At 51.3% G+C, this 122,178-nt stretch overlaps 4 protein-coding genes across 4 annotated transcripts; 2 read left to right on the forward strand and 2 right to left on the reverse strand.

Moving 5' to 3' along the window:
* The first annotated feature begins 34,738 nt into the window (after positions 1 to 34,738).
* LMCD1 (LIM and cysteine rich domains 1) lies at positions 34,739 to 121,627 on the forward strand. The gene is made up of 7 exons (XM_065749590.1): positions 34,739 to 34,881; positions 45,214 to 45,302; positions 45,633 to 45,888; positions 49,123 to 49,458; positions 54,135 to 54,350; positions 54,531 to 54,848; positions 121,616 to 121,627. Exons 2-6 carry the CDS (start codon positions 45,214 to 45,216, stop codon positions 54,687 to 54,689), a joined length of 1,056 nt encoding a protein of 351 aa, XP_065605662.1. The 5' UTR covers positions 34,739 to 34,881; the 3' UTR covers positions 54,690 to 54,848; positions 121,616 to 121,627.
* On the forward strand, positions 76,086 to 78,941 carry CAV3 (caveolin 3). Its single transcript, XM_065749913.1, has 2 exons — positions 76,086 to 76,269; positions 78,478 to 78,941. Exons 1-2 carry the CDS (start codon positions 76,156 to 76,158, stop codon positions 78,817 to 78,819), a joined length of 456 nt encoding a protein of 151 aa, XP_065605985.1. The 5' UTR covers positions 76,086 to 76,155; the 3' UTR covers positions 78,820 to 78,941.
* OXTR (oxytocin receptor) lies at positions 80,179 to 82,620 on the reverse strand. Its single transcript, XM_065749912.1, has 2 exons — positions 81,693 to 82,620; positions 80,179 to 80,426 (listed from the first exon to the last, which is right to left on the reverse strand). The coding sequence occupies exons 1-2, from the start codon at positions 82,618 to 82,620 to the stop codon at positions 80,179 to 80,181; spliced, it is 1,176 nt and encodes a 391-aa protein (XP_065605984.1).
* On the reverse strand, positions 88,928 to 119,049 carry RAD18 (RAD18 E3 ubiquitin protein ligase). The gene is made up of 13 exons (XM_065749374.1): positions 118,973 to 119,049; positions 118,777 to 118,858; positions 117,255 to 117,316; positions 116,377 to 116,447; positions 110,707 to 111,062; positions 108,840 to 108,939; positions 107,595 to 107,779; positions 105,752 to 105,828; positions 104,991 to 105,051; positions 101,791 to 101,925; positions 98,667 to 98,823; positions 93,414 to 93,473; positions 88,928 to 89,165 (listed from the first exon to the last, which is right to left on the reverse strand). Exons 1-13 carry the CDS (start codon positions 119,024 to 119,026, stop codon positions 89,063 to 89,065), a joined length of 1,503 nt encoding a protein of 500 aa, XP_065605446.1. The 5' UTR covers positions 119,027 to 119,049; the 3' UTR covers positions 88,928 to 89,062.
* Positions 121,628 to 122,178: the final 551 nt, after the last annotated feature.

Genomic DNA, 122,178 nt, shown 5'->3' on the forward strand with positions numbered 1-122,178 from the left:
TTGTCCCCATCACAGCAGTCTGTGAAGATATACTGCTGCTTGCTACAGACCTTGCTTCTGTCATTTTAGTCATTGCTATCCAAACAGCTTTCTTTACATGACTCATGCTATTCCCTTCTGTGATTGAAGAGAGGAGTGGTCGCACATCCCAGCTGTACAAGAAGCCCAGGACAGAGGAGCACACAGGGCACTGAAGGCAGCCCTTGTGCAGGCACTGACTGCTCAGCACAAGGCTGCTCTCCCTCCTGCAACTCCTCACCACTCAGCGTGTGCCACCAGGGAAACATACAAACATCCCATTGATTTTGTGAGAGCTACACCTGAGTTCCTGAATTTCGTGTTTGCTCCTTCCCATGGGTATACTGCCAAGATACTTCCCCTCAGAACGCAGTGCAGCTACCTCTCCTCTGATGGGGGGGACGTGCATGTTGCTCACGTGTCAAAGGTTCACTTAAAAATACCCTCTGTGACCTTGACGTAGATTTAATCTGTCATGGTGCACTCAGTTCAGCTCCAGCCTTGCCTTTTTGCAGTCCTGTCCTAAAAAGTCAACTAGATATCTTTTCATTCACTTGCAACATATTGAGTGACCTTGGCAATAGCCTAATCTATCTTGGCAGATTCAAGATAGAGAAAACAAGCAATAGAGACAGACCTGCTGCTTTCTGCTATTGATCAGCACCTTGAGTGAAAGCTCATTACGAGCAGAAGGGACATGCCAGGTACAAGATCTCTCACAGAGCAGAAGGCAGTGAGATGAACAAACTCTGCACCAAAGAAAGGGCTCTTGGACGTCGCTTGCAGTGTAGGGAAGTGTAGCCAAGGGGGAGGAAAAGGGCAAGGTGAGACAGAAGGAACAGACTCACTTCACGCCCAGCGAACCTGTGCAATACAAACTCCCAATTAAGTGCGCTGTGCTAAAAAATACAAAGCATTTCAGGCCAAATTAATGCGGTTTTACTGTCAGATTTTAAAACTAAAAAGGCCAAATCCTTAACAAAACAAGGCGTACTTTGCCACACAAACTCATCTAGGCTACCTAAGAACCCAAGATCAGTCAGAAACTCCAGTTCCCCCTCCAGTGGGAAGCATAGAAACATTGATAGGAGCATTTGAATAGTGCTGTGTTGGGACAGGCTTAAAAAAAAAAAAAGCACATCCACAGTGACCCACTGTGTTCCCCCCAACCTTAGCAGAGCACCAGCTGGCAATCACACTGCATTGCTTGGCACTTCTGTCATCCTACTGCCTTCGTACCCAGGCTGAACAGAGACTGTGCACTTCTCTGTATTTTATGGGATAAGTGGGGAGCATAAGTGCCTTGGATTCAGCTGAGACAGAATTGTTTTTCCTCCAGAGTGTCTGCACGATGCTGTGCTTTGGTTTCAGGAGCAGAACAGTGCTGGTAACACAGCGATGTTTCTGGCTGTCACAGGGCAGTGCTGTACACAGCCAAGGACACTCACTTTATCCCACTGCCCTACCAGCGGGGGCACAACGATGAAAAGGAGAGCAAGATCTGACACTGAACGATGCTACTGCTTCCATATTCCTCACCAGCCAAAAATATAAGGGGCGAGTGAGGGAGAACAAATAATGGAGAATTTGAAAACAGCCACGAGCAGGCATACCTGGAGTGGGAAGCGACAGCACAAGACCAACCTTACACAAGAAATCTGGCTTAACGTTTTTGAGCTTTAAAAGTCCAGCCCTAGATCATTTTACCACATCTACACTGATCACTTTACCAGATCTGTTACATCAAATACAGATAGCCTTCCTCCTGCCAATCAAAAAAGGCAAAAAACCTCTTGATAGAAATTAGGCCAAGCAAGACAAAAGAGGAAAATGATGTAGCAGGACTCTAGGGAAGAAATATCTTTCAAGCAAGCGAGCAGTCATGTACTGTGTGCAGCTGGTCTGCCTGGTAAATGCCAGCTCCACTAAAGGTCACCACTGCATTGACTGCTCAGCACTTCAGTGTAGGTGATTCCAGGCAGCGATTCTTCCCATGACAGATCAGTCAACCAATTTAACATACTGATGAAGTGAGGGGGGAGAAAAACAGTTTCTTACGAGTAGCAGCAAATCCTTCTCAACCAGCGAGAAGCTTCACTCACTGTTCTGATGTATAGTTATCAGAATAAGCAGTTCAAGTAGAATGGCAGTCAGGATGTATAACGAGAAAGATTATCACAGTGGAAGGGAATAATTGAAAAATAGATGGAATGCTCACCTGTGTCCCAGGCTCACAGAGGAAAAACTCCACAGGGAGCAATCTCTGAAAAGAGATCCTTCCCCAGTGGTGGTCAGCCCTTAATTGGGGTCTGGGAGAGGGGCAGTCAAACCCCACCCCCTCTGATCACACAGTGCATTGCCCTCAGCTGTGCTCCCATGCTGACTCAGTGCTCACCTCAGGTGATCCATCAGTGGTTCAGGCCATGATTCAACAGATCCCATACATCTGAGTACACCGCAAGAACCCAGGAAAGCACATTTCCAACTGTTCATCAATTCAAAACAGAATGACACTGCCTTAAGCTAAAATAACCTGTCTTGTAAGAACACAGTGAATCCTCAGCAAAACCTCACTGAAAGTACACATAAGTGAACATCACTTCCTCGCTGGAAGCAGCACTGGGACAGCTGCTTCAACAAGGCAGCCCCACAGCCATACATTGTTGTGTTCACTCTTTCCTACCATTCAAGCAACACAAACTAATCACTGAATTAGCAGCTCAATTGTCTTCTGTGATTGCCATTCTTCCTCTGCCATTTCATTCAAATAAACTAGAAACTCTAAGCATCATTAAAACACAGCTGTAAAACAAGTGAACAGTTCCCTATTATAAGCAATGGTGTCTGTATACTTTTCCTGAATCCTTCCTGAGCATTTCTTGGCCTTGCATATTTTCTTGCAGATCAGAAAAAGTGTGCAGGCTTTGTATTCCTTACAGCACCCACAGCTGTGTGAGGCTGGGAAGGAGAGGTCTGGTCCTCCTGCAGAAGCACTACCATGTTCTGCACATGTTTCCAAACAGGAAAGTGCAACTAGATGCAGATTTTGATTAAACACTGCAGAAAAAACAAAGTCACTTCCAATGAAGTGAAAACAGAAGTGCTTTTCTAGCAGCATAATGACTTAAGTCCAGGCAAATACAAAAATGCTTAATGGTGCTTTAGGAAGAAGTTGTGTATTCATTGTAATTTTTCCTTCAGCTTTTGAGGCTATACATTTAAAAAATACAGTCTTCACAAGCTTATTGCTGAGGTGCTGAAGATGCTTCTGCGAGAAGCAACTCTGAACCTACCCCACATTAAAAGGTGCACAAAGCATACAGTGGGTGATAAAAAGCTTTGAGTGTTTGGTTTAACCCTGAAATCACTTCACCAATAGCTGCACATGGCTTTCAGCATCAAATCAAAACTGGACTTGGCTTTCAGAGAGTTCTCTGACACAGAGCTGCCAGTGAAAGGAAGAGCAGCCAGTGGCCATCCACCACCTCGTGTTAGTGAAAACCCTCCCATGACAGCCGGGAGCATGGCTCTTGGGGCCTGTTCTCAGCTGCTCTCACTGCCCCGATAAACTGAGCTCCATCTTGTCTAGGACTCCCCAGATCACTATGGCAGAATAACCTTAATTAAGTCTCTTAATAACACAGGAATTAATCTTATAATGTTTAAATCACAATGGCCAAGTTGCTGGAGCTTCCACAATGAAGAAACTCAAGCATTACACTAGCTGGCATGAATATATGGAATCTCAGAATACATTCAGCAGAATTAATCTAAAATTAACAGTTCTTTTAAAGAAAAACTTTTAGGAGAAAAAGGATCGTTAAGGAAAATAAAATCAGGTTGCAACTAAAATAATCTTCTTTTGAAGTGACATTTGTCAGCTAAATGAATAAGTACTTTGACATTTGTAGAAAACGAAGCCTAGGCTGCTATATGCTACTGCTTAACATTATCTTTCCTTTATATAAAGAGAATCACAACTTGAGCATAAAAATTGTTCTCATTAGGCAGAGAATGTCAGGTCTCATTGCTAAATTTACTGTAGCGACTCAACATGAAAACAAGTATTGCCCTTTTGGCTTTCAGCACTTCAGCATCTTCCATTAAAGTGCCCGCTCAACATCTATGAAAACATTAGTATTATGTCACTACTTAGGCCAACAAAGGGGTACTTCATCTGAGTCACTGCTCAAAGTGAAATTCCTTCTAGTACTGGCAGTCACCAAGATATGCTGCCAGCCTTGTAAGCAGCCCAAAAAGCCTCAGCATGAGTGGTAACTTGGCGTGCCCTGACCCAGACAGGCTGCCTGAGTAGCTGACAGGACAGGGAAACAATTGGAGCTGCTTCAGCCCTGCAGGGCAGGCTGCCTGAGCAGTGCCCCAGCTCTGTGGGAGCACCCCATGCCCAGCAGCCCCACTCCAGGTGGGCAGGAGAGGGACCCAGACCACCAAAGGGCAACCTGCTACCAACATTCTCAAGCATCTTGGACTAGCAATTGTCAGTGTTAGCTTTTAACAAATACACTGCTAATAGGTACTCACATCTGTACAAGCCCTCATAAAGCCAGCCTGCCTTCTGAAGCAGCCTGATGTCCAGGCTTCTGAACAACAGCATGCAACACAAACACCTCCAGGGGTCCCCAAACAGAAACAAACCCCCTGACTACCAAGGATGCAGTAATGCAGAGCCACGGACCAGCCCCAGCAGCACAGCCCACACTGGGGTGGCCACAGTCAAGGCAGGCACTGCCCTGGGAGGGATGTGGCAGCCAACTGGGAAAACTCCCAGAGCTCTGACTAGAGGAGACCAGAAGCTTAGGCAGGTTTAAAACCAATGAAGAGCAGATAACAGACAGCATTACATGCCAAAAGAAACTGCTGGAAAGAAGGAATGCTTGATCACTAAGTATTCCAAAGCAGCATTAAAGGAAACACTCATCTAACCTCACAAATTTCATTTCTGGAGGACAAAGTAAAATGACTCCTCAACACTATCTACAAAATCTCCAGTGTTTGCCTAAATGTTTAAACAATTTCAGAGCTCACACACAAACTAATGCCCATTTAGAGATAAAAAAAATCAAAGCAATATATTTTTCCAGATGCTCTACTGGATTGCTCAAGCTGCAATGGGCACACGTACAAGAAACCACAATAAAAAAGACAGAATGTTCATGCAATACAGCATGAACATGGCAAAACAGCCATTAATATTGTTCTTTCAAAGAAAAATGGCTTTCTAAATAGCTGGAAAGGACATCTGATGTGCATCTTCCCCTGTTTCCAAGAAATATAGCCACACATAAAACTGATATGATTACTTGCTAAATCTAATAAGTTTCTTCTTTTTTGATGGCTGTTTGCTCCTTAATGTGCTTTAAATATGTAATAAAAATATAATGAAAAACATACATTTATTCTATGTGGCAGCTACTGCATATTCCATAAAGAAGCTTATAACATTTAATTTTACAATGTTTCTTAAACCTACTTCTACTTATTCGCATGCACAGAGTATCTGCAAAGGAATTTCATACTTCACATAACACCCCACTTCACTCACACCAGCACCAAATTCCCTCTTTGCAGACACTTGTAGGCTTAGAGAAGAGAAAGTAAATGGATTTCAGGTTTGCAGCGAGTTTCATTAAAATGAAAAGTCCAAATATACACATTGTTTTTTCATGATTGCTTTAGGATCGCTGTGGGATTTTCCTGTCGGGGCATTTGTCTTCCATAGCATTTTAATATCCTTGAGAACCCTGAACTGAGCTTAACTCATTGCCACCAGCTGCATCAGCACAACTGCTTTGCATTAAGGAAATGCAAATTTGAGCAGAGATGAACTTAAAGGCCACTTTTCCAAAGCCATTTGTCAGGAGAAGTAACAGCAAATAAAAGCTTCTGACAGGAGACCCTGTGCAATTCTTTAGGAAAAGACAATCCAGAACATCCTCTGGGGCAGATTCCCTCATTTCCTCTTGCAGCTGAATTCATCACCAGAAACCACATCAGTAGTCTGCAATCAAGCCACCTACCGTTCTGCACGTGGTCTTACATCACATGAGAGTTTATTTTACATGCCTCACCAGTCACTTCAAGCCTGACAGCCTTGCTTACCAAATCCTCAATGCAAATAAGATCCCACAAGCAGGGCTACTTCTGGAGCAGAGCTCCCCCCACCATGCATCCTGTATGGGCTGGTGGGTCCCAACAGTTCCCAACCACAGACCCACAGTACAGTCTGTAATACTCCAGCTCCCCAGAGGTAGAACTAAAGCAGGGATTGAGATAAGAATCCAATGATAGAACATTTCTTTATCCAAATGCCCCTTGCCAGAGCTGGTGATACCACTGCAATGCAGTGGCAGGACCAAGCAGGACATGTTTCTAAAACAGAAGAATTGATGTGAAAGCAGCTGAACACAGGCAGCCTGTCCCTGGGAGCTGCACATGCCCAGAGCTGGACACAGCATTTTGCCATTTTTGTGTTAGAGCTGCGGATGTCAGTGTGATCTTCAGACAAGGTTTGAATCTGTAGGTTAATCCTTTCAGTTCTTGGATGCGTACATGGGAGAGGAGCTAGTGGAGAAACACTATGAAACGCCCTTTGAAATTGCAAGGAGTACTCACACAAAAAGCAGGTGCACTCAGGGGTTGTGATTTGTGTTTCCCTCTAGAGCTGCACACTTTCAGGGCTGCTGGACTAAATTTGGCCTCAACTCATCCACAGTGCCAGCAGCCATCATCTAACAAGGCCAGGAGGGGTTTCTGAAGTCGTGCTGTACCTCCTCTCCCAAAGCTCTGCACAGCACCTCACCTGTTCAGCTGCAGACCCTCACTTCCAAGCCCCTCAGTTGCAGCTACACTGCTTTACCACCAGAGCTGTATACAGTACCCTTCTACCACATTAAAGCCCATTATATCCTCTGTTGTCATAAAAATGCCACTTTGTAATACACTAAGGCAGGGTGCTTTACTGTTTACAACAGATGGTGGAACTAAATATGCTTTAAAATGGTTTAAATTGGAAAGAATCCTCCCTTCCCATCACACAATTCATTTTCTCAGGTTAGCATGCAGCCAAACAGCAGCAGCAGCAAAATGCCACCTCTGCTGAGAGGCACAAGCTTCCTCCCATGAGGGGCTGCCCATCACTCCACAAAATCCAACTTCCTTAGATGCCAAGGATGCAGTTACACTCGTCCAGGCATTAACTACATGGGATGGCTAAGGTCTTCCTCACTTCTCAAGAAGAAGAGCCCAGCTCCTGGCTCAGAGTGGTGCTTGGGCCCAGACTGAGCAGCCCACAGGCACACCTGTACCAGGTACTTGCCAGGTCTCACTGGGCTGCCTTTACTGTGCATTTTTTCCCTCCCATCTTTGCCCTTAAAAATGAAAAAGCCATTTGCTCATCTGAGCAATATTGACACACCACATTTGCTCAGACAACAAGGATCAATAGCATACAAAACCCGAGAGACCTGCCAGGACATGGAAAAATATAATAAAGATCAAGGTAACAGCAGGCTTTAATTATGTGCGAGGAGAAAGTATGTTCTGTAAGGTCTTTGCAATTTGAGACTATAATCAAAATGTCATCAGCCTGCTTCTTGTGTTCTCAATCTCTTAGGAAAATGACTAAAACTGGTATAACATTTTCGGATTAATTTTGATGCTTCTATCAGAAAGCCTGACATTTGGCTAATGTCAGACATCACCTACACTGTCATTTGATTCCCTCCTTCCCCCTTGGGCGTCTCTTCACTAATGACCTAAAGGTGGTAATGAAATGCAACTAACAGATTAAGGACGAAACTTAGAAAACAAAACAACGTATGCTGTGACATTAACACATCACCGATAGAGATGCTGAGAACTGCAGGACATACAATGCTGAAAACTAAGTGTAAATAACCTCTTTGCTCATTTAGGTGGTACCAGTCCGCTTCACCACCTGTAACGTGGCACTGCTATTCAGTCACGGCACAAGTCAGAACACCGCCTGGACCCTCCTGTTTTTAGGTGTGGATTCACGCTCGCGGAGCCTCAGCTTGCTGCCACCAGCTCAGCTCACGGCTGTAACCCCTCCTCCCATCCCCAGCCGCACTGTTACACACCTCCCCCTGCAGCCAACATCCAGGGCTCATGGCCATTCCTCCAGACCAGCTGCTGCTGACGGTGCCTTGACCAGTGAGACCCCGTGTTTTAAGAGGCAGAAGTACTGCTTGCTGTAATATGAGATACTCCGTTAGAAGGCAGTGAAGGGATTGTTTCTGCTGAATACAGAACCATTCCTAATGCCTTTTTTATTGGTTTGTTTGCTTTTAAATTCACCAAGCTGCTTCAGCTCAGTAAGGAAAGTTTTTTTTTTTTTAGTTATTGAGTAATAAATCTGGTTATCTTATAACAATAAGCTCTCCAGTATTTTCCAGTCACTCCTGCCTGGGGCCTTTCAAGCACTGGGAACCATAGCTTGTCTTAGATTCAGCTTGAGACTGAACTGCTTTTCATCAGTGTCCATATGCTGCTGTGCTTTGGTTTTAAGAAAAAAGCAATACTGATAACACACTGTAACTACAACAGGACCAATGCAATGAGAAAGGCATTACAAAGAAAGAAGAAAATGAAGTGCTCACCCATCTCAGGATCCAGGCTCGCAGGAAAGACTCCAGAAGGAGGGATCTCCAACAAGAGATCCTTCCTTGGTGGCAGTCAGCCCTTACGTGGGGTCTCAGAGGAGTGCAGCCTGGCTGCACACGGTCCAGTCCTCAGCTGAATTACCTCCACCTGTGCTCCCGGGGCTCTCTGGGTCCTTTCCCCAGGTGCCCAATCAGTGGTTCAGGCTGTGACTCAGCAGTTACCATACACATACCAATGTCTCTAGTTGTCACAGTGCAGTGCTGCATAGGGCCAAGGACATCCCAGTTTTCTCAGCTCCCACTAGCTAAGGGCTATCCCAAGTTCCCCCAGACTTCAAATGCAGCCCAGCAATTAACCACTACAGAAGAAAGGGGCACACAGTTTAAGCAGAAACAAATCACGAAGCACACTGATTGACCTGGCTTTTGTTGTTACTACTCTGTGTGATAAAGTGGTTTGAAAAAGGCGTGTTCAAGGGATGAAATCACACCTACGAGAATTACTCTCTAGCGTCTGCTAGTGGTAGGGATTTTGAAGAGGTGATTGGCCAAGCATTGTCCATGAAGTCCCCACTATATGCAGCCTTATTTGAGCATGCGTTTCTTACACGGAGCTTTCCAGAGGGTGGTAGGATTTGTTATCCACTAACAAAAGAAGCAGAGCCAAGAACTCACCTCTTTCCTACTTGGTCTTAAAATCCTAAATTGGGCTGAGATGGCTGAAAGCACACATGCTGCTATTACCAGAAGTCAGAACCCGGCACCCACAGTTCCAAGAAAAGAGGCAATGAATGACATCGTTACATCCCCCATTATGCCATCAGCGTGCAGAGCTCACACCAGCTCTGTCCCTTACACCATCAAGGGAAAGTGCAGCTGAAATCGCCTCAGTTAAGGCACACTCCAGACCTGTGGATCTGACTCAAAAATTGAAGCAGTGCCATAGAACTCTATTAGTGCAGTAGCTGTTACTGTGACAATTGCAGAGTGGTAAAGTGACTTATCATCTAAGCTATGTCTCACAGATGCTGGGGTTCCCATTTCTCTGGGTCTCAGATAACAAATACTGACTGAAGGAAGCATGTCAGCATATACAAGACCAAATACATCACAGAGAGACAAACCAGACTCTGCCACCTCTTGCTTTAACCATCTACCCTTGAAAACTACATTTTGCTTCTGATTCAGGCCTCCTACAGGAAGGATATATTTTAAGGGATCGAGGAATACAACAATCAAAAGCTATTAAAGCACAACACATGCATCACTCTTACCACATTACTACTTCCCTAGTGAGGAAAAAAAAAAAGGAAAAGCTTTTCAAAGAGCACACCAGAAATACTTCAACAGTCATCTGAAGGCCAAAAGAAGGTGGAGGGCCATGGGAGTACGGGCAGACATCACTCACCAACCTCTGCAAAGCACACACACCTGGTGCAAACCAGGAGGTTTTTTTTTTGAGGAGGTTAATTTGCCTCATGAGGGTGTAGGGCAGTAATGTAAACGTGTTGGGGAAAGCAGCCACCACAAGAAGCAGCAGCAGGACTTAAAGCCAACAAATCAGCACAACCAGCCACAGTATTTCACAGTCTGCTCCTCTAAGATTCCCTCTGCCCCTTTAAACTCATCAGACAGCTCCACACACAGAAGAGAAGTAAACACTGTAAGGCAGGATTTTGTCAGGGCTACAGCAGCAGATACAGTTGCCTCCAACCTAAGAAAAGTAACAGTCACAGCTGGGTAACAAAGAAGGCATCACTCACCGCTTTCTGAGGTCCAGCACCCACTGACTCCGAGTAGAGACCCTTCTGAGGTGGCCAGCCCTTAAATGAGGCTGGGGGTGGGGTGGGGGGAGCCAGGGCCAGCCCCTCCAGTCACACAGGAGAACTGCTCACACCTGTGCTTGCATCGCCAGGTGCTCAATCACTGCCTCAGACTGTGGCACAATGGTTCCCATACAGACACTACTGCTGGAAAAACACAGCTTGGATGACAAGCGTGCTTGCCAGGACTGCCACGCTTCCATGGCACCTTCCAGGGACAGCACAGCCCTGCTGGCAGGCTCAGGGCACAGGGCTCACCCAGGCCATGGCCCAAAGAGCCCAGGCTGCAAAGCACCCACAGGAATGGGCACACCATGGGGCTGGCTGTCACCCTGCACTACCCACAGCGAGCTGACACCCAAACACATCTCTGCTGCTTATGGATGGAGAAAGAATCTGTGTGACTGACCCACGGGCTGCCACACAGCCACCGTGCAGCAGCAGGGCCAGCAACACCCACCTGCTCTGCTCCACACCATGTCCCCTGTGGAAGGGACAGCAACCAGTAGCAGTGGGACAGAGCTGCTGTTTGTAGTCCTGCCCCACCTGGCAGCTCTCTGCTGCCCCAGGGCTTGTGCCTGGTGCCCACCATCACACAGCCCAGCAGGCAGACACAGTCTCACCTGCTGGGTGTGTACAGCGTGTCTGCGGTGCAGGAGGTGATGGTTCAGCATTGAGTGATGTGTGAGCAGCTGTCAAAGAGTCAGGCAGGAGGAGGGTAAGGCACAACATTAATTTATTTTGCAGCGTGTGGCATTGCCCAGACTGTGGTCAGTTTGTCAGGGTAGCAGACATCTGGAAGTGCATCACTTAAAATAGCAGATATAAAATCCTGCCTCGACACAGGGATGGGTGTTGAATAAAGCAGTTCAGACAGGCGTAGGCATCTGGAATGTGTTTAACTTTCAGGGAAATGACCCCTTCCATGACAGGTGTGTTTTGCTCCATAATGCAATATCTCACATTTAAACTGTTTTCCTCAGACACAGCTAGCTTTTCTCTTTATTAAATACAGAGCAAGACCTCGTACTGTTACACAAACTCATTTTACCTTCAAAGACTCCATAAAAGTACTTTTGATCCTTTAGAAACACGATGCACTGACAGTCAGAACCAAAAACCCTCTGTTTTAGGGGCTGACTGCAGAGGAGGAGGGATCTGCTGCTCTGAGCTGCCTCATCTGAGCAGCATTTGGTGGTGGCTCACCCAGCTATTGAAGTCAGCACTGGGAGCCCTACACTGAAAAAGTTTTGAAACGAGCCATTGTTGCTGTAAATGTTGAATGCTTCTAAAAACGATGCCACAGGAGATGTGATGTGCTAGTGATAACACTTCACCTCTTTGCTCTTGCTCTGCTAAGAGTAATTTGAAACAAAACTATTCAAGAATGAAGTAAGTAAGCAGGTCTGTATGTTTTAATCTTCTAATGTGCTAGCATAGCAGTCACAGCATGACAGATCTCTCTCATTGTGCCAGCCATAGCAATTTATGGCCACGCAGGAACTTGAGGCCCCTTTAGATCATCAGTCTTTCTCAGGTGGTCATTTCCAGCAGAAGACCTGTGCCTCAGACACCACCAATTTCAGTGAAGTATCAAAGAAGTTATGCTGTAATCTGGCAAGTTAGAACTGAAATCTCCAAAGCGAGGTTACCAGCACTTCCCTAATAGGTTGGGAAGCTTCTTTATGCTGTGTGCTTCCATGCTTGGGAAGATTTGTCATCATGGAGGCTCACTGTGTAGTTAACAGAATAAGCAGTTCAAATAGTATGGCAGTCAGATGTATAACGAAAAAGATTATCGTGGTGGAAGGGAATAACTGAAAGGAGATTGAATGCTCACCCGTATCTCAGGCTCACAGTGGAAAAACTCCAAAGAGATCTCCAGAAAGAGGTCCTTCTCAGTAGCAGTCAGCCCTTAAATGAGGTGTAGGAGAGGTGGAGCCAGGCTCCATCCCTTCTGGTCTCACAGGTGAATACGACAAATACCTCTCAGCCTCACTTTGGAAAAGAATGGATGATAATTGTGTGCCATACAGTTGCAAAAGCAGATAAACAAGCAAATCCCAAGTTGTCTGCAGCAAATAAAGTAATTTCATCATATTTGACAGCCCGATAATGCTGACGCTGTCAGAACACACTGCCACCATGCTCAGTTCGTGCTGAGGAACTGCCTGGCTGTGTTGGAGTAGCAGATGTGCATGCAGAAAGCATGCTCCTGGCAGCACCTGATGCTGCCCCGACAGTATCTGCCACCAGCTGTGGGAAACATTGAAGTGAACATCAGCTGCCTCCTTCTCGTCTGGTTCCAGCCACAAAGAGCAGAAATTGTGAATGACGTACCTGGATAATTTATTAAGATTAAACTAATCTAATAATTGAAGTAGTTTTGTTTATTTTTCATACTCAGGCCTCCTCAGAAGTGCACACCCTATGCACCATCAAGGGGAGAACATTCCTATTGCTTTCCAAACGTACAACCCTACAGCTATGGGAATTGGAATGCCCTCCATAGAAGGGTTGTGATGAAGTATGAGATGTATTTCTTCATGTGAAAAGTGAAATGAATAAAGCATTGTATCTGGGAATCCGAGACCATCCGGGCACTCCGGAGTAAAGAGGCATGAGTACTGCTGAGTGATACAGATGGCAGGAGAACATGGATATCCATATGATGGTCCACTGTTCCAGTAGGTCATGATGCAGAGTGTATTAAGAATAGGTGATTCGTTCCTACCAGTAATTCCTCAGCTTAGATGTATGGGATTTTTGCTTCCAATGTAGAAGAATGAGGGTTGATGTTCTAGGAATTACTAATATTTTTTTTAGTTTGCTATCACTCAAACCACTGAAAAAAAGATTCCCAATTCCTATGTATAAATTTGAAACCCTGTCACAAGAGCAATTCATACAGATATGTGTCCATAAAATAGTGTAGCCACACGACTCTGCAAATTTTGAAAGCAGATGTGTTTGGAGTTCTTATCAGGAGACAGTTGTGTGTGTAGGGCTGCATGGATAGAGAAATGGAGCTGTTCTCCCTGGATTCCTTTTGCATCACAGTTACAGACCACGGAATAGCAGCCCTGGTATTGACAGGATCTGGTGGTTGGTGTTACAGACAGCGTTCTGGACTGCATGATCTTTTGGACAAAATTCCAGCTCAGCTGTCTTAACAGGAAGGCAGGTTTTTCATCAGTTTCAGGTAAGCTAGAAAGTCACTTGGTGCCTAATGAATTGTGACATCTTATGTTGGTGTGGTTCTTGCAGTCATGTGGAAAATATCTATGAAAAGCATTGGCCACTAATAAAACAAAACGACACAAGCAGCACAGACAGCACTGTCTGTGATTCATTGTGCTGGGGATCAGGACACGCAGACTGCAGATGACGGGCAGTGTGAAGGGAAGCTGCTTGCTTCTTCAGGTGCTGCCACAGTGCCTGCAGAACAATGGAGCCTAGGGCTGCTGGAGTGGAGTAACCCAGCCCTGCTGAACTACACATGGCACAGCGCAACAGCAAAGCCCGCCTTGTGTTAAGCATCTCTCTCTAGTTCAGAACATCTCTTTTATCAAACTAACAGTTATTTTTCACAGTTAAAACCAGTAAAATAACTTATAGATTTTTTTTATTATTATTTTTGCTGGACACAGCAATATACCCACTGGGTAAAGGAAGCAGTTATCTTCTTCACCTTTGGAAGAGAGAAAGAAAATTCCTTTGATGAGATCACAGTAACATTACCTGCAGAGCAGCCTGGTTCCTGGCTATCAGTTAGCCACGTTTGCTCTCTCTCATGGGACGCCCTGCAGTAGTGCCTCTGTAATGACAACGGAGTGATTTTCTTTGTCCTGTTTTAAAATTGAGGTAAAAGCACCTTAGATTTTTTTTAAATTAAATGTACAATTCTATGTTATCATTGCAGTAAACAGGAAAGCCTGTGGGAAAGGGATAATGGCTTCGTGCTTTTGTGTGGGACGCCTGCGTGCATGATGCATAAAGGGCCTCGCTCTGCTCTGCTCAATCTGAGACTTCTTTCTCCGGAAGAAGCTCTCAGATGTTTTCCCCTGGACACACGTGTACTTCCCAGCCATCGAGGTCACAGCCTCTCCTTACAAAGTCCTTAACAGAAAAAAGTAAGTCCTTCAAGAGAGGGAGTTATATAACTGAATATCTATAATTAAACTGAGCTATGACACCAGTAATCATAGTGTATGAAACAAGAACTGAAACTACAAACTTGGCAAGAAAAGCATGGCTCAGGGGGCAGGGCAGAACTCAGAGCTCTCTGCATCCCTGTGTAAGTGTGGCTCTGTCAGAAACAACCAAAGGTTATTTTTATCTCTGGTGTACGTGATGGCTCTTTAATAAGCACTTTGTCCAAATCTCACTGAGGTCAGTGAGAGCCTTTCCATTTTCTTCATGTGCCTGTGAGTGCTGGCAGGCAGGTGCCGTGCAGCTAGATGTATCCCATAGCAGTTATCTTTCTTTCTGACAGGTTAACAGAAAGCTTACTGAGGCCGCCCCTCTCATCTGCAGAATTACTTGTACAATCACAGCTCACATGGTAAGGGACATTATAACTTAGCATGGGAACCATCTGTATGCCTTTCTCATGAAGAAATCTTTAAGCTTTGGACAGCCCCAAATCACAGCTGCAGCCCATGGTCATGTGGCTAAAATCCTCTCCCAGTGCTGAGAGCTGTGGCAACTAATTGCTTCCATTTCAGAAGCATTTCCATCTCCCGGCACCATACACAGCCACAGAAAATTGCTGTTCATCCAGCTGCAAACATCTGAGAGGCAGACAGCACCTCGGGGATGGATGGCTGGAAAGCAAAGTGCAGCTCTGTGTCGTTGACATATTGGCATGTGAAAATTCACACTGCAATGACAATCCAGATCTCCTGGCAGCATCACATGGGAAAGTCATGCATAAAAGGTGCACCTGAGGCATGCAAAAGTTGTTGGGAGCAGACAAAAATATTCCTGTATTCAGGCCTGATGGAGTCCAGCAAGCAGGACTGCATTCGGAAAAGGGCAGTAACCATTGTGCCACAGAGTCTCAGCAACCCCAGAGGGTTCATAAGATCTGTGAGGTCAAATGCAGCTGGTACATTTAAAGTAGAAAATCAGATAAAAAGTAAAAGCGAGCTCAAATTGCATTTGAATTCAAACACAGAAGCACCCAACAGCTGCTGAATTTCAATGGGCTTCGTGGACTGCTTCCTTCAGGCTCCTCTGAAATCCTTATGAGTAACTATCCCCCACAGATGTGCTCAGATATGAGTACCTTGCTTACCAGGGTATCTTTAAATGGGATCTCTTCAGCTCTGTGCAGCTGTCTATGGCCACACGCCCGGTGGCAAAAAATGAACTATGCAGAACTATGCAACTGCAGAGATGTCTTAACTAGAAGCAGTAGAACATTATCACATGGAAGTTTTCTTTGAATATCTCCAACAAATTTTCTGTCCTCTTCCCCGTGGGTCCACCAGGGCAGGGTATGGCATGCTTGCTTTACAGTGTTGTCCGTATAAGGCTTTATATACAACGAGAAGAAATGTAAGCGTAACTTCTTGATAGTCATTTAGAAACTGAAGTTTTTAGCATAATTAAGGGAGTTCAACTTCCTGTGTGCCAGGAATATAGCACATACCAGGAATTAGAAGGGGTTTTTATTTTGCAGTGGCCCTCCCTCTGACTTGACTTGCATGCTCAGGCTGTTGCCAGAGTGGTTATGGAACAAAAGGAGAAATATCTCCCTCGAGAGTCCCCTAGCAGAATCCCCCGAAGCAGAATGAGGCATCTCGTCACAGACAGCACAAAGGCAAAGGATATGCTGCTCTCCAAATCAATGCTCTGTGGAGATTCATAACCTACAAGATGTAAAAGGACACGAGGAAGATGACTTCTGTACTGCCTTAAGGTCTTTGATAGCAAAGGTGATGCAATTGAATCGGCACTTGCCCTCAGCAAATTCTGTAAATGGCTTTTAGCATTTTAAGAAGAGGGCAGCAAAGGAAATTGTCCAGAAAAGCAAAATTGATTCTGTTCACTGTGTGTAAGGGTGTAGCATCCCTGCTGGATGCCAACAGCAATCCCAGATATTCTAGAGCGTGACACAGATGTTTCCATTGGCAGTCATGCACTGCCAGGCCAGCACGTTGCCTTGTCCATGTTTGTGTCTGCAGGCAGCTGGGGAAGGCAGGAGGGGTCCCACTCTTTTCCGTGGGACACAGTTCCAGTTTAAGCAGCACGGTTTCATGGGGCTTCAGACACTGCAGCTCCCAGCAGTGGAACGTGCAGAAAGGACTGAGGGATCTGGGGTGCACTCCAGATTTCACTTCCGTGAATCACGTGGAATGAAAGTAGATTTAAACAAGCACTTTACAGCACTAACAAGGTTTGCCAGCTGATTCTCCTGTGTGTTATTTTCATTTTCTGCCATTTCTGAACACAGAGTTAATTTTCTATCCTGCTCTTCAGAATCAAGCTTCCTTTCTTCCCATTTCTTCCCAGACAACTCTTTCCCTTGCCCTCCATCCTCCCATACACACAGTGACAGCACAAACAGGGACATTTTCCTCCAAGGCTTCAGATCTCTGTGTCTCTGACATGACTGTCTTCTTCTGCCTTTGTATCATCCAAAATATCCGGCGGCACCTTTTGATTCCAAGAGAAGTAGGAAGGTAACCTGGCAGCTTCTGAGAGCTTTCCTGCACGCTGTTAAATAAAGCAAATAAGCTTTGAACGTCGTGTAGTGATGAGGAGGAGGGTGGTACTGCCGTTCCTGTTTGAGTGCAGTGTGAGTGCCAGCAGTGCAGTTCCATGCTGATGTGCTGGAGGAAGAGCTGCTGGAAGCAGAGCCACTGCTGCCGGCCCACAGCACCGTGCACCTCCACCCTCTCACCTTCCTGTGACAAATGCCTGCAGGAGATGGCAAAAACAACGTAAGGAATAAACCTCTACAACGGGACTCCAGGCAGTTTGTATTTCTGGTTCTGAGCAACATCACCAGAGCTAACACAGCAACCTTTCTATTTCCATTTCCCATGCTCCCATGTGTGCAGTTTACCACGATGAAGTCTCAGCTGCCCAGCCCAGCCATAATGCTGGCTGCAAGTCTGGGGCAAAGCGTTCTTGTAGCCAGAACAGAGTGACAAAGCAGGCAGATGTCCCAGGCCAGCAGCAATGCCAGCACCATGGCTCTGCCAGTGCTCCGTCAGCCACGGGGACCTTCAGCCACCAAGGCAGCTTCCAGGGAGAGCCAGCTTGGGGTCCTGCACAGCCGAGCACAGGATGCAAGTTTGGAGTGCACCACATCCCGCGTCCCGTGTACTTCTGTGGGTTAAAAGCAGCCTGATAGGTCATGTTCCCTTTGTGCACACATTTGTTATCACTGTTTGATCTTTGCTGGTCAGTTCCGTACTGAGGAATGCTGTGTTCATTCACCTAATAAGGTTGGAGTGCCTCAGATCATTTTGTGGTTATGTAGTGAACAGTTTTTTGGGAGTATTGTTTTCTTCTTGTCGCTGTTGCAGCTGTTAAGGTCAGCACATACATTCAGGGTCTTTTTGCTCAGGCCTTTGTTGGAATTATCTGGAGTTCCCAGATGTCCCTGTACCCTGCAACACTCTTCCCAAGCAGGTTATTTGTCGCCTCGAAATCCCAGCTACATTCACTGCCTGTGCCCATCAGCTCTCTGTGCAGGGCACGTGCAGTTCAGACTTGGTCTCTGGGAGGTGCTGAACAAAACTATTGTAATTCATTTCCTTTCTTTCCAAGGACCAAATGAAAACAAAGGGTTTAACTCAACTCTGGAAGGCAAAACAGGACATTGACTTTAGGGGGAAACAGAGTTGAAATTAAAATGGGATTTTGAAGCTGACATGGACCACATGTTTTGTATTACAGCTACAATAGCTTCTGCAGGGTGTTATCTGCAAGTCCTTGGGGGATCTTGTGCAAGGAGAGATACTCTACAGACACCGATATTAATTACTGTGCTATTGTGAAGGCATATCAGCGTTAATTTCAGATGGCCCATGTCAGTATTATGGCTTTTAAAACACGATTCACAATAAAAATAAGTGGTTTAGCTTTCACTCGTGAGGGACACAGAAGGGCCTACCACAAAGGGGAGCTGCCTGACTTGAAATGAAGTGCTGCTCCAAGGAGACAAAGCAGCCTGGGGTAGATGAACTGAGCCTCACAGATCTTCCCTTCCCTTGTGAGTGTGGATGTGAAGGGTTTACACAGCTCTGCCAGTACAAAATTGCTTGTGATGCAGTGAGTTTCTAACCCTGGTATCACAGCTTTTTACCAAGTAAATAAGGCTTTGCTCCTCACTACTTCAGTTGCAGTGGAGGTCTCTTCATTGGTTCAGATGTATCTTTACAACTGCATCCGTTAGCACAAAATGAACCTCTCAGAGTCACAGTTACAGGCAAATCCTCTGCAATACCGTTTCCTATGGACTCGGTTCCGTCTGAGATCAATACTCTCCCTGTAAATGCCACCTACCTTCCTACCTCTGAAGATCCCTGGAAGTTTGGCATTTGGGCTCTGGCAGGGACTCGGTCGGAGCTGCTCAGCCTCCTTTCGTTGAGTGCTTTACCGCAGTGCCACCTGGTGGGGCCCGGAGCTGCAGATCGTTCCCCGGCTGCTCGGCCAGGCGTCAGCAGGCGTGCGGGACCAGCACGAGGTCACCCCGAAATGAGTGTCCCTCTCATTCTCGCTCAGTCCCTTTCCATTTGCATCGCCGAGTGGTTCTGAAAGGCCACGCCAATTACCTTCAGATAAAGCTAAAGCAAAAGATGTGTCCAGCGCATCCTCGCGCTGCTGATGCGCTGCCCCGCGGAGCACCGCGTGCACCCGGATGCAGGCAAAGAGCAGATCGCATCCTCAGCTCCTCCTGCCCCAATCCCCACCGCTCTGCCTCCCCCCGCGTGCAGAAATTCTCCAGCTCACGATCTTTCAGCTTTCCCCCCCGACTCCGGAGCCGCATCCAGCTGCACTGAATTCAGGCGGCTCAGTGGGAGCCCCTCTCACGCATCCGTGCGGGAGCTGCCCACTGCAGCACTGCCATCGGTCCGAGCAGTGCTGCCCAACTCCCCGAGCTTCCCTGCCGGCTCATTTCTCAGTGCCATTGTTTTTTGTCAGAAGCACAGAAACCAGGAGCCTCGCCCTGCGGCAGCGTCAGTACCTGCGGTCGGGGCAGCAGAGTCACTCTGGACTTACACAGCTGCAGTCTAGCAAATGCCATCTCACTTGAGTACTCCTCTGAACGTGGCTAAGCTGACTCAGAGGTCATTAAAGGAGCGTTAAATGGAATTTGGCTTGGGCAGATCCACAGCTTTCAGTGCAGCAATACAAATATTTGTTCTGGTGCGATTTAGTTAAAATCTGAGCATTTGTGCTTTCCAAATATTTGCAAAGAGAAGACACATCATAACTATATAAGAACCCAATTGTAAAAGCATGGATTTTTTTTGTTTTTTTTTTTTGAAGGATCAGATGTACCCCTGCCAGGCACCAGGCTGAGCAGGAGGGAGGTGTTTGGGGCAGCCCCTCTGATGGGTGAGCTATCTCACCCTTCAGGCCATGTATCAGCCTCTAATTGTTGAAAACTCATGAGGGAGTTTACGTAGAGATTAGCTTATGCTCAATTCTGAGAGTTTTCCTATTGACATAAAAGGAAGGTCAAACTCCAGCTGCCTGCTCCAGGGTTTCCTCTATGAAACCCCTGTGTTCGGTCATTGCTGGATGAAGAATAAAGGATTAATATAGAGAATGCCTTAAGAGAGGCCACTGAAATGTGAGCAAGGTGTAGGGACCTAAAGTCTGCCCTAAGCCACCCGCTTTGATTTAGCATGCAGTGAAAACAAATAAATGCAAAACATAACACGATACACTAATGTCCTGCCTGTAATGGGTTGCAGCCTAATTAATAGAGCAGCAATGAGTAGAAGCTGCATGTGCAGGTCAGGCTGGAATGCCAGGAAGTGAACTGATTTCCTTCCCACATCAGGAGCAGGGCTGCAGGTCCTCTGCTGGGGGGATCTGCTCAGCAAAATGCTGCAGTGCTCTGCTGCCCTGCTCTGCTTCTAAGATCAGCCCACTGCTCAGCTGGGGACACCCTCTGCTGGCCTTAGGTTACAGAAGACTCTGCTCCTTGCCCTTAGGGGCTAGCAGGCATTCTTCAGAATGAAATGTACCTTTCCCCAGAGCTTACGTGCTGTCTCCATCCATTAAAATCACTCACACTGCAGCATCCGAATGGAGAGGCAGTAGGTGGCTGCTGCTGCCCATCAGCTGAGATTGGATGGGATAGCAGCTAACCAGCGTGGATAAACGGTCCTCTCCTTGGACATCCAGCAATGGTACACGGGCACCACACCCAGCAGAGCTTTGGAATGGATGTGCTTTCACTATGACAGTTGCATTCCCCAAATTTAGGCCTGGCTACAGCATGTGAGAGCAGGAGCAGAGCACGGAGCAGCCAGCACTCAGCCCTGCAGGAGCTGGCTCTGCTCTGCCTGCTCACACCCTTAATGAGCGTCACATTAGTCAGAACCTACTGATGTAGAAAGATGTCTCTTGTCAGGAGTTAATTATTAATAGATAAATTCAACAGAGAATTTTAATAAAAGATAAGATTAACCCAATTCAGGTATTCCAAACATAGATATCATCTCTACATTAGTCTGTCTGGCTCTTTAAGCATTTCATGTCTATTGGTATATATCTGAATACTCCATCACGTAACTGATGCCGCATTCTTCTTCCCATTATCTGGGCATTAACTTTTTTAGGCAGCCTTAGCTTTGGGGGACACTAATGCTTTGCTATATCAGTGCTTTTCAGATTGTTCCTCAGGAAAGCTTACAAGAAAAGAGCAAGTTGCAGGGTGGGATCCACATGCCTGCTAAGGAAGGGGTAACCTACAGGCTCAGGGAATGAAGTGAGACCCCCAGGAAGGCAAGCAGGGTGCAAGAGGGACCGGGGCCACCTTCACTTAACCATTGGCCACTTCTCAACTAGCAAAATCACATTTCACGGATTTATAAACAAATTTTACTAATAAAAGTCCAGGAGGTGAACAACCATCTAATTAGTTTGCAGTGAAAGGCAAAAGAAGCCAAAAAACCTAGAATGTCTGACGGCATTTTGCTTTTAGAGGTGGCATATTAAAAGTCTAAAGTAAATGCATTTACTCTACAAAGAAATATTGAAAAGTTTCCAGTAATAATTCCCTCCTTTTCCTTCCTTCCTTTTCCTTCCTCCCTCCCTCTAAATGTTTCAAGCTCTAATTTCGATAGCAGCTAGGAAAACACTTGTAAAGCCCATCTAATATTTACAGATGGTTAGTGGCAGGAATAGTAACTTCCTTTCACATTTCCCAGTGGGCGCTCCACGCTTCATATTTCTGTGAGCCTGTCACCGTGCATGACATCACTCTGGGAAGCCAAAATAAAAACGAATCATTTGTGAAGCTCCTGCATCTTCTCTTGGTCAGCTCTTCCAAATCGCATCAGAACGGGCTGATGGAGGAGCAGGTTTCCCTCAGGAGGAGCAGATGAGGCTGCAGACACTGTGTGCCCGTGCTCCCTGCAGCGCACGTCCGGCTGCATCACCGCCCTGGGAACGCTTCTCCTCTCTTCTATTTTTAAGGGACAGAGATTGTTCTCTGAGGAGTGAACAAGAAATATGTAAAGAATCACCCAGGCTCTCTTACAGGATATTTTTTCATTACTATCTAAGGCGAGGTCTCTGCATTATGTTGTCAGATAATCAGACTTTCCATCTTCGGAGCCAAAATCTGAGCCAAACCTTTCAGTACTTCCTCAACCAAAATTCCAATTGATCTGTCATTACTTATTTTAAGGCCAGGTTAAAAAACATGAGTGAAAGCTCTTTGGAGATGGGGTACTATGCGAAATGCTGTTGCCAAGTTTTACAGGAGAAACAGTCCCTGCTGCCTGGGCAGACCCAGTTCTGCTTTTGGAGCATCACCGGTGTGAGCCGATGACAAAGGCAGCGTTTCCCCAGGACCCGATTTGCTGAGCTGTGGGGACCCATTGCTCACACGGAGGAGTCTGGCTGCTGCCCGGGTGCAGTGCTGGGATGAGCCACAGCAGCGTTGGCCTTCTCAGTGTTGATTCAACACAAGCTCTCCTCCAGAAAACGCCATTTGTTTTGACACCTACAGCGCAGTGGGGTGGGGTGATGATCCCTGGTGAGCCTTTCCCTTGGCAGAGATCCATCAGCTCTCTTTGGCAACCTGGGATTATTTTTATGGAGTTCTTGAGTGTGCACACCCTGAGCCCTTAGAGATGTGCAAGCACTGCCATGAGCAGCACCCAGTGGCACATCCCCAGGCTGCATCTGTGATCCCCTCATCTGCCCGCAGTTTTGTGCAACTCAAATTAAAAACGTACAAGGAGCAGCCCCGGCATGAATGTTAATCGCCAGTGTTTCATCCTCAGAAACACGCCGCTAATCCCTCCGAGCCCCGGCTCTTTCCAAGAACAAGAGAGGATTAGGGAAAGACTCGCCCAGCTCGCACTGCTTTTACGGGAGCAGCGTTCCCTTCCTCGGGGACAGCTCTGTGGTATTGCAGCACCAAATCACAACGAGCCCGGTGTTACCGCTGGCTGCAGAGGATGCACTGCTCCTGTGTTTGCGGGGGCTCGGGAACATGGCAAGCTGTGTCCCTCAGCTCCTGCACGACGGGAGAGGCATTGCTGCAGGAAAAGAGCAAAGGACACTGCTGCTTCGACCCAGGGACCGGCCGGGTGGCTCTTGGGGAGGTGTGGGTGCAACCACTAAGCCCAATTGTTGTAAACTAAGCCTTTATTTTCAGGCACACTCATAGGGGAGAGAAATTTTGTGGGGGCTCTGATACAAGTAACCCAAGTTTTGCTGCTGGCAGCCCTACGGAGCAGCAAACACTTCTGCTTTCCACAGAGTGCTGTTGCTTAATATCCTCGTGTTCCTGACCAAGGGGTTATTGATTCTGATTTCAAACTTTAATCAAGAAAGAAGATTCAATAGAAAAGTAGTGTCATTCATTACTTCACAATTCATCAAATACAGAGGAGTCCACGTCCCCGGCAAGTGGCTTAAAAATCAATGTTAGGAGAAATTATAAAGATTAAAGGCATTTAAAAATGAATGCCAAGAGTTAGCATGCCATTGGGAAAGCTAAGGAAGGGAAGGGAACTCACCAGATGCACTTGGGAACAGTTGGTCAGGCAGGGAACTGTGCAGGCTCATGGGGAAGTGCTGAGGGCAGAGCTTCACAGCACGTCATGCAAGTCACAGCACAAGGAAAGGAAATCCACAGAAAGAAGCAGTACTCCAGCAACTGTGAAACCTTAAGTTGGGCAAAACCATGGATGCAAAACTGGAGAGAGCCTGGGATCCCCCTGGCAGCAGAGCCAGCTCCTGGAGCTCAGAGACCTCCCAGCACCATCTGCACCCTCCCATCTGGGTTGGGGTTGATACAGGAGCAAGAAGAGACACCCAGACCCCACTGGCATCTTGCACAGCCTGCACGCATGTCTTTTATCTAAAGAACAAAGGAATCTGTGTTTATTTTCCTCCTAATAAAGCAGGTTCATAGGCAGCCTTCCTTCTGCTTGTTACACCACTGAACTGAAACCAATAGTAGAGAGTACACGAGGTGAACCCAAGTGGGTCAAACTTGTCACAGACTGCCACAACTAACTGCAACTACTAACTGCAACTGCTTTGTAAGTAGAATGGAGGAAGTATATGTAACACCAATTGAGGAAAGACCAGAAAAATTACAGCTGCTGAGGACTGGGACGGCCCCCGGGGCCCTCAGCCCCCAGCTCCCACAGTGCCCGGTGATGTCACCTCTGTTTCCTCAGAGGGATTGGACCTCCACTCGTGAATACGTAGCACTTCACTGGGACATCTTTGCAAATCAGTTTTAAAGAGGTGGGGAACCTTTTCCTAAAGCCCATTTTGAATTTGCGAAAGCGAGTGCTCACACTGGGAGCCTCATTAGCAGAATTACAAGTAATGCACCATTAACGTGTCCACGAAATTAATTCTGAAGATGAACTACAAATGAACTTCAAGAATTGTCTGAGGGAATCGCATTGTGCTGAATGGTGAACACTGGCAACTCAGGACAAGAAAATGAGGCAGAGTGATGGAGCAAATTACTTCTGCACGTGCTGCAGTTGTGGGCTGAGTTTGCCACGGGGACACACGCTGTTGCTGTAGAAATAAACATTTTTTGTTTGCATTTCTTGAGCTCGCACTTCAGCGATGGTCAGCCCGCTTCTCAAGGCCGTAAGAAAAGGATGGGGACAGATGAGAACAAAAAACTGTGAGCTCAGCAGTGTGTAGTTCACAGCCTGAGCTGTACCTCACCCGGCCACGGTGGGACAGCCCCTGCCCTCCCACGCTGTCCCCCAGGCTCCCGTGGCCGTGGGCTGTGCCTGGTGCCCGTGCTCCACACCCAGCCCCCAGGACACAGAGCACCGTTACCTTCACTGCCCCGCTCCCTGAGGGGAAGGGATTTCTCACCAAAACGAGGAAAACTAAGACAAGGTGTGTGCCTCGCCCCATCGGGAGAGCACACCCCCTCGCCGTTCCCTCCTGCTCTCTTTCAATAAGAAAATGACCGCCTCTGCCATCAATCAGAAGCGTGGCCGGGCCGCTCCCTCCCGGGCAGAGCGCACCGCGCTGCTGCTGCCCGCATCCTGCATCACGCGCTGCCGTGCATTTCTCGCGTGGATCTGTAGGTGGCGAATGCTGCCTTTCTGAGCGAGGTGGATTCTTGACTCTCATTCACACTGAAGGGATGAGCAGCGCACCAGGAGCAGACGCTGTCATTGAGCCCATGAGGAGGAGGATGTTACAGCCCGAAGCGCCCTCTTCACATCACACCAGGTCCCCACGGGGCCACCACCCACAGTGGTGCTGCACGTCACCACAGGGCTAGCTCTTCACTTCCGCTGCATTCATCACACTAGGACTTACTATCACAGGCTCATAGAATCACAAGGCTTCAAAGGACCTAACAAGATCATCCAGTCCAACCACTCACCCACTCCCATTGCTACCACAAGCTGCTACACCATATCTTATAGCTCCTCATCCTGAGGCCTCTTGAACGCTGCCAGGACCTGCCTGTAACGTGAGTAATCTCAAAGATGATACTCAAAAAATAGTATAGATGATGGTATATTCAAATAGGTCTATATAGATGGTACACAAACAACACAAAAAGGAAGAAGGCTCACCTTAAAGATGACAAAGGCTCACAGTAGACTCCACACAGGAGGGATCTCCAAGAAGAGACCCTTCCCTGGTGGTGGTCAGCCCTTAAATGGGGTTTGGGAGAGGTGGAGCCAGGCTCCCCCTTCCAATCACACAGGTATATCACCTCCACCTGTGCGCCCATGGCTGACTGGTGCTCAGCTCAGGTGAGTGGTTCAGGCCGTGATTCAGCAGTTCCCATACACCTGCCACCACCTCCCTGTGCGTTTCCTCAGGACTTACTCTCCCAAAACCACAGCACACGTTATGCGTGATTTTCTTTCTCTGGGTCGGGATGTTTAAACCTGATGCAAGGCTGCATACAATCAGTTTAATTGAGATCCACAGTGCACTTTGAAATCCTCAGATAAAAGGCGGTCTATAAATGCAGTAAATTAAATTTCCAAGAGGGCTTAGGCAAAATAAAAAAGTCCCACTCCCCCGTTTGCATTTCAGAGAAACTGGGAGGATCTGGGACCAAAGAACATTCTAGAATGTGTTCAGATCTACACGTTTTGCTTCAGTTACTTGGGACAGTACAACACTCATACCCCACACCTCTGTGCAAAAGCTGTTTTCACTCTGCGACCTCCCCCCCAGAAGTCCATTTGTAATTCAGGCAATGAGTGTACACATGCCCACGTATATGAAGGGTTTTATGCCAAGTTTGATTTTAGAAATAGAGTTTCCAGTGCTGCAAATGCTTCTACGTTCACTCAAACAGATGTAATTAATGCCACGGAGATCACCAAAGGAAAGCAAAGGGCTTTCCCAAGGAAGATGGGGCCCATCCTCCATTACCAATCAGGAATCAATATCTGCCCCATGAGCGGTCAGCTGGGAGATTCCTGAGCCAGTAAACTCGGACTGAGAATTGCTGGCTTTCTTCAGAGTGCGCTTTGCTTTCAGCACAGCGTTGTTTATGGGATTTGTTGGAGTCCCTCTGGAATACTCCGCAGTAGAGCATCAATTAAATGGAGTGGCACAACACGGGCCCCTTTAGGTGTCAAAAACCCCTTTGTGTGTCAGCCCGTGAATCCGGAGGGCTGAGCCGACCCACGGCGCGGAGCGGCCGCAGTGGGCGCGATAGTGCCGCAGTGATTTATCTCCTGGAGAAGCCAGGTTCTCTCCGGACTGCAGAGTGCATCTGGAGCGGCCTAATGAGCACATCCTTCACCATCAGAGAGGCTGAGGAGGGCTTGCGAATATTTCAGACGTGATTCACACAGCCAACAGGCCTTGTTTACTGATATGCTATTTATACCTAGCTCAATTAAAGCTCTTTGGAAAAAAAACAGAATCAAAGATTCCAGCGCTGGCAGTGCTGATGGAAGTGAGTATCACCTCATTAAAAAGGTTAGAAAAACAACATTAATAATTGTGATCGTTTCTTTTGGGCATATTTACGTGCGGGTCTGTGCCTTGCTCCATCATGGCCCTGTACAGAACGACCCTGACAGCAGCGAGGTGAATGCCCAGCCAAGCAGGGCCAGCCCCGCTCCTGCAGACGGACCAGGCACCACAACCAGGGCCATGCTGAGCCGCGTGCAGCTCCCACAGCTCCTGAGCAGAAACGTGTCCCGTTAGCAGAGTGTTCCACCCTTGGGCTCAGAGAGGAGCTCATGTGAGGGGGTCCAAAAGAAGAATCCGTGCATCGTGAATCTCTGTTTCTTGGAAACCCAGATCTTTCGAAGCTGATAGCTGAAAAAAGTCAAAGTTGGGGTGTGAAGCTCTGAATACTGCCGAGTGCCATCTCCTGCAGCCTTCGTGGCTCACTGCTCATTGCATGCCATTACACATATGCACTCTTTCTGGTCCATGAAGCACCCACAGCTTGCCAAGGTGTCTCTTGAGAGCTGCCCTGCTCAGTCCCTGGGAGAGGAGGAAGCCTGTAGGTCAGCATGAACATCCACAAGGCAGTGAGCGCTGGAAGCGCTGACATCAGTATTCAGTCGTTAATTAGTGGTGGGAAGGAGGCACAACAGCCCTTACATAGCATTTTAAAATTGTGTACCCATTAAATAATCAAAGTTTAGTTCCTTTACTGCACTATTAATAAATTTCAGACCACCGTATCTATAAAAAATTACAATTCAGAAGAGTGGAAAGCGGACTAATGTGGGTTTAGAAAGAGTGCAACAAATTATAAATGCTCTCTACTTTATCAGCATTACAGAATACTATTAATTTTAAAAATAGCTTTTAAAAACATACGTGGCATACCATAATGGAGATGGCCGTGCTTCAATACATCATCCTGATGACTCTTTCCACAGCAGTGAGTTATGCAAACGCGCCGAGCTCTGCTTTGAGAATACGGTACATCCCACACTGCAGCTGGAAATTGAAGAAAGCAGTTTTGTCCTTTGGTTCAGGGTTGTGCTCTGCTGGGATTTCAGAGCAGGGCCGTGTATGGACTCTGTGTACCCCACTGAGCAGCACACCCAGCTCCAGGCCGACCATCGGTGCTCATTTTGGGTGATTAACAATAAATAGGTTTAATGGATGATGCTAATGTAGCAGCATTGCTGCTTTAAAATATTTTGTCCATACATGTTTTCAGTGCTAATTGGCATGGGTGTCCAAAGAATGGTGCATTATGTCTGCCTAAATGAAGAAGGAGGCAGTTGGCACAGCAAGGAGTGTTTTTATTGACTGCTTAAAGGAAAAGAGACGCATAAAACCAGAGGTGGGGCCAGGAAATAAATTAGTAAAACCCCTGGGTAGCTCCAGCTTACGCTCAAGCTTTCTTTCCTTCTTCTTGTTGTTATTCAGCTGCACAGTTCCGTGCTCCTCATGGGGCAGCAGCTGCAGCCCAGGCACAGCCCTGCGGCCGCACCATTCCTGGCTTCCCGTCCCATTTATTGCCGTGCAGCACACACTGCAGTCACTGTAGTTGCAGGGCAGGATGGCACTCACAGAGCAGGTACTGATGCACTCGTGTGCCCTGGTCACATTTTCTTTTATTTAATAACATAAGTATATCCCTAAATTTACACACAGCTTCCTGGGTGCGAATTCAACCAAAGAGGTCAGAATTTGGTAGAAAGCAGATTGTTTTCTCCATAAGCATTAGAAAGCAGAAGATTTTTTCTCTGTGAGCACTAGGATGATGATTGAACTCCAGATCAAGCTGCAATAAGCTTAGCAAAGCTGGCCATGTTAATACTTTATCACTTACAGAAAGGAGAACTGTCCACCTGGAAATGGCCAGCTCCGTTCCCGTGCTGGGGTCTGTTCAGCACTCCCAGCAGTGCTGCTCTGCTGTGTGCAGTCAGGTCACCACCAGCCACCCTGGGAAAGGAGCGTGGCAGCATCCTGCAGGTCCCTGCACCGCGGTGGGGCACTGCGTGGGCTTGGGTAGGCTCACTGCCTGCGTCCTGCTGCACTTTGTGACCTCTGCTGCGGGACAGGCAAAGGAAACGCGCCCCCAGTGCTGGTGTCCCCGTGGCAGAGGGCCAGCTGCGATGACAGCACAAGGGCTCCTGCGGGCAAGTGTCATTCAGATGTGTTTTTCTCCGCACTGACTCTCCGTGGACAGAGATGTGTCTCTATATCCCATCCATCTCAGCCCCAACTCCGACCACGAGCAGCCCTGAGCCGGGAGGAGGCATCTTTCCTGGTGACAGGTCCGAGGAGTTACAATGCCTTAAATCAAACTAGCAGACAGCATCTGAGTGGGAGCTGCTCCGAGATGAATGAGCTGGCATTTTCTAAGGAGTAACAACGAGGTAATAAACAAGATTAACACAGAACTAATGGATGAATGGAGAGAAATCCGCGGAATGCCCATGTGGTGTCACGGGGGCTGCGTGCCACACTTCAGGCAAAGTGTCTGAGACAGGAGTGGGTGACTCGCACCTCCTAAATCACCAGCACAGATCCTACGCTGTGGATCGAGAATGGTCTGCTCTGAAAAAGGGAAAAAGGAAGGGAAGGGAGCACGGGTGAGACGAGGGGCTGCTCACCTCAGCTGCTCCCTGCCAGGAGCTGTGCTCCGAACACTGCGCTGCCCAGCACAGCTTGCGGGCGCACGCACAGCAGTCGGTCCTGGCCTCAGAACTGTGCCCCTAAAAACGTGTCCTCCATGTACTCCAATGGCCACAAAGCTGCCTCACACTGCTGGCCTGGGGAAGCAAGGAAATGCAGCCTGGCAGGTTGGTTCTCAGTCCCAGTCCCGCACGCAAACACAGATAAGCAGCTGCTCCTTTCTTTCTGCACAGAGCAATCTCCTTCAAACACTGACAGCCCACAGCAGCCTATAGATGCCCAGAGCAGAGATTTCAGCGTGTCAGAACACCAGGTGTGCTCCCACGACTTTGTCACTTTGGGTTAAACACCAATTAAACAAAGGAGACTATTGATTTCGAGGTAGACTTAGTACCTGCAGAAGTACAGAAGCCTTTTGGTGGGATTGTTTTGTGGCTGCAGCACTGACGCACGGCTCCCCGGTCACCTCAGTTCCTCACCCTTCAGATTTCAGGCAAAACCTGAAACTTGTGGGAGATGCAGACCAGCTCTGGGGCTCCGAAGCTTCATCAGTCCATGAGTGCATCAACCCCACGTGCTGCAGTGGCTCTGGGGAAAGGCAGCATTCTGTCTGCAGAGCTGGCGTGCTGCGGGGCACAGCCCATGGCTGGCAGCCACGCTCACTTCTGGGTGTGCAACATACATCGAAATCCTTCTGCATTGCTTCATGCTCTCACACTGAGCAAGTAATGGAAACTCTTACACTGTGACTGCCATTGCTCACAAACAACCTGTGTGGCACTGGGGTGCCTTTCATTTTAAAGGGTGCACGGATTCAGCTTCTGAGAGCACGTGATGAACTAGATGAAGTATGGGGAAAGAAATGCTCTCTTTAAAATCCGTACTGGTTTTTGAATTTGTGGAATACCAGCTAAGCAGGGTGGATTTAGAAAGGCCCTACAGTGTGATGCTATTGAAATATCAATGATAAACACCATTTTTCCTGCATCCCTGCAGAAACAAGGCAGCCCTGGGTGCCGTGGTTTTCCCTCGCTTCCTTCCAGCAGTGGCACCCTTCCTGTTTTAGAGGAGGATTACTATTAATTACCATAGTACATGGCAGCCTAAGTCTAGTTGTGCAGTATCTCATTTATCTCTGAAAGCAGGACACCTCCCGTCACACTGCAGTGGGTCCTACAGAGAAGAATGGGAGTGAAGTGGGAAGCTGTGAAAGGCACTGCTGGGACCCCATGACACCAGGTAATACAGACACAGCTCAAAGATGAGAATTAGCATCCCTCACCAACGGTGCTGAGTGAAGTACTCCACCCTGGCGTGCTGTGGGGCAGCAGCAGCTCGGCTGTTGCTGAAGGATGAGCTGAAGTTGTCCCCAAGAGGGATTGAAGTGGGAGCTGAAAGGGACTTGGGTCGGTTCACTGAGAAGGTGCTTTGTAGGGGAGGAATCTTTGTTCGGAGTGTTTTTCTCCCTGAGATTCCTGAGTTGTTTTTGGGTGTGACTTTTGGAAAGGTAGAACAGAACTCTTAGTGTCAAAATGAAAACCTATTTAATCGGTTAAACTAAATGCCAAACTGCAAAGAGGCACCAGATAAGGCGAGTTCCAGCTTGCTAAAGGTTTTATTTTTAACGACAGTGTTGTGTAAGTGTTCTTCTGTTGCTTTTGTACCGCTGCACGTTGAGGTTTCTCGGGGTGGTGGCAGAAGCTCAGCCTGGCATCGCATCCACACCTTTAAATAACACAGCTCCAACAGCGGGACACACACACAGTGTGACACAGAGATCTGACAGGACCAAAGCAGAAGGGCACCACAACTCCATGTCCATCTGCAAGTCCATCTGTATGTCCGCCTGCATGTCCTGCTGAGGCCAGCGAGGAGCCGGGGCTGCTGGCCCATGCTCTGACCAGGTCCCTGCCACTGGGAGGCTGACGATGGCTCACCCCAAACTGTCCTCCTGTCCAGCACAGCCTCACAGCTCCCACGGCCGTTCCACTCGTGGCAGCTCAGCACTCCTTGTCCCCTCGCTCCCCCCACGCATTTCCCAGCACATGAGCGGTCCGTGCCCCCACATCCATCAGCAGACCTCTGACAGCCACAGATGTCAGCTGAAACCTCCCTTCCCCTGGAGCATCTCTCCACGGACACTTCCTCGCCTCTCCGCATCCCCCCTCGGCTCTCCCTGGAGGTTCTGCACCCAGCCAGCCCCAGCCCAGCTGCCCAGTGCTGGGAGCACTGGAACTCCTGCAAGCCCATGGCACAGGCAGCGAAAGAGGAGGAAGTATTTAATTATTCAAAATAAAAAGGCAAAAAGGATGATTCCTTCATCGATGCTCTATGTCAGTTCTGTACTGATAGCGTTACCGAATTCAGAGACTGAGACTGATACATGATCTGAAGAGCTTTACTCACTACAAATAATCTTTTGATGATGAAAACAACTGCACAAATCTTCGGAAGAAAAACCTTGCATGAATATAGCCAAATTAGGAAAGCCATATCACAACAGCTGCGGTCATAACCACACGCATTGCTGTTTTATTTTTCAATCTGCATTACTGGATCTATTTTTGACTATAAGCTAGATGACTCACTTGATCACAACCAATGAAAAAGAAACCATAGTGTGTTGCCACAAATACCCCTTAGAGCTGAAAATGCAGTTTGTTGGGGTTTTTTTGTTTTGGTTTGGTTTTTCTGCTCTCTGCTGTGACCACGCAGGCAGCACCAATACATGCAGGGATTTGGCTTGCTGCATCTGACAGTCAACACAAGAGGAGCTGCTGGGCTTCGATTGCCACTTGTGTGCCCTCTGATCAGTTTCTTCCACCTATTTTTCTGTCTTTCTCCTTCAATCAATTTGTTCTTATTGAGGATCCGGGAAATGAAAATTTCTTCTAAAACGTTTTAACCAAATCTGCATTTTTACTCCTTTGTTCATGGAAAAGGGGCAAAACCTCAACCAAAGCCAGCTGCAGAGCAGCGTTCTCTACCTCATTTATCCCCTTATGTTTGTACAAAAGAGAAAAACTGAAAATTAGCCAGGAATGTCACATCACAAATTCTCTCACTGGAGAACAGATCGGTTTGGGGTGACCCCTTCTGAGCAGCTCCCCGGTGCTCGGCAGGCAGGAGCCCTCAGATGGTGCTCCCGGAGAGCAGCACATCCACGGCTTCGCCAGCACCTCTGCTCATCCTCCACTGTTGTTGTTTCTGGGCCAGACTTTCACTTGCCTCAGCCACAGAGCAACCAAGCTCCTTTGATTAGCAGCATCACTGGGGGTCTGTGCTGCCCTGGGAGCATCCCTCAGGCTCGTGCCCACCCGGCAGCATCCCATCCCGCCTGGCATGGGAGGATCGGCACAGCAGCTGCAAAGTTTCTCTCCTCTTTCAAGCACTAACGCCCGTATCAGCCAGCAGCTCTGCCTACACAGCCCCCCGAGCCACACCGACCTCAGAGCACCCCTCAGTGACCCCAGCAGGGTCGTGCAGCATCAGCAGGAAGCTGAGATCCCCACCAGAGCAGCATCACTCCCCCTTCGTCAATTTGTCGTCAATTTATGGGACATGACTGCTGCAGGGATTTAGCGGCGTTTAGTCATGGGGTGATTTTGTCTCTTCCTAGCAATGAGCTAAGTATAGCACAGTCATTATTCAGAGGCCGTCGGTGATAACAGTGCTGGCTGCTGTCCTGAGGCCACTTCCAGCACTTGGCTGCTCTGCGGGCTGAGTGCCGCCTCCCTGGCTGTGCTGGGCCCTGCACCCCGTGCCCCACCATACCCAGGTCGCCCCCAGACTGAAAGGCTGAGATGGCCAGGCCCAGCTGGGCACAGCTTCCCTCTGCCAGCAGCTGTCAGGTGTCCCTGGACATCAGAAAAATCTGCCCTTGACACTGTGCCCTCCAGCCATGATTAGCTACAGCGTACTGCGTGGGTCGAGTCTTTTCTGCTATCATCACTGTGATAAACCCAGACGTGTTTTGTTATGTAGAATGCCTCTGAAACTTCCTCAAATCTTGGTTTGGGAATCTTCCAGCAGTATGACTAATTACACCAGGTATGAACTCTGTTCTGCACCTTTCCTGTTCCTACCGACCAAGGTTTCCCTCCGACCAGCCGCCAGCACCCAGCGCAGCTCCCAAGAGCTACAAACACAACTCGGGGCTCCCCATGGGACACATCCCTGCCCCAGCAGAGCCCCCTCCCTCCCTGCACGCACCACATCGCTGCTCGGGGGTGGGCAGGTGGCAGCATCCCCCCACTGCGCCCCACGGGGCTGAGGAACCTCAGTGAATTCTTTCCTACTGCCCGGGCCGTGCGTGTGTGAGCTGGGAAAGCGAGATCGTGTCATCCCATTGCCATGCCGAGCGCTCTCGGTGGCTGCCAAGCTCCCAAACAATGCCTGTGTAAGGCCATGCCCACGCTGCCCCGGGGCGACCGCGCCGCTGCAGAACCCCTCTTGTGGCGGTGTGCCCGTGGCTCGGGGTGCTTCCCGCCGGGCAGCAGAGCCGGGAGCGACCCCCTCTCACCGGCACGGAGCGTCCGCGGGCCGGGCATCCGTCCAGCACCGCGCTGCTCGTGGGAAGCGGCGCAGAAGACCGAGCCCCCCCACGCACCATCACGCGGAGGGCACGCCCGGTCGCTCAGCACTCGGCACGCGGTGCCACGCCAAAAGATCCGCGACTTCAGACGTTGTTTTCTGCTAAAAATACCGCGCATCCGCCGCCGCCGCTCCGCAGCGCGGACCCCGAGCGCACGTGCGCGCAGCGCGGCGCGCCCCGTCCGGCCCCGCCCCCCGCACGCCCATTGGTCGGGAAAGTTTCTTGCCGGCGGCGGATTGGCCGAGGGCCGCTCGGGGCCGCGGGGGCCGCCAATGAAAGGCGGCGCGGGGCAGGCGGGCTGCGGGATGGAGCGGAGCGCCGGGGTGCAGGAGGTGCGTGGGGCTGCGCGCCCCGTCCCACTCGCGGCGTGGGTCGGGTCGGGTGCTTCGGGGCTCGGGTGGCCGCGCTCCCCGCCGGGAGCGGAGCGTTCCGCGGTGCGGAGCGGCGGATTCGCTCCCGTCCGTTCCGTGATGCCCTCGGTCTCAGCCCGCGTCGGTCACCGCGCCGCTCTCCGGTGAGGAGCTGAAGCCGCAGTGCCGCGGCTCCCGAGCGCTCCGTGGGTCGGGATGCGGTGCTGTCGGGAGGGCGGATCGCGCTCCGTGGGCTGCGGCTGAGCGCCGCGCACCCGCCCGGCACCGAGGCTGCGTCTCTCGGGCTCTGCCGGCTGTACTCGCTCGGCCGTCGGGGGCTGAGCGGCCCCGCATCTCCACCGCAGTGCCGTGGGATGAGCGAGTGGAGCCGTGCGGAGCTGCGTGGAATGGGGCTGCCCGGGAGCGGCCGCTCCTGCGCGGGGCGCTCTTTGTGGTCGCGGTGAGCGGAGTCCCACTGACCCTGGGGGAAAGGCTCCGTGTGCGGCTCCTGCTGACCGCCGGTGGGATGCCCCTGTCCTGCAGGCACGGGGCAGCGCCTGGTGAGGGGCTTCTTTGGTGCCGTCCTACAGCGTGGTACCCGTCAGAGTGGCCGCGGGGTCTGCTGCAGCCTTGTGCCAGGGCGCCCATGGGTGCCAGCTGAAGTACTAGGTGGGCTCTTGCCAAGTGCTGAGCGAGGCAGAGCTCACGAGTGGGAAATGCCTCTTCCTCAGTCCTGGCTGCAGCTGAGGGCTGTGCTGCTGTGTGTTGGTTGGGGTCAGGCGCTAGCTCTGCCCCGGGCTGGGGGCACGGTGGGAGCAGCAGCTGAGGTGCTGTGCCATGTGGCAGCAGTGCCGTGGGGCAGAGCTGTCTGCGCTGGGCCTGTTGGCCACGATCTTTGAGCATCATCCCTGCAGGGCCAGAACCACGCAGCTGTGCTGTGGTGGCTCAGAGAGCTTGAAATACATAGAGAAAAGCTTCTGTGTGCCAGCCTTTCTGGAACACGTGGCTTGATGTTAGCTCCCCTCAGGTGAAGGACGCTTTCAGCTGTCGCTTCAATTCGAGCTCGGCAGGGATTGACAGCGTCTGCAGAGGATGGTGTGTGGGGAGCCATGCCCGCTCAGCACATGGCAGCACAGAGCTGCACATCCCTGTGTCTGTCTGGGCCGGGAGGGGAACTGTCCCCACTGCTCTGCCCTTGAAACGGGAAATGGAATGGCACAGCAAAAACAAGAGAGCATGCTGAGCCAGGATCCGTCTGAATAATGCGCCCAAAGACAAATGGGTGTCTTCGTGGCAGACGGCTGTTTAATTTCCTGAATCATGAGAAGGGCAATTTTTCTGGGCACAGGGTGCAATACTGTCAGATTTTAATTTGGCTTGGCAGCGCCGCGCGGCTGGTCTGAGCAGGCCGGGAAGGCAGGTCTGGAACTCATTAGAGCTTGTTGCAGGGCCCTGAAAATTTGATTTTCAATCACTGTTGGGTTTAATTATTGTTGATGTCTTGCCTAGCGCATTATGGGATTCTTTCTGAGGAAATTAAACCAGCATGAGCAGGACGGCGTTCTGCTTGGCATGTGGGTTGTTTAGATTGAATTCTAAATGGAGAGCTAAAACTTGAAACAAAGATAAAGTGTGATGGCTGGCACCTCGTGCTGCCCTGGAGCTGGTTCAGCTGGACGGTGGCAGCAGAAGGCACTGGGGCTTGTGTACTGTTCTCACTGCATTCAGTCAACTTTTTTTTTTTTAGGAGAAGAAAATAACCCTTTAAGCTAAAAGCACTTTCCAAAGCCAAGGTAAAGTTTGCTCAGTTAATGTAACTTTGGGTTCTTTAGCATTTTATTTCTCCAGCTCTTTAGCATGGATTTCTGCAAGCAGAAAACAATGATAGTTAACACTGACTGCAGCCACTGCGTGCACACATCATCTACGTGTGCAAGCAGACTGGCCTTGCAATTCTCAACGTTTGAACTGCAAAGTTATTCATCTGTTAGAGACTGTGTCTTACTTTGTGGTGCTGCTCTTTATCAGAAATTCAGGGCTTTGTCATGGAAAGCCATCACCTTCTGTGTCGGGCAGCCCTTGGCTGATGAGGTGCTGGCACTGTGCCCCCCCGTGCCCCCCTGCAAGGCAGTGCGTGCTCCAGGTAGCCAGCACTGTTCTGCCAAAGCCAGAGGAAATGCAGCTGTCTTAGAGAAGCAGATGTTGATCTTAATGCAGAAACCTGCTTAGCTCTGAGCAAGTATTTATAGATATGAAATCATAAAGCAGGACATGGGTTAAAGAGCTTATTTTGAGGCTTGGACTTGGGGCTGAATCTAGACTCAAAAGTACAATTTACAAGTTACCAAATCCTTCTCATCCTGCAGAGAGGGAGTGTCTGCAATGTTTGTTCAGGCTGAGATTTTTCTTTTTTAAAATGTGAAAAATATTGTATTTCCTCCATTCAGGAGAAGCGGTATTTGGATGTGCTCGCTTGGAGCTATTGCTTTATTTCAGACAGAGCTGAAAGAAAGATCTGAAGGAAGATCTGAAGGAAGCAATTTCCAAGCTTTGGAAAAGGAGAGCTGCTTCCAGTCTGGCTGCTGTGTGTGCACCCCCTCACCCATGGCTCTGCAGAGCTGTCCTGTGCTGCAGGCAGTGCAGCTGAGATCAGAGGAGGCTTTGAGTTGAGGCAATTGCTCCAGCACTGGGAGCGCGGGGTGGTGGTACCTGTACACACCGCTGTGTCACTGCTCAGCCCTTGGCAGCCTCAAGTGCTGGAGCTCTGCAGGTCTTGCCCTGCAAGACAGGCTGTGTGTTCCCTCAGGATCAGCTCTTGCACAGCTTATTCATGGTAACATCGCTGGGAAATAACTGATGGTAGGAAAGCAGGTGGTGGCCTGCAGGACTGCGCTGAGCTGGGCATGGTGGCCACGTGCTCACGCACACTGCATCTCAGCTGGGTTCTTCCCATTGCACACCTCTGCTTGCAGCTTCTGGTTCTCTACTTTAGACCAAAAGCCTGAAGCGCTGTCTCGGTTGTGGAAAAATCTCTTCCACTTATTTTCTTGAAGCCAGCCCTTCTCTTATCGTTAGTTCACACATTGTTGGTGTGGAGAGGAACGCTGCCAACTATGCGCTCTTGGAAGAGCGAGATGTCTGCTCGGTTATCTCTGACACGCCGTAGGCTGAGCTCTGGCAGCTCCATGGAAATGGTCTCCTCAGATAGCAGTGCCTTTTCCCACTCTTTGTGCTGCTGAAATAACAGGAGATAAACTTCTTATTCTGCAACGTGTAACATCAATTAGTGCCTCCAGTATTCCAGGTGATCCTAACTCATCTGCAAACCCTCTGGAGAGAATCTGAGGCTGCAGACAGTCTATGTATAAGGGATTTATTTTCCTATGAGCGTGGTAATTCAGATAACTACGTGCTCAACCTGGAAGAGAAACAAATTGCTTTTAGGTTGTGACTACAATAGGTATTTTCCATCTATGAAAGTGAGAAAACAGAACTATCATGTGTTTTTCTGAGTCAAAGATATTATAGTGACATGTGCATATATTAATGCAAGCACAGGCAACTGCCCTTACAAGTTGATTCCATTTGCATGGGTGTTTACACTCTCCAGCTGCTGGATTTCCTTTAAGGAAGTCGTCTGACTTACCTCCCTCCCTATTATGCAGGCTCATTTCTATAGTGGAAAAATGACAATAAATTAATTGCTATCCATCCCTATCCCAGGAACTAATCAATTCTGTGGAGTAAACTGCTCCTACCCACTGTGAATGTGCCCTCCTTTTCCTGTGATGGAGGGCCTTTCTCACAGTTGCACTTGTTGATCCCCAAACTTCGTTGCAGTGGAGGAGCCCTGCAGGGTAAATAACTCCCAAGGATGGTACTTCACAAAGAAATAGTACAGATGATGGTATATTTTGAGTAGTTCTATATAGATAGCATACAAATAATACAAAAGAGATGGCTCACCTTCAGGATGACAAGGCTCGCAGGGGACTCCACGTGGGAGGGATCTCCAAGAAGGGATCCTTCCCTGGTGGTGGTCAGCCCTTAAATGGGGTCTGGGAAAGGTGCAGCCAGGCTCCACCCCTTCCACTCACACAGGTATTCACCTCCACCTGTGCCCCCATGGCTGACTGGTGCTCACCTCAGGTGACCAATCAGTGGTTCAGGCCGTGATTCAGCAGTTCCCATACACTCCACCCCTTCACGACATGAACCACTGATCAAGTAACCATAAGGTGAGCTCCCCTTGATACAGAGACCCAATATATCACGACACTTACATAATTGCCCATCACAACACATGTTGATGTAATCCGAGATGAGTGATGATTGGCACATCCGTCGAACTCTTCTTTGGGCCAGTGCTCAGTGGTATCTGCTGGAAGCATGCAATCACACAGTGCAGGTCCATCTTATGTGTCATCAGTCCCAGTCAGACCATCACCAGATGCTGCACACGATTTCACAGCAATTCTGGAACACTTCAGCACTGTTTGGTTCCTTCTGGCGACTCATAGACTTATGGGGAGTAATACAAGTGTTTTAGAGGTACCAAGAGGGGAAGATCCGCTCTCCAGGGCAAGATACAGGCCGTATTCCTGTCTTGGGTCAACACTTCAGCTTGTACCAAACCCTTTGACCCGATGTCTGTGGCTGTACAACTATATTAGGCACATATCAGGCACCAAAGGGGGTGTCCTGATCTGCCACAGAGACATGATAGGGGTCCCCTTAGCAATAAAGGCTGGAGTGTTAACCATTATTTCAGTAGGCCATGTACCAATTACCAGAGGGGCTACCGAACCCCCCACCTCCAATAACCTCCCCCAAGGTGCAAGTAGGCCGCACCATGGTGATCCTATCTGCACCTTCCAGGGCCATTTTATTTTATTGGTACCTGGGTTTAGGTCCTCAGGGGCAGGGAGCAGAAGATTGTTCTCACAGTCAATCTGAGGTCTCACCTCATTGTCAGTGCCCGTAATTTGGATCCTAAGTGGGGAGGCCCATGTTGTCTGTAACATTTTCAAGGCACTGGGTCTGCCGTCTCTAGGTCTTTCATTCAGGTCCCGCAGGGTCTCGTGGAGTCTCTTTGTCCACCCCTGCAGGGACTGAGAGTCTGTCTTCAGGGCAGCCTTGAGAATACCATTGTAACGTTCGATAAGGCCTGCCCCCGTTGGATTATATGGCAGGTGGAATCGCCTCTCAATATTATTTTCTTCTGCCCAGCGTTGTATCACTGCACCCGTGAAATGACTTCCTTGGTCGCTCTCGATGACTTGCGGTGTCCCATAGGCAGCCATCAGCCTTGTGAGTGCCTTTAGAGTGTATGCCTGGTTGGCTTTTGGTACTGGATAGGCCTGCATTAGCCCACTCGCAGTGTCGACACAGGTTAGGGCATATCTCGCCCCCTCAGACTGAGGGAGGGGCCCAATGTAATCAACCTGCCACCTCTGTAGAGGATTGTGTCCTCTAGCAAGATGGGCTGTAGTTTCAGGCAACGACCTCGGTCTTATCTTAGAGCAGGCGTCACAGTCTCGGCATGCTTGAGCGATGTCCGATAGTTGTATGGGCAGTCCCCACGCTTTAGCGGCTGCCCACATGGTCTTCTGCCCAGCATGCCGCAGCTTTTGATGTAGCCAGTAAGCGATATTCTCAGATGGCGAGTTCTCAACCCATCTAACTCGGGCCAGTGCGTCGGCTTCATCATTTCCTGGTGACTGTAGGGGTCGATGACCAGAAACATGGTAGACACGCACAGTTCTGTGTTTGACTGCATTCCATATGTCTAACCACATATCTTTGCCCCAGATCGGTCGGGAGTGGATAGTCCAATCCTGGGTGGCCCACTGTGCGATCCAAAGAGTGAGCCCCCGATACACAGCCCAACTATCTGTGCAAATATTCAGGATACCATCACCAGGTTCTTTGGTTATAACCATCCACACCGCCCGCAGCTCTGCCCACTGGCTGCTTTGACCATCCCCCTCTTCGAACCAGATTGTGTCTGTGGCAGGATGGTACGCTACTGCTCTCTACTTACTTGGGTTACCCTTACTGGACCCATCCGTCTTCAGGAATAGGATATTTTCTTTCCTGGATGGGACTCTTCCGTGACAGGGCAACTAAAGTTTGTTTTGGTGCATCACTATGATACGTTACTGGGCCTGCCTGGCTCACCAAGTGTGGGGTAAATAGCTCCCAAGGATGGTACTTCACAAAGAAATAGTATAGATGATGGTACATTTTGAGTAGTTCTATATAGATAGCATACAAATAATACAAAAGAGATGGCTCACCTTCAGGATGACAAGGCTCACAGGGGACTCCACATGGGAGGGATCTCCAAGAAGAGATCCTTCCCTGGTGGTGGTCAGCCCTTAAATGGGGTATGGGAGAGGTGGAGCCAGGCTCCACCCCTTCCAATCACACAGGTATTCACCTCCACCTGTGCCCCCATGGCTGACTGGTGCTCACCTCAGGTGACCAATCAGTGGTTCAGGCCGTGATTCAGCAGTTCCCAAACAAGCCCACCCAGGGGGCTCTTCTAGGCTGGGGGGTTGTGGGGTAGGCCACACTTTGGGGGGCCTGCATCACCTCTGTGATGCTGGGAGCACTCTGCCCTCCCCACCAATGCCCACAGCCCTCAGTGCCACATCTCCATGTTCCTGGAGCACACCCAGGGATGGCGACACCCCCCACTGCCCCCCAACCTCTGAGCAGGCTGCTCAGTGCCTGTCTGCAATCTGGTGAAGAAATTGTTCCTAAATCCAGTGTGACCCTCCCCAGTGCAATGTGAGGCCATCACCTCTCACCCTGTTGCTGTTACCTGGCCTGTTACCTTTTGTGATTACACTGAGGTTCTGGTGCATGTGCCTGAGGAAAGGTCTTCCAAGGGAGCATGGTCTGAGCATCCCTGCTCTGATAAGGATCTCCCTGTGTCAGATATTGTCTTGTTACAGTGACTGCTCTTGCAGCTGGAGCTGACCCCGAGTTCCTGTTTTCACCTCCCTTGGGGGACACATATCCCAGTCCCACAACATGTAGCGTGCTTCTGCTCGGCATCAAGAGGAATTTATCACTTCTCTTGACCTTGTGCCTTGCCAAAGTATGGCCAAGAAGATGGTGTAAGGAGCAGCCTAGTCTGAGCAATCTGATAGCAAAATGAAGGCAGGGAAACTGAGCATCACTGAAAAGCTAGTGCCAGAGTCACGACTGCATTTAGCTTCTGTGCTGTCAGTAGCAAATTAGCAAAGGTGGATGCCCCTGCCTGGGAGGGGAGCAGGCTGTGAGCAGTGCAGAGCCTGGTCAGCATCCCTTTGGTTCGTGCTCTGCTGGGCTGGATAGCAGTCAGCTGTTCCTGTGCTCCATTCCCTCTTATCTCAGTCTCAAAGTCCTTAAAGGAAAGCACTTGGTTAATCTGTGTTACAGACGTTAAGAGCTTCCTGATCCCGCAGTGACATGAGATAAATCACCTCTCTGCAAACACAGCTATAGGGCGTTAGCTTTCCCATGCTGCCCTTCTTGTAAGCTCCGTTAACGTTTGTATTAATATTAAATTTCTCCTACTCGTTATCCTGCAGAGCCGTTGTGCCTCATGGAATGAGTGGCCTGGGAGCTAGAGCTGCCCTGCCCCGTGCCTGTACAAGCAGAGCTGTTAAATATGTCCCAAGATCTGTTCCCATGCCATGGAGTCTGTCAGCCTGTTCATCACTGTCTGCAGGAGGACCTCGTCCTGGCTGCTGCTGTGTTTGCTGCAGAGCTGTTCATTGCTGCAGCTTCAGTCTGGATGTGTGCACAGGGCTCTGTGTCCATAGTGAGCCAATCCCACAGGGCAGTGGGAACTATCTGTGCACTGGAGATGCAGCTGTGGAAGGGAGGGGGCATTTCTGAGGGTCTGTGTTGGGGCAGCTGCTGTGTCTGCTCTGCCCTGGGCGCTCCATGTGGTCCGGGAGTTTGAGGTGATTCCCTGCAGCACTGGCCTGGGGGTGGCATGGTTTTTACTATAAGAACACTGCCTGGGAGATGTTTACCAAGCTCAGTCTGGAGTCCCCTCTTCCTGGATGTACTAAATGTCTCGCACTTAAAACTGCTGTTGTGAAGAGAGTAGAAAGAAGCTTATTTATAAGGGTCTTCAAATCACCTGGATGTGAAAACAGCTCTTCCTCTGTCGGTCATTGAAGATGGCCCCTTGCAAGAAGCTCGCTTGTCAAGTTAACTTCAGTAGACCCAAGGGGACAATGGCCAAGGTGTGTGCTCAGAGGGTGGTGATGCACCAGGAGAGGTCTTCTGAAACCTCAGCTGAGCCACGAGCTGGGCGAGGCTGGTGGAGCTGTGTCCTGGCTGGCTCATAGCTCCCAGCCAGGGTCTGCCCACCTTGGAAGCACATTGCTCCTTTCTGAAATAGGCAAGTCTAAGCAAAAAGGAATGACTTTTTTTTTTTACATTGGTGTTTGTCATTGTAGGTTCTCTATTTTTCCAAAAATTGAGCAAACTAACCAGTGTCTAGGATGGACTTCTCTTTGGCCAGTGTAATGAACCACAGTATTGCACTGACCAAGAGGCTGGCGTATTCCTGAGATTGTTCAGAGATGTTTTTGTGGGTAGAACAGCCTCAATTTCCTATCATTTCACCGCCTAAGAATTTCCTCTGCACCGACTTGCTTTCTCTTAGTAGCAAGAATGCTATAAGACACAAAAAGCCAAAATAGAAGTCTTAAAATGCATGGTGTATCTAGTCATGGGGAGCAGAACTTGCTTTTCTTCCAAGCAGTTTGTTGACATAGACATTTTCTAAAGGCATTACAAATGTCTTCAAACTCTTCATATCTTAAAGTCGTGCATCTTTTTTAACACTGCTGTTCCCAAATGGGTTTGGATACTGGCAGGGCCTGAGACAGTTGTCCTGTTTCACATCCTTACTGGGTTTGGTGGGGTTTCCATCTTTTTTTTTTTTTTTTTTTAAGACAAAATCTCCTTTTATGCATATTTGAGGAGCTGGAGCTGAGCTGGGGAGGAGAAGCTCCATATCTGGGCAGGAAGTGCTGCTGACCAGGCAGCCTGCAGAGCAGGCTTGGGTTCGTGTTATCATTGGCCCTGCACAGATGGGAACTCCCCTCACTGTTCGGGGAGAGAGAACCTTGCCATCCTTTGGGTGGAGGTGTTCCTGTACCTCAAGCTCTCACACGGGCAGGTGCTGCCAGGGCAGAGACAGGAGCTACGTGTCACCCTGCAGAGCTGCTGAGTTTTCATAGCATTTACCCCACGTTTTCCTATGGCTCTGGACTAGTGGCTGGAGTCATGCTCTGTGGAGTCATGCTGTGGATACCTGCAAGCAGAGGCTCTGAAAGAGTCACAGAGCTCCTAATGGGGAAGGCACGTGATCGGGTCCTGGTGAGAGCACTGCATGGATGGGAGGGCTGTGAGGCCTTGGGCTGTCCTGCTGGGTGCTCCTCAGCTCCTGCTGCTGACAAAGCTTTTCTCTTTGCTTCTCCTCCACGTGGGCTGTGTAAGGAGACTTTTCCAGATGAGTTTATTTAATCCAGATGTTTGCATTTTGAATAAACAAACCTTGGTAGTCCCTTGCCTGTACTCAGCTTCTGTGTGACTCATTAAGATAACAGATTATTTAAATTAAATTAAAGACAAAAAACAAAAACACAAGGGAAGAAATGGGTCTGTATGTATCTAGCACAGTTCCAGAGCTGGCAATATCTTACGTGTTCTGTGCTGGAGCTGTAATGCCTGTTCTAGAGAGCAGGCTCTGAACAAAGCATCCAAAAGTGTTCTATTTTCTGCATGTCAGAGGCAGGGGATGTGTGCACATGCACTCGAGAGCACATCAGAACATTCAGAAATGTATTTTTCTGGACTGACGTAATGTTAGCAAAGCAGTGTCCTGCAGTTTCTGGAATGGTCTGCTCTCAAAGATTTCATCCTGATTAGCAGGGGCTGTGTGGTGAAACAGAAGGGAGTCACAACTTGGAAATGCACGTGGGCTGCATTGAGATCTGCCAGGCAGGCACTGCCCTCCTCGAGCCATGGAAAGCTCTGCAGCCTCGGCTGTGTGTTGAGGGACTCCACGTGTGTATGCAAACATACTGCGCTGAGCACTCCTAGAATGAAGACTGTGTATGGAAACTTGGTGTGTGGGAGTGGACACCAACAAGGGCATGGTGGTGTTGAGCCTTAAAGGAATCTGGCATCTGGCAGTGTCCCTGAGCACTGGGGCACTGAGGCTTAATCTGCACGGGGTCGGCTCTGCTATAAGGGCAGAGCTGTGTGTGCTGCCCTGGGTTTGCTGGGTAAGACGTACGGGGCTGGTGGAGCAGCTCGCTCAGCCCTGCTGGTTTCTCAGCACCACGCATCTCAGCACTGCTCCCTCGTGCTGCAATGGGTGCTGCCCTTCCCTCAGTCTAAGGGAAAACAGTTCATCCCTGAGCATGCCAAGCACTGAGGAACAAACCTTTCCCCACGGGCGTCCTGCTCTGTTCCAGATGTCCGGGAGCCAGCCGCAGTCGGGACGAGGGGTGCCGTGTTTGCGCTGCAGAGGGACCTGCATGGGCTTCGAGCCACATTCCTGGAGGTAACGTGCCCCGGGGTGGGCCCTGTCCTTAAGTGTGTCCGTTCATGTCCCACCAATGTCATTGGCTTTGAGCACACAGAAAGCGCAGAGCCCCACGTGCTGCTGGGAGGGGGTGGGAGGGCCACGCTGCCTTGCCTGGGTGAGCACTGAGCTGGGGCTGCTCTCCATCCATTCACTGGTCCTAAGCTCCCAGGCAGTTCTGCCAGGAAGGCCTTTGGCTGATGTCACACCCCCGGTGTGCCTTTAGCCTTCCTGTGTGCTGGGAGCTCCACTCTGAGCCTCCAGCCTCCGTTCTCGGATCAAAAGGCTGATGTCCCTTGTCCCCTGTAGGAAAATATGCAAGTCATGCAAATGCAGCCAGGAGGACCACTGCCTGAGCTCCGATGCGGAGGATGACCGGAAAATTGGGCGCCTGCTGTCGGACTCAAAGTACGCCACGCTCACCGCCCGCGTGAAAGGAGGGGACGGCGTTCGCATCTACAAGAGGAACCGCATGATCATCACCAACCCCATCGTGTCGCGGAAAGACCCCACCTTCGACACCATCACGTACGAGTGGGCTCCGCCCGGGCTCACCCAGAAGCTGGTAAGGGGACAGCAGCTGGTTCCAGCAGGGCACAGCTCGGCCCCGCAGCACAGTCAGCAGGAGCAGCAGCAAAGCTTGGGGTTTGCCTGGCAGGCGTGCACACAATGCTTCGTGTTCTGGAAACTGCAGATAACCAAAGTTGGTAGAAAGGAGGAACGGATTGCCTTTGGGCTTTTATAGGCTTGCTTACATTGCTAGAGGTCATTACATGTTTTACAGCGAGAACGCTCGCTCCTTTGGTCACATTCGTGTCCTGGAAAACTATTGCTGAGATCCCATCTGTCCACTACAGAGGACCACAGAATCATTAAGGTTGGAGAAGGCATCTAAAATGCCTCTAAAACACCCACCGTGCCCACTGACCTCAATTTAATCACATCCCCACAGCTCAGTGACCCCCCTGGACAGCCTGAGGCAGTGCCTGAGTGCTCTTGGGAGAAGAAACTATTCCTAACACCCAGCCTGAAGGTTGGGTGGTCCAGAGAGCGCCGAGCAGAAGGGGAGGCAGCAAGCACCGTCCCACACCGTGGGAGGGCACGAAGCCCCCAGCCCTGTCCCGCCTTACTGGGCCAGTATCAGTGCTGCTGTGGGAATGCAGGGCGGTGGTTTCAGGCACGTGGAAGTCAGTCATCCAGAAGAGGGCTTCTGGAGGGAAAGCGTTTGGTGTCTGACTGTTGTGATGCTGGGATTAATACACATTACGCTCTCATTAGCGAACAGCCTTTGCTCTTCAAATTATGCAGATGGTTTAAAGCGACTTAAAATTGCAACCAGATTCTTTTGTAGAAGAAAAATTGGGAAACAAATATGAAACTGCAGCTGCAGACCCGAGTGACAGCCCGGTTATTTATTCTTCAGCCCTGCAGCCTTCCCCCCGCTGCGAGGGCCCTGCGGGGTGCACAGCGGGACGGCCGCTCCGGGGCTGCCACGAGCAGAGCTCTGGCATTCGTGCAGGGCCAGGGCTCCCACTCGTTTTGCTGTCTGGCTGCTCAATCACAGTGCTACTGCTTGTAGTTTCCTCTTTCTTTTTTGTTGGTAGGAGCTAGCACAGCAGGAATGTTTGCTTAACCAATGTTTGCCTTCCGTAGGTCTCGGGGGGAATTAGGGAACTCGTTGAGGGATGTGGAGAACAATGATGGCACTTCTCCAGCCCAGCATGTGATTTATTAATCACTCTGCCCAGCCCTGCATTTATCAGAAGTTGAATTCTCACTGCTAAAAGCTGCAGGGTGGTGTTGGGCAGTTGCACCCCAGGCAGGGTCGCTCTGTTCCCAGAGCCCACTGCTGTCACGTTGCCTCCTCTTCTGTGACACTCAGCACAGATGTTCCCTCTTGCAGACGTGTGTTTGCATTGCAGCAGTGCACAGCTCCGAGCAGTGCCGTGCGATGCTGAGCCAGCAACAGAGAGGGCTCAGAGCAAAGGTGCTTCAAGGAGCCCTGGAACTCCCTGTCTCTTGAGGCTGCAGCAGTGCCTAAACGGGTTGGAAAGAGTCTTGGTTCGTATAAACAGTGCCGAGGAACTCTGAAGACAATCTAGATAAATTTTGGCTTAATGGTCAACTTGATGGACTCGGGGAGGTGACTGGACGTCAGCAGTTCTCACGGTAGTCCAGAAGGGACTTTGGCCAAAAAGTTTTTAATGCACAACTGACTCACCCCAGTGATTTCCTTCTGATGGCAAAGTGGAAACTTGGGTGGTATTTTTCATACTGTTGTCTCAAAGCAGATGGCCCAGGAACAGGGGGAGCCTGGGGCACGGCTTCATCGCTCCGTGCCTGGGTAAGATAGGAGGCAGATATTCAGGGTCCGGGGGAAAGTGGAGAAAGCACTTCCGAAAACGTCTCTAAAATTCAGTAGTTAGTGGTGAAAAGTTCAAATGGCCTTTCTCAAAATTATCTGTGCCAGGGCACCATAAAGTTGCATTTGACAGCAGGGTTCATTGCCATACAGCAGCTAGAAGTTTGGGTTGTGTTCCTTTCCATCTGTCAGGTGTCAGTGGCAGTGTCTTTATTCAGTGAGGCAGTCTGTGTGAGGCCTGGCATGAACTTTAAGTGAATTTTTGTCTTTTGCTTCTGTGGTTCCTGTTAGGTCTTCCGACTTCTGTGAAAACCATCTTGGTAGCAGATCACTTTCGCAGCACCCTCCAGCTCTGTACCCAGTTCCTCCCAGCAGCACTGTGTCCCACAAGGCTGCAACCGTGCCCCTGCAGGCATCTAGGTACCCATCCTGTCCCTGCATGGAGTCACAACAGGCTGAGTTTTGATGTCTAATGTAGCGTGCTGAAAGGTTAACGAATGCTCCGAGACATGGGGAAGAAGCTGTGAATTCATTAAATCATTTATTTGGTGCTGTCATAGAGCTGCAAGCAAAAATATTGCACTGAAATATTGCTGTTTGGCTGAAGGCAGCTGAAGTGGAAGCTGACTTTGAAGTTTACACAGGCGTGATGAGCTGTTCAGAGTTGTGTTTCTGTATTTAAAAGGCCCTATTGAGCTGGACTCTGTACAGCGAATAGTTAATCACTTCTCCATTCCTTTAAAATTCAATTTTCAAATGCTGACCAAGTAAGAAACAAATCTAACGCAGCTGGATGCTGGTCTTTAAAACCCAGTGGCAGAGGTCCAACTGGCTGCCCGTTTGCTCTTCACACTACAATAGGAAAAATGCCTTGAGTAGGAAACTCCCTTCCCTTCAAGCTCCAGGCCAACGAGGAGCAAACAGCACAGCCCCTTCCTGCAGATGTGGGTCCTGCTGGGATGAGCCGCTCCAAGATCCGTTCACACAGCTATTATGGGAGCTGCTGCTGGCCAGCTGGGTCGGAGGCAGAGCACTGGGGATGGTTTCTTGGCATCTGCCTGCTGCATGGCAAGGCGTCTGTGGCAAAACACCTCCCCTTCACTGCACCATCAGCAGTGTGGCAGTGCTGGCCTGGGAGATTCAGGCTGCACAGCCATCCGACTGCTCTTTTTGGGTTTGGTTTAGGACTTTATGGGGAATGCTAAAGGGATTTCTTATGGTAAATCACACTAGGTGGATGCCAGGTGGGGTTGGGGTGCCCTTGTGAGTTCCTCTCCGTGAAGGACATGTCCCTCGTGCCCTGGTCCCCGCAGCCAGCTCGCTCAGTGCTGCCAGGCACTGAGTGCATTTGGCCTTCCATTGCCCAGGTGGCACTCAGGAGCTGCAGGGCTGGCAGCACGGGGCTCCGTACCTCACTGTCACCTCTCACCCTCGCAGGCCATGCAGTACATGGAGCTGATCCCCAAGGAGATGCAGCCGGTGGCGGGCACGGACGGAGCCCACTACCGCCGGCGGCAGCTGGTGCGGCAGCTCCCGGTGCACGACCACGACCCATCGCAGTGCCGCGGCCTGGACGAGGCTGAGGTGAAGCTGATGGAAGACTTCGTGAAGAAGTACAAGGCCGAGGCGCTGGGCGTCGGGGAGGTGGCTCTGCCGGGCCACGCTGGCAATGCTAAGGAGGAAGGCAAGGCTCGGGATGGGGGCCCGGCGGCCGAAAAGCCCCCCGAGACCACCAACGGGGCCCTGGAGAGCACGCCCCCTGGGGGGCTCTACGTAAGTGCTGGCTGGAGGGATGGGTGCTCCTGGGATAATCAGTGCCATAGTGCTTAGCCATGCCTTGTTCGCTGCTCTGCTCCCGCTTGTCCGCATGCTGGGATGCCCGCCCAAAGTGGGTGATGCTCACTGGCATCACCAGGTGCTGCAGCGTGGCACCCAGAGGCCCTGGGCTGCCTCCTGTACCCACCCAAGGCAGCAGGGAAGGGCTGTCCGTCCTCCCTCGGCAGCACGTACCTGGTGAACCACCTCAGTGGGCAAAGGCCTCTTCTCTGTTTGCTGCAAGAACAAGTGAGTTCAACTCACTTGGCAGCTCTGAAAGACTGAGTGTGATCTGTTCACAGGTGACTGTGTGTAGATAAGATCAGAAGCGGTGTGTTACGGCATGTTAGTGAGCATTTCTGGCTCTGCCTCTGGAGCAGTGCAAGTGAAGGAATGCAGGCAAAGGGCGGCTCAGCCTCACTGACACAGCTGTGGATGTACTGTGGGGGCTGCCACTGCCTGGGGGTCTTGGTGCAGAGCACACACATCTCCGGCCTTGGAAATACATTTCCACTAGAAAAAGGCTGAGATTCCCTAATGCCCTTTTAGATTTACATTCTCTAAGTGCAGTTGAGTGGCCATGGTGACTGCTGAACACATGCTTATCATAACATATGTTGAGTGGAAATACTTTGTACTCGCCCTGGAGGGTGACTTGTAGCAGAGGACTCAAAGCTGGACAAATGGTATCTGAATGTTTTCAAGGCAAGATTTTTCTAGCAACTGCTAAACTGAGATTGTAACATGTTAAGAGCAGTTTTCATTTTCATTCCATATTGGGTAATGTCTCTCCTCTGCTATGTCCTTTTCTATTAACACATATCTGACTTTCAGAGTCCAGTGATGCAGTAAAAGTTTTTCAGTATTGCAATAAAACATTGATTTGGACGAAGAATTTCAAGTTAAAAAAAAAAACCAACCAAGATTTCCATTACACTCATTAATAAAAGTCATCTTAGCAATTAGGGTTTATTTAGGCTACAAGTCTGTCCTTCTAAATAAATACATAACTGGATGTTATTCTCCTTAGAGTATTAAGCATTATTTTTCTCGAGGCACTAGCTGGAAAATGGAACTGCAGTGAAGTTGGTCACAGGAGCTGCTCTTTGACCTATGTGTTGTGCAGCCCAGCTCGCAGCAAGCTCTGGAGGGCTCTGGTTTCTTGCTGTACCAAAGGCAGAGCTCCTATTTCCCATTCTAACAAAACACTCATCATTTTTAATGTGATCTGCAGTGCAGGAATTAATGCAGCTGAAGGAAAGCGAATGGGCTGCGTGCCACAGTAAGGAATTCCAGAAGGCCTGCTGGTTTTTACAAAACTGCATGGGGATTAAAGTTCTGCCATAGAAAAATAACAGGCAGTAAACCTTTCCGTAGTGACTTAAATCTGTGTTGAATATCACGAGGTTGGAGGAGGAGGGTACCTGCCCTGCAGAGCAAGGGGGCAGCCCACCATGGTGTGGGTTGGGCTGGGCTGGCCTGGCTCGAGGTGGATGCTCTCCACCTCTGCGTATCCCAGACCTGCTCCTGCAGAGCAAGGAGGAAGGCTTCTGGGGAAGACGTGAGTGCCTTTGGATTAGAGGTGAGCCTGCGGGCAATGAGGTGCTGAACTGGATATTTTGGAGATCCTGGTTCTGGAGCAGTTGGTCACGTTTCTTCCTTGAATCCATTAGAAATAGGACAGACTCACATCTGTTTAATACCGAAGCTCTTGGTCAGCTCCAGCAGCTTGATTTCACCTATTTCAGGTCAAGGTGTCTGCCTGAGCCATGGATTTGTGAAGGCTGGGTGTAAAGCACTCTGCCTTGAAGAGAGAATGAACCAGGAAGGCACTAAACTCTGCACCAAGAAATAATCCTCAGGTGTCTGTGTGGTCCCTGTGTTAGGGCAGGCAAACCTCTTGTTGCACATTCAGGCCAGCTGTGATGAAATGGTGTGTAAAGGAAAGCAAATAGGGCCCACGTAAATCACTGAGGACAAGGCATCTGAGCTCACATGGCTTTCTGAACATTTCTCAGCTGCAGAGAGGGGCCCCACTACTGCAGTACGGCTGTCCCAGTAGCTGAATGCTTTCCACCAAGCACAAAGGATCTTTAACCCTCCCAGAACTGGGAGGTCCTCTGGTGTTGTGGGCCACCGTGTTGGAAACAAGCACATCAGATCCTTCAGCCATTGATCCAAGTTAGCCATTGTCCCCGCAGGTCTGGGCAGGAGCTCCTTTGTGGGAGCTGCAGCCAGGGGAGAGAACAGGTCTGAAGAGCAGAGGGAACAGAGGGATGCGTTCTTGGACAGCACCTCTGGCAACAGTGCTCATAAAGTCTCCACTCATCTCCTACGTGAGGGAGGTGTAAAGTGAGTGCTTAACTGTAATGCCATCTTACATTGGAAGAGCCACTCTTTCTTTAGAGTGGTACTGGTAGAGGAATATGTTATGTGATCATGAGGAAAAGCACAGTGAAAATTTGCAATGGAAAGAAGCAAAATAAGTGGGGTTTTTTCTGTGTTGTTTTTTCTTCTTTTTGTTGTTTTTTTTTAGTAGTTCTTATTGGCAAGAAATTTGAGCTCAGTCTTGGAAAGCTGCTTGTGTTTGTTCTCGCTGCTAGATCTTGCAAGATAAGTGAGGCTGGGCAGGATGAGGCTGCTGGAAGGGTGGAGGCAGCAGTGAGGCCAGGTGCCCAGGTGGCAGCTGCTGGGTCTGGGGAGGTGTTGGTATGTGGGGACATAACCTGTACTCAGCATGGAGTGCTTCCCCATGGTCTGCCCGTGTACAGCAGATCATGCTCTGCCAGCCCTGACACGGTGTGCTGTCGCTTCATGTGGTGGGATTGTTTTTGTGTTTTGCAGAGGGACAGAAAGAGCATGGATTCTGCAGCACACTGGCAGCTTATCTGCTTGCTCACATAGTTCTCAGGAGTGCCTAGAAGGGCTGCTGGCACCTGTCAGAGGGACAGAGCACTATAAGCAGGGGTATCCCCTTCCAGGCCTGGAAATGTCTTGTCTTGTGCTGCCTTCTCCACGGCACCAGATCTGCTGCTGCAGCAGGAGATGCCTGCCATGGTGTGAAACTGCACACAGGGCTGCGTGGGGCAGTTCCCAGAAGTTCAGACTGAGCAGAGGAGGAGGCAGGAGCAAAATGTGTGGCGTGCTTGGAATACTTGCCCTGCAAAGCAGCTGGGTGGGCGTAGGTAGACCAGACCACAGCCTGCTGCTGGAAGGGGGACGCAAGCTCGAGAGAACTCCCTAGATATCAAGAACAATATAGCATTCATACTAGGAACTAGCAAAAAGGGATAGATATGGTGGGTAAACTTGTCTGCAGATAGGCACAGAGTTCATAAAGTTGCCAGCCTGGTGAGGCTGCACCAGTGTCAGCTTTACAGGGCTTTCAGCCCACACTTGGCCGTATGACACACGAGCTGCTTAATGCTGTGCCTCGTCTTTCTGAAGGCAGCACTGCTGCTTGCTGGAGGAAGCCTGGCCTCACCATCAGGGCTGTGCTGGATGGAGCCCCAGTGCTGTTTAGGAGCATGAGCTGGACTACCTAGGCTTGAATGGGAGCTGAAGTGGCAGCCCACCAGCTCTGGTTGGATGTGGGTGCCAGAGCAGAGCTTCAGAGCTTGAGCTGACCACCCACAGGTCACCCTGCGGGCACAGCCACCCCACGCCGTCTCTTTGGACTGCTGTAAGTTGGGATCTTGCACTATGCTGAAATCTGCAGAGTGACATCTGCCTTACGTAGACACATTCATGTTAAGAAGTGATCAGAAAAGACCAAAGCTCCTGATTTGCGTGCATAGAATCCGTCTTTGACACAGCACATTTTTCTGCGCTATGTCTTTGCTTTTTCCCAGAGAACATTTGGATTTTAGTGCAGGCTGGCTGTCGTTCTGGGGGCTTTCCCCCAGGGCCGTGCATTTATTCAGCTGGCAGTGGGCAGTGCCAGGCTCACTTGCCCAAGGACTTGGCTGGAAGGCTGTGAGCAGTGCTCCAGATGCGGGCTGGCAGATGGACATTTATAATGACTTTTAATTAAGATTTGGTGCTCAGTCCATACTTAATACTGTCCAAATGTTTACAGAGGGCAGTGCGTTTGGAGATGTTGCTCCTGTTGGCCACGAGTGCTCTGTGATACCGTCAGTGTCACTGAGCCCCAGCGCAGGATGAAGACACATTTTCCAGCAGTTCCTTGAGCTGCACGCATCTCTCTCTCTTCAGTTCAGTGTTTTCTTGCTCTTTCACCTCACTGTGCTGTTTCTATAGCATCGCTGCAGACTGCTTTCTGCTTGCTGTGCCTTCCAAGCTGAAATTTGGCTTTAGCATTCTTAAGTTTATCTTCACAGAGCGAGAGCTAGGACAAAAACAGCCTAAGCAGTGCAGGCCTGGGACTGCATGCTTTGTTTCCCCTGTCCTTGGCAGTACGGGGCGCCGAGCAGCAGTCCCTTCAGACCGTTTAGAAGTGAGAAGCATTTGAGATGGCACGCGTTGTTCTGTTTTGCCGAGCTTACCAGCTGGGTGAATGAGAGTGATGCATCAGAAAGATGCCACGAACGAGGGCATCTCCGCAGCCAGGCAGCACAGCACGGGGCAGGCAGCAGCTGGTTTTGCAGCAGAAGCACTGACGCTCTCTCTTGCAGCGCTGCGAGACCTGCAAGCAGGCGGTGCCGGAGGACTGCCCGGTGGTGTACGCGGACCGGGCGGGCTACGCGCGGCTGTGGCACCCGGCCTGCTTCGTGTGCTGCCGCTGTGCTGAGCCCCTGGTCGACCTCATCTACTTCTGGAAGAGCGGGGCTGCCTGGTGCGGGCGTCACTACTGCGAGAGCCTGCGGCCGCGCTGCGCCGGCTGCGACGAGGTATGGCCTGGGAGCTGCAGGCTGCAAGGACCTGGGCCCAGGGGGGGGGGGGTTGGTGACAGCACTGTGTGTGCTGTGTGGCAGCAGAACAGTCCCCATCCTGACCCCTCCGTCCTGCTGCGAGGGGCTGCCTGTGCCAGTGGGGTGGCGGAAACGAGCAGGGCTCTGTTTGTCCCATAGATCATCTTCTCGGAGGAGTATCAGCGCGCAGAGGGCATGGCCTGGCACAAGAAGCACTTCACCTGCGTGGAGTGCGAGACGCCGCTGAGCGGCAAAGCCTTCAGCCTGGACAAGGGCAGCCCGCGGTGCGCAGCCTGCAGCCGGAGCCAGCGGCTCTGAGCCGCGGGTGGGGTCATTCAACAAGGACATGCAAAGCGGGCTGTTAAAAACAAAAAGCAGAGCCTGGTTATTCGCTTGCAAGCAACCAAGTACCCCCTTGCATCCAATAGAGAATGAAGAAAGAGGTTTACTGGGGGAGGAAATGAAGGAGAGGCGTGTGTGCTGGGATGTACCCACGTGTCCTGTGAGGAGGGGATTGAAAGAGATCTGTGCTGTTTTACAAAGTCTCCCAAAGCTTCTCATGACTAACGTCTTGTAGTGTTCTTTTAGAAATAACACATCTCAGAAATATTTTTGGCATGCTAACCCTATGGTCATGGTCAGAAACAAGGGTTGCTTTTATTTTCTGAAATCCATACTGGAAACTTTACACTAACAGAATGATGACAACTGTATTCAAGCAATGGTTTTGAACAGTTTCATTAACCCGAGTGATTTCTTTCTGAAAGCACACGATGTAGAATGCAGTAACATGTAGCTGTAGCTTTGTCCAACGTGTACAATAATGTAGAAATGAGAAACAAGATGGCACAGGGAGCGATCGGGGGAAGCTCAGGCAGAGCTGTGCAGATCTCCCCAAGGGCAGGCAGTGCTGGGCAGCACGCGAGTTGCACCAGGCTGGGTTTTAGCCACGGAGCTGGAATGCAAACACTCCTGGCAGTTCTCACCCAAACCCTGTTCCCAGCTTTATCTTGCTTGCCTCCTACCGTCTGTTATTCCAAGTGAGTGTTTGCACAGAGAGGCATTGTGCTCCTGCCCTACACTGGAGGTAGTTAAGCATTTAAAGCATGGAACTTTTTCAGCTGTCTTTTGAGCAGGAGTTTTATGGAAAACAGCTTTCCAGCCTAATCTGCCCTGTTGGGATTTTTGTGCCTGAGATGCTGCAGTGCTGGTTTCCCCCTCCCCAAAGTATGGCAGTGACTGCACCCAGCAGAGATGAACACAGTTCCCTGGGAGCCTGCAGCACTGAGCAAGGTCAGCCCTGTGTGCCACATTGTTTTGGGGTGACACCACTGCAGGACCTGCACTGAATCTCTGCCAACAACGTTCATTTCCTGTCATGCCATGCTCACGTTAGTCACAGAAGATACCAGATACAAAGTCCAGGCTGGCTACTGTTGGTGTGATCCATCCTTTTCCTTATACTCTGTCTCCATTCTTTACCAGGAACAACTGGAATATTTTTTTGCAGAGCTGTATGTAAGGAGCTCACAGTTGCTAGGTTTTCCTTCTACTGCAGAAATTGATGCTTTCTCTCTTTAAAATCCCCTCCATGCTGTGGATCTCCTTACTTAGGATGGAGTAACCTGCCAGCAGGCATTGGTAGGAGCTGTGCCTGCCCCTGCACGTGGTGCCCCACCGTGGGAGGAGTGGGGATGGTCACTGCTCTAGGGCAGACGAGACAGACATGGTATAAGGCACATCCATGTGCTTGCCACCACAAGACACCAGAGGATGCATAGACTTTGCATTTGAAGTTGTGCCAGGGAGAATAATAAAGCTCCCTTGGACCAGCCTTAGATGCAGACACCTCAGTTATAAGCAAAGTGGAACTGAAAAATAAAACCCAGTGCTTAGCTTTACTGCCTCTTCTTGTTACAGGGAAATGGTCAATCTTTGTAAATTAGTTTTAAAGACACAGCATAGTTCTAAACCCCAGTGTTAATGCAGCCAAAAATGCATACACTCAGCATGAGCAGTGAGAGAAATAGCACGAATCACTTGGGAAAGAAACATTTCAGCAAAGACATTAACATCTAAACAGCATCCCTCGATGGGAAGTCTCTGTCCATGTACACGTGCAGCTATAGCTACCTCCTGGAGTCATTTCCCTGCAAGGTGGGTGCACAGCCATCACACACATGTTCAGAACAGCAACAAATCAAGTGCAGGAAAAAAAAAAAATCAATAAAACATCAAGTTATTAAAAGAGAGGGAAAATTAACTGAACAACAGCTGCTAATAGGCTGCTGCGGCCTCTCAGTGGGTGTGTTTTGCTTTGCCTTGGTTGGCTGCGTTGTCCTTGTGTTGCAGTGAAGGGGTGAGCCTGGTCCTCAGCCCAGCTGGGGTGCTTCTTCCATGTCAGGGTCGGCTCGGGGATCCTCAGAGTGCTTCTCCAGAGCTGCTCCTCATCCCCTTGAGCTGGGCAGATGGGGGCTGTCTGCCCACCCCACCACAGTTAGAAGAATTGCAGAGGCTTGGGGTGGAGGTTGTTCTGGTCACGTTGGCTTTAGGGGAACGTGGGCGGTGGGAGTGTGGGTAAATGTCGGTGCAGAGGAACAGAGGCTTTCCAGGTTGGATGCCGAGTGGGCTCCTGCCTCCTCACAGTGTTTTGGGAAACAGAGCTGCTGTCTTATCACTGCACCTGGTCTTGTTCATCCTCACTCACTCCGTAACAGAATCAAAGCCTTCATTCTTTTCAGTGTCCTGGCTTCACATCCATCTTGCACATACAGCCTGCCCTCAGTGCAAGTGCCTTAGCCATGGGTTCATCTAGTTGGGTCCTGCTTGCAGAACACCCCTGGCAGCATCAACTCCACCTGCATTCTGCACTAATGCAGTCCTCCATTGCTAATGGCTTTATTTCATTCCTCGGAAAAAAGGCACCACTGCAGCATGTGCTGGTTTGGATCTTGATTTCATGATTTGTAACCTGTAATTCAGTGTAGCCCCACTTCCAGCATACACATGCTTGCTTCAGGCTAGTGGGACTGCTGGCATCCACTCGAGCCTTTTTAGGCATTTCTATAGCTTGTAAAATACTGCCTGCTGAAAAACGCGCTGCAGTTAAACAGCTTAGCAAAATCCTGTGCCTCTCAAGCATCAGGAGCAGAAGCGTGAAATTAATGCATCTAGCAGCTCAAACCGTACGTGTGAGCCTTCAGTTTTGATATTAAAATTGAAATTGGGTGTAGGTACAAGGTGTTCACCCAGCTGAGGATGCTGCGTTGGCAGCGGGTTTATCGGCTGGACAGAAGGAGGCCACAGCACACCTCGTGCATGCCATGAGCTCTGGTTATTAAGAAAGGCAAATCTGGGCAGATTTGCTGGCCTGCCTGGCCAGAAGCCGTGGGAAGACAGCACACAGAGCATCCTGCCAGAAAATTAATAGACACAGAGGTATCTCAGAAGCTTACAGTATACTGGGAGTCACCCTCGGGCAGACTGCGTTGCGTGACAACTGAAAGCACCTTGTGCCACAGCTGTTTCCAAACCATCATTCCAAATAAAAGCTCCTATACTGAGAATGCTGTATTACGTTGGCTGTGTGTATGATGTTCAGTAGGTACGGGATGCCTTGAGATGCCTGCTGAGAACATCCCTGTGCAGCACCACACCACTCAGCTCAGCACCGCAGGAGGAAGGCTGTGCTGCTGCTGCCCATCCCACCCCAGGTCCCCAGCTTCATCCTGGTACCATCAGGGAGAAAAAACACCCGTGGGCTGAGTGAAGAGCCACAGCCACACGGCAGCAGCAGCTGTGAGCTGCAGGCTTTGTTGTTGCTTTTTAAGTTTAACAGATCTGAATCTACAAATATCTGCAATGCTTTCAAGTTTGAGGTCTTGCATTCTCCTGCAGACTGCATTCCAAGAGGAACCCTGGTGTAACGCCGTAACACAACAATGTGGTGGAAAGCACAGCAATGGTAGCAGAGTGGCACAGCCCTAAGCTGCAGCAAACAAGAACAAAACCAAATGCAGCAGCCACGGATGCAGAAACAAAGAAAGGAAATCTGCTTACCTTCAGAAGGCCTCAGAGACACAGGGACCCCAGAGAGATGCCCTCACCTCCACCACCAACCCTTAAATGAGGGCTGGGAAGGGCTGGATCCTGGCCCCTCCCCTCCTGGTCACTCAGGTGCATTGCATGCAGCTGAGCTGCCCTGCCTGGCCCTGCCTTCCCACCAGGTGCTCCATCACTGCTTCAGGCCATGGCTGAGCATTTCTGTTACACCTGGTCCTCATCGTGTTTGTCCAAAGATGTGTCTGGGTCCTGCTTTGCTGGGGTTGGTGGGGGATGTGTTCCTCACCTTGAGGTCACAAACAGCCATAGGAAATGTGTTGATCTCTGCCAGAGCTCAGTAAGGATCAGATATTTGGGTACAAATACAGCTCCTTAAGCAAAGCCTTTAAGAAACTTCACTACCGAATAAGTTCGTGGAAGAATGTAATTTCAGATTCTGTAATTAAAAGCACTCTATTTTTGGTGGCTTCAGGTGAGAAAAGTGTAAACCAAAGGCAGGCTGAGGTGGCTGCACAAGCACCACAATACAACTTCCTTTAAAGCCCCACAGGGGAACGCTGCCGAGGGGCAGAATCAGATGTGAAGCACTCTGTGTTTGAGCAGAAGTGCTGTCAGAGCCCCACAGCAGCTGCTGCTGTGGTCGAGCTAAATAAAATTCATATGGATATGTGTTATTCTATAAACGTGAGGTTAATTCGGTCTATATAAATCTAATTCGAGCCTTATTTACTTTTTAACTCCACTTCTTCAGCCAAATGGCCAGGCAAGTAAACCTCTGGGCACACAGGTGCTGTGCTGCTCCCTTCCTGGGGAGCTGCTGCCTGTCCGGGTGCCATCGCCCCATGCCCACCTCACAGTGCTGCTCCTCTGCCCCCTGTGCTGTGTTTTGGCTTCGGGTATCCCTGCACTGCTCTGCTGGGATGCAGCCAAGCAGCTTCCATCTGCCAGTGAAACAAAGCCCCTCTGAGCAAACCGCCTGTACAGCACCCAGCTAAACCCATTGTGCCCAGAGCTGACGGCTCAGAGATGGGCACTTCGTGAGTGCGAATGGGAAAGCTGAGCAAGGCACAGGGCAACGGACAGAGCAGCGAATAAAGAGCCCCTTTGTAGCTGAAGCCTGTTAGTGCTTTGCCAAGACCTCCCCTGGATTCTGCCCAAGGAAACAGATGGGCAGGGCTGGAAAAGCAGCCCTTGTGGAGGGCCGGGATGGGGCAGCGGGGAGAGAAGGGGGTGGGTGTGGGGGGGAGGACTGAAGGCACTGCCCTGAGCCACGAGCAGCTGCTCCCTGTGCAGAGCTGTGCTGCTGCAGTCCCCTCGTGTTCTGAGCTGCTCCTCAACCCGCTGGTCATTATTCCCAGAGCACTCTGTGTGCAGCTCGTGTGAGCTGTCTGCGTGGCCTTGCGCGGTCCTGATCCTTTGGGAGGGGAGAGGAAGGAAGGCAGAACGAAGTCCCGAGCACGCTTCCTGCTGCTCTTGTGCATGCACACACGAAATCAGACATTTTATTCCTCAGCCTTTAATTTGCCACCACTCCCCAAGCACAGCACAGAGCGTGTCTGTGCCAGACAGAGCTGCCCTGTTCCCCCCAGCTCTTTCCATGGGTGTTTCCAGGCCCTGCACTGCCAAACCGCATTGCCTGGCAAGCACCAGGAGCAGAACCTGGGCAGGGCATGGGGAGCACGGTGTCCCCGGCTGGGGGCTGCCCAGGCAGCGTGCATGCCCAATAGAACAAGGGGGAACAACTTTAAACTAAAAGAGGGGAGGTTTAGGGCAGGTGTCAGCAGAAAATTCATCACGCAGAGGGCACTGAGGCCCCAGCAGTGCTGCACAGAGCTGTGGGTGCCCCATCCCTGGAAGTGCCCACGGCAACGGATGGGCCCTGGGTGCAGAGCTGGGGGGCAGCCAGCCCATGGGGGGTTCCCTTCCAACCCAACCATGCTGCGATGTCACCAGGCGGTTGTTGGCACGGACGCACTGTTGGTTTTTGTACGGATGCAGGAAATGGGGCACTGAGTTGCAAAGGTCCCACTGCAAAGGCCCGGTACTGTCCCGTGAATATTCAGAGCACATCTCCAAGCAACCTCAGAAACCTCTGCGAGAGGAAAAGGGATATTTGTGGAGCAGCCCTCTGAATCTGATCAGCTTAATTGTTTTCCTTCGCAGCCCATAGTGGTGTCCTGTTCCTGCCCTCATTACTCAGGCCTGATTCCTGCAGATATTAATGGGTATTTTGTTTAAATCCCGAGTGCCAGAGCTGGGCCCGGTGCCACGTGAGGAGCAGGCAGAGCACACAGGCTGGCAGCAAGCAGCACAGCAGCAATGTAAACCCAGAAGCACTATTATGCATTAACACTGTCCAAATATTAACTCTCCCTGAAGGATGCAGAGGTGTTACTCTGACGTATCCACATCGGGACTGTCATCCCCTGCGCCCAGCTGTAGGACCTTGAAGCACCTCTGTAGCTGTGGGATGGGCTGTGAGGTGGATGCCAGGAGTAGAGCAGCCCTTGTGCTGATGGATGTCATGAGGCCACGTGTTAGGCTGAGGTCTCCCTTGTGAACTTCTTCAAAACCACTACAAATTTCAGCTCGGGGCTGCAGGAGCAGCTGTACACAGAAGTAGCACCAAGGTAAGTGTGTTCTGCTTGCAGAACAAGCTGTAGGGACCTCTCCCTGCAGCTCTCAGCAGCACCTCGTCCTGCAGGGCAGGAAGAAAAGCTGATTTGATCCTTCTTTCAGGACAAACTTTTAAGTATCAGTACCTTCTGCAAGATTCAACAACTGAGTTTCAGCTGATTGCAATGGAAATGCCATGCTGGCAGAAACATGCCCCCCCTGCAGTCCCTTATCCACCAGTTGGTGCCTTAGGAAGGTGCTGTGGTGTTGAGCATTCCCCTGCTTATCCTCCCCCCAGCAAGGCAGCGAAGGGAGAGCTCTGTGCAGCGTGAGATCAGAGCAGGCACAGGGACATGTCCTGCTGGCATCCACACATCTTTCTGTTGGGCACCTCATCCCCAGGTCCAGGTACCATCGCAGGGTTGGGGTGCTCCAGGGGCAGATCCCCACGGAGCCCCAGCCAGCAGGGTGATGGTCAACCACTGCTCTGCGGTGAATGCAGTCAGATTTTCAACCCCTACCATCTGTTTTCAATGGGGAAACAATGGGTTGGCAAACAGCAGCCCCTTATGGCCAGGATCAAGGGGATAAATCAGAAAACACAAACCAGCTGCGTTTTGTTGTAGCAGAAGCAATCGTGCTGCTTTGGGCCTCTGACAAAATCCATTTCCAAAGGGCTTGGCCAGCAAGGCCCTCTGTATTAAATCTGCTTCATGGGGAGTCCACTCCTGGCCAGCAGGAAGCTGAGGGGGCTGCAGCAGAGCAGATTTGCAGTTGTGCCATCATTTGGGCTGCTTCTAGTATCTGAGCAGAGGTAGAAAGCCCTCATCAGGTCCTGCAGCTCGCACCCAGAGGCAGAGGACCACAGCAGTGCTTTGTACTCTGCAGCCTCATCCCCTGGGAGGTGACATTGCCCATCACAGTTCCAGTTCAGGGCAAACAAATGCCAAACAGCTCCAGTTAACTCCCAGTTTTCTCCAATGCATTCTGGAGCCTCCCCAGATTTTCCTCATCATTTATCCTTCAACAAATCCCATTCATTTTGCGCACTCCCGGTGCCTGTGCCAACCGATGCCCCCTGGCTGCTCAGTGCCCACCCTGTGCAGCAGTGGGAGTGCTGAGGAACAGAGCCCTGCGGGTGCAGCAGGGGCTGCAGTCACCTCCCTGCACAGAGCCCAGCAGACCGAACTGCCACTGCGCAGCACAGGAGCTCCCTGGGTCCGTGCTCCGGGATGATGGCTCCAGCAGCTGAGCTGCACTGTCTTAAAAATAGATGCAAGAAGCAGAGGGAACTCCGGGCCCCCCCGGGTGCTGCCAAAGGGATTACCACGATTTTTTCCTGCTCCTTCATGGAGGTTGCCTCCAATATGGATTCTGTGATGTTTTTCCACTCTCCGGTTTCTCGCTATAAATAGAGCAGTGTGCGCTGGAGAACCACGCTTCCCCAGCCGGGCCCAGCCCCACGTTCCACCCCACCCCTTCCACCTGGGATGTGTTCCTGAGACTCACACCCCCCCAGTGCAGAATGGGGCTCCTGCAGTGACCGTGAGGACCCTCCATGGGTGATGGGCACCGGGTGCCACCACCACCCCGCACCTGCATGTGCCAGGGGATGTCCCCATGCCTGTCCCTGTCCCCATCCCCATCCCGTCTCCATCCCATCCCTGTCCCCATCCTCATCCCCATCCTCAGTCTCCTGGCCACCGGACATCCCTGCACACAAGCTGGCAAAGCCACTTCTCACAGCAAAATGAGTCAGATTCATCTGTCAGTGTTGAAACTATAATTTGGTCTTAGGGGTCATTAAAATGGGAGCTTTATTTTGTTTGTGTTATGTAATCGGGAAATACCTCTAACCCAGAAATATCCCTCTTCATCTGATCTTTCAGAATTACTCTCTTTATTCCCAATTAACTCTTGGCACTGGACACTGTACTGTGGGGTTTGGGCCAAAAGCAGATTTGCAGAGTGTGGCTGTGGATGTCAGACAGGGGAGGACACCGTGGGTGGGGACCGGAGCAGGGAGGGCAAGGGGCAGCTCCGGGGCACTGCAGGAGGAGCTGGGACCTGTCTGCCAGGGGAGCACCTGGAGATGGGGAAATAGCTGCCTGAGGGGAGAAGGCTTTAGGACAAATGCTGTGCAGCTGGATCCTTGCTATCCTGGGGCAAAAGAGGTCAGGCCTGGGTAGCAGATAATGCTGCCATAGCCCAGCCTGGGCAGTGGGCACGTTGCTACGGGAGGGCAGGGAGTGGGGTGACATCGAGGGGACACTGCTGTCCCCATCCCCCACAGCGTGGCTGTGGCACGGCCGTGAGGAGCTGGGGCAATATTTCTTGGAGCAGACTGCCCGGCGGGTGATGTAACGGAGCCGTCAGAAGGAAGGAGCCAAGTAAGGCAGCGTTTTAAAGAAAATATGTCCTAAAATGGGAGTTGAGCTGATGATTACTGAGAGCAAAACACGGATATGATATTACCATGCTGAGAACCTCAGGCTGCTGGAAAGAGCCTCCAGGATCCGGAAAGGCGAGAGAAAAAACAGGGCAGTTTTCTCCACAAAAGCGAGCTGTGTCAGGAGGTCAGAATGTGAAGAATTTCGGTGCTAAGAGAGATGGACAGATCAATGCACCGCAGATTATTTTTTCCTGGGAAAATACCGATATTTGAAGAGTTCCTGCAGAATGCTTTGGGCTTTTCAGCTTAAAGCACTCAACCTGCTCTAGCAGACGGAAGAAACAGGATTTTATTGGTGCCAGAAGCCAAGTACTCAGGGGGAGTGGAGCAGTGCCCCACAGAGGGCAGCATGCAGCCCCATCCCGTGGCTCCTTGGGGGGGGGGAAGCAGAGCCCGGGCTGGGGTGGGTGCACCGGTGCTCCTGGGAGACCCATCAGGCTCTGGGGGCAGGGGGAGCTGGTGGCAGGACACCCCATCCCTCTGCACTTCGCACTGTGCTGCTCCACCACTGGGGTGAGTTTGAGCTCAAAGCGCCGCTGCTGCAGCCAGGCCGGCGTATTTGTTGGGTGGAATTGCAGTCAGTTGGGATGATTTGTTGACTGCTTCGTCCAAAGGTTGAGCTTTTTGTAAACCTTCAAAGGTTCAGGCATGGGGAGAGCAGTGGGAAGCCTTGGCCCCGCTGGGCAGAGTTGGTGCCTTTGCCACACGGCCGGGTTACACAGATGCGCTGCGTGAAATAATCGTGCCGTGGGAATAAAAGCACTTGAGCAAATGTGCAGTTCCAGCAGTGCTGCAGCCTGCATGTGCTGTGGGAAGCAGTGCAAGCACGGGGAGCTACGGGCTGAGGGCAGGCTGCACAGCTCAGCAGCAAGGTACCAGGGATGGAGGACCTGCAACGCCTGTCATGGTGCTGGGAGCAGCTTTGGAATAAAAGGCCTTTCCTGGCCCTGTAAAACAGCCTCACGCCTTTCAGCATTCTGCCAGTGCTGCAGGAGATGGACGTCTGTCTGCGTTGGAGGACATGTCCGTGTGTCGGTGCAGAGATGTCCGTCTGTCCAGGAGCCTCCAGGAGTGGCTGGCCGTGTCCCCAGCTGCCCTCAGCTGCCCCTGCAGGCGTGGGCTGCTGCTGGCGCCTGGCACAGCGGCACCGAGACACCCATCCTCTGTGCTCCTGCCAACGAGAAGCAGTGGCAGAGCCAAACATCAGGTCAGTGCCACGCTGTGCCCGCCGTGCCAGCACACGGCCCCGCCGCACCAGCACCGCTTCCCCAACGCATCAACAGCGAGCTGAGCACGGCGTGCTGCGAGTGATGCACTCCTCATCCTCCGTGAGGAAGCATTCCCTGCTCCGTGCGTGGACACTGTGTCACTTCAGATTCCTCTCCTCGTCCTCATGCAGCACCAGTAACAACCACGGCAGAGCGGTTATTAATAGCAGTCCCACCGGCGCTCGCTGCAGGCGGAGCTGTGTTTGCCTTAGCTCGGGCACAGGCAAGTGCTCGCCCCGAGGAATTTTATAGTTTCCTGTGAAAGAAGTTCTGGTAATTCATCAGGCATTAAAAACCGTGCTCTAGCCAAGAATGTATTTATTTTTGATCTAAATATAGCCAATGTTCTTCTACTGAAAAAATGCCAGGAATGGCCAGGCCTCCGTCACAGCACAGGGGAGGCACACGTGGGGCACGGCAGGAGCAGGACAGCCCCGGGCAGCGGGGACAGGGACCGTCAGCACTCTGTGCCTTGTCAGGGATGCGCCCTCTGGGGATGCTTCCTCAGGAGCGCTCACTCAGCCCTGTTCCACGCAGGGATGTTCCCTGTAGGGCTGCTCCGTACGGAGATGCTCACACAGAGCTGCTCCTTACAGATGTTTATTACGAGGATGCGCCATGGGATGATGCTCACACAGGCACTCGGGGTGCAGGAGGGGCAGATTGCCCCTCTCCCTGCAGCAGCCTCTTGGTGCTTGGCACTGCCCAGTGCTGCCTTCAAATCCCTTCTGAGCCAGGAAAGCTGGGGGAGGCCGCAGCATCCCCTGAGCACGGCAATGCAGACAGAGCCAGCTCCTGCCCCAGGTGCCCTCACGGGGGGGATCGGGGTGTGGTGTCCTGAGAGGACACTGTTTGTACTCCCTACCTTGGCAGCAGCAGAGGATGCAGTTTATCTCATGCTTCAAAAATGACTCCATGAGGATGAAGTGGGTTTTTGTATTTGTTTCTGAACAACCATTAGCAACTGCTCGGTCCCGAAGGAATCTGGCCCAATGATTATTTAGGCTATTTGGATTGCTTATCCAAACTGTCTGGTCCATCACTGTTTGTGAGTCAAAAGAAAAGCACCCACATTTCATCCCCCTTTGCTGAAACGGTGCTGTGTGGTCTTCCCAAACTTCAGGCCTCACGCCTTCCCAGCACAGGGGCAAGTTGGCTGGGAAGGCCACAGGTTGTGCCTCAGTGCTGGCTGGGAGCCCACACAGCCAGAGCTGCCCCATGCCACCCCATAGCTCCGCACCCCTAGCCCAGCGAGCTCCTGGCACCTGGGAGCACTGCCATCTCTTGATGTGCTCTCTCACACTTTCCTTGTGCACCCAGCAATGCCCATTTGTAAGCTGGAGGTGCAGCAGTTTGGGTCTCTCCATGGTTTTGTTGCCCAGCTGCAAGCTGTGAGGTCTCCCCGGGGTGCAGAGGCAGCGTGGCTCACTGCTCCTCCATACGTAGCCCTTCAAGGAAGGCACGATGAGCTCCTGGATGCAGCTGTGGAGCAGCACCTGAGCCCCATGGCTGCCCCATGGCTGGAACTGGGGCACAGCACTCTGCAGGGCTGCACAGCCTGGTGCCAGGCACACTGTGGGTAGGTAGCCAGTACAGAACCAGACATCCAAGATCCCTTTTAAATATGTGTTGCAATAACAAAGGCTGTTTGTGCCTGTGCTTCCTTGTGCTGCAGAGCCATCAGTGGCCTCTGCAGGGTGATACCAGCAAAGCAGAGCCCTCTGGAGAGATCTGTGCAGATGTGCTGCATCTGCCATGCTCCGTGCTGAGCGCTTGATGTGAGCACGAGGGTCCAGGCACACACTGACCCTCGTTTCCTCCGAAGCAGCCTGGAGCTGCTGCATGGTGCCAGGGGTCTGGCACAGCAGGGCATTCCCTGCACCTGCTTTCCCACACACTGAAAAGATGCTTGGAGTGGGGAGCGAGCTGTTTTTGTGCTGAGGAGTGGAAAGGATAAGCTGGGATTGAGCTGGAAGACAGAAATTCGCTGAGGAACCAGACTTGACAGACCACACAGAAAATTAAGCCGTCTCCCTCTAAGTTTATTTTGGTCTTCCCATTTACTCTCATTTCTAATGGGAACTCTTGTCTTTCCTGTGGGCATAAAGACAGTTTGTTCAGCTGAAATTCTGCATCTGCATTTGTAATAGGAGCAATGGAGACTGCCACATCACAGCAGGAATCAGATGGAGTGGAATCGTAACGTTTGTTCAAGATCAGCTTCTGAGAGATAAATCGTGAAATCATGTAATATTTGTCAGGGCTCCAGAAGGTAAAAGGAGCACTAACAGCACTACCTGCAGCTCTCACTACAACCCTGTGAAATTACCTCCCTGGTATTTCACTTGCTAATTGTGTCTGCTTTGTCATTTGCTAAAGATCAGCTCTAAATAAATGATGGAATTGGTCTCTGTCCCCCACTTGTCGCTGTGCCTCCTGCCCAAGCTCACCCGTCAGTCAGCCACAATTAGCCAAAGCCCTGCCCTGCACAGTGGTGCTGGTGCTGTGGTGCCACTGCTGGGGAGCCGGGATCCCTGTGCCCAGCAGAGCTCACCCCACCTCATCCCAGCAGCACAGCACTGCTCGCACTGAGAGGTTTTTCTTGCACAGCCACGAGTGATGTCCGTTCACGTGGGAGCTCTGGATTTCGGAGCTCATAGGAGCTGGGATCCAAATCCCTCACTGAAGAGTGACTCAGATCCCGCAGGGAATCGCAGCCTTCGCTGCAGATGTGTGGCATGGTCCTGCCTGGTGGTGCCACGCAGAGTCCTGGCACACAACCGAAGTCTGCCCATTGCTGTAAAACAACCAGTCCGCAGCTCCCACGGGCTCCTGCAGAGCGGGGAGTTCAGAGGAGAGGCCGGAGGCCGTCTGCAGGACACGGGGCCACGTCCCAGCCCATCTAAATGCCCGAGCACTGCTGGAGCCCTCTGACATCTCTGCCCAGCCCTCATGTCCTCCCACATCACCTCCTTAAGGACACAGCATGGCCAGGAGCTGAGGATGGGCTCAACAGGAGCTGAAGGAGATCTCCACGCAGGGCACTGGAAGGAGCTGTGTAAAAAGAAAGGAAAATGCTGGGGATGTACCCAGCGGGGCAGGCATCGCCTTCAGCCAGACCTCACAGCTCGAGTTTTGTTACTTCCATCTGTTCTGCTCCGGCACCAGGGCTCCCACGGTGGAAATACCGGAGCAGCAGTGCCGCTGCCAGCCCCGTGCTGCCACTAAAACCCGGTGAGGAGGGGCCCGGCCGCTGCCGCACGCACCCCCGGCTTCCTCGGCTGCCTGAACCCGGCCCGGGTCGGGCTCCCGTGGGGAGGAATGGTCGGCATCACTAAGGGCTAAACCTGGCTCAATCCGCTCCGTGTCTGCCTGAGCGGCGGTGATAAACGCTGCCTCCACCTTCACTTCCAGAGCGAGCTGAGCTCCAAAGCCTCGCAGGAACGGAGCAGGGCGAGTAACAGCCGCGATGCTGATGCCCACAGCCGGAGCGCTCCGACGCACCGCACCCCGGGCACAGACATCGCCCGGGGACCCCAGGGACGGAGGGCAGCCCCGCGTCTGCATGAGGACAGGCAGCCCGAGGATGGATTCGTGCCCCGACGAAGGAAAGCAGGCGGCTCCTGCGAGCGCAGCCTGCGCGGGAGGTGCGGGGCTGCCGTGGAGCAACACTGACACCGTGTGCCAGCCCCGCTCAGCGACACAGGAGCGAGCCGCACCTCCGGCCGGGACGCATCACCTCCGAGAGCGGCCTCCTTCACCCACCCACCCACCGCCTCACCCCACAGCTCCTGCAGGAGACACAGCCGTTCTTATTGCAACTCCTCCACGTCAATCCCAAGAGGTACTGCACTCCTATGCGTGCGACAAAGAGAACCTGATCACTTATTTGTAATGTGGAAAGGATTAAAAAAAATGTTTACAACAAAAGATGGAGGTAAGAGCCTAGGTACCAAGCTCCAGTCCAACAGAAATGGTCTGAATGGTTAAATGAGTCACAGAGCAGTGGATGCTCCCTCTTCCACGACCCGAGCCTGAGGACACAAACCCTTGGCTGGAACAAACGAGTGGGTACCAATCCTTTTCGGTGGCACCTCACCCACCCAGAGCACACACACACACCACAGCACTCCGAGCAGTACAAGCAGGCCTCAGCCTGCACTAACCCCTCATCTGCAGCTGTTAACAGTATTTCAAGCAGGAAAACAACGCTTCCTGCCAGAACCACAGTTATCTTCTCTTGTCATTCAGTCACGAAGGGAAGCAGCAATAAATAAAGCAGCACAGCGAGAAATAGTTGCTCTAAGAAGTCGAAGTAACCATCCGAACGGGGGCTCCAGCAGCATCCCCACCCAGACGGGGCTGTGCCCGCTGTCACGCCCCGCAGCGGCCCCGGCTGACGCCGCAGGTCCCGCCGTGGCAGCGCAGCTCCCTGCAGCCGGCTGCCGAGGGCGCTGCCTCGCGGCCCTGCGTGGGCTGCGCCAGCAGAGGGGGATCGCCGTGGGCTGCGTTCAGAAGGTGGAGTACGGTCGGCGCGCGTGAAGAACAAATCCTTGCGGTTTTTGTATTAGAACGACCTAAAAACAGAAGGGAGCAACACCGGCGGGTGGGTGCGTGAGGGCACCGACCGAGCCACGCGCACGGCCGTGCCGCAGACATCGGGCTCCGAGCCGCGGGCACGAGCAGCGCGGGCACCCGCGCGCAGCGATGCGCGCTCCCGACCCCGACAGGAGCGGCTGTGGTGCCGAACTCCGCCGCCAGGGGGCGCTGCGGGGCCGCCCGTCCGCGGCGCTGAGCGCGCGGGAACCGTCCGAGGAGCGCCGGACCCCCCCGGGGGAGCAGAGCAGAGCCCTCAGACCGCGCTGCCGATCCCCAGCCCACCACCCCTCCTTCCCATCGCCGAACACCTCGATTAAGCGCATAAAGAACTGCAGGGCTGCAATCTCGGTTGCATTTAGGTGTAGAGTTATGGGGAACCCCCCCAGAACTGATGCGGCCCCCCCTCCCCCAGCGCAGCACACCTCACTGCCCGCGCCCTGGGCCTACCCTGTCCTGTTGTTGCTTCGCTTACCCACCAAGGTCTTTATTAAATACACCTGACCACCACCCACAGTGAGGCACAGCCGCTGACCCCCAGCAGCACCATGGGCACAGCACCTTGCAGTCACTGCCCGAGGGGGACTGCTTTGATCCAGCACAGATATCCTGACTGCAAAGCCTTCACCTGCACTGATGTGACCCTTCTGGAGCCAGCTGGGCCTGGGATGAGGCCAGGCCCATTTTGGCTCATGTTTCTTGCACGAATATTGCTACGGAAAGACACCTTCCTTCACTCTAATGCAGAAGTTAAGCTGACTGACTCCTGTTAATAAGAGTGTTCTGCTGCAGTTGTGGAAAAAGTGAAGCACCATCCCTGGGGGGTTACATTTGCTCTTTCAGAAGCAGGGAAGCCTCACAGCGGGGCCCTCAGGGGCAGAGATGTTCAGCAGCAGGCAAGGAGCAGCCCTGCACCAGCTCTGCTATGCCACCTGCACCACCACACCCACATCCTCTCTGCTCCTTATCTTCTCCCTCACTCCTGGATTTCCCCCCTCCCTGGATCTGAGGACGTGGTTAGTGCACGTGGTGGGTTGGCAGTTGGAGTTGGTGGTCTTAGAGGTTTCTTCCAACTTGAATGATTCTGTGATTCTACCCACGCCAGGCCAGCAGCCTCCCCATTCCTGTCACTAGTCATGATGCAGCTGCTGCTCAAATCCCTTTCCTGCTGCCCATGAAGCTGAAGTGCTCCAGAAGAGCAGGTGATGTATGCAGGGCACATTAGACGTGCCCTGTGCCATACGCCTGCCCAGCTGGGGTTGCACAGGGATGCAATGCAGGGCTGCAGCCCGGCCCCAGAGGTGCCAACTACTCCCTCTTCTCTGGGCTTTGGTCTGGATCGATAGCTCAGCAGCACTGGAAGTCATGTCAACAATGTACATTGACACAAAAAAAAAAATTGAAGAGCAACATTTGGCCCTGAGTCCCTCCAATATTTGTTTTTACTATAAAAGGAATCGGGCTGCAGATGACACATGGGTTAGCTGATTTGGTTACACAAGTAACCGGGAAAAGACAGTGTTATGTTTTCAAATGCCCTTTTCTGCTTGTGACAGCTCAAATTCCTTTTAAACCTCACCTCAGACTTCTCGATCCATCTCCAGACCTGAAGTGGTGCTATTTTAAGCTCTGTGAAGTACAGTCTCACTATGGGGCACTGCTCACCACAGAGCAGCTCAGCCCATGGCCACCTCAAGGCCTGTTCAGGGGACGCGCTGGGTCCTCCACGTGTTCAAACCACGGTGCCATCATTGCTTCCATTTCACCTGTGCTCTACAAACTACACCAATGGATAAAAAGTGAAAGACAGCAGCCAGCTGCCTCACAAGGCCCCGTGGCCGTGGCACAGCACCAGGAGGATCCAGCACACTTTGCTTTCTGTTTCCATCAGGGATGTACAGCTCTCCCCTTTCCACATCAGAGCAGCAAGGCTTAAACGATGGCAGATGTCAGTCTTCGTGGTGACAAAGCTTTCTCATGAGATTCCTATTTTTATTACAGAAAGCAAGGGAAAGAATAACATTTACCCAACCACATGGCTATCAGAGTATTTTCCTGACACTCTGGCACTGCTTTCCCCAAAGAGTGAGTGTTGTCATGGAATAGCAGTGAGTCTCAGGCACGACTTTAGAGAGCACCAGAAATAGTGTGCGGAAGGAGAAGAGCAGCATCACTTTCTTCCACATATGGAAACTGGTTCCAATGAGGGATTCACACACACAGATGTAATCCCTTTTGATTCTGACACGGCTGGATCCACCAGCCCAGAAGTGCCCTGCCCATTAGCACATCCCATGGCCCAGATCCCCATCAGCTCGGGGACAAAGAGCCACCTCAGTCCCCAGGAGCACTCTGAGGGCTCACGTGCCTGCAGGAGGCTCAGCACTGCACAGCTCTCAGCCCACAGCATCCCACGACCAGCAGATTTGCTCCCATCCTGAAGGCAATGGCACAGCTCCCATTTGTCCCAGGAGCACAGAGCTCTTTCAGGAGACCTTAAAATCACACACAAACACCATCCAACAACACCCAGGGAACTGCCACGCTGAGGTTTGAGCGAGGGCAGGCTGCCACAGCCACCACGATTTACAGCATATAGTTGGAGGAAGTCATGAATATTAATTCAGTCAGTTTCACTGTCATAAATAGTCCCAGGCTGCCAACACCCACCAGAATGCAAGCAGCCCGAGATAGCTCCTGGAAAACCACAGCACGAAGCACACGCTGCTTGTGGACGGCCCCAGCAGGGACAGGGTGCAGCGTCACAGTGCTTGGCTCCTGGATACGAAGAGATGAAGAGAAAGCCCCATTTTTGCAGCCTTCATCGCCTTGCCTTGGTGCCAGAACGTTCAATGGATAGAGCATGGCTTGGCTTGCAGAGCAGCTATCCATCACGGGGACATGGAAAAGAGTCACGGGCACCTGGCACAGCAGCAGGGCGATGTGCAACCCTGTGATCCTGCATTTAAAGACTTGACAGGTGTCTGTAACATCTTCTCGAGCAGACAGTGCCAAAGCCACCTGGTTTCCACGCGTCCCGAATGGCCCCACGTGCCCCAAACAAGGCACTCTGGGTACCCGCTCCTGGCCGTGCTCCAGCGGACATGAGAGCATCCACATTCCTACAGAGTTACAGCGCTTCCTCCGAAGGCCGAATCCGAACTCACATCCAAAGTAAATAAATCCTGCACCGCAGCCCCTGAACCAACTCGCTTATCACGCGTGGTGTGAATAACAAGATGTCACAGTGTTTGCTCAAGGCACGCGGGCTGCTCGCAGGAACCGAGGTTTGGCAGAAGAAAGATGGAGGTAATGGTTCCTCTGAGCGTTACTCGGCAGCTCCCAGGGGAACGGGGCTGCTCCTGGTGCTGATCCCACAAGGAGCAGCTGCTGCTGGGTCTCCACGTGATGTGGAAGTGATGCAGAGGAGGGTGGCAGCAGCAGCACGCTGTGCCCACCAGTAAGCCCCAGTGTTCAGCACTGGGGCTCCCCAGCACTCAGGAGCTGTGCCCCCAGCTCTGTGCAGCATCACCAGTGGCCGTGGGGTGACTGCCGGGGGAGAAAGCACCCGTGGTGCTGTCTGCTATCGAGGGTAGGAATGAGAGCATAGCTGACGCCAGGCTCTGGCAATAACCACCAAGTCTCATTGCTGCTCCAAAACCCATCTTCCCAGGCAGTAAGTCAAGCTGAAAACCATATATTGAAATGCTGGAAAAAGCATAGCTCTCTGAGGGGTGAGGCGTACTCCTGACCTCTTGCTGCAGTGCCTGACCTCCATAGCACAGCAGAAGATGCTGAGCGTGACATCCCTGAGCTGCAGGCTGCCCAGGAGCTGCCCCCAGCCCCCCACCCCCAGCCCCACTCCAGGGAAGGGCTGTGCTCCTGGCACCTGTCCTTGCACCACATACCTCAGCACATATCTCTACCAGTGTATGGGCAAGAGAGCCCCATACGTCCTCCTGGGCTGGAAGGGAATTGTCAGACATTCCTAGAGCAGTAGCAGAGGGCTTCCCAGCTGCTATGGGGATTGTGTGCCTGCCAGCCAGCTTTAGCTGCTGGATTTCTGACTGCTTTCACCATAGCATGATGTAAATGTCCCACCTGAGCAGAGACAGTCGTCCATGCACTGGCACTGTCCCCCCCATTACCCGAGCCCCAATTCATGGATTGCAGCAGCACAACTCTGCTGAAAGGGAAAGCATTCTATGGCTGCACAGGTTTTGATTAAAGGAAAGAACTGATCGAGCCTCATACACCAGAATTAATAGCAAGCAGCGAGATGGGATCCCAGTTCTCATCAGCAGAGCACAAACTGGTTAAATCTGATCACACAGCACCCAATTGGGTATGACACAAGTGATAAATCAAGAGAAGGTCTCACTGGATAAGGCAAAGCCAAGCAAAGCTATTTTAAAATGAAAATCCAAAAGAATTTAGAGTACTGAAGAGAGAGATAAGCGCTGCAGCTGGGAAGAGCTGAGCACATCTGAACCAAAGGAATCTTGTAGCCATTCAAACCGAGGGGTAATTGCTGAGTGCAGGCTGTTCCCCTGCCCAGAGCAGAGGGCCTCCACCAGCACAGCCCCCTGCTCCCCAGAGCTGTCCCTCTGCTCCTCCCACCTGAGCATCCTAACGCAGGAATGGAGAACGACTTGGATATCGAATCCGTGCCCTCATGGGTGTACGGACACCACTGCTTTCACTCTCCTTTAAAGGGCAATCTGCTTTGATTTGAATCTAACTGAGGAGACTCGAATGATAAATGAATGTTTTTCTGTACTTCCACCTCAGCAATAATTTAATTTTAATTGATATTGTACATGACAGAGCTCCTACTCAAACTTTTGTTTAGGAGCCACTTATTTCAGCTTCCTCTGATGTGGCTGTGCCAATACAGCCCCCAGCACAGCCCCCATGCTCCCTGACACTGGGTCTGAGCTGCAGGAACCAGCCCGGCCCCACGAGACCCCACGCACTGAAACTGAGCTCCCACCTGCAGCTGAGCAGGGGCCCAAAGGAGCTCCCAGGAGGAGGACATGAAAAGGAGCTCTTGTTTTGTTTATTTAGATAAGCTGAAAGGAGAGCAGCACCAGGCCCTCGTGCTCCATCCCATCTGGTGACAGTTTCCACTCAATTGGAGCAGCTCTGCTCATTTCCCCCCATGACACAGAGCAGAGCTGGGCACTGATCCTTCCCCTGATCTGCAGCACCACTTTGCTCCCACTGCTCCCTTGCCCCCAGGGCACATAACAGCACAGCTCCCCATTTCTCCTTCCAGCTCACCAACATTGTCATCTCTTTCATTCCATAGAAAGCTTTGGTTACTCCAGGCTTCATTTCTGCTTTATTCCTCTCTGCTCTGGAGAAATGCATTCCACTCGCTGGCTCTAAGCAGCAGGTTATTTTGCTGAACTCTGGAAGGCTTCTGAACTCCCAGCACGGTCCCTGCAGCCCACAGGCCAGCTCAGGTCTTGGTAATCACTTCAGGAAAAGAAATGCCCTCCCTGAGACCACGTAGGGCCAACCTGGCAGGGCAATTGAAGCTTGGCTTCTGCAGAGAGGAACCTGCCAGGAGGTTTCTAGCAAATGCTCCCAAAAGGAAAGGCTGGAAGTTTGGAGTACCCTGCAGCACAGCAGCATTTTGCATCAGCAGGGCAGGCAGGCATCGAATGCATTAGTGCCTACACCTGGCACATCAGCTCCTGGCTGCCACTAATTGCTGACAAACCAGCGCTATCGTTCGCCCATTGCAAGCTGCACATCACAGGTCCTGCACGGTGCCCCACTGACAGCACCCCGCCCTATTTATATCCCCACGAGCAGCTCCCAGCGCTGCCTGGGGCGGTTGCTGTCTGCACACACAGCCCAGCTCACACGTTCCTCCTCCCGCCCTCGGGACACCCGGAGCTGCACGCCTGCAGCACCCAGCTCAGCCCAAAGGCAGCGAGTGGCACAGCGTGGGGAACGGGGCTGCACCCAGCTCTGCACCCAGCTCTGCACGGGTGGGTGGGTGGCAGCGTGGGGCAGGGCACAGCCAGGCTCCCCACTGCACTGCACGGCAGCTGCACTCCTAAATCTGGCGCTGGGCCCCGGCCAAGGCAGCATTGCTTCTCCATGAGATGGCTGTCACACTCCTCGCCCCCACGCACACCAGCACTGTGCTCCACAGCAGCACCCGGCACTGTCCATCTCTGCGTTGAGCTGCGGTGAAAGCTCAGCTGGGTCCTTCTGCTCGAGTGCCCACTGCAGCACGGGGTTCCTGGTGCCGCCCCAAGGCAGCAGCCAGGCCTGCTGTCTGCCCTGCTCCTTCAGCTCACACCATTTATCCCATTCTATGGTTACTTCCCACCCATGTTGCTCCTGTCTCACGGAGCAGTTTAGGTTGGAAGGGACCTTTCAGATCACACAGTTCCTACCCCTGCTATCAGCAGGGACACTTCCCTCCAGCCCCGGCTGCTCACTGCCCCATCCAGCCTGGTCCTCAGTGCTCCCAGGGAGGGGACATCCACAACTCAGTGGGCAACCTGTTCCAGTGTCTCATCCATACAGCGTGTGCTGAGGCCGCCGACAAGCCACGGCCATAGCAGATTTAGCCAAGGATGTGCCAGCCCCCAGACCCCCCCGGGCCACGGGGTCTCTCCGGCACAGTCCCTTTAAGGGCACTGAGGCGGCGCGACATTAATTTTAGCCTGGAGCACAGCCAGGGCGTGGGGCAGCTGCTCAGCTCCGTGCACCCTGCCCTGCACACTGCCCCAGCCCCACAGCGCTGCAGCCCCACGGCACCAGAGCCATGGCTGAGGAGCAGAGAGAGCTGGAGGAGAGGATCATCATCAAGGACCAGCACACCAAGGAGATCGACCTGGTGAACAGGGATCCAAAGCGGATCAACGAAGACGTTGTAAAGGTAACGACTTGCTGAGCTCTGCCCTGGGGAGAGCAGCTCCCTTCCCACTGCACGGGGTGTGAGCAGCCAGGGCTGCAGGCACTGCACTGCGGGCAGTGGGGAGGGGGCACACAACCCCTGGCCACACAGTGCACGTGGCCCCAGCGATGCCATATTTCTATTCTTTGGGTGCCCACCTCCATGGGGCTGCCCTCACTGGTGACAGCAGTGGGAAGCCGCAAACAAAATGGGGTCAGCCTGTACCAGTGATTGAAAGGGAAGTTGGGAAGAAGTAGCTAGTGTTCAAGGCTCGGCAGGCTGAGCAGCAGGGCACTGAGATAAGCACTGTCCTGTCTGGAAAGACGACTGTTTCCCCTGCATGCCAGCACGGGGTGCAGCAACCTGCCTCTATTTTTGATCAGAAGGAGAACACGTCTCCAAAAAGGGAAGAGGAGAGAGGGAAAAGGAAATCCTCTTCCTGAACACTGACTGATCTGTCAGTCGAGTAATGGGATTTGTTGGACTTATACCAGAGTAAGTTTGGCCCAAAGTAGGGCAGGAGGAGAGGGGTGGGTTTTATTAGGACTACTGTGAGATGAAAGCAAACGGCACACGAGGAGGGACAGCACAGCCCAAGCTGCTCACAAAGTTTTCTGAGTGAGCTGTGACTTTGATGGCACCAGCAAAACGCATTTGTGCTCTGAAACACTTTGCAGTGCAGCTAAATCCCCGGGCAGTGCCCCGGGACAGCCATAGATGGGCACTGTGCTGGGGCGAGGAGTGCCCGCGGGCCCTGACTGCTGCCCACGTCTGTGCTGCAGGAAGGGGACACAGCTCCGGAGCAGCACTCACACCTGGGGCAGGCCCCCTCCCCAACCACAGGCCATTCCCATCCCACCCATCCCCTTTTTCCTACTTGAGTTCCAAAAACCCTACAGAGGATTTCTCAGCCCAACTCACATCACTACTTCCTCTGCATTGAAAGCTTCCAAAACTTTTGCTGAAGCCATCTCACGTTCTTCCATCCCCAAAAATAGCTCAGATGATAAGCTGGGCACGGAGAGGCACAGCCCAAGCACCGCTGTCCCCTGCAGCAGCAGCCAAAGCTTCTCTCCAGCAGGCAGCACACTGCAAAACAGCCCGGGCACGCCCCAAAGCCCTGCAGGGAGAGGCAGCAGCCAGGAGGACTCACCTGCAGGCAGCGAGCTCCTGCCACACACAGCAGGAACGCGGCGAAGCCCTGCAGCCTCCTCCTGGCCATGGCACACGGTGCGCAGGTGATGCTCAGGGGCACTGAAGGCGGAGGGGCAGAGCACAGCTCAGGGTTCAGCCTGCGGCCCATCACTCTTCAAGAGCCCCTCCTAACACGCAGCAAGCAAAAGGAGCGGAGGAGGAGAGGCTCCACCTTATGGTCTGCTGCTCCCCTCATTAATTATCCCCTGATTAGCTGACCAGGCAGCTGGGACCTGTTTGGTTCTCTGCTGGGCGGGGGCTGGGGGGGGGCTGCTCACCCACTCCCACCCACAGGGCTGTTCTTTCCCAGCCCATGTCAGTGTCTGTCCCGATGTCTGCAGCCAGCCCCAGGAGATTAAAGGTGATGCAGAATGATCTCATGATCAGAGTGCTTCCAAAAACAGAAGGGTTGTTGCTGTTGGACATAAATGCATCAGCAGACACGTCAGCCTAACCGTGGAAAGCTGCTTTTTCTGAAGAGGAATGGCTTTTCTCATGCAATCCCTAAAAGTGGGATCCACCACAGAGGGTTCCGTGCGTGGTTGAGGCTTTGAGGAATATTTGCAATGCAGAGGTGCTCCCAACGGCGGAGTGTCACAATGATATACCTGTAAGGACACGGCCACACCGATCCCTCCCTCTTCAGCAGAATGCAAACAGGCAGATCTGGGTATCTCACCTCCAAACGTATAGTAAGAAAATCATAAATCAGGAGGAACGTGGGGTTTTATTAGCACAAACCTCCTGTGCACAAGCAGCCGATGTCCCTGAATGCTAGAGAAGTGCTGGAGCAGGCTCTGGCTTCCTTGGGCTTCAAGTATGGCTGTGCCCACCCCTGCTCATGGCCCACGGGCACGGCGCAGTGCTGGGCACGAGGCCCTCCAACCTGGGCACGGTGTCTGCGCCCGCTCTGCGCTGGGACCCGCTCCCTCCCCGCACACTGCAGCTGCTGTGCCTTGCCCTGTGCCAACGCTCCCTCCCTCCATCCCGTGCCAGGTGGATTTCGAGGATGTGATAGCTGAGCCCGTTGGGACATACAGCTTTGATGGTGTCTGGAAAAGCAGCTACACCACCTTCACCGTCAGCAAGTACTGGTGCTACCGGCTGCTCTCGGCCGTGCTGGGCATCCCCCTGGCCGTGGTCTGGGGATTCCTCTTTGCCCTCATCTCCTTCTGCCACATCTGGGCGGTGGTGCCCTGCATCAAGAGCTACCTGATCGAGATCCAGTGCGTCAGCCGCATCTACTCCCTCTGCATCCACACCTTCTGCGACCCGCTCTTCGAGGCGCTCTCCAAGATCTGCAGCAATGTCAGGGTTGCGCTGCGCAAGGAAACCTAAACCCCAGCAGCACCACGAGCACCGCGCTGTGCCGGGCCCGGGCAGACGCCGTGTGCCCAGCGGGTCCCTACCACCGCACCAGGGCCCTGCACACAGCTGTCCTCGTGCTGCCAAGGACAAGAGGCACTTGTGTGCTCCATGGCACTGCCCCGAAGCGCTGTGCTGAACCGGGACCCGGGACGTCTCTTTGTTCAGATATTCCCGGTTGTATTCGTTCCTCAGCTCCCAAAATACACGAAGGCAAAGTCCCTCCCAGTGCGATGTCACAGAGAGAGGCACATTTTGTGCAGTGCCCCTCTGCTGACGTGGGGTCGTGGAGCTCTGCCGCCCTCAGCAACGCAGCGCTGATGGTGGCTGGGGTCACTTGTGAAAAAAGATATTCGGGTGTCTGTAGGAAAAAAAATGTTTCCAAAAACACTTTATCACAGGTATTTTTTAAAGGGTTTGGTTGGAATAAGAATAATTTAAAACCACGCTGGAATGGTATTCTTCTTAGTGTGTGGCCGTGGTTCTGCTTGTTCCCACCCCGAGCCAAACCCCAACCCAGCCCCCACCGCCCCCAACCCCGCAGCCCCACAGAGCACACCTCCGTTCCCCTTTGGCCCTTTGAGGCCGTGGTGGGTGTCCCCCATGGTGACACATCCCTGGACCCCCACCCCACTGCTGGGAGAGCACTTTGTGTGGCGGAAGGTGTGGGTCACAGCCAGCCGTGTGCTGACAGCTCACTCGAAGCTCCGGGAAAAACATGCGAAGGAATGAAAGGCGACGACGAACGTGTTGGTGGCAGTGGGAAATCACCAGAATGCTTTCCAGTGCACTTCTGGTACCCACTCCCAGCCCCGGGCCCCCTCCAGCACACAGAGCACTGCACGCAGTGCTCAGCACAGTGCCCGCACATGAGAGCATCCTCACACTGAAGCTCCGTGTGTGACACACCACACCCGCCCGTGCCCTCTGTTCTTCAGCGCAGTGCTCCTCCCACACCTCCCCCCTGCTCTCCATCACGCCACAGTCAGAAAGTTTTATTTACAGCTATTCATCAACAGTTAAAAACCCCAGGGCCCCATGCCGTGAGCGCGACCTCATGTGTCCCGAAGCGGGAATGCTGAATTGGTGGAAAAGATCAAACGCCATCAACCGCAAAACCCAGAACGAGTGCTTGGCCTCGGGGGACCCGGCGGCAGCTCCTCAGCCCCCACGTAACCCAAAAGCTTTAGGAGAAGCCTGGAGCACGCTCAGCAGATGTGGTGTCACACAGAACCACTGCCCCCCCCAGCCCTGCGCCCTGCACGGGGGGGGCTGCGCTGACAGTCGATGCATTAAAGCCACCAACTCGCAGTCCCCGCGTCCCTCGGCCCCTCACGTGGCGGGGGGCTGTGCCAGGCTGTGCTGGCTGCTGCTGCGGCAGCTGAGCACGAAGGAGGACGAGTGGCTCTTCCTGCCCACGCTGAGCTCGCAGGCCGGCCGTGCCTTCAGGTAGCGCGCCGAGCAGCAGAGGAAGCGCCGCATCAGGTCGTGGAACAGGTGCCCCGTGTACAGCATGTAGATCCAGGGGTTGCAGCAGCTGTTGAGGCTGGCCAGCAGCATGGCGATGATGAAGGGGGAGGCTGCAAGGCAGACAGTGCGTCAGGGCACGGGGGGCCGAGGGTTTGCCCCACGGAGCCCACGCTGCTGCTGTCACACGGACACGGAGCAGAGGGCAGAGCGTTGGCACAGCACGGAGTGCTTTCCCACACGATGGCCCGGAGCTCAGAGCCACTCCATCCCATGAGAACAGGGCTGCAGACCCACGGCCACACCGCCCCCAGCCCTGCTCTCCCTGTGCCCTGCTGGAAAGCCAGGCTGCGTGCCTGGGTCTGTTCCCACTGTGCTCTGCAGGCATGCATTCACACCTCTGAAAGCAGAGGAAAAGCACAAGCTGTGGGTCTCGTGTCCAAATTCACCTCTAGCCTGCCCACCCATAATTGCTGCTCTAGTGATGTCTGCAGCTGCTCTTCGTTTCAGATGTAAGGTAAACTACAAAAGCGACGGGAAGTTGCTGAAAACCCGAGGTGGGAGAACTGAGGCACGTCACAGCGTCTCAATCCACTTCCAGAAAAAGTTTTAAATCCATCTATTGCTGACTCAGCTTTTCTGCCCCTGGCACTGATAAACTGCGCTTCGTGGAGCTCACTGTGTGCGGCTGCACCGTGGAGGGGACCCCGGGAGCACCCCCAGAGCCAGCCCGACCCGCCGGGGCGAGGGCTGGGGACAGCACACGGCGGGGATGGGGACCGGCAGAGGCAGCAAGCCGGGCTGAGGAGGGATGCTGGGGGTTGGGACCGGGGTCCCTTCAACACAAAGCCGTCCTACGACCCCGTGCAAAAGCCGCCGCGGCGGTGGCACCGAAGCGCCCGGGGATGTGTGACAGCCACGCACAGAGCTGGAGGTGCGCAGGGCTGCAGCCCTCGCCGCCGGCACCGCACCGTGCATGGGGCAGGACTGACAAGCACACAACGCAGCCGCGCTCAGTGAGCAGCCCCAGCCCGGAGCCCCACGCACGAAGCACCAGCGCGCCCGCTCGCGGGTGGGGCAGGAGCATCCCTCGAAAGGGAGAGTACAGCGCGTACAGGAGTACAGCGAAAGGGAGAGACGCCGCGTCTGGAAAGCAGACGTTCAGACTAGACTTCATCAGGTAGAAAACCAAGGGAGGGCTCTCGGGAGCACCCGGGAGGGCTTTGAAAGCCGCAGCCCGGGGTCGGCGCGGGGCGGGGTGCCCGCACAGCCGCCCCTCTGAGCACCTGGCCGGCTTTGCTCGAGCTCACGAAGTCGTTTGCCCCGCGCAGGGGCAGCAGCGGTTCGCACAGCGGGTTTGGGGGGAGGGGGGAACGTACCTTCCTGAGGGGCGTTGGTGTCCCACACCGACCACATCTGCACGAAGAAGAAGGGCGTCCAGCACACGATGAACGCCAGCACGATGATGAAGGTCATTTTGACCGTCCGGATCTTGGCTTTGGAGATGAGCCGCGTGCTGCTGACCCTGGCAAACGCAGCTCCGCCGCGGGCGGTGCGGCTCAGCCCCCCAGGGGGCCCGTGGGCCGTCTTCAGCTTCACGTTCTGCCAGATTTTGAAGCTGATTAAGCCGTAGCAGACGCTCAGCATCAACACGGGGATGATGTAGACCATGAGGGTTATCCAGGTGACATAGGCTTTGGGTCCCCAGGGCTGGATGAAGTCCGCCCAGCAGTCATACACTCCGTTCCCCACATCCCGCAGGGAAAAGATGTGGATCTGGGGGATGCTGACCAGCAGGCACAGCAGCCAGGTGAGCAGAACGGAGACCCGGTCCGCCCGCCTGTGCAGGGACCGCAGCGGCTGACAGATGGCCAAGCAGCGGTCCAGGGACATCAGCAGGAGCATGTAGGTGGAGGCGAACATCCCCACCACCTGCAGGTACTTGATCAGCCGGCAAAGGAAATCGGGGCCGTAGAACCTGAAGGTGATGTCCCATATGAGCTGCGGCAGGACCTGGAAGACGGCCACCACCAGGTCGGCGATGCTCAGGTGCTTCATGAAGAAGTACATGCGGGAGTGCTTCTGCCGGGTGGTGTGGATGGCCAGCAGCACGCACAGGTTGCCGCTCAGCGCGAGGAAGAGGATGAGGCAGAGCACGGTCACCTCCACCTTGGCCATGTCCTCGTTGCGCTTCAGCGGATCCGCGGTGCCGTTCCTGGCGGCCGCCCCGTCCGCGGGCTGCAGGCTGCCGTTCCCCAGCGAGCCGTTGGCCCAAAGGCCGCTCCCCGCCAGGTACAACTTCTCCATGGCCGCCCCGCATAGAGCCGGGCCCCCCCCGGCCCCTCCCCGGGCTCCCGCCGCATCCGCAGCCCCGCGGCCCCGGCGCGACAGCAACGCGCGTGGAGCAGCAGCACGGAGGAGGAGGAGGAGGAGAAGGAGGAAGAGGAGGAGGGGGGGAAGGGGGAGCGGGGGTGGGTCAGAGCAGCGCCGTCCGTCCGGCAGCACCCGGCCCCGCTCCGCCGCACGCGGCTCCAGCGCAGAGAGAGCGGAGACGACCGCGGCCCCGGGCGGGGCGGGGATAGGGATGGGGATGGGGACGGGGATGGGGAGGGGGCCGGCTCCGTCCCGCCCCGCCCGCGGGCACGGATGGGGCCGGGGCGGGTCCCGCCCGCTCGGAGCGGCCGCCGTGCCTTTTGCCCGGAGCGAGAGACAAAAACGCCGAACGCTTCGGCAAGTTCTCCCCTCACGGTTCACGCTCCTCATCCTCCAGGCAATAAAACGACGTGGGAATCGCTGCGGACAGCAGCTCACCACGGGCGATGCTTTTTTCCCCCTCGCTCTGCCCTTTTCGGGAGAGCTCTGTGGGAGGACGCGAGCCCGCTGGGATGCTGGGGATGCAGCGGGGCCGGGGAGAGCTCAGCCTCCGTGCTCCGCGCTGCCCTCGGCATCCCGCTCCGGACGCAGGGATGCAGGGAGGGCGCGTTGCTGTTACCCCAACCTTCCCCTCCTTATCCCTTTTTCAGTTCCCCCTAAAGAGAAACCCCCGCCCCGTTCTCAGAGCTCCGGTCAGAACGAACTCCCCCCGCAGCTGCGGTGGGACACGCATCTCCGCGCGGTGCGATCAGAGGCCAAATGTCGGCGCGGGGCTGCGGGAGCAGGACGTGCCACCGGGAGCTGAGCCCGCTCCCAGCGCGGGCGGCGGGGATGCCCCGCGGCTCCAGCTGCAGGCGGAGCTCCCGGCAAGGAGAGAACAGAGGGGAGGCAAAGAGTCCTGAGAGACTCACAGGGTTTTGTGAGTCAGCCCCGCTCCTTCCAGCCTCAAAACGTCTGCAATGCCGTTTTTATTTTAAAAACACATGAGCTGGAATCGTCAAACGCGCCAAAGCTACACGAAGCTAAACTTAATTTCCATTTACCGCTGCATCCGAAATAGCTGTTTTTCCAATAGCTCTCTGGAATCCCAACTTTACAGTCCCCACGGCACACGGCCTGGCAACGCTTCAGGTCCCGGACAGCACCGCTCTGCGCTGAGATCCGTTTCCATCGTGTCACACTGGGGTTCACGGAGTCAAACCATTTCCTCCAGAGGAATCCCCTCCTTCTGAAACCCTCTGCTCCCGTGGCCCCGAAGAGCCCAGCACGAAGCCAATGCCGTCACCAACCAACCCATCAACCGTCCCCCTGCGAAGGCAGTGCTGCACAAAGGAGCCCCTGAAGGTGCACTTCTGTACCAAACCAGACACCGTTATCCCAAATCGCTGCATAAAAAACAGAATCTGAAAACACGGCCCCAAACTGAGAACCGGTGTGGGGCAGAGGAAGGGGGCAGGGGGCGTCGGGTGCTTACAGGGCGCTCAGAACAACGCGTGTGCGGCCAGGACAAGTTGGGACCCGCAAAACTGAGGCACGAAGCAGCACATCCCTGAGCCTCACGCCTGCACTCCGCAGGCAGAGCAGCACACACATACCCCCACATCGCTGCTGGTGGGGGAGGGGCTGCCAGGGCACAAAGCAACAGCGGTGCGGCCTCTGCGAACCTTGGAGGGGTGGTTGGGGGGCACAGAGTGGGCAGGGAGGGCACAGGGCCGGCCCCGATCCAGGATGCCAGTGGGAGCGGGTCTGGCCAGCACCAGGGCTGCTCCCACCCCCGATGGGGACACAAAGCAGCGCACGGAGCGTCCCCAGGAGACGCTCACTTTTCTGGGAAATGAGCAAAATATGTTCCCTTGTGCCCCGCATGACGAGGATCGTTAACCCAAGCGGGCGCTGCTTTGGGCTGGAAACTGCAATCCCAGTAACACAACCGTCAGGCTATAAAAAGAGAGATGATTCAACCTAAAAACAAGGTTCTTCCCAACCACAAGTGGATTCAACCCACGATGTGACCGGGACATTTTCGGACCACCCGGTGGTGGAACGAGTGGGGCTGGAACGTGGGCCCCACACAGCAGAGATGTCCCATGGCCATCTGCCCCTGAGCTGGTGAAGAGCCAAGAAAGGGATTTTGACCATTCTTCTGAGTGGGAAAAGACTCACAAAGTTCTGCCACTGAAGTTTCCTGAAGCCACTTCGTATGCATAGAGGTATCAGCACTGCGTGTACAGCTGGAATTCCACACGCAGCCTCCAAAGTGCACAGCTGCTGCCCCTGCTCCCTCCGCACTGCTCAGGGAGGCAGTGTTCTTGCCCTAGGGACTTCGTACTCACACAGCTTCACCTGCTGCTTTACTGTGCCTTCTTCCAGTGAGCCTTATACCCCACGTGCTAGAAATTAGACTCGGGCTTTAAAAGGTTGGCATCAACTACTGGCGAAGAAAGCAAAGAGCATGGCAAAACACCCAAAGTACAGCAGCTTGAGGGCTCGGGGCCAGCTGTGCTGCTGCTCCTGATCCAGGGAGCTGCCTGTGCCATTGCAGCACACGGTAGCACTGTTACCACGCTGGCAGCCCCCAAAACTGCACGAAGCTGCAGGCAGGGGGTGACGGCAGAGCTGAGAGGGCAGACCCGGAGCTGCACCCACTGGTTTGTAGCACATGGAGCGCTTCTGTCTGCAGCCAGCAACTGCAGCACCTACACTGAGCCACTCAGGGAACCGTAAACAGAAAGAGGGAAGGATGTGTAATGCAGAAGCAGCAGCAGCACCGTTATCCAAGAGCTAGCTCAAACCCAAATGTGTAAGAGCAGCAAGCACTGAGGGCTGCTGGTTGGACTCAGAGATCTGAGTACGTCAGTGAAGGTGCTCACTGCTGCTGTGTGTGACACATATCGTATATATTCATTACGCAAAAGCTCTGCCTTCAGCAAACATAACCATTCCAGACTGTAAGCCGTGGCCTCAACAAGTGCTAAACCCATTCATCTCAATGGCCGTCAGCAAGAGTTTGACCTGTGTCTGCATTTAATGTGCCACAGCAGCACTGCCTCAGTTCTACCAGCCCAGGTAATTGCTTCATGGTCACAGCACGCCCATCACAGTGGTTGTGGGGTTCTTGGGTTTATCTGCAATGAAACTGCAATTATCTGCAGCCACAGCAGTCGGCACAGGGGGGCTGCTCCACCGCAGCAGCACAGCTCCCTCCTGCTGCCTCCCCCAATGCAGGAGGTGCTGTTTCCACCTGGAACAGCCACAGCAGAGAAGCATTATTTACAAACACCACTCCCTTCGTTACAGACACCAGCACAGTGTTTGTCTTCTACCTTGGGAAGAAGCACTCGAAGGTTTCGCAGCGTTAAATCAGCTCCATCCTGTCCGGGCTAACACTGCCTGACCCCAGGAGGATGCCCCCCCAGCACGGAGCAGCGCAGCTGGGCTCCCTGCAGAACGCAGAGTTACCTGCTCAGCGGTTACCAGGGAGTACAGCTATTCCACAAGGCAATTATTCGGGGAAAAAGAACTTAAACGGCTTTTGTAAAGATGTACCTCCGTGCAGGGGCTGCCAGCACTGTGCAGCACACGGCCCCACACCACGGAGCAGCACTGCTCTGAGCAGTCCCTTCACGACTGCAGTGCTCTCCATCACTGCGTGGAAGGGCTCCTGGCACCGCTCCTGCCAGCAATCAATACTCGCAGGAAAACAAAATGTTTTCTTTCATTTCTAAGGCATCCAGGCAGTGAAATGAGTTGCAAAGCACCCAGCAGTCCCGCTCTGTCAGGGAGCAGGCTGCTGCAGGGAGGGCTGGGAACTGGCATCTGCATTGCCCAAAGCACAGCTCCTGGTGAGGAGAGGGCCCCACGCACCCGAGTGGATCCAGCTGGGGAGGAGAAGCCCTCAGGGGCTCTGCAGTGCTCCTGTTGCAGTGCACTGTGGCTGCAGGCTCAAAGCAGAGGCATAAAGTGCAGCTTTGCACCAGGTGAACTCAGCCCACACCGACCATTTTCGCTCCCATTCTCTGTAAGAGCACCTTCCCTGTTCCAAAGAGCTGCAAAATAACACTTCTCTACGTCACACAGACACGTAGCAGAGATCACAAGGCAAACGAGGAGGGCACTGGCCCAGGAGGAACTCATTGAGCTCACGCTCCAACTGCGCGTCTGAGAAGCATGCCCCAAGCAGGCTGTCACCTCCCTGAGCTGGAAGGGAGAGCAAGGTGTGTGATGGGGGCACACAGCTGAGCCCCCACTGCTGCTGTGCACTGCCACAGGACAGCAGCCACTGTCCTTTATCACAATCAATATGGAGAAAATCAGCAGCTGAGGGTGAACAGGAGACACTTAAACAAAAATCTGGGGTTTATTTCAATTTAAAATGGCTCTTTGGGGAAAGCCCCCTGCAGACCCCAGGCAGCAGATGAGGGCATGGGGCACTGCAAACAGAGCAGCTTAAACTCCGAACTTAAGAGCTGTTCTGGAGGTTCGTGCACGTTCCTCTCACCCCAGGGACACAGCACAGCAGCGAGCACGCAGAGCTGCACCCACTGGCAGCAGCAGGGCCGGTGCTCAGCTCTGCAGGCTTTCATTTCACCAAGAATGACTGTGATTTTCTTAATGGTGAGATCCCTTTGGCCGGTGGGATGGTCAGCCAGCCAGCCCTGCTGCGCCAGCCCCCAGCTCCCAGCCGGCACGGAGCAGCAAGCACAGAGCTGGCACCCCGCCCTGCCTTGCTCACCTTTCTCTATTGACTTTTCTGAGCACTCTCCAGCCCACGCTCACTTAATGAATTAGACTATTTATCCCCCCTGGAAATGGAAGCGTATTTTCCTCTCAAGTCAGGATTTATTGCCATCAACTATGAGTTTAACTCTGCAAGTGGCATCTGGCCTCAGAGCCAACAACAAGCGTCAGCTATCGATACCATCACGCACATATTCCCGAGGAGCGCTCCTGCTCCCTGCTGACTCAGCAGGGCTCGTGCACACAGAGCTGAGCAGATGGCAGTGCCTGCACCAGGGCAGCACCTCAGCCACTGCACTTCAACCCAGCACGGCGATGCTGTCACCTCCGACACCCACCACACGTCAGTGCCAACGGGGGAAGGGCAGGTGTGACTCACCCTGAGCCCCGGTGCACTCGCTGTGCATCAGAACCGGAGCTCCACATCAGCACAGCCGGCACTGCTCTGCAGGACAGCCACAGCCCTCCGGACCCTGGAGCAGCGTTCACATCCCTCCGGAGCTCCGGAGCTCACCGCACACGTCCCACTGTAACTCACCAGAGCTTTTTCAGGACATCTTGTGCATGACAACCAATCCCACCAAGAAGATGAATTACCATTAACTGAGATATAATCAAGTCACAATAAAGTTGTGCTCAGGACGCACAGCAGGTGGAAGCTGAGCACTGCAGGGAGCCCCGGACACAGCACTGCCAACGTCCCCAGCGCGCTCCGGCGAAGCGCACACAGCATTTTTCTGCTCACTGTCGATCACTATGATTTGAAGGCAGACCTGAAAGTGTTCGGTCAATATTTGCTCTTTCGGAAGGCACGATTTTAGTGACAACCAACCAAACAAAAAAAATCTGCTTCCTATTTTCCCTCTGCATCTCCTTACTCCCACAGAGGCATCAGTCCACCCCGCCCCGGGCACAGCCTCACCCAACAAAAGCAGCACCCACAGCACACGGAGCCCTTCCACCAGCACAGCTGACACCAGCAACAGCAGCCCCCAGCCCTCCCCAGGTGCTGTGCACGGCCACAGCTCTGCCCTGCAGCAGGAACGCCCCCATCACCCCACACCCTGCACCCTCTCCTCACAAAGCACTCCTAAGAAGCTGCTCGGTTCACTCCGCTCTGTGTTGCTTCATTTCACAACAGAGCTCCTTCTAAGGAAGACGAGACCTTTTAAAGTGAAAATTTATTATAAGCCAGAACTCTTGATGCCCAAAGCCTTACGGTTTCTTTCAGCTGTAACACAGAGCTGAAATAGCAGCACCTGCTCCCGAACAAGCTTCCAAGGATGGATCCAAAACCAGCGCGTTTCTGCAGGATGTAAATGGTTTGAGTCAACAGTTTATTCCACTTGCAGAAAATCAAATTACACCAAATCAAACAAACCTATTGCCCTTCTGGTGCAGGGCTCAAAGAAGGGAAGGAAGTGCCAGTGTGAGCAGGGAGGCAGCGGGGCCGCATGGAACTGCTCCCCATGGGCAGAGGGCTCACCCAGCACGGTGCTGCAAACCCTCTGTGGCCTTAAGGCAGTCTGAATGGCACTTATGCAGAAATTCAGTGCTTTATTAAGTACCCCGGTGCACCGGAAGCAGGAAAAGTCTCAGAAGCACTTTGCAGCCGTTTAAGCGCAGTGGCACTGCAGCATCAGCTCTTCTTCCTCTTGCTCCTGGGAAGCAGCCCATCCCCTCCCGGCAGCTGGGACTGGCACACCTTCCTCTTGCTAACTCTCAGATCCAGAAGACCGTTGCTGGAAAAGAAAGTGGGAAATACAGTTTTCCAAGGGGCTGTAAACAAGCAGACGCTGACGGCTGTAGGAAGGCGCAGCAGGCACTGCACCCACAGCTCCCTGGGGCACCAACAGAAACACACTCCATCCCGGGGCCCAGGAACAGCAGTACCCACAGACCTCCATCCCCAGATGGAGCCAGCACTGCTCAGGCTGTCCCCACTCATCCCTGGCCAGATCTGAGCAGAAGGCCAGATCACTGCAGCCTTCCCAGTTCTAAACCCATACAAGAGAAAAGCCTCCAGTGCTGGCAAAGCCACACTCCACACCAGCAAAGGTGTGCACGGAGCAGCCATGAGCAGCAGCACAGCCACCAAGGGGAGGGACAGGGCTGCACGAGGACAGCACACAGGGCTGCACCTCGCAGCCAGAACCCTCCACTGGAGGCTCTCCTCATTACGGAGGAGGAACGCTGCACTGGAGGCTCAAAGAAGAGCTCTCATTTTAGTCACAGTTAATTGCAAAGGGAACGAGCAAGTTGAAGTAGCTGCATCTCAATCACACAGCTGATTTCCATCAGCAGCTTTGGAGCTTGGAACACCACGCAGCGCTGACATGAAAACTACTGCTCTTGCCCATCAATAGCCATTACCAATTAAACGTTCTTCATAAATGCTTTTTTTTTTGTAAAGCCATTTGTGGGGATGAATCCATCCCATGGGGACTGCTCATTTGGCTTCAACTGGAAACTCACAACTGAGAATAAGAATGGAAAACTCAAACGCTGAAGTGGGTAATTCCTGGCTTGCCCTGCTTTCAAACGTGGAAGCATCACCAACACAGCTGAACAATGTTTAGGAGCAGGCCTCCAGCAGTTCCCTGCGATCCATCCCACCACGAAGCACAGCACTGCAGATCACACAGCAGCTGACAATGCCCTCCCTGCTCCAGCACTGAGCAGCCCGGCCAAGCAGCGCAGCCAAGCTCCCTTCACACACCATCCAGGCAGTCCATCGTGATGCACGTCCCAGCATCCCCAGATGTTAAGATAAGCTCTCTGCAGCAGCTCTAGTGGCTTCAACAGCAAATATCCTATTAACAGAGTAATTACATTTACGCCTCAAGGTCCCAAAGACAACTGGTCTTTGTTTTCACTCAACTGCCTGCACGCGGGAGGACACAAGCACTTCTGTGCCACCCTTCTCCAGACTTTGTTCTATAAGGAAACCTTATTTAACAAAATACAGGAGGAGTTGATGAGGTGACTTCCAGTAACCTGAAGCAGGCCGGGGAAGGCAGTGGGCTCAGAAAGCGCTCCAGGGCCAAGTGATTGCCATCAGCCTGAAGCCCCACCCGGCGCCCATTGTCTCAGCCAGCACTGCTCACATGAGCCATGGCTGCTTATGTAAGCTCAGAACACAATCCTGGAGCCCGAGAGCACTGAGCAACACGAAGCAGTGCCACACCACAGCTCTGCAACGTGCTGCTGTGCCCAGAGCTATGCTCCTCCACACACTGCCTTCCCAAACCCTTCAGAAATAAGCAAAGAACTGATGCTTTCTGAGCAACAGCTTTAGTTGTGAGGACACAACCCAGGGCTGGGTGATGCCAGGGGACAGTAAAACCCATTCACGCCTCAACCACCACCGTGTACTCCACATGCAGATCAAGCAGTGCGGCTGAGGGAGCGCTGCAGCGGAACCACTGCACGGGAGCAGCACTGAAACTGGAAAGAAAGGCAGCAGCATCCAAAGGCACCCCGGTAAATGAGCAGCTGCTGCCTAGAGGCTTTGTTTAATAAGGCAATTCCTGCTCACGGGGTCTCCATCAGTGTGCTGTTAAACGCTTCTCAAGCTGCAAATCTGCAAAGCCTTTGGCACCTGTGTAATCCTGGATGCCAGCAGAACCCTGAAGCAGAGAAGTTCAGATACGTAACTGCTTCCTGCAGCAGGTCACACACAGCTCAGGTTCCTGCAGCCCAGCTACTAACACAGACCTGCACAGAGACGCTTGCATCGTCAGGAACTGAATTTGTGCCTGAAGGATTAAAGCCTTCCACTGTTTCTGAGCTAGAATGTGCTGGCCACATGGCCCAGTGCCACCAGCACTGAAAGCACAAAGCAAACACAGCTGACCTTCCAGTGCACACCTCAATCCCTAGGAAAGGCAGCTCCCTTCCCATACCCGTCAGTTCACTCTATAGTAACGTGGTTGGTGTGGGCAGGGACAGAGCTCCCACGCAGCCCGTCTCCCCAGCTGCAGCCAAGGCACTGCCAGGGCCACTTCCAGCACCCCACACCGGAGAGGGAGGAGAAGAAACGGGAAAGCCCCCATCCTTACCTTAGGGAGAGCGAGCTTGTTTCTCAGAACCCCGAGGTACATTTAGAGGTAGGCAGGATCTTTCACTGCAACTCTGCACAACTGAAAGACCCACTGACTTTTATCTTCTTCACTTCTATTTCTCCACACAGTGCAGTCCAATAGGAAATACATCCACCAGGCTTACTCCCTGAAATCTCATTCACAGCCCTCCAGAAGAGCCTCGTTAAGGTGTGAATGGTAAAGTCACCACAGAAGCCTTTCATCAAACCCACACTAACTTTTCGGCACCCGGCCCCAGCGCTGCAGCTCACAGGCACTCACACATCACCTGCTTGCTGTGCACATCACAGAGCCATAAAGCTCTCATTAAACGGTCACCAAGAGGTTACTGAGAGCCTGAAACGCTGCCTCAACTTCATCACATACAGCAATATGAATTTATGTAGTCCCAATAGCATTATACCACAGCAAGTGGATTTGTTACTTAACAGAGGATATGAAAAGCAAGGGAGAAAAAACTCTGAGAGCTCAGAGAATGCTTAAATCGTGCTTAAGTTGGTTTCAGGAATGGAATGAGGTTTTGCTAAAAATATGCTCTAAATTGCCACTAAAATATCCCTAATCCACTCCATCTGTGCACTGTCACAAATAAATGGCAGGCATGCCATAAAAATACTCACGTTTATTTTTTGAGCATTACTGTCTAATCTCTTTGTGTCAAAATAAGACAATTAGTGGAGATGAAAGGCGACTCCAGGGAACTTATGTAATGCCCCAATTTGCATTAAGCGCTTCATGAAACAGACGGCTCCTAAATGCAGAACATGAATATTTATTGCTCCTTTATTAGATCTATCACGGCAATTAAAACGCTCAGCAAGTCACTGCATCTCCAGGAAGGCACAGCAGAGGTTCAGGACCGCTCTGACACCTCGGGAAGATGTGCCCAGGCAGAGGAGCTCCACTCCGCCCAACCGCGGCCCGCACCCCGCGGTGGGAAGGCCTCCTTTGGAAGCTGTGCAGATGCCAAGAGCCAAGCACGCCAAATAAAACCACCAAAACTCTGAGATTTTCCGTGTGAAGGGAATTATCGAAGCAACAATTTATTTTTGCTCTGGATACACAACATTACTAATGCTAACACCCAGTACTGCTGAAGAGAAACGCCCTGTTAGGGAACCTGGCTTGCACACCTGACGTCCTCTCTCCTTTGACTAAGGCAGGTTTTCCTAAGCCATGCACAAAGCCCCAGGTGCCAGCAGCCCTCATCCCTGCTGCTCTGCACAATAACCACACAGCATTTCCGTTGCTCTAGCTAGTGTAAAGCCCACCGTGCCTGCACACCTGCAGTCCAACACTTGCTCTCCACCTTCATGAGTGTCATTGTGTTACCTCAGGAACCGCTGCCTGGTTTGGCAGTACTTCTGTATAAAACACCTCACACAGGGAGACACAAACCTTCCACCCTGCCAGGACAGAAGGGAAATCCTGTTCTCAGAAAATAAGATGTGAAGAACGTGCTCTTCTCTCTCCTGAGAAGCCAACCAAAGCAGACACTGCATCTCCAGGATGTCCAACCAGCCGCAGAGATGCAGCTGAGACTGACAACAGTATGACACTGAATACAATACAAAATGAGGTTCTCTTGTTCTCCCATAAAGATCAGTCTGTGTTTGCTTTGTTGTCTTCCTGTTTAAGGATACACCTTTACTCAAATGGACTTTGGAGCAACGACTTTGAGCCGTTCACCCACGGATCTGAGAAGCATCCATGCATTCTTTTCCAGCAAACTGTAGAGGTTACACCCCCAGTAGCTGCAGGGGCTCTCACTGCACCTGACTTATTAACAGTGCTTGCCTCTCTAACAGAAGAGGCATAGGATTCCACAAACCAGAAGGGGCTTGAAATCAGTCTCAAGTATTTTCCCACCCACCCATTTCTACCTACCTGTCAGAGGACACAGGACAAATCTCAGCTTCCAGATCTCTCAAGATGTCTGAACTGGAGCTGAAAGGAAAAGCAAAACATAGTAGATTATTTTAGCAACACTTGCACCAAAGGTCTCTGAACAAAATGATTAACTCCAGCAGCACATCCTGCCAATGAGAGAGAGGTTCCACACAGCACCAGCAATGGGAAATCACCTCCTCCATCAGCTCAGCTTCCTTTGAGGAAACGAATAAATGCTGTGCAGCTCCTGTCTGGGCAGGATTCCTCTCCTCTTTCCCAGTCGGTTTCCCCCCAACTCCCATTCTCCTCCAGGGCCACACAGTGACTGCAGCACTACTGATGGGAGAAAGACAGACAGGCACAGCACAGAGTTCAGTCAAAAAAAGGAAAAGCAGACCCAAAGCACTCGTGCCATATGGAGAGCATTACTTTAAAACAAAATGGATTGTGAAGTTGTGTGTGCAATTTTAGAAACTCATCTGTGGTTCCCCAGGAATTTCTATGAACCACTGAATAAATCTACCTAATTACAAGCATTACTCAACAGAGCAGCCTTAATTTGGAGATAAAGCAGCCTAGAATTAAAATCAGTGACTGTGTTTATAGGGAACAATGTTCCATCCCTGCACCAATTACCAATCCCACCACTCACAGCTCCTGGGGAGGAGTGAGCACAGCCCAAACCCCAGTGCCACGCGTGGGTGCTTCAAGGGAACATCAGGGAACCCCAGCACACTGGGGGACCTATTTCATTACTAAAGATAATACAGAATACTCAAAGGAAAAGCACACTGTAAAAATGACAGTGATGGGGAAAGCTGAGAAGTCGAGCAGGTTTATTTTTGCACTCAAAATTTGCAGTCTGTCAAGAGCTCATCCTCAGCACCAAAGCTGGATGCCCAGGGAGTGAGTTATGGCTCTCCTGAATCCTGCCCTGATGCTCCAGTTACATTAAAAAAAAAGCAGGCCAATATTAGTGTTCAGCTCCCTAAAATAGAAAAGGAACAGGTTTGACTGAACACCATGTACTTTATTGCCCTGAAAAATGTATTCTTATTATCATTAATCACCAACTGTTTGTCACAAGCAAAACAATAAAAGTGAGAAGATTTGGCCAGCACTCAGCACAACAATGCAAGTTCATAATTTGCATGCATATTTCCAAGTTAATGCCTACCAAACTATTTCAAAGCCAGGCACAAAATGTACTGGAGTTACTTGCACCTCAGAACGTGCATGTGTAAGAGAGTGGGCTACAAGCACGAGAGCAGTCCGAGCCCCCAAACCAAGCCAGCTCCTGCACTTCGGTGGCACTGAGACGAGGGATACACACAGCAACAGATGCCCACAGGGCTACGGACCCCCACTCGTGGCCAAACTGCCCTTTGTTTCAGGATTTCCTCAAACACGTCCACCACGACACTCTCGCACTTTGCCAGCTCTGTCTGAAGGTGAATGCCACAAGGAGTGGGGAGGTGCTTTTCTCTCCTGTCCTGCCCCAGGCTGCAGCCTGCCTGCACCCAGCAGCCAAGGTGGCACACAGCACTGCTGCCCTCGCTTCTGTTTTCAGGGCTCAAAGGTGCACGAAACCACAGCCGTGGCAGATGCCCCTACACCTCTCCTATGCAGGCATTGCTCCCTGCACAAACCAGAGGCTGTCCCCTTTGGAAATGCCCCCCCCAGGACTCCACCTGCAGCCCTGTGCCCGAATGCTACAGCTCATTGTCGTTGGAACACAGGTATGAGTTAACAGCACAGCAGAGAAGCAGCATCCTCCTTACACAACAGACACACATTTGAAGCATAAAAAAAAAACAAAGATAAAGTGCCCCCATCTAACATTTAATGTTCACCTTCCCTGAGCCACTGCAGCACAAGATTTATTAACTCAGAACAGCACTAAAGAACTGAAAAGAGACAGCTATTCCCGCAGTGCAATCAGCTCTCACATGCTGCCTCGTGCCAGCAAGGGCAGCCCTGGGAGCAGCACAGCACTCTGGGCACCCCAGCCACCCCACACTGACAGACCCACGTCAGAGACAGCTCTGCAGAGGAACCCCCCATGCGACCAGAGCACCGTGCCTCCTCCAGCTGAGGAGCTAAAGCTCAACTCCTACAAGCACCAAAAGCCAGAGTGAGCGACTGGCTCAACGCAGACCTTCATCCTGACCAGCAGCTCCCCAGCACAGTGCCAACAAGTCCCACTCAGTGCAAACGAGCATCCTGGCTCGGGTGAGGAGCTCAGCTGGCAGAGCTGCTGCAGCTCTGCATATCCCAGAGGCACAGACTCACAAAAGCTGCACATACAGCACTTCTCAGTCAGCATTTCAAGATTAAATCACCCCGTCTCACTGTACAATATAATATGGTTAGCTGAGGCCAAAGATGTACAGTCTGCACTGCACATCCCCCGCTCTGCTCCGCCACAGCCGAGGCTTTCTTCCAACAGCAGTTTTGAAGTGAAATGATTTGTTTAAATGACTGAATATTGTCTCGGTTTTATAGAGTACTTTTAATAAAATACTCCCACTGCACGGTTCATTAACTGGCTTATCACTGTCCCACCTAGTTTCTTTTCTAATTTTTCTATTGTTTAAGCCCTTGTGTAAAGCCTGGCGTCGGTCCCGGGAAGGAAAAGAACGCTGGGACTATTTATACGGAGCACCAAAGTTCCATGAAAGCTTTATGGATGAGTTCACAGCTTCGAAAAAACATCCTTTAAAAGTCAGGGCTTTGTTCTGCTGGTTATCTGTTATGGGATCATCAATTTCTGGAGGACCAACTACAGCCCCGTGCCTGGGCACTGCCTGCCCTGCAGCAGGATACGTCCTCCTGTCACAGCAGGATGTCTGAGAAACAGCTGTGATCACTACAGATGTATGGATGTGTTGCACAGCCTGACTGCTCCCTTAGCTGTACAAAGGGGCAGTTTACATACTGGTATTGGATTGAAAAGGTAGAAGTCCCCGTGAAGGACAGAGCCTAGGAATCACCTGCAGGGTCCCTACCAGAACCACTGTCAGCTCCCTGACTTCGTGACCGCTGGGCTGCGTCCCCTGTGCTGCTCACAACACAAGTGCTCTCTTAATGCACCATAGCATTAGAGCCTCCACACAGAAGCACTCTCTCTGCACTTAGAAGCACAGCACACAGATTGGGACTCCCAAATATATTTCAAGTTCTGACATTTCAATGAGCAATAAGTTCTGCTTGTCAAAGGATATCCTCTTATTATCAGAAAGAAAATCGTATCTCGATGCAAAAGCACAATGCCCCAGACCTCCCCCACTCTAAGCCTTTCTTTCTTTGGCTGTTTCCACTGCACTTTGCAGAACGTTAACTCCACACTACCCAGACAGTGACAACGCAACCACACAACGACGTGGGGAGTGCAGCTCTCAGCCCACAGCCAAAGCAGTGCAGGAAGGGCGAGCTGGGCCCAAGGAGCACACAGCACCACGCAGCAGTGGCTGTGCACACAGCACCCAGCCAGGCCTTCCCTGCCTCATTGCTGCTACTTTCCTCTCTTTTTCAGCCGAATGCATTTACAAAAAAAGCTGCTGCTGCTATAAAGGATGAGCACCTATAGTTTGTGATGGACAGGCATGCCACAGAGCTCAGCTGCCAGAATGCAAAAGAGGGAAAAAAGCACCAAGAAGCACAGCACCACTGTGAACTCCTTGAGCAGCACAGCAGCTGACCTTCAAGGTTAAGCAAACTGCACTAAACAAAAACAAACACGATGCACATGCAAACCAGAGAACATGCAGAGCAGGAAAGCAAGGAAAATCCCAGAGAGATTCTGACACAGCAGTTCTGTGCCATAGGAGTTGAACAAGCACAAAGAGCAGTAAGTGTTTGTTGGCTTACACTTGATTTCTCAAAGAGCACTGAATATCTGAGGCATACCAGCTGGTCTTTACAACCATGAGACTGTGTCTGATTCAGGTCATCTATGGAAATACTTTATTTGGAGAGAGCGAACACGTGAAAAGGAGGAATGAACAACTCTGTCCTGAGCCAGACATGGTGCAAACAAACAGGCACTGCCCAACAAAACGTGCCTGCTCCCTCCATGAGGGCACATCCAACCCACGAGCAGCTGCTGCATGTGGATACCTGGCAGCAAACTGCCCCTCCTGCTCTCACCCAGACACAAGGAGAGCAAACCTAAGTCTGCAGACAGAAAGACACAGAATGAAAATGTAACTGTGATGCCAAAGGCCACAGGAGGGCCACTCAGTGCCATTCATATAGTGAAACAGAACTAGTGACTCCTTGGATGAGCTAATGAAAGGAAAGCTTTCTCACTCTGTCAAGTGAAAATTCTAGATTTTCCAGGGTCCTTAATGCTAAAAGATTAGATTGCAGCCAAGAAAAAAGCAAAAAATGAGTGAAACAGAAGAACAGGAATATCTCATTCAAATTCTGGATAAGAAATCAAGCTGGGCCTACAGTACTCAGTGCTGCAAAAAGATGTCTATGTTCACATCAGTCATCTTCAACTTTAACAATCGATAGAGCAGTACCTACCAAGTTATGATCTACAAAGCAAGTGTCTTCAGCAGACATGGGCTCGATCTTCAAAAACTACATAGCTAGATCTTAGCAGCAGTAACAGCTGAGTCCCTTTTCAATAACATCAGCACTGAAGTACCAAAAACATTAAGCTTCACATTTATAAAACCTTCCTTGATCTCTCGTTTCCTGTGACCGAATCAAGCCATTTCAGTAAGCAAGAGTAAATGAATTAAGAGAGAAAAGTAAATGGATGTCAGGACTTCAAGGTTCAGTGATATTCTATCCCTGCCTGCAAGTAATGGGTCATTTCAATTCTATTCCTCATAGCAATACTCAGCTCAAAGAGCCATTAAAAGATGTAGGCTATATCAATTTCTGAACCCCTTTAAATAAATCCTCAAAGGAAAGGGAAGAGGATGCAGTAAGAGAGAAAGTGCAAATATTCTCCTGGTGCCGCAGACATTTCACTCTCTTTTCTGTACAGAAAGGAACATTTCCACTACAGTGCCCCTACCAAGACATTATGGAGCTATTAAGTGAATCTGAATGCATTTCAGCTGCATCCCTCAAGCACTGGACAGCCAGAAATGTGCAAGAGAATGAACCAGTAACCGCAGCCGAGGATCACCTCCAGTGAAGTAGACTATAAACACAAATGGCCCAGTACTTGTGCCCGTTTCCCCAGTTTGGTCTGAGCACAAAGCAGTGAGAACAGACTTCTGTGCTGACCTGCTTGATGATCCGGACGACTCTGAGAACACGAGGGAGCCCGAGCCCTGGCCTTCCTCTGAGGAAGGATGGTCACTTTTGCCATCGGGAGTTCCTGGATTGAGTATCTGGGCTTCCCCAAGGTCTGCAGCTGAGCCGTGCTCCTCAGGAGCTTCCCCTGTCAAGAACAAAAATACTGCTTAATTCTCTGCTGCCTGAAGACAGATTTTAAGAAAGACAAAAGATCTTAAGTATTTGAATACCAATGCCTCGTTCCCACTCACATCCCAAACTCTCACAGTTACAAAGGTTTTAATTCCTTTTTCTGCCATAGTAAAATAAATAACATCACCACCAGCACCACCACCCAACCCCTACGAACCAGAGCCTGGAACAGAAACGTTCCCTTGTTATGAGCTTCAAATAAAAACAAAGAGAGAAATAAAGGGTAAGGTTATTTGTCACATTTCAGAAATTAGCAAGCACTTAATGAGACAGCTCCAGCCTCTGGTTCTTGCTACCAATTCACTTTGCCCATTGCATAAGACAGCTTGATAGCTTCAGAGTTTTACAGACCAAGCTAATAGGCTTGTTTTCAATAAAAGAAACATCATGATTTATTTCCTTATGCGTGCAAGAAAGATGAAATGTCAGCCTTGATCATTGGCATTTCCATTCATCTTTATAGGAAAAACATTCCTAGACAACACAAACAAATTGTAAAGCCATTCTATTATTTTCCTATCAAATGTTATCTCTAAGAAGATGAGCAGCTCTCTCAAGAGATGCCTTCTATCTCTGCATATAGGTGATAACTATAGGAAGTGTGATACAAAAAGAAAACTTTACTTCTACACTCTGCCCACAAATACTTTTAAATGAGTTACTTAACCAGGAAGCTGCAAGGGATATTAAAACCATACTGGGACTTATCTCATTAATAATCCTCATTAAGGCAGTTCACAGAGATGCCCTCTGCATTAATGCCAACCAAGTTATATTCCTGCCCAAACCACTCCCACTTTTGTACCTCTACAGAGATTTTGGACAGAATTGGCCAAACAGAACTATAGCCACAATGTGGAAGAGCTATCCAACCTTTAATTCAGCTAGGGTTTGCCCTTTTCCCTATGCTAAAGGGCATATTTAATTGCTAGGAGCATATTTGTGTTGGTTGAAAGCAACCAGCAGATTACAGTGAGTCAGCTGTCTAACCAACACAGCATTACTGACGTTAGGAGATTAAAAATAACGAAGGCCCACTGCAATAATGCAACTCAAGATAGACACACCAAAATATTTATCAGCTCCTTACAGAGTGTCCACTGGGCAGTGCAAAGCCCTGCCTTTATCAGTTACAAAAACAGACAAATTATTAGTAGTATATAAGTTTAAAGATGCAAAACAACATCACGTGAGGCAGGAAAAGATGATTAAATGGTCATTATAACACAGCAAGGCTTTGAGAGACATAAGCTACACCCCTCAATGCTACACTTAAGGGCAACGGGAGATAATAAGGTTTCATAAATGATGTTTTAATTCTGTGTAGTTCCAGGATGTACCACCTACCTCTTTCAGACTCTGAACAGTGGGTAAGGAATGCACACAAAGCTTCTGCACTTCTTGGAAGTAATGTTTGCAGATGGCAAGTCAGCAAACCAGCACTGGCTCGCTTGCTTTCATTATTATAATTTCCAATTTAATAAAAAGGTACATGCTGCTAATAAAGAACACAGAGGAAGAAAAGGCCTTACCCCTCTGCTCCCTCACCCCTACGTCCTCATGCTTTTCTCACTGCTCATACTCAGCCAACCAGGTACCGGCGTCTGGCACAAAATGAAAAACTAATTTCAAGGATGACTCCCATGCAAAATTTCAAAGATTATAAAGCATACAAAAGGGTAACAAATACCTTGAAGCTTTGTCAGAACCAGATGAAGTGGTATCACGTGCTTAAGTCAACACGATACACCTCTCTCACGTTATTTTCTGCCTAAGCTCTCCTTTGGAAAAGCTGCACGGCTTTACTTCGCTTGAGAGCCTGCAGTTCAGAGCACAGTGAAGAAGTACCTCACAGGAGCCAACGTCTCCACTGATCACAGTGAGCAATTAATATTTTAGTCTGTGATCCCATTACCTAACAGCACATTGCTTCTGCCTCTGCTGTACAAGAGGGACACCACTGTAAGTTACATCAAACGAGGCAAACTTCACCCTTGAGATTCCTTACCTTTTACACCCTTCATACAGAAAAGATTTGATGCACTGCATCAAGATCTGCACAAAACAATAAGGACAGAATCCATACTACTCCACTGATACTTTCATTTCTTTTTGCTCCCTGCTGGAGGTGACAGCCTCATACCAAAAATGAGCACAGTTCAACTCAGGAAGCACAGGGACGTGTGAGGGCAAACTGAACTGCCATACTTTCCCAAGGCTACGGACACCAGCACATCCAACTCTGGCCAATAGAATGCCCTCTGAAATTCTCTATCCTGAGTGCACTGTAATTCCATAAGTATGAGGCCAAGGACTGCTTTTCTAAATCACACATTCAAACATCAACACGCACTGCCACAGCCAACACCACCATAAAACAAATGAGACTGAACAAGAGTACAGGGAACAAGTTAAAAGCACACAGAGGTGTTTCTTCGATACCGTGGGCAGTGAGGATAACAAACATACGCTGGATGCTGCTCTGAACTCCCAGAGTATCTGCAGAGCTGAGTGACTGCAGCTGTGCATTCCCACTTCTCACTGTGCTGAAGGATACCAATACAAAACGAAGCTTAAAAAAAAAAAAAAAGAGGCAACATACTGCATAAACATTCTAAAAGAAGCTCAACTACTTCACTCCTTCACCCTCAGGACAGAAAAAGACTCATCCCAGTCCACACAAACTCTGCAGTTCTGTTAGTGACTCCTTACCACGCTAAGGATTCAGCACTGCAGGCAGTACCACCCGTGGCACGAGTGGCTCAGAACCTAAGGCCCCATTTACATCAGCTACTTCAAATAGCATCTAAAAATAAAGCACACATTCACAAAGGAGGAGAGAACATTTCTCCAGGAAACGTGCTGATGAGCACGGGAGGAAGAGGGGTGCAGGGGGATTACACCAAACAGCAGCACCAACCTGTGCCTGCAGGCAATCCTATGACAGGGCCTTCTTTTTTCTTCTGTGTACTTTCTGTTTTCCTCTTACCACTCCTCTCCCACCGATTTTTCACTTGATCCACTAAAAACTGAAATTCGCTTCTGTGCTTGTTTCCTGAAACATGGAATAGTGCTGCTGTACCAAAAGCAGGCAGACCCCTGCCACAGGGCTGCTGAGGCACACCACCACCAGGAGAAAAGAGCATTAAATAAACACTAAATACTGAACCAAAAACATTTTTGCTACAGCAAATGAAACAGCACTCCTCACTGCAATGTCCCACGTTCCGTTAAAAACCCAAATCCATTTCACGCTTTCAGTTACCCAGCAGTCAGGACACATGCACAAAGCCTTAGGTTTTTGCACAGTAAAACTGTTTGTTTCCTCTTACCATCACCAGGTTTTTGTTTGTTTTTCTAAGGCCTCTGAGTACTGCAATCACCATCGTAACAGCCTGTAACATGATGAAGATTTCAAGCTCCTTCTGAACACGGTAGTACTGCACTCATTTGTACTCTCTGTGCTGAATTACACTGAGAGGCTGCACTGCTCAGTGGAATAATTAGCCTTCAAGAGCACATTTTGCACTTGTGCCACGCAGAAAACCTAAATGGCCAAACACCATATGAAAACCCATCAGCTCTGAGTGCTCAGAAGGCTGCACAGCATTTGGCCAAGGGAAAACAAAGCCCAGTGCCTGACACACCTCAGCAGAAAGCACAAGCAACTAGCTCCAGCAACATTTCCTACTCTCTGTTGATTTACCTTCCAGCTGTAATTCCTAGTCCTTTGCTTTCTGAGACTGCTCAGTGTGTGGCTGAGCTTACTGAACACTCTAACAGAAGCTAATCAAGGCTGTCAGCCCCATTCTGCTAGCCTGGTTGGGGCACCTTGTGTTTTATCACCTGACAGCAGAGCATGGCATCCCATCCCAACTAAAGAGAAAGAGCAAAGCTTTTGGTCTACACTGCTACCTGCTTTAAAGCAGCTCCAGGTTTTCCAGTTTCTGCAGTAAAGCAACACCTAAAATCATTGTACCATTATAATACAACAGTAAGCACAGCAATGACAGCAGAACAGCAAGATCCCAGGCCACAGCGAGTGAGGGTTTGCTCAAGTGTAACAGAGGTGGGCACAGAAATAAAGGAAAGCAGGTGCTTACCACTAGAAGGCCTCAGGGACACAGGGATCTCCAGCAAGGTACCCTCATCTCCACCACCAGCCTTAAATGAGGGCTGGGAAGGGCTGGATCCTGGCCCCTCCCGTCCTGGTCACTCAGGTGCATTGCATGCAGCTGAGCTGCCCTGCCTGGCCCTGCCTTCCCACCAGGTGCTCCATCACTGAGGCAAGCCCCGAGTTAGCCATGGTTGCAATGGAAATGCTATCAACCTTTTTTGGATTCAGTTCCTCTAATCACAGTTAATTGCTCTGTGGCACGTTCTTTACCCTGTCAGTCCACCAGCTGTAAGTAAAAAGCAGAGCTGTTTCCTCTGTAGCTACTTCAGACTTCACTCAGGAACACACATGGATCTTCTCAGACCAACTACATGTGTCACCAGCAGAGCAGGGCTGGGAGCTGTGAGGTCCCTTCCAACCCAACCACACTGTGAATCTGAGATGGACCAGGAAGAACCCCAGCATGCAGAATGAGCACAAAATGAACAAGCATTCTCAGCCTGGGGCAGCTCAGCCCCCAACTCCCCCCCACCACCTCCTGTCAGGTTCTGCCCCACACAAGGGGACGCATCTGAAATGCTTTTCCCATGTAGTGTTTAGCATTTACTCCCTCCTGGCAGAGCTGAGGACTCCACATAAGGTCAACAACTCCTTGTAGTAACAAAAAGTTCCTGCCCAAGATGCTTGTGTGTGAAGCAGGGCACACTTATTACATAATCCCTTTGGCGCTTCAGTTTTTCCAGCATCACTATTTTTTGCTGCTTTGTTTCATGCTGCATCTACGAAGGTCCTCACATGACAGGGCACTGCCCAGATGCAACGTAAATCACAGCTGAGCTGAAGCTACATACCACGCACAGTTCATAAAACCATGGGTATTTCAGTAATAAAAACAATTGCAGACATAATTGCAAATATTTCAAACACAAGCCATAAATCAGCGAGTGTCTGAATCCAAGTGTAAATTAAAAGACTTAGAGCAGCAGATTTCATTTTTTTGGAACATATCTTTCTTTCTTTTCTTTTTTTTTTTGAGCTCAAAATAGAAGCTTGCCCATGAGGAAAGCAGGAGGCTGACCCTGGGTGTTGGGGGGAAGCATCCCAGTGCCTTTGCTGAGCCTCCAGGGAGCAGAAGAAAGCTCTAGACCAGGACAACAGTGCTGAGTACCTCGCAGGATGGCAGTGAGCAGAACTCTGCTGCAGGGCTACCAAGCACTGAGCTCTGGGTTTGTTCTTTAGAGCTTTTTAAGCTTCATGGGGAAGATACCCCACTGAGGGATTAATAAGTTCATGGGGAGACTTTTGTTGTTTGTTAGGGAGGCTGTTTGTTTCGGTAATTGGTTAGATTGGTGATTTTTTGTTTTGTTTTGTATTATACAGCCAGAGACTTCTGCAAGGCAAGGAAGCAATTATGAACCAGTTACTTGAAATTAGAAGAGAATGATTCAAAACCACAAACGGTGCATGTACAGCTGAAAAAAAAATATTCTCAGGAATAGAAGCAAAAAGCAAGGGGAAAAAATTGCTAAAGATCTAGGCCCTTATTTAGTCTTTACAGAAACCCAACTAAAATCAACAAAGCTAAATCTAGCTGCATTATGGCATAATTTATATGCCCGAAGCAACACAAGAACACAACGAAACAAGGGAAATGTGACCATATATTGCAGATTTAAATACACCCCTAAGTATCATCAGAACAAGTTGTCCCTTCAGTGCTTTGCTCCTCCATGGAGGAAGCTGAGAAGCCCAGCGAGCACTGAGTGCTGCTCTCCTGCTCCATGGCTAACCTCCACATCCAAGAGTCCAACTGTGCAGGCAAAGGGAAGTCTTGCAGTCAAACTATCAGAACCTTTGCTTCTAAACTAAGCCTGAAGATGGCTAAGCTGCTTAGATGGCGATGAAGGACAGACAAAGGGGTTTTATTATTGCTGCTTTGTTTGTTTGTTGTTAAAGAAGATGAATTCATGAGGGAAACGGAGTGAAGCTTGGATTCTACTCACGATAACTAGTGTGGATCTTGTCTATTTCCTCCTCTGTCTGGTCCTTTGTAAAGGTCAAGCTCTATGGAAATCACACAAATGTTTATTTACTAGGAGAAAAAGTTGATAAGGCTGCATACTTTGTAATGAAAACCTAACTGGGGGTAGACTCAGCCATTCAGTTTTCTCTCACCAGCTCTTAGTCTCCCATCCACAGACGTAACACATGTTTAAAGTACACGCTGTCTTGCTTGCTTTCACAAAGACAAAAGACTAAGCCAAAATACCCCGGGTAACACCCAGCACGTGTGGGCCATGAAGTTCTCCCTAATTCTGGACAGTAAATGTGCACCAACAGTTACAAAAGTATCATATGTCATGGGAAAAGAACAGGCACTATTGCTAATAGGGAAGCAAGGAATGTGCTAGATAAATCCTAGAGAATTCTAGGAAGCAAAATGTTCCCCGCACCACCATGGAGGGTCAAAGTCTTCCAATACGACCAAGGGGAACATTACTTAAGAATTCTTTGCACAATCAGAAAAAACTCTCTTACTTAAACAGTTTGGACATAGAGACATCAGCACTACACTAAGAACTGACCACGACAAATGACTGATAAGAGAAAATCAAGTGGGTTACAAGATGGTACATGCCAAGCCAACATGCAGTCTGGAATTCTGGCAACTGTCATAATAAAGCGACAGGCAGATGCTCTCAGAGCCCACACTGCAATTCCTCCTGTCCATCCCCCAGTTTGGGAACAAGGACAATCAGCTTACGTTTTCACCACCTTTATTCAGTTCAAGCTGACCCCGAATCTTCTCATTCTCCTCCAGCTCTTTAACGGTCTCTGCAACTGTTTGAAAACATAAGAAACGGATTGTTAAACAGGAGTCGTGAGGGATGCAACGGCACTGAACGAAAGGGCTGCTAACAAATCACAGAGAGATGGAGCCCTGCAGTGCCTGCTCACACTCAGTGCTCACACACAGCCCTCACACTCAGTGCTCACACACAGCCCTCACACTCAGTGCTCACACACAGCAGCACCAGCACACGGCCGCAGCCCCGCAGCTCTCCTCTCATTTCCTCTGGGTTAAATTCATGGAAATATACAGCCTTTTTGAACCACTTCTGACTCTTTCTCTGTGCACTGTACTGCCTCCGTGGCATGAAGGCATGTCGTTTACAAAGAGTTTTCATTCTGTAGCTATCTTTAAGCAGAAGTTGAAATAACGAAACACATACAGCACATATCTTGCTTTTCCCTCCTAGCAGCACCTCCTGAGGCAGTGCGGAGCTGTCTGCAGGCTTCTGTCCAAAGCCACAGTCCAAGGATAGCTTACAGCCTCCAACCATTAGGCCAGACACCTCAGCAGCATGCAGACAGGCACAGCACTGTCTGCAGGGTTTGTTTTGACATTTACTTTTACAGACATGTTTCTACCCTTAATCATTGTCACGGAGCTCCGAGGTAGCTATGCAGATTACTAAAACAAATACTTGCACTAAGTGAAACAGCCTGAGAACAAGAAGCTTATTGAGCTGTGAAGGAATAAAACCTGCTCAAAACTGGTTTAGGCAAAATCCAGGAATCTGGCACCTCTGCTTCCACAGAAGCTCAACAATTCGTACTTTATAGCGACCTTCGGTTCACTGCCACCACTGAAAATGCATGCCTGTGTCCCGAGCACTTGTTTAATGCTTCACCCTTCATAAACAGCCATCGAGCCAGAACTCCATAAAAGCTTTGTGTTATTTAGGTGATCCCAGCGGAAGCACCCTCGGGTGCCCTGCAGACCTCTCCATTAGCTAGCTCAGATGAACTGCACGGACGGGGGCTTCGTGATGCTACACTGCAAGCACTGGGTGAAGAACTGCTGACAGAGAGCAGCAGCTCCCAGCATGTCAGCACAGCCAACAGAGGGCCCTGTGCGTGGCAGCTGCAGCCCCAGCAGCTCGGAGCAGGCACAAGTACCACACTGCTGCCCTTAGACATTCCTGCTGTGGATGAGCAGCACACAGCCAACGTGAATGGTGGGGATGCCACCCCCCCACATCCCCCACTCACACCAGCAAGGCCAAGCCCACCTGTCCCAGCTACTGGGAGCACTGAACGCACACAGATGCACCGACAGCTCCTGGAAGAAGCAGCAAACGTGCATCAAGACCTTGGTGTAAACATGAAGAGAAAAGGGATCAGCTGTGGGGCGAGGAACACCACTCCCCAGCACCCACCTGGGCCGTGCTGCCAGCAGCTCCTGCCAGCACCCAGCGGGAGCACAGCAGCTGCACTGCTCCAGTCAGCAGCGCCACAGCTGGTCCTGCCAGAGACTGCTTCCCAAGGGCTGTCTGCCATCAGCTTCCAATCAGAGCTGTACAGCCAGAAATCCCAAGTCTCTCGCACACTCCTGTGTGTTTGTGCTGTCACTGCTATCACTTACACAACTGAGAGACGACAACCGCCATCTTCAAAAGCATATTTTCATCTTGTATAAAATAGAATACAGCATGATGCCATTCAAGATGTAAGACACAGCCCCACTGCATGCAAAACCAGGCACCACGAACACATACAAAGAGCCTGCAATGATAGAAGCTTTCCTGGTGTTTCTGACTTACCCGATTTGGGATTTAGAGAATCACACTGAGCATTATACATGTGCACAAACTCCTGGTGCCTCTTAATGAGCTGCTGACGGCTCCCACGGAGAGACAGCCCGTGCTCCTTCAGCTTCCTCTTCAGGTCACGATCAGAGAGCAAGTTGTAAACAACTTTAGGCATAGGCTTCCTTTTGTGAGCAGAGCTGCAAAAGGAAAACAACCCCTTTTTAATTAACACTTCTACTGGGAATCCAGATGCCAACTTGTATTCTTACCGGGCATCCCCCAGAAACACTATCTTGCATTATACTTTCTTAAATTCCAAGCAGACTAGACAAAACAAGCAACATTTACAATTCTATTAGGGACATGGGCTTCACAACAAGAGAGTTCTGGCTTTTATTCCCATTCATTAGGAACAGGGGAAACAGTAAAAACATCCCAAACGGAAATTAAAGCCTAACATCAGATTCCTATATAAGATTACCATTTCTTCACCTTCAAAATCCTCTAGCTTGTGGATTGCAATCTCAGCACGGCTGAGCAAATTAAGAGCTTTAACAAAGTTACTTCCAAATTTAAGGTTCACTGGACTTGGATAAAAATGCAGAGTAAAAGCTGACAGCTGTCAACTCCGATCAGTTAACCAGGACAGCACACGTTTCTGCCAGTAAGTAAAAAAGACCCAAGTCTAGAGGGATGAGAATGTGGCAACTGTAACAAACTCCAGGCTGGAAGCTTAAATCCAAAGGCACGAACCTTAGGAAATTTAACATCTTAAAAGAGGAGACCTTAACTAGAATGATTTGAAGAGGACTACAGAGAGCAGAGGAAGGTACAATTTTTACTTTTTAACTTGATAAGTAGTGAAGAAATTTTCTTTTGGCCCATCTGAATCAGAGGAAGCAACTCATTCACCAGACAAAAAATGAGAACAAGTGCTACAAAATAAAACTGTAATGCCAGTGATGGAAATGTGATGACAGTCATGTACAGACCAAGTTTTACAACCTACGTAAATTCCTTAAAACATCATGCAGTGTTTTCTTACCACACAAACAAAACAAACACACCACCAATTCTGCTGGTTATCCACAATGCTACTTTGAGAGAGGAAAATCACTGCTACACTATAGATACAGCAGTTTTAGACTGACACATGTAAGCAAGAAAAGCACAACCTGCTGCACTGCAGCCCAGCAACCACTGCTGCTGGTTTCTGCATGCAGAGCAGTGCACACTCAGCCCTGGGCCATCTCCTACCTCCTGAGGCAGTCCTTCTTCTCCTCCCTGCTCAGGCAGCTATCCAGGTGCTTGTTGATGTACTCCTCTGGAATAGCAACTCCACAAACAGGGCAGTCCACTGAGAGAAGGGGAGAATGCTTTTACTACTACACACGTTACAGCACAAATCAAGCTGCAAAACTGTTGTTATGAAAATCCAGAATGCCAAGTTCTTTTGTGCTTGTTTTTAAGAGAAAGGCAGATCTGTCTGGAACCTTCCTTTTTAGCACTTGTTTTCACTTGACAGCACTCATGCTACCCATTCTAAGTATGAACATACCTCATCTTCCTCCCTGCAGCTGGAGGGCACAAAAGCTGTGGTAAAATTATAGGGTCATATACACAGTCCAAAGCAGAAATGCTCTGCAGCGCAGACCCACCCATGCCACAATTCCTGCATCAGATGAGCAAGAAATACCTCTGAAGGCCACGTGCAAAGGCAGGCAAGGGCACAGACTCAGAATACGTCCCTTCTGCAATTGCATTCTGTACACTGCCAAAAACAAAAGGCTAACTTTAAACAAACAGCATGAGACAGGTTCTACAACCACTGCCTGCTGCATTATCACAAAGAAAGTCAATGTGGATTCAGAAAGCAGAGCAAAAACAGCATGAAATACTGCAGGGGTCCACGGCATCACTGCCTGGCAATTCCTGACTTACAATTAATTAGGATGGTTACATTAATGTGATAATTAGGAGCAGCCTGTTGTTTTGTCTGAATTTAGCATTTCAGCAGTGAACTCAGCAACAAATGATCCTTCCACAGCGGACTGCAGCATCTCTTCTTGAGTTCCTCATTTACATTCTTTGATCAACTGCTTTGCACCTGTGGAAGTGATCTCTGTGTGATGCATAACTGAGGACTTACTAAGGCCATAAGATGGTCAGCAAGTGAAAATCTCAACCACTTAAGAATAAACGAGGTAAACATTCATATTAGTTGGAAATTACCAGTCTGAGCAAGTTTGATGCACAGAACTAGAAAACATCGGGCTAGGTTGATGTCATTTTCCTATGGCTACTTCTCTAGCTGTGTTACATTTTAAGCAGTATTTACCTGGCTAATGAAGAAATATGAACTTCCAGAATCCAGTCAAATAAACTGCTAAACAAAAGAATAAATAACTACAAACTATTAAGTATTCGTGTTTTACTCCAAACTGCTCCATGTTGGTCCCTTCCAGCTCAGGGCATCCAAGATCAATTTGGCTTTTAATTGAAAAGATGCCTGCTGTGATATCAAAATTATGAAGACACTGCCAATTTTGTTGTAGCTGATTGGCACACATGGATTCTCTCATGCTTTTATACATTAGTCTTAACACTGTAAGAGTACAGAAGAATAAAGCAGAATACTTGCAGAGTCTATAGACAGGAACACCAACAAAACTGAAACCACGACCACTTTGGTTGTGGGTGCACCCCTCAATAACAAACACGATGAAATACCTTGCTTCTGGTTACTGAGCATAAGCAAGAACCACAAACATCAGTGTCTGTCTGCTCATAACAGGGAAGAAGAGAAATGACTTCACTTTTGACTCAGTAAATTTGTTGTGCAACTATTGTTTTTTAGAGTTGTTATTCAATACAAAGGAATCTGTATGAGTCAAATTCAGTTTAATTACTTGGTATCGTTCCAAACTTCCTCATCAAGAACATGCTTGTAGTGGTACTGTGATGGGGCATAACCCAGCTAGGCAGCAAGATGCTGAGCACGCCAATGCTCTAATTGCAGATCAGAACAATGCAGGAGATGGAAACACAAGCTGATGCACACAGCCAGAAGCAACCACAGACTTGGGGGAGTGAGCAGAACAAAAGCAAAAATTAAGTATCTCACCTTTGTTGACCACTTTTACCACAGATGTAGAAGGTTTCTCACCACTCTTGGTGCCCTCAGGACTCTCTTGCCATCCTGCTTTGCTGTCTTTGCTACCAGCCTCTGGAGAACTGCTGCTGAGGATACAACATTCCTCAGTTTTGCAAACTTTCCAATCTGTTCCTGCCAGACCATCTGTCTTTGTCAGAGTACAAACATCCTCCTTTTTCAAGAAGCTGTCAATCACTGGCACCTCTTCTTTTAGACCTGGCGGAGACGCGGGAGTCTTGGCATGGCTTTTGCCAATTGAACGCCCACTACAAGCCAGTGGAGATGAAATCAGTGGTGTGTCCAAGACCAACTGGACCAGCTGCTTCCTAGAAGCATCCAGAAGACAACTGTTAGCTACATCTAACAGTATTGCTAGCTCTTTCTCTGAAAACAGCAAACAGCTGGAGTTTTTCCTCCATTCTTTCATCTCTGAGCAGTTGCTAACACGAAGCACTTGGGAATCATCTCGCCCACACAAACCAGGAGCATCCCAGTTCAGCATTACCATGCTCTGCAGATCACAAAAATCATTTTCCCAGTTTATAAACAAAACAAACTACAGTTCATTTTGCAAATGTCATAAAATAAGCATCAACGTATCACACGGAACACAAAGAACAAGAAGTTTTCCCTGTTATTTGAGGACTGTAGACAACTGCTTTCAGGACAGCTCTCCAAGCACTGGACCAGCTGTCACAGCGGCTCACCAGCAAGTTTCTGTGTTCTTTGTCCCCTCCTGCTGGGGATCTCCAGAGCACAGCCCAGCAGACACCCACCGAGGCAATACCAAACATGTGTCAGCTCGTGAGACCATGCCAAGTAGCCCCAGCTACCTGGGCAGCAGCTGTCTCCCTGACCTGCTGCTGCCCCAAGCTGTTCTGTCCCCTCATGCTAAGCAGGTGGGGATGGCCTCCCCCGTGCTCCTCTTTACAGCAGGGTAACAAGGTGGGAGGGACAGCTTCTGAGGATGCTGGGGAGCCCAGGAGCCACTGCCAACAGCAGCACTGCACTCGGGCACCTCAGGGCCCCACCTTCCCACACACCCTGCACTGCAGAGCAGCAGGGCAGGGCCATCAGCAAGGTGCTATCTCCTCCCAGGGACAAGCACCCCATGCTGCTGCTTAGGGCCACACAGCATGCCTGGTATCCCTCAGACACACAGGTACGGCCCCAAAAGAGCACAAGCCTGTGACACCACACAGCTCTCTGCCTCCACATCCATAGCACTCTGACTTCCTCAAGCACTGGGTACCTTCTGTGCATATTTACTACTGCTGCTGCTCAACAAGTACACACTCTTCATTTAAGAGCCATGACTTGACAGCTTGGATTTTGACAATCCTCTCCCCCTGAGGTGATGCAGCCTGTGAAAAGAGAAGAGCTGGGGGAGTAAAGTTTCATTTTTGTGCCTCCCTTGGGCTCCCAAACCATACAGTTTTCCAGTAGACAACCTCCCTGTTCTGACACACACACAGCACCTGCTGGACACGGGCTGTTTCCAGCCATCCCTGTGCTTAAGCTGGAGAGAAAGGAGCAGGCACTGCAGCACAGCAGGAACACCACGTTCCTGCAGCCTTCGTGGAACAGAAAGGACCACTCCTAAGACACACAGCTCTACAGTCTCAATTTGCAAAGATTTTAATTCGGGAAGAATAAACAAGAGTTGACATAATTTGGATTTCTATTCCTTTTCTGTAAAAAAGCAGGAGACTGTTGGTGACACACCTCTGGGAGGAGCACTGCCATTAAACTGCTTCTTACCCATTGTAAGAGTGAAACGTAGCTGTGCTTTCAGATTTTGCAGTTGAAGGTGTTTCAGCATTAGGTAACTACTTAGAAAACCTATTGGTCTTTTAAGGTAAAGATCTCTCATGCCAGAGAAGAATCGATATGTACATATGAATGTCTTGAGGAGGTATGTAAGCCTCCGGGGCAGCCCCTGATTACTCCACTTTAAGATCAGTTAGTAATGAATAAACAGAATAATGAGCTCAGCACACTTAGCATCCTGCAGCAGTTACAGAGGAGACTCAGAGCCAGCCTGGAGCTCAAACCTCCCAGACTTCCACACACAGTGAGCACATCTGTCAGAGCAGTTCACACGCATCCCAAGGCACTGTGACTTTCTGCAGTACAAACAAGCACGATTAAGCGTGGCAGCAAAACTATGCTCTTCTGTCTGCACATGCCTAGATATGGACTGGAAGTTTTTCAGGAGGTTAATCCCCCAGCTGACACAAACTCAGAGCAGACTAGCTACTGTTGTGGTAGGCTCAGCTTCAGGGGAAGCTCAGCAGCTCACTGAATGGGAACATGGACAGAGCACCCGTTCACAACCCCGTCCCACCCCCACTTTGTGTTTGCTTTTGACAAGGGCCACATTTCATCCTCAAGAGCAGAAAGCTCTGACACAGCATTGCTGCCCAGGGCCAGCAGCAGCAATAGCAGGCACATGAAGTGTCTCAACTGCTGCAGGTAAATGCACAGCATCCCTCAGCTTACAGACCTGCCCCAACGTTCTGCAGAACCTTCCCAGGTCTCTGCCCCGCAGCCATGCAATAAGGTGGATGAGCACACAGCTCATCCAACTTTCCAGTGCATTTTCTACCACTGTTGAGAGCTCCTCCTCTTGTCAGAGGAACACAGTCCATACCTGTACCCGTCAAGTACTGCTGTTGATCTTCTCAAAGCATACAGTCCCTAGCTGACACATTTCACCACACTTCACACTGCCTGACAACACTCCCACAATTAGGCCTCACATAGTGGCTCTTTCCCACCAGGCTTTCCACTGATTCACTGACTGGCCATGTTTCTCAGGACTCACCACACCACCACAGCTCACAGCACCTCGGATGCCTGCAGTGGGCTCTGCTCACACGATGCTGCCCTGCATCATCTCAGCATCCTGGGGACACACTGTGCCAAGGGGCAGAGGGGCAGGGAGCCACAGGGCAGCTGGAACTGTCACCACCAGCTATGCAGCCCTCCTAGAGATTCCAGTGATAAATGTTTCACAGCACGTTTTTCAGAAAGCTTTTCATTTTGCATGCAGTTTTTTTCCCAGTTACTTCTACCTAGATTATCTACTCTATGCTCTTACGAATTTAACAGGACTGCTGTCAGCTTGGAGAGGTTTTAGCAGATAAAATCTGACTTCACTGGTACAAAAGCAATAAATGTGTCACAGCTGACAAACCTGTTCAGCAGCACAGAGTACCTTGACAATGTTGAAACACAAACCAACAAGACGTTAGCATGTCCTTACACGTGCTGCTGTAACCCAAAAGCCCCTCTGCTCCCCATCCTCCTCAGTGGATCGTTTGGGCTGGGCAAGGAGTTGCAGTTCAGCTGTGAACAAACATTCCCCTCCATACCAACAGAAAAAGCCTCGCAAGATTTTCCTCTTAAAGTCTGTGAGTTCCACGAGGACATGTTCAGCATCCTCCTCCACCACAGCCCTGGCTCTACTTTAATGGACAGTCTACCTGCCCCTTGCTAAGGACCTACAAAGCAGAGAAGGAAAGCGGGCATCTAGTGCTTCCACACTAACAAACGTAAAGGTGGGGCTGTGAATCTTCCTAGGAAGAGCTCGCACAGGACAGCCCTAGCCCCACCACCACAGTTTCTCTCTGAAGTCCCTGTGCAGCCCTGCAGGGAGCACATGGCTGCACTGGGAGGGCTGTGCCCCACACCCAGCTCAGGGGCAGTGTTCGTTCCCAGCTCACCAGCTGCCAGGTAACCTGGTAAGGAACTGAAGATACAACCTCAAAAGTGAAAACCTATTCTCCTTCCCTGCGTAGGAAAAAAGCACTGCTCATGTTACAGCAGTGACCAGTTTCCTACAGTTTTCTACTCGTGCAAATACAATTCTCATTTCCAAATGTTCTAATGATGTGACTTAGAAATTGACAACGTGTCAAAACCATCTCCTTGTTAAAGGACAACGAAACTAACTTCAATACAATTCCAAAGCTTGACTCTTCTATCTAGGAAGCTACTGGTCTCACTGCACATGATGAAACTGCATTCACAAAGGGAAGGCAGCAGTACCACGACCAAGGACCGATGGATCCTGCCCACACAGCACTGCAGGGAACTGAGCACAGGCTGCTCTTCACCCAGGACAGGAGCCAGCAGGATGATGCACTCCCTTAAGCCTTCGTTCCTTGGTACCTTCAGTGCACCTGAACCCCACATGGGCAGCTCTGGCCCTGCTAGGGCAGCACTCACTGAGCAAAGTGCAGCACCCATCAGCAGACAGCTGTAGTTCTGCAAATACACACACTAAACACTGAGCACAGGGATACGTGGGATCAGCATTCAGGTCTATTTAGAACGGTTTCCATTCCCACACACACGGTGACCTTGGAGCATTGCTTTTGCCTCACTAAGTACCCAAGCATTAACATTTTCTTTCCCTACAGGCCTGACTTAAAAACATATTTGCATTTTTTGAAATCTTGAAAAGACTTAATGCCTAATTTTCATAACTGCCAAATTACCTGAGGTTCACAGCCAGGGCAGGATGGACTTCAAGAACTTCACACGCTTCAAAAATCAGACCCTGGAGACTGGATTTGTTTTGGGGAGGGTCAAAGGGAAACAGAGAAGAGGATGGAGAAGCAGGGGGAGGGGGCCAGAAGACGTGTCCTGTACAGCATCCCTGGGCAGGAAACACTCCTGCAATGCACGGTGGCACACAGCACTCTGCTGAGCTCAGGGCTGCCTGCAGAGCCAATGCAGTGCCAGTGCAGTGCCAGGCTGCAGGAGGAACCAGCGTGGGGTGCACGCATCTGAAGCCACGCCAAGTCTGCTCACTGCCTGCACTCCTCTTGTTTCACTACAGCAGTTACCTTCGTAAGCCAGCTGCCATCGGGCTTTTCTCAGGGAGCTCTGCTCCCCCACCTCACCCCCACTGCTTTGGGTTTATTGATCCAACCTCACGTTGAGAAATTGATTGAACTCCAAGTCACAAAAGGAAAGGTTATTGAACAGCTCTGCTAAGATTTATACTGATCCATTAAAGCAGTCAGAAAAATTAACGGTTAAGATTCATTATCATAATGGATCCAAGTCAGCACTACCTGTTCCCTGTGAAATTAGATGTTACCAAAATACAGTAAACCATTCATCAGTAAGAAACATTGAAGTCAGAGTTCAAGCTGAAATATTGGAACTGCAGAATCTCAATTCTTGAAATAAAATCAATTAGATCAAATAGCGGTCATACACAAGATCAGTTCTTCATCACACAGAAACTCTCTTAAGAAACAAAGCCATGGCAAGTACTATGCTTCCCATCACTTACAAAGCCAAGAATCCCACTGACTTAAATCTCCAGATTCATTTCAGTAAAAAGTGCACTTTCAAACCTCTCCCATGGCCATAGGAACTGCTGCAGAACAGCGAGCAGGCAGAGCTGCCTCCAGCCAGGCAGAGGGCAGACATCTCCTGCAGGAAGCACTCCCCAGGTCACGCTGACTTCGAATTTGTCTCTTAAAGGGAGGAGATCCAACGTGAATCAAATCAAACAGAAAAGGAGGTGAAAGCACAGCACTCCATTACCACACTCCATCGAGTCAAAGCTGCCCCTGGAGCTGCCCCACTAGGGACCGTGCTGACGAGATGACAGCGTACCTTGCGGAATTAAAGCTCCTCACCAGCTCATCCAACGCCCGGTTATTTTTCAGGTCAGACTCCGACACGGCCTGGCAGGGGAGAAGAGAAGGAAGAAAAACCAATCAACCAACAGCCCAAAGCCAAGAAAACACCAAGTATCCAGACAGTGTCCAAGTGACCATAATTTGTTGTGCGGATCAATGCTTCGGCCACCAGCCCCCAAACTGTTATGTGAATAAGGACACACTGAGCATTTTTGCCTTGAAAACATCTAAAATAAGTGCCTGAGGACTGTAAGTGTGACAGATGATCTGAAATATGGAAACTGAAGCAGAGGAACCAACCCAGTGTACCCTGTCACCCACAGCACTTCACTGCCACCACACTGCAATCACTTTGGAAACCAAAATGAGGATCCAATGACTGTGATAAGATCTTTAAGCAACAAGGAACGACAGGACACGAAGAAAACATTAATCTCTGGGGTGAATAAGGAGAAAATAAATGAACTGTGAGATGGCTTCATACATTCAATTCCTTCTTCCTCAACCATTTCTGGTTTTTCTCTCTCTTTGCTTTTCTTTGGTCAACTTTTATTAGTGCTTTAACTTCAGCACTCATGTCTTAAATGCTGACTTACTTCAAAGAAATCAGGGGGCACTGCTGAATGTTTCACAACAGACTTTGTACACGACTCAGAGCCAAAACTGAGCTTTTGTGCTCCATCTGGTTCTGCTGACTGAAAGGTACCAGTGAAATTCAGCTCAGACATCAGAGCACCACACCAAACAGCTCCCTGCTGGAAGGGACGGCAGCAGAACACGACCAGAGTGGGTGACAGCCCAGAGAATGGTGTCCTGAGATGGGCAGCAGGAAACACAAAGGAAACCACTTACCACACAGCACGTTGGACACTGCGTTTTGTAGGACAAAAACTTGCGTATACAAAGGGAACAATCTGGAGAAAGAGAAGATATAGCTGTCAGCAAGTCTCTCACGTGCAGTTCAACACACACTCATTAGAATGTTTTCATATATATACACACATTATATGCAAACATACATGTGTTTCCCTAACTATATACACAGACTATGCCACACTGCACCAGTACTGAAAACATACCACCTCCCCATAGGATTAAACAAGCTTGGTTTTGCTAGAGGCAATCTTCAGCACAAACATCTCTGAACAATTAATCCCAGTCCCTCTGTCAAAAGCAGAAGTGCATTTTTGTTCCATTAATGTGAGACAAACCAGGCCCAGCCTGCAGCCAGCCCTGAGGGACAGCGAGGTGCTCCCCGTCCCCAGCAGTGCTCCCCAACACCACTGATGAGCAACCACCCTCACAAGGTCAATGTGCCCCACACGAACTCTCCAGCCCCGCTTTTTTTCCCCAGAACCTCTGAAAAACAAAACCAACACGTTATTGAGAAGAAAGGCTAAGGAGGGTGGGAACAGCACTGGAACACTGAGAGGCAGCTTCAACATTTCCTGGTGAAAGCAGTCACATCACCACGTGGATGGATCCTTCCACAGCCCCTGTGGTGAAATACACCACAAGCTTCATTTTGTCACAGTAAACCCCTGACATCGCCCCACCCCACGTGCCCACTTGTGAGCTTTTATAACCACTTCAAGAGATGAAAAGCACCATTCCCCCCCAGGAGACATTCTCTCAGTTGCAGGTCAGTTACAGCAGATGCTTTTACTATGTGGAGGAAATGGGAATGGCCCTTCTGTTCTGACACTGGAGATGCAACTGAAGCTCTGCAGAGGGGCTCAGCTCCTGCCAGGAGAGCTGCCCAGAGCCACCGCTCGCAGGCTGCCAATGTGGAGCAGTAAGAAAAACAAACCAACAGAAAAAAAGTTCTGCAAATGCAAAGGTAGATGCATCTCCTCCTTATCTCTTTATAAACAATCGCTTGTTAACAGGAGAGGATTTTTGGTCCACAGCACTGAAGAAATGGCACGGAGACAGCCTAGCAGGAAATACTTCAGGACATCTCAGTTCACAGAGAACAGAGGCTTGCTGCGAGGCGCAGGAGGATTAGATGCAGGACCTGCTGAGCTAGGCAGGCAGCCCCTCTGGAAGTCACAGGCACTGGAGCCGAACCACAGGCAGCTGTGACACACCTGCTGCAAAGCACTGCTGCCACAGGAATGCCCTTCTCAACGCCCGTAGTTGGGTCAAGCTGAAGGAAATTTCACTGCCAAACTACAGTGTCTCCTTCACATAAGAGGAAGAAGTGCTACTGTAAGTGAAGGGTTTCAGGAGCAGGTGACCCCTGGGCGCACAGATGCAGCCGCGAGGTTTTGTGGTCAGCGAACTCGGAGCCGCTCCGCAGCGGTCCCGCAAAGCACCGCTCGCAGCGCCCGGAGCAGAGGGCCCCGCCGAACCGCCACAGCCCCGCACTCACAGTTATGGGAGCACTGCGGGATGATCACCGCGATGCTGAAGTAATCGAAGCAGATCCCGCAGCGCAGCAGATCGTCCACGGCCTGCAACGAGAGCGGGGCGGCTGAGCGGGCGCGGCGCGGGGAACCGGGCCCGGCCTCCATCCCCGCAGCGCTCCGCCCGAGGCCCAGCCCCGTCCCGCTCCCCGCCCCACGCACCTTCAGCGGGCTCAGGCCGGGCGGCCACGGCGGCTCGGGCAGCGGCAGCGCCATGGCGGAGCGCACCGGGCCCGCGCGCAACCGGCCCGAATCCCGCGCGCCGCCGCGTCACTTCCGGTCGCGGTGCACGCCGGGAGCTGTAGTGCCGCCGCCGGGCGGAGCTCTGCGCATGCGCGCTGCGCGGCGCCTCCGTCCGAAGGCGTTAAAGGGCGCCGGTCCCGGGGCGGAGCGCTGCCGGCCTCCCCGGACGCGCGGCCGTGCATCGCCTCCTCTGACTGCGGCCTTTCAGCCAACCTCTCGTCCGTCGGGTGGTCCACCCGTCAAACCCGCATCCCTACAATTTGGAGATGCGGATGTGGCGCGGGACCGTGCCTAAGGTGCCTGGGCACCGCCTGTGCTCGTGCAGAAGTGCCTGCAAAGCATAAATGAAAGCTGCCTTCTTTTATGGGCGGGTTCGTCGCGTTCTGTGGTTTTATGCCAACGTAAATCAGTGGAAAAAATGCTGGAAACGTCCATCGCGGAGCTGTCAGAGCGGGCGTCTGCAGCAGCCAAAAATGATATTTAATATTCTCTTGAACTGATGTGGGATGGACACAGAGGGCACGGCCGATCTGGGCACCTGACCACGCAGCGATGCTGAGCGGCCGGGGCTGGGGGGAGGGATTCAGCACATCACTAATCGGCGGAGCTGCGGCCGTGGCTGCGGGCTCTGCCCTCGTGCGGCCGCGCACGGATCGCTCGCGGATCGCGCTCGGAAACCGCGGAAATTCGCTTAAATCGCCGCGTGTCCCCGTGGAGCCCCACGCGGCGGCTCCGCTCCCGCAGCGGCCCGGGCCCCGCACCTGGAGGTGGACAGCCCCGGGCCAGCTCGAGCAGCAGCATCCCTGCCCGTCCCGGCAGCCCCCCCTCCTCTCCTGCACTCCGATCGCTGCGGGTTTTGGTGTGGGGACCCTCGAGGCAAAGACCAGTTCGCACTTCGGGGAGCGCTCCCAGCGGGTTTGCAGAAAGGCGTTTTCAATAAAACAATTTCCTCCTCCCCCGTGTGTGCTCAGCTCAGCGCGCACCGCGCTACGGGCGGCGGCCACGGGAGGTGCGGCGGTGGGTGCCGGCTCCGGGCGCTGGGCTGCCAGGTACGGGGGGACACGGGGGCGAGGGGTGGGGTCCGAGGACGGCAGCCCTGCAGCAGCACCCCGGGCAGCAGGAGGCAGCGAACACTGAAACGACGACAGGTGATTCTGAGAAAAGTTAAGCAGTTTTATTCAACGGGACGAGCCCACCTCCGGGCGGGGGCTCCATCTACAACGGCGTCATCAGCGTACAGGACAGAGCTGACGGCATCGCACCATACACTACAGACACAACACCCACGGGGAAGCACGACGGCCGCGGCAGGCGGCAGCGCACGGCAGCTGCTGAGGTTTCCCGACAGAACCGAAACCCGACGGCCGCCAGGAGCCCTTCGGCCCCGGCTCTGCGCGACACAGAACCGCTCCGGGACGGATGGAGCTCAGCCCCCGAGAGCCTCCGGGACGAGGCGAAGCCCGGGGCCCGGCGGGGCTTTTTGAAGGAGGAGCGGGACGCGGGCACTCCCTGAACACGAGCAGGTTCCAGTTACGATACTCCTACGGTACGGTTAAACTTTGTGCTAAGTTACAGAAAAAAAAAATACATTTTTTCCTCCCCTAAATTTACAGCAGTTAAAACTACATTTGCAATACCGTGTTCGCAAGGGGCTGCTCGTTCTTCAGCTGAACGTCCCGGCTTCCTTCTGTCACAGATAACCAGGATGTGGAAAGCGATGGGGCACGGCACGGAGCACGGCCCGAGGACATCGGCTCCGAGCGTTTGTTCTGGTGCTCAAAAAGGCACTTAAAGTTAAGAAAAGAACTGTACCAAAAACCCACAACGAAACCGAAGAGAACGAAAGGCAATAATTTAATAGGAAAACAGCGGTGTTTGTACCGTATCTGCAAAGGAAGGCAGGGAGAACCGAACCCACACACACGGCTGCTTCCAAAGTATATCAAAAAGTAATAAAAAATCCCAAAGCAGAAGAGCAGAGCGAGTGCTCTCTGGGAACAGAATGGGAAACGCCTCCGCAATGACTGCAGTGCTGCACTGCCCCGCGGACACCTGCACTCAGCCCACACCGTGCCAGCACACACATAGACACACACACACAGACACACGCACACACACAGACACACACAGCACGGCCGCAGGGACAGCGCAGCCCGAGCGCTGCTGTGGGGTGAGGCTGCATCCAGGAAAGGGGAGAAACCAGGGACAAAAACAAAGGTCCGTAGGAACCAATGCGGTCGTTAAGGTGTCACTGCGGGATCACCGCGTCCCCGCACAGCGATACAGAAGCACGACGCACAGCACGGCCCCGCACCACGCACACTATGGGTCAGCTTTCTGCTTTATTTCTTTTTGTTCTTTAATCGTTACGTTTGTTTTTACATCGAGCTACCTACGAAGTGCAAAGGTCCGGTGGGTGGCATTGGCTTTCATCTAATCCTAACCCTATTTTGTACAGCTTACACTTTTAACAGTTACTCTCCAGCACCGAAGCAAGCACAGCGACAAAGAGCACAGGGCGGGCACACGCAGCCCAGCACAGCACTGTGTGGGGCCGTATAGGGCCGTGTGGGGCCGCGGTGCTGCCCTGGGGGTGCGGGTGGGCACAGCACGGCTCAGTGTGGCACTGCAGGAGCAGGGGGCGGTGGGCTCGGTGTGACGGACACACGGCTGGCACTCAGCACCACGCAGCCCCCGCTCCTCCCGCGGCTGTGTGGTTGGGTGGTTGTTTTCTCCGGGTTAAATGCTCCGAGGAAAAACAAAATGTAAATTTATTTGCATAAACTCAGACTGCTGTATTATATAGTACAGTACAGAAAGTGCAAAGTATCGCCCCATCAGATCAGCTTCGGGTCTGATACGGTCAGATATGGCTCATGCTTCGCATGCAAGACGACGAGCTGCAGCGAGGCGCCCACGGCCTGCTCCAGGAGCCCCTGCACCACAGCCTCCTCACCCTCAGCCCCACGCGGACACATCCACAGGTAAAACTACAACACCGTTACGGGAAAGGAATCATCTCCGGCTGTGGAAGTTCTCTGGTGATGCTTTATCACGGGATCTTCAACAGCTCTCCGCCGCCGATGCCGCAGCCCGAGCCCAGGCCCCGTGTCACACAGCTGCGC

Source organism: Cyrtonyx montezumae, unplaced genomic scaffold (genome assembly GCF_038088225.1).
Source record: "Cyrtonyx montezumae isolate F1298 unplaced genomic scaffold, pur_monq_1.0 scaffold_6, whole genome shotgun sequence".
Lineage (NCBI taxonomy): Eukaryota > Metazoa > Chordata > Aves > Galliformes > Odontophoridae > Cyrtonyx > Cyrtonyx montezumae.

What these genes read in the sequence shown, in the direction of transcription:
- LMCD1 (XM_065749590.1), top strand. Translation starts at nt 45,214, where the DNA reads ATGTCCGGGAGCCAGCCGCAGTCGGGACGAGGGGTGCCGTGTTTGCGC. An exon ending in CCGGGCTCACCCAGAAGCTG is followed by an intron (nt 45,889 to 49,122) that starts GTAAGGGGACAG and finishes TCACCCTCGCAG; the next exon opens with GCCATGCAGTACATGGAGCT. An exon ending in GCTGCGCCGGCTGCGACGAG is followed by an intron (nt 54,351 to 54,530) that starts GTATGGCCTGGG and finishes TTTGTCCCATAG; the next exon opens with ATCATCTTCTCGGAGGAGTA.
- CAV3 (XM_065749913.1), top strand. Translation starts at nt 76,156, where the DNA reads ATGGCTGAGGAGCAGAGAGAGCTGGAGGAGAGGATCATCATCAAGGAC. An exon ending in TCAACGAAGACGTTGTAAAG is followed by an intron (nt 76,270 to 78,477) that starts GTAACGACTTGC and finishes ATCCCGTGCCAG; the next exon opens with GTGGATTTCGAGGATGTGAT.
- OXTR (XM_065749912.1), bottom strand. Translation starts at nt 82,620, where the DNA reads ATGGAGAAGTTGTACCTGGCGGGGAGCGGCCTTTGGGCCAACGGCTCG. An exon ending in CACCAACGCCCCTCAGGAAG is followed by an intron (nt 80,427 to 81,692) that starts GTACGTTCCCCC and finishes TCTGCCTTGCAG; the next exon opens with CCTCCCCCTTCATCATCGCC.
- RAD18 (XM_065749374.1), bottom strand. Translation starts at nt 119,026, where the DNA reads ATGGCGCTGCCGCTGCCCGAGCCGCCGTGGCCGCCCGGCCTGAGCCCG. An exon ending in AGTGTCCAACGTGCTGTGTG is followed by an intron (nt 116,448 to 117,254) that starts GTAAGTGGTTTC and finishes CTCCCCTGCCAG; the next exon opens with GCCGTGTCGGAGTCTGACCT. An exon ending in CAAGATCCACACTAGTTATC is followed by an intron (nt 101,926 to 104,990) that starts GTGAGTAGAATC and finishes TCCATGTTTCAG; the next exon opens with GAAACAAGCACAGAAGCGAA.